The sequence below is a fragment of the Bombyx mori genome, chromosome 10 (assembly GCF_030269925.1).
Source record: "Bombyx mori chromosome 10, ASM3026992v2".
In the NCBI taxonomy this organism is placed as follows: Eukaryota; Metazoa; Arthropoda; class Insecta; order Lepidoptera; family Bombycidae; genus Bombyx; species Bombyx mori.
This window is the reverse complement of record NC_085116.1, coordinates 173,449-295,344: the sequence shown is the minus strand read 5'-3', so window position 1 is coordinate 295,344 and position 121,896 is coordinate 173,449. Positions and strand designations below refer to the sequence as shown.

The 121,896-nt window shown below is 41.9% G+C and overlaps 5 protein-coding genes, 4 long non-coding RNA genes and 2 other non-coding genes across 23 annotated transcripts in view; 5 read left to right on the top strand and 6 right to left on the bottom strand.

Moving 5' to 3' along the window:
- Nucleotides 1–768: 768 nt before the first annotated feature.
- On the top strand, nucleotides 769–9,439 carry LOC110385924 (uncharacterized). Of its 3 annotated transcripts, none has more exons than XR_002431175.3 (4): nucleotides 769–1,420; nucleotides 3,048–3,200; nucleotides 6,246–7,373; nucleotides 8,712–9,439. It is a non-coding gene; the product is annotated as an uncharacterized LOC110385924 (long non-coding RNA). The 3 variants fall into 3 exon arrangements; XR_009973931.1 differs by having other exon boundaries at nucleotides 6,246–7,444; XR_002431176.3 differs by having other exon boundaries at nucleotides 769–1,566; nucleotides 6,246–7,444.
- A 3,188-nt stretch (nucleotides 9,440–12,627) lies between these two features.
- LOC110385928 (uncharacterized) lies at nucleotides 12,628–14,432 on the bottom strand. Its single transcript, XR_009973930.1, has 2 exons — nucleotides 14,225–14,432; nucleotides 12,628–13,831 (listed from the first exon to the last, which is right to left on the bottom strand). It is a non-coding gene; the product is annotated as an uncharacterized LOC110385928 (long non-coding RNA).
- An 11,919-nt stretch (nucleotides 14,433–26,351) lies between these two features.
- LOC119629021 (uncharacterized) lies at nucleotides 26,352–38,784 on the bottom strand. Its single transcript, XR_005245121.2, has 2 exons — nucleotides 31,522–38,784; nucleotides 26,352–29,464 (listed from the first exon to the last, which is right to left on the bottom strand). It is a non-coding gene; the product is annotated as an uncharacterized LOC119629021 (long non-coding RNA).
- Nucleotides 27,609–27,687, bottom strand: Mir2803 (microRNA mir-2803). The gene has a single exon (NR_107388.1). It is a non-coding gene; the product is annotated as a microRNA mir-2803 (primary transcript).
- Nucleotides 38,785–41,450: 2,666 nt separating the features above from the next.
- Nucleotides 41,451–41,552, bottom strand: Mir8 (microRNA mir-8). The gene has a single exon (NR_107235.1). It is a non-coding gene; the product is annotated as a microRNA mir-8 (primary transcript).
- Nucleotides 41,553–53,233: 11,681 nt separating this feature from the next.
- LOC101735816 (brahma-associated protein of 60 kDa) lies at nucleotides 53,234–58,699 on the top strand. Of its 2 annotated transcripts, none has more exons than XM_038013415.2 (6): nucleotides 53,234–53,585; nucleotides 56,963–57,389; nucleotides 57,499–57,581; nucleotides 57,664–58,263; nucleotides 58,334–58,444; nucleotides 58,522–58,699. In XM_038013415.2, the coding sequence occupies exons 1-6, from the start codon at nucleotides 53,439–53,441 to the stop codon at nucleotides 58,678–58,680; spliced, it is 1,527 nt and encodes a 508-aa protein (XP_037869343.1). In that variant the 5' UTR covers nucleotides 53,234–53,438; the 3' UTR covers nucleotides 58,681–58,699. The 2 variants fall into 2 exon arrangements, with proteins under 2 accessions (XP_037869343.1, XP_037869342.1); XM_038013414.2 differs by having other exon boundaries at nucleotides 53,236–53,585; nucleotides 57,649–58,263.
- Nucleotides 58,700–60,495: 1,796 nt separating this feature from the next.
- On the bottom strand, nucleotides 60,496–62,618 carry LOC134199455 (uncharacterized). 2 transcript variants are annotated; one of them, XR_009973946.1, is made up of 3 exons: nucleotides 61,539–62,000; nucleotides 61,145–61,296; nucleotides 60,496–60,773 (listed from the first exon to the last, which is right to left on the bottom strand). It is a non-coding gene; the product is annotated as an uncharacterized LOC134199455 (long non-coding RNA). The 2 variants fall into 2 exon arrangements; XR_009973947.1 differs by having other exon boundaries at nucleotides 61,145–62,618.
- A 13,296-nt stretch (nucleotides 62,619–75,914) lies between these two features.
- LOC101736678 (aquaporin) lies at nucleotides 75,915–100,286 on the top strand. Of its 4 annotated transcripts, none has more exons than XM_038013254.2 (6): nucleotides 77,471–77,614; nucleotides 86,807–86,938; nucleotides 91,111–91,307; nucleotides 91,394–91,747; nucleotides 92,142–92,222; nucleotides 93,484–100,286. In XM_038013254.2, exons 2-6 carry the CDS (start codon nucleotides 86,860–86,862, stop codon nucleotides 93,661–93,663), a joined length of 891 nt encoding a protein of 296 aa, XP_037869182.1. In that variant the 5' UTR covers nucleotides 77,471–77,614; nucleotides 86,807–86,859; the 3' UTR covers nucleotides 93,664–100,286. The 4 variants fall into 4 exon arrangements, with proteins under 4 accessions (XP_037869184.1, XP_037869182.1, XP_037869183.1 ...); XM_038013255.2 differs by lacking the exon at nucleotides 77,471–77,614 and adding an exon at nucleotides 81,397–81,818; XM_062670368.1 differs by lacking the exon at nucleotides 77,471–77,614 and adding an exon at nucleotides 82,048–86,561.
- A 6,131-nt stretch (nucleotides 100,287–106,417) lies between these two features.
- On the top strand, nucleotides 106,418–109,608 carry LOC119628993 (aquaporin AQPAe.a). Its single transcript, XM_038013253.2, has 4 exons — nucleotides 106,418–107,101; nucleotides 108,464–109,011; nucleotides 109,096–109,176; nucleotides 109,373–109,608. Exons 1-4 carry the CDS (start codon nucleotides 107,086–107,088, stop codon nucleotides 109,505–109,507), a joined length of 780 nt encoding a protein of 259 aa, XP_037869181.1. The 5' UTR covers nucleotides 106,418–107,085; the 3' UTR covers nucleotides 109,508–109,608.
- A 5,194-nt stretch (nucleotides 109,609–114,802) lies between these two features.
- LOC101745491 (ubiquitin-conjugating enzyme E2 S) lies at nucleotides 114,803–117,673 on the bottom strand. Of its 2 annotated transcripts, XM_062670369.1 has the most exons (3): nucleotides 117,539–117,673; nucleotides 117,201–117,415; nucleotides 114,803–115,717 (listed from the first exon to the last, which is right to left on the bottom strand). In XM_062670369.1, exons 2-3 carry the CDS (start codon nucleotides 117,346–117,348, stop codon nucleotides 115,248–115,250), a joined length of 618 nt encoding a protein of 205 aa, XP_062526353.1. In that variant the 5' UTR covers nucleotides 117,349–117,415; nucleotides 117,539–117,673; the 3' UTR covers nucleotides 114,803–115,247. The 2 variants fall into 2 exon arrangements, with proteins under 2 accessions (XP_062526353.1, XP_021206490.1); XM_021350815.3 differs by having other exon boundaries at nucleotides 117,201–117,590.
- A 1,776-nt stretch (nucleotides 117,674–119,449) lies between these two features.
- LOC101745345 (probable RNA-directed DNA polymerase from transposon X-element) overlaps nucleotides 119,450–121,896 on the top strand; it is an 8,656-nt gene continuing 6,209 nt past the window's right edge. For 2 of the 5 annotated variants that reach the window (XM_062670366.1, XM_012694063.4), the window contains exons 1-3: nucleotides 119,481–119,740; nucleotides 119,829–119,983; nucleotides 121,298–121,896. The exon at nucleotides 121,298–121,896 is cut by the window's right edge. Coding sequence is in view for 4 of the 5 variants with exons in the window: in XM_012694063.4 (XP_012549517.3) it covers nucleotides 119,940–119,983; nucleotides 121,298–121,896 (643 nt within the window). In the remaining variant the exon portion in view is untranslated. Of the gene's footprint in view, nucleotides 119,741–119,828; nucleotides 120,115–121,297 lie in introns of all 5 variants that reach the window. The other 3 variants (XM_062670365.1, XM_004930422.5, XM_062670367.1) reach the window with 3 other exon arrangements.

Here is a 121,896-nt window from a genome sequence, read left to right as displayed (position 1 = left end):
AGAGCCGCAACCGGCAATACTTGTTCGATCCTGCCTACGTACGTACATATGTATGTATATACACCTGTCTACTGTCACTATATGCAAACATTACCACGGCAGAGAAATGAGTTCATGTAACTACCTGTTTTTTTGGATCAATATTCCAATATTTTATTGGTTGTGCTTTAAGTTGTATCTGTCGGTGAAGAGTGGGGCACCCGATATTATAATACAATTCAAGCTTGGATGTAGACTTCATCACAGAGCTCATGCTAGTGAGTATGCGTTGGGGTATTGACTAGGCTAGTTGGAAAAATGAATCTTTTTTATGAGCAGTGATGGGCGCGTTGCTCTGAGCCTGTTTTTAGGAGTAACTTTCACGTAATAGCAGTCACTGGAACATCAAATTTATTGAAATAGTAATATATCAAGTTGAAAAGCTGACAGTAAATAGTGCCGGTTTTTTTTAAACTAGTGATCACCAAGTGCATACTGAATGTAATTCCACTCCACTCGATCTCGAACAGTCAAACGATAGATTCCACGTAAAATCTCGTTATCGTCTCTGTGAGTAAAGCAAAAATGTTTTTTGCTTAATTAATTGAACGAGCTCGCGGCCCACCTAGTGTTGAACAATTGCCGGAAACGATACCGGCCCATAGACATCGCCACGTGAACACGCACCACCAGCAAGATCTTCCACTGAGCAAGTGTGTTTGGAATAGACAAGATTTCTTGAAATTACTCTTAACACGATTCAGAGGAAGTGTGAAAGTAGCCCGGTAATTAACAAATTAAAGAAGGGATGGTTAGCCTCGTTTGGACATGTGATGCGTAAAGTGAAGATGCATGTGACTAGGAGATGTATGGAAATGGTAGTGTAAGGTCGACCGAAGAAGACATGGATGGAGTGTGTGAATGACGATATGAGAGAGAGAGGAGTGAGTGTTGAGATGACGGCTGATAGAAGAGAATGGAATAGAAAAATTCGCTGTGCTGACTTCACCTAGTGAAGAAAAAGAAGAAGAGACTTAGCACGATTCAAGTTCTTTCCTTTCTAATTATTTATTTCTATTCGTCGACAGCTACATAGCCCAAGGACTACACTTACTTCAGCTGGAATATGAAAAAATACGAAATTATACTAACAAAGCAATTGAATAAAGATCGCATTTTCATCATCATAATGACATTATGTCTGACACAATAAATGTTTGGTCAAGTGCTACGTAGTCCCCGGCCGCACGGCCCCGCGCCGCGCCGCCTTCACTAACTGTGTTTTACCTTATACACGATTTAACTTTAAATACGTTTTTTTTAAATCGGTCCGTAAATCTTAAGTGTGGAAGTATAAAGAAATACCTGTATTTTGAACGTAAAAAGAGTTTTTTTGGACCCGAGTCGAATTTCCTATAAAGCACCTGCGCCATCGGGATAGGTGGGTTATATGGGAATCTCTTCTCGCCCAAACAGGGATCACCGCCGTTGGAAGAAGTTCACTTGATATAAGGGACTCACTAAACGACACCCCAGGGCTATGTGCATTAACGACTTGGAGTGGACTCACAAGAAATCCTACCACCAGTAATTACGCAAATTATAATATTGCGGGTTTGGTTTTTATTACACGATGTTATTCCGTCACCGTGGAAGTCAATCGTGAACATTTGTTGAGTACGTTTTTCATTAAAAAAATTGGTACCCGCCTGCGGGATTCGAACACCGTTGCATCGCTCAACACGAATGCAGCGGACGTCTTATCCTTTAGACCACGACAACTTAAAATGAATACGATTTAATATGAATATCCGGTACAGATTATTCAACTTTAGTGGAGCGTGCCCATTGTCTCGTACCTGTGACCTTGAATCACTCTCGTCCCCTCTGATAATTACCATATACAATCAACTAAAATTAGATACCTATTACATTTGTCTTTAAGGATATTTCTAGTAAACATATCTAGGTTCCCATTACATTAAACAAACACATTAGCGCGAGAAGATTGTTGCGACATTCAAGACGAGGCCCGAGCTCGATATCGTCCAGAGAATTCTTCCTTATCACCAAAGACACACGGTCAGGGGGCATCTCTTATCAGCTACTTCATCGCAATCTAAACTCAACACTAAATTTCATTAACATAAGGTTTACAGTCAGTTGTTTAGATGGAAAGGTCGCGTCTCTATCTATAGGAGACTTCGTTATTTTCCGATTATAATGATTAAGCACAAATATTGGTACATTTGTGAGCGCTGACGATAGATAAGGACATTTCATGGGAGCGATAGTCGTTATCGGCTGTTTGCAGGGCGCCTGGCCGCAGATGGGGGCAGGCCTTGTTAAGCCCGACACAACGTAGCCGGCCTAAAATATAATCCTAAAAAGGAAAGAAACCTTTACTTTTATTTCATAGTTCATTCCTATTGAACTTATATCTCAGAATGGGTGGCGCAGTTACGTTGTAGATGTCTATGGGCTCCAGTAACCACTTAACACCAGGTGGGCTGTGAGCTCGTCCACTCATCTAAGCAATAAAAAAAAAACTTTTAAGTATAATTTGAGTATCTGTTGTTTTCAAACAATTTAACATTTTTAGTTATCTTACGTCACTGTCATAATTACTGTGAACAGTACTTCCGATGACAGCGGTGCAACGAAGCAGTCGCAGGATCGCACGCACGGGCACGCTCCTTCTTGTATTATCTCAGTGATCCTGATATGTAGTACCTTATAGGTTGTCGTGGTCCTTTTATTGCACATACAAATGTCCCAGCTCACGGCCCACCTGGTGTGAAATGGTTATCGGATCCCACATACCTCACAACGTAAATGTTGCCCGGCAACTTGTCACATGAGCCCGAAGTCTCAATAGTATTATAAACAGCTGTCCTCCTCTCAAACCGGAGCACGTAGCTGCCAACTGCGGGGCAGATAAGGGGCGGGGTAGTAGTTCTCCGAACAAAACAAAATTATAAGCTTCCTATCAAAAGTCCATCATTTGTCACGAACCGTGAACAAACAGGAAGGCATGAATAACAAACGGTAATCCATCTTCCATGCAGGGAGCAGCGCATAATGTGTAGCAGTGCTGACTCCCGCCGCCGCGCCGGCCGGGCCTGCATAATGTGCCGGCGAGCGCCATCGCGTCATCACGCGGACCAAAGTTGCTTACTGTGCCATACTAGCGAATAATATCGCTCTTCAAATGACATTGAGTACGTGTATTGAATCTTCAAGGTAGACGCAGAGGTGGCTGTCCCGCCGCCAATGTCTATGGGAGGCCATGCTCTCTTCTAATTATGTAAGCGGTATGATCATCGGGCTTGCCGTTCCTATTTTGCAAAAACTATGAATTTTAACGCGATGTACAGATCAGATAAGGAGTGAACCCCGGGGTCACCCAGACTAACGACGCATTTCCAACGGTTGGCACAAGATCCTCCGTGGCGACACAGAATGTTCTAGAAGCACAAATATGTTCTCGTAACTTTGACAGCCCATGGTCGTTTCATCAAATAAAATTCCAATCGATTGACTTTCAAATTGTGCCCTCTTTCAAGTTCAATCTAATACATTTTCAACAACAAAATACTTATTTATAAGCGACACATTAACATAGTTTTTATCGTTTTGAGAGCACAAGCAGCACAACGCGTACTACCAGGCGCGCAGACTTCGCAAGAGGCTTGTTCACATCACGCGCCAATGATTTTGTATTTGTTCATATAGGCTACCGAATCCTTATTATTAAGTAGGACTTTTTTGTGTTTTTAGGTGTAATAAATACTATGTAAGGAACCAAATAGACTTCTGCCCCCACGAAGCTTGGAAGTGTAACGGCCCCCACCTTTTCGTGTGAGGGTCTGCTTGTCTGCTCATTCTAGTTTCGTATGTGTGGGCCTGTTACCGATAGTCGTAGCTGGTGGTGGTTGTGTGTTTCATAAAGAGATTTCATCTGCCAATCGACGTATGTGTAAAATGGCTGTGGCGCAGGGACATTCGAATCTATGAAGTAATTTTTTTGGCGTTCGGTCACGTAACATTAAAACTGTTTATAAGGATCAAAGATTTCCCTGTTCTGAATACAAGTTCGTACAAGGCAGCTGCTACAAAAGCGAGGCTTAATACGGGCCGATGATGGGAAGTTGTACCCAATACGAGGTCAAGCAGGCCGCCGTATCAACAACTTGGTCCATATCTGTAAAGCAATCGTGCATTCCAATTCAAAGGGCGTCATCCTACAATACAGTACAACTGTGCTTTCGAGCTCATGTTCCGCGGGGCATGCACATTGACATGATGTCTATTACGAGATATTTTTGTTTGTTTCACAATTATTATAATTTAACACTAGTTGCAGCCACTCCACAGCTCCCGAGTACATTTACAATGTAGATACTCATAGTAGAACATATGCATACTCCATACAATTATAATGCGTGTCCGAATTTCTTCAAATACCTATACGATTTATTCAACAGTTTCTTGTGTACGCTCTGTTGGGCTGGAGACCACATTACTTGTGTTTTTTCTTTTATTTTTCCTACCTATTCTAGTAACCTCGAGGGGTTATTTTAGTTTTACCGAACCAGTAGCCTCACGGGCCAGCTCATGGGGCTCAAACTTGACGTTTTTGCTAACACGAGCCCTAGCAAGAGGCGCGTATCGCAGAATCTACCACCGGATCCACCACTGAGAAGATCCTACGAGAAACTCAGTGGACTGTGTCTCTGGGTTAATTTACTCGCCGAGCCCTTCGTCGCAAGCGAAGGATTCGACGAGAACGATGACCGGTGCTTGAGGTACCTAAAAACACCGCTAGTGGATCGGGATGATCCAAAATGACGTGTTTTGGGCCAACGGCGGCCGGGATGAGAGGGTTCTCGTGTCGTGCCGCTTTCGCGGAATGGCGCACTGGTGTCGACTGCATATACTCACTGATGGACTCTAGGTTACCTCGTGAGTGGTCTCTTCATATCTTCTGAATGTCGCGAACAATGCGACGGTTATAATCGCGATCCGGGCTATTTTGAACAATGTATCATAATGTTTTAGAAATGTTAATTATAGATTGACGTGATGTATATACCTACATATGAGTAGGTACTAAAGTAGATTTGATCAATTCAAAAAACCTGTTTCGCAAGTCGTGCTATTCATGTAGGTACGCAGCATTGTGGAAACTAACTTTAAAAAATCTGTTACTCGCGTAAATGGGTAGGTGAAACCGAAGCCCGTTCGGCGGTAAGCGCTACCCACAGTACATCGAAACCACAAATACACGTACCGTTCTCACCTGAACAACATTATTGCCTCGTGCAAAGTGATGAGTGCGGTGTGATACAACTCAACTCTATTATATATTATGATCGTACGAGTGTACTACGCGGGAGAGGTCGACGCCGCACTACGTGACGTCACTTTCAACTGTAACCAAATTCAGTAGCCGTCTTTACTCAGAGACTATTCGATTCTCTCTTATAATATATGTAGAGATTACTATGCATAAGGTGGAGCGCCACTTTCAGAATGCTTGAATCGGTACATTTTACTCAATTTTAACTTTCATAGTTCTATCAATAAATTCGTTATTATACAAAATATAATTACGTTGCAATCTCTCGTCTACTTTGTAGAAGTCATCAATCAAACTTATTTACGAGGGTTTATCTGAAACTTTGAATTATGTTCATATTAAATTATAATAGATAATGCGCATAAATTGTGTCTTGTTATTAAACTGATAGTTCTCCGCGGTCATGTGCAGTTCCGAGGGGCACAGATCACACTCATATCTTGAGTCCTCTTGAATTTTCTGAGAGGAGTAATTAAATGAGAGACACATGCTTTTTCCGTATTCTTTTACGATCCGTTCTGTGGCGAGCAACATCTCTGCTCGCCACTAGACCGCTCTTAGCCAGAGAGGAGTGACTGTGGTGGAGAGTCTATTGCCTGAAGCCTGAAGCATATTATACTGGAGAAAAGTTACATTGACATCAATTTTAGTGTGCGCTTGATATTGCCAACGACGCCAAGATGCCTCGCGTCTTCATTAATGGAAGAAAAAACATACATTGCGTCAGAACCAGTAGACGTTTGCCCATTCCCAAAGCTTTTCTTTTTTAAAATACCCTTCATCCACGTTCAATGTTGGAAATATGCAACATTTTAGTTCTGATGTCAAGATTCAAAGAGTGAACAGAAATACATTCGGCAGGATTGAACGCTTTTCTGCTTAAACTATATATGTATGTGTGCAGTGTGCCGCTGTGTGACGAGGGCGGGTCCCACCTGTGGCTGCGGGCGGCGACCTGTGGCGCGCCCTGCCCGGGACCAGCTGCCGCGCCGGTACTGCCGACATCACCTTCCGACCAGATGTACCACGCCACTGTGTTCAGCTGCTCGTGGAGCCCATAGACCATGCAACTTACCGACACGAGACCGAACTATCCATTACATCACATTCCAATCACGAGTTGCTGACGGGTGCTGCATCACCGGCGCCGTTACACCATCAGCTGATATCATCGTGTTCTATTTGAATTGACAATAAAAGCATTGGCAGGGTTACATCAAAAAACTTAACTCTGCATATTGTTTTTTAAAAGCACTACAAATCCCCAAAGTTTTTGTACATAAATTACACAATAAATATTGGGAAGTTCCGAAGCTCGATCGGGGCTGGAAACATGGAAATTAATAAAGATTAAAGGTCATCATTTGAACGAAATGCGTTTTGCCGGTCGTCCCCTCGAGGGCGCGCCGCCGCACGCGACCGCCGCGCCGCGCCCTCTATAAACACGCGCTAATCATGCTAATACTACCCCTCCACTCTACTTTGTATTTCCTCGCAGACTAATAAACTACCTTTGTATTTTGAATTTTCTTCGTTTAATAAGTTGACTGGAATGGAAATAATTAACTGTGACTTAGACAGGTCTCGACAGGTCGAACATTTTGACGCAATTGTTTGTATGACAGATGAAGAAACGATCCTGCACCCCGACCGATGGTAAGCGCTCACTACAACGTGAAAAGTAACATTTGGAGTGGTGGTAGCGCGGACTGTACGCCGGCACCCCGCACCTCGCACCGCCGACCTACCTCTAGCTACTGCGAAACATTCGGCACAGCTTCTCATGGGCTTAGGTTTCCACTTCAATTTGCTCTATAACATACATTCTTAATATGATTGCTCACACTGGACGAAGCGCTGGCGGCTTCAAGAATCATTGCCCACGTTATTAACAATGTTACAACTACATAGCTAACAGGCTGCCAACCGTGAACCGTTGCGCACGAAATAAGTTAACCCGCGGTTACGCTGACAAACAATGTTCGACTTCATGCTATTAGCAACGTTTACGGGCGCGTGTGTGTACTCCTAGGTATGTATGTGTGCAGCAGTACGTACACTCCTTACACGAAACTTGACCCGCTCACCCATTAATATTAATACGTACGTACATTTATGTATTTTATTTAAATTTATTCACATAGATATTCGGATACTCGCTTTTGTGTGTGAGACTCCTCCGTCAAGGTCATCTATGTGCCTTCCAGCCTATCGCGCCAACATCTATGCGCATTGCGACCCTCGCTACGGGCTCTCCTGTCATGTTTGTGAATACGTGATGTGAGTTGCTTACTTGCGTAGATAAATACTACAATGTAAATATCTTGCTTTTTAATTAATTTAAACATGTAATAATTCAAATGTATAAAATAAAATGGTTTATCATAAAGCGGGTACAGCATCATAGAACGCACGATATTTGACAGAAGCCTGAAGCTGGCTATCGACATTTTCAAAATAAGTTTGTATATAAACAAGTTCCAAGCAATAACATCCGGACACCTCCCAGCTGAGCCCGTGCTCGCCCACTTGTCCTGGAGAAATTGGCAAAGCCATGGAGCCACTGGCATTCCTTGCTTCATAAAAACACCAGACCGTCAGTCTACCGAGCAATTTCATGCGCTCGGTGGAAGATTTTCCCTTTGTCGTAACCCTCCAAAAACTTTATAATAAAACGAGACTCATTCGTTATTTAAAACAACAAAAACTTTGGCCTCATGGTCTAGGCTGCGCGGTATCAACTATCAGTACTGGTAGAAAGAGAGAGAGAGAGAGAGATTTTCCCTTGAATTCTGTTGTGTCTATTTATTATTTGTCCCTGTGCTATAATAGCTATCTGTAATTATTTTCGCGAATTCTGTTTTGTGTACTCTGTACCTATTGAACTATGACCAGGTCGATGACACTCCTCAAACGTTAATGAGTGGGCTCGTATTCACATGGGATTTAGTCAAACCTTCAAATATATGATATAGGACTGACGCGGACGGAACATATGTACATGTGTGGCGGGCGTGGGCCGAGTTGCGTCACTCAGTGCGGGCGCTCCACGCCGCACTCCTTATGTCTTTAGACTTTTATTATAATAGTATACGAGTATTATATCATCGGCATCAATTAATGGCTTATATCAAAAATAAATAAATTCATGAATTATTTGCGGGATATTAACTCTCACAAGCTGTACGAAATGTATCAAGCTGGGCACTGGTCCGTTGATCGTGAGTGATCCATTACAATTTGAAATGCAGCGGGATCGTTAGTCGCGGAGAACTGTCACTTTTATTCGTACAATAATGGATTGTATTTCGGGCGACATAATTGACAGAAATATTTGCGGTGCGATAACGAGATCTCGTGTGTCAAACAGGCGTCGAGGGCGAGCACGTGTCGAGGGTCGTCCGCCGCACCGCCGCACCGATCGACCTGCAGCGGAGGAGCCGGCGGGCGCGGGGGCGCGGGGGCGCGGGGCCGCTGTATCCGAGCACTCGTGGCCTCGCCCGGGTTATCACTCCGCGACCTCTTATCGCACTCGCACACACACACCAGCGCAGCCCGCACTGCTGGCCGACCGTACCCACGAAATGGGTCGCGTATGTCGACACGTAATTAGAACAAGAAACTGTTTATTGTCAAGTGAGGGAACGTTGTCACATTTTATATTAATTGTAAGTAAATGAGGAGGACGTATCAGTGGACGCGCGGACGAGCAATCAGCGGCGTGTGACCCGCGCTACAGATATCGGCTGACCCACACTTGTTGCACACACGCTCATCTGCACTTTACTGTAATTATATTTCACTACGACGAAGCTGATCCCGTTGGAACTTTCCACTGATTCTGTATCCGACTCATCATCCGCTTGAAGCTGTATGGCCGCCGTACTTCTGTTTCCGATTACCACGAGCAACAGTATACCTAAGCAGAATAAGCGGTATAGTACAAGGATAATCTATTCTAACCCAATTTCACTTGGTTAGCTAATACATTCAATTAAATGAATTTATCAAATTAAGGAGTGTAGTAAATAGCTACAGAAACTGAAAACCAATAATCACCTAATATCCTTGTTTAATTAAATAAAACAAGAACTTAAATCTTCTATTATTGCTAGTTCGATGTTGAGCTAGTCGTCCGCAGCTGAATCTGGCACATGAGTCTATATGTAATAGTTAAATACGTCTATATGTAAAGGTCATCGACCGGTAACATCTAATTAGTGGAGACATGCGGATACAATAAATTTAATTGGAACAGGGTTAGGGTAGGTGGACACGTGAAACATTGCGCAAGGTAGGGCTAATGTTGCCAGCTCGACGGGAAAACTGCATCCTCATAATATTGGTTAGACGTCGTTTTATTTTGCGTCTCATGTTAAATGAACGAGATGAAGTCACAGCTCGGCCGGTGTGGAGCTGTCCGCTGTCTCCACTGCTAATGTTACACTGGACGCCATTACAGTACCGTGGTGCACTTCTTGTACAACCAACACGTTAACATTTCATTCTTACTTTACAAGTACTTGAAGGAACTTATAATAATATGTAAATAAGTTCTAAATCTTTCAGTAATCTCTATTGTTATTAAAATGCCTGAGACAACCATTTGGTGGCCACCGACTGCCAAATTATTTGACACACAATTACAAAAATTATACTTGATTTCATTAAGCGAGTCGAAACTAAAATAGGTACCAAATATATATTGTAAGTATGGTAATCTCTAGTCCTAGGCGGGGTCGGGCGCGAGTTTCGGTGTAATTGTCACAATAAACAGTGGGTAATGGCGGAGGCGCGCCGCACTGTTAATTAGTTTAATGGCACCCCCTCCCCCACCCCCTGCTCGGACACCCTCACCGCCACTCCTTGACCCCTGATATTTAATAACTCAATGTTTTGGCAACTAGTCTCAATTACATTTTAATATTATTTTATTGTTTTCGAAGACACTTCAAAGTTGTACCGCATGGCTGATCATTTACTGAAGAAAATATTCCTATTACCTTTATAGGCAGACTTGATGACGATGATGAGAAGTAACAGTTGGCGCATGGTTTCGCATGCAGCAGCGTCTGCTCGTACAGCAACCAGCATATTATATGAATCATGCAGGTGAAGTCCTCGCCCCATGACAATATCAGGAGAATAAATAGTAGCCGTACTCATCGGACTCGTCAAAGAGTTCGACTTCAAACCTAACTCATACATCGGCCCGCTGAGTTTTTCACCAGATCTTCTCAGCAGGTCACGATTCCGATCCGGTACAAGATATATTCGCGAAGCATCTGCCCTTGAGCTCTTTTTTTTTTTTTTTTTTTTTTAATAAATAAATAAATAAATAAATATTTACTAACAATCACGCCACGTTAACTGGTCTCGTTATAAGTTCGTAAAGAACTTGTGTTACAGGTACCAGATAACGGAAATAAATGTAAGGTTTTTATTATACACATACATATATTAATATACATCCATAACCCTGGAAAAGACATTTATATTTATCATACAAATATCTTCCCTTGGCGGGATTCGAACCCGCGACCCCCTTGTGTAGTGACCATGCCACTTACCACTACACCAGACGGCCGTAGACTTAGGTCTCCTTCGGAGGCGCTCGGGCGGCCGTTGGCAAATCCTACCCCTTCTGGCTGAGCCCGTGCTCGCCCACCTCTCCTGGTGTAACAGAAAAGACTTCCGGGCTTCCAAAAAAAATAGCATTGTTTATATTGCCGTTCTTCGTATGCGTCTAGAGACTGAGTCAAGAAGCGAGTGGTGGTCATACGATGTCGCAGCTATGACTCCGACGTCCTGCTAATAATACAGCCCGGTGCCGTGGCGAAATTTTAATGAAAATCAAAATGATCGATGAAATGAGTTCAATATCGACTGAATTGTTGACTAATGTTACATAACTGACGGCCTACTTGTGAAACTAATCGCAAGAATCTACACAATATTACACATCGCTTTACCGATTACCGATAGATGACCTGCTTCGACAAACACACAACAGCTGCTGGCGGTGTGGTGCCGGCCTAGAACAGCACCACCTCCTCCTGTGCGCCCACATACATATGTACGTACGACTAAGGAACTCAGCGCAAATTAGGCAGCGGCGAAAAAGCCCGGGTAGAGGGGGTTTCCCCGATGCTCGACCCACACCCCCGTAAGGGAACGCGACGACACGACAGGGGCAGCGGCGTTCTCTGAGCATTATACCAGTATAGAAGACGCCGCGAGAAACTCAGCGGGCTGATGTGTCGGTTAGGTGGCACGTCGAACTCTTTGCTGAGTTTGACGAGTTGCTGGTGTCCTTAAGCTTAGCTATCGACCTTTTATATGCACTTTATTGGTGTATACGACAGGTTTGTGTGATTTGTATAATTACCTAATATTGTTCAAACAGCGAAATCACAACAATACGCGAACAGTTTGCGGGGCGCCTGGCAGAGCGGTGGTGCTCCGGTAGTGTAGACTCCGACACAACAAATGCACATTTTTAAAATTTCCCTTCTAATTGATATCTTTTTTTCATAAAAAAGTAATTTCTAGCAATAAGTTTGTTAATATTCGGTAGACAATTAGGTAATTGTACCAGCTTTTTTTTATTGCTTAGATGCGTGGACGAGCTCACAGCCCACCTGGTGTTAAGTGGTTACTGGAGCCCATAGATATCTACAAAGTAAATGTACCACCCACCTTGAGATATAAGTTCTAAAGTCTCAAGTATAGTTACAACGGCTGGCCTACCCTTCAAACCGAAACGCATTACTGCTTCACGGCAGAAATAAGCAGGGCGGTGGTACCTACCCGCGCGGATTCACAAGAGGTCCTATCACCAGTAATTACGCAAATTATAATTTTGCGGGTTTGATTTTTATTACACGATGTTATTCCTTCACCGTGGAAGTCAATCGTGAACATTTGTTAAGTACATATTTCATTAGAAAAATTAGTACCCGCCTGCGGGATTCGAACACCGGTGCATCGCTCAACACGAATGCACCGGACGTATTATCCTTTAAGCCACGACGACTTCAAGAATATATAAAATTTTGATACTTTATAGTGAGGTCGAGTTTATATTTACAACAACCAGGCAAAAAAGCAGGGTTAAAGCAGGCAGCGATAATAACAGGATTGGTGCGCTAATACAGCTGCCGCGAACTATTACCCGGTGTGTTAAAGCACTCTTAAGTTTCAGTATCATTTAAGCTCCTTACAGTCATCGCGCTCAACATTATGCTATTTAAATAATTAGATGGATGAAAAAACGAGCTGGTAGCTTTTGGATAGAACGATTTTTTATTTGAAGTTGGCTTAAAGCTTTTTAAGCTCACTGTAATGTCTCAAGTGTTGACGCGACAACGGAGTTAATTGTTATCATCACACAACATTACATAAACCTTATGTAATCTTCAACACATTTTACTTTATTGCGATTATCTTCACCATTACTCAGTTTTTATTCAAAACTCAGACTCGCTCCACCGTTTCTTACAGCTACCACATAAACAAGCTTATGGCCGTTTATTCGTGCACAGGATGTGAGGACGCTCTCTCGGGCCGCCGGTCTTAAGTAGTCGCCGGAGCCGCTGCCCACCTGTGCCACCAGCTCCTAGTCTCAGTTTTATAAATCTGGTCTTCTCCTCAACTGCATCACAGCTGTCACGATCCTGTCACATCCTACAAATCGGAACGCATTTCGGTTTACACTTTATGACACAAATGTTTTACGTTCGTTGTGGAAGTCAGTCGCGAGCGCATGCTAGACTGGGCATTTCTTTAAACAGCTGCGGGGCGGGACGCCGGCACAGGCGCATGCGTCTCGTCCTCTGCACCACGACAACACTCTAATGTTACTACTGCTTAATTTAAACTCGTGTTGTCTGAGATATTCTGTACTCACGCTGTTCGCTTTCAAAGGAACATTGCACACCGCGTAACATATTAACGAGAACATAAAATAGTAATAAATCGATTATATAATTTGGCGAAATTCAAGATCTTAATCATTTATCTACACATCTTGAATGCCCGCTCTAGTCCAACAGAGGCTAAGTGTTAACAAACATTCATAGAACACACATTACATTTGATGAATACACAATGATTATGAGCAGTGAAGACAGTAGCGTGTTTATACAGTAGTGGGGCGAGAGCGGCGGCTTCCCTCGGGCAACAACCGCCGGGACCGGTCCGCAACGGTGCCGTGACCTCACCGACACTCGCCGACACCGGGCCGCTGGTTCCCGGCGGACTCGCTCAGAGCCATTCTACACGCACACTGATACAGGCATTCACCTGCACCGAGCTGGTGGTGGTTGCAGCTCCACGTGGCTCCACCGCACACGTATGTGTACATGTGAAGCGCTCTGCGGTCGTCATATTTGTTATTATCCTCGTTCATAAAATGCCTCATACAATGCGTCATTGGCGTAGTGACTACCGGAGCCTGATGACGTCACAACGTGCATGTCAACATCACATCTTAAAAAAAAACAACGATATAGCGGCTATCCATTATAATTTTCGTAAATACTGGTAGCAGGGCATGTGGCGATCCCGCACGGGTGGGTTCCACCACCCTGCTTGTTTCTGCCGCCAAGCCGTAATGTGTTTCAGTTTGAAGGGCGAGGCAGCTGTTGTACTGTAAAAACTGAGACTTTGAATTCATGTCTCTAGGTAGGTAGTGACATTCACGTGCTTGATATCTATGAGATCTAGTGACCAGGGGCAGAGACAAGCCGTTGCCCACCGTTAAATACTCTGTTTTCTTCCACAAATGCTGACAAATGATGGTGAAAGTTACGTAACGTACATAGTTTGTAGTCGCAATATATCTTTCAGACATCGATCTCCGCACTATACTCGTCTACTCACAGCTATATCTACTATAAACAGGCTTAATGCGGTTTGTCCAGACTATTTCTCGTTTATTCGTGCAATCCTCGGCTCCGCTGCGCGCCACACTTTCACTGCAACTGAAGCACAGAAGCTCGCCACTGCTGAGCTTGTGCACGTCACTGTCGCAGTAAACAATGCAAGCGGCTACAAGTGCACTAAGTACACGGTACATAGCAGCGGTAACACGCTCGTGAACAGCTCGTGTGACGATTCGGTCACGTGTAATCATACAACCACTCGCCTCCGTGTTACATTCGATCGTGTATCAGATTTCTGTTTTTTTTAAGTAGCTGTGTACTTAACGCGTTCGAGAACGACTTCTACCATGAAGCATATTTTCACCCGAAACTAGTAGGATCATATTAAATAAAATAAAAAAATTAGTGTTGGGAAGGCGTATAAGCCCGCCCGAGTCGGCACCGCTGCACCGCGCTGTCTGCTACTGGCGCAAGCTCGGGAGGTCCTCATGGCCTCTTACAGGGTGGGATCGACCTTCGAGGCAACTCCCTCTTCTCGGCGTAAGCCCATGCTTAACAAGGCAAGCGTGATTAGTTGCTGGATTTCTATATGAGCTGGCTGTGTTGAAGGCAGGAACAGTGAGTAACCTCTGGTGTGGGTGCTCCTATGCAGACACGAAGCACCCGTGTTGTTGCTGGTTCTTCTACTTTTCTTCTTGTACCTCTTCTTAACTAAGACGGCTAGCGACTCCCCTCCGACTCTTCTTTATTTATTTTTTCTATTTTGGTATTTGTATATTTTTTCTCTTATATCTAATTTACAAAGTAAGTGAGTGAGTTGAGACTCACCACGTAGAACAATCCCAAGAATGCTGCAAACTTATCAACCTCCTTCGTTTCCTATTTAAAGTCAGTGCAGTCCTTATTCCGATGCGACAAGGAGCGCATGGACAATGTCAACCGCTTATAGCCACTCGGGCCGTGAGCTCGTTTGCCGGAAATTCCAATCATAGCAATAAGTGTAAAGTGGAATAGACATCTCGACTGTCAATTGATTCATTGAAATAGTTCTCAATACCCACATCGCTGCTGTCAAAACAGATAGATACTTGGAACGTCACGCCGCCCCCTGCTTTAAATATTTGTATCATTTTATGAATTACCATACCGATGCATTTCCTACCTACCTACCTACCTATACATATCTATAAATGTTGTGTATTTATTGCGCTGATGTTTGTGTTCGGTGGGTGCCGGAGCCCTATCGGAGTCGTGAGCTGCGCGTGTCAGTACCGACCCGCGCCTACCAATGTTCATCCTATTCATTCGGTGACAACTTTGTGAGGCAATACCCGGTTAAGATATGCCAGGAACCTGCAGGTAGTATCGCGGCGGAGTGGTGATCACGAAGCGTGCTGCACTCCACGGGTCCACTGATGTTGTTCAACACTACCTCATATTACCTCAACAATGCCAAATTCTACTTAATACACAATTGTTTTAATATTTCTAGAAAAACATGTAATATTCATCATTTTGATTGACGCAGCTGAGTTCCTAGAGCACGCTGGCTCGAAGCGTCCGTCGATATTGTGTTGAGGGGGACCGGATTATCTGTTCAGAACTTATAACAAAACTAGACAATTTGTTTGAAGCTTTTTAAATTCAATTTACGAGTACATTCACGAACAATCGTTTTGGATTAGTTTAATGATTTTTATCTTTCTATATTGTTTATCTATTTATGTTTATTTATTACGGGAGTAGATTGGGTGTCATGTTTAAGCATCACAACGTACAGATGACTGATATGAACTGTACGTCGATATACATATGTAGCCCATCGGGCATCTAACTCGTAAAGCCACGACAGCTTTTTGGAATGACGTACAGTGCAATCCAGGATTCTTCGATATTTTGTACACGTATCGCGACGGCCAGCAGAGTCTATGGAGAAACTTGTTGTTCAGGGTAGGGTCAATGGTAAGAGATCTTGTGGACGAATCCCCATGCGCTGGATTGATCAGGTGAAATACCTTACTGATTGAAACTCCACTTAACGAGTGCGTGCGCCAAGCCTCAGTTCGCAAACTATGGAAAACATCTGTTAAGGCTTTAATAAACAAGAATTCTACATGAGCACGACTGCTCTGCCAAGAGCAACCGACTGTGATGACAGATGACTTTTCGAAACTTATAAACTTTTGTGTCAGTACCGTGCTTAGAAACAAGAACCATTCACACGAAGCGCGCGTCACGCGTACTTACATACAATGTTAATTAGTAATTGAGAGTGAGAATGTCGTCCGAGATAATGATACGAAAATATACGAGATTTGAAATCTTTAACGTACTATAAAATGGTTAATGTGACCATTTTACAGATTCAAATATATAATTATCTTTGTGCTGGTTTTGTCCTACTAGGGATGGGGGGCTGCCAGTTGACTCTGTGGGTGCATGCAAGAAACGCAGATCTGCACATTCACTTCGAAGAACATTCCTTTATTGTGACGCCGCAATTCCATAGAACATCCTGAACTATCCGAGGGTATTGGGGTTCTTGAGATCGATATTTTGAGTGGCGGTTCAGAGTCGTATTCATATTACATTGTAGTCGGCATCTACAAGCGGAAGCGATCCATGCTCGGCCTCGCGCGGAGCTCCGTCCCGTCCCCGAGCCTGTCCGGGCCACAACAACAGAAGACCGTTCGTCCGCCGCAGAGTGCACCCACCACACTCGGTGCTGGCTCATACAGACAGTGTGTATTACGTATATATATATATATTGAACATCGCCCTGGTCGTTGTCAACATCTCTTGTGGTGCGCTGTGACTGTCATGTGAACGTATGACACGAGCAGATACTGTTGTTCAATGTCAAAGTGAGGGTAGGCGGCGTCGGGCGCGGCGAGCTCCGACGCGCGTTGATGTCTAACGCTTGAAAGATGCTACGTTTATCATCTCGATTTTCCTTCATTCATTTTTCTTAAAGAAAATCTTTGAGTTTTCATACCGAAACTCTGTAATATTCTTTTACATAGTAACTATCGCGCCAAGCGTAATGCGCCGCCATGCTGCCTTAGTATCCCGGGTAAGTTCTGTCCCATCCGCAGGTCGCACGCGGCTTGTTGAGGGTAGGCTCTATGTCGGTTCGACTCCGACTGGCCCCACCTTCCGCCTCCAATATGTAAGCGGTAGTCCAGCGATTTCTGATTGACCCGAAAAACACTCATAAATCTCAACTAGCGCTGTTATTTTTCACATTCGATAGAGCTACCGGCGCGCACGCCCGGGCCTCGAGGGCATTCTTCACGCAAGTCATCCGATACGTCATCTTATTTTGAACAAAACCGCTTCATTCGATCTCAACTCCCCTTTCTTAATGAAGTAATAGTTTACACAAACCAGTACATAATGTTGGCTGCACCGCCGCGCCGTCCGCCGACCAGACGTGCTCCCGGAACCACGGGTAGCTGTGACTCTACCTCTTGCGATCACTACTCACAGAGCCACTCGTATAAGTAAACAAATAAAATGCGTTTATTTTAGGCAACTTAAGCCCATCAAATTTCACATGCAATTACATAATATTTAAATCAAAATAAAATTAAATTAAAACTACAAGTTATTAGAATTATTAAGAAATAAAACTAAATAAAAATCAAATGAAATTGAATTAAAATTGTTAAATTTATCAACTACTAATACAAAATTAAATAAAGGAACTAATACAATTAACAATGATAACTGAATAACCACCGCGAGAGATAGATGCTTATGACAAGTGTCTGATATAGGGGCAGTCCAGTCAGTCGGTACTCACAGCCAGCTGGCCCCCGTAGGTACTCTGTATAGACGTCGACAGCTCTACGTCTCTCTGTTTTCACACACAACGGTAGGCAACGACTTGGCGCTGCCCCTGGCATTGCTGAAGTCCATGGGCGACGGTAACCACTCACCATCAGGTGGGCCATATGCTCGTCTGCCTACAAGGGCAATAAAAAAAAACTTTGATCCAAATAGACGCTCTACATTTCATACATTTTCTCATAGAACGAATGGATGTATGGATGCGCCTATATATGATGTAGATTTTTATTTATTTCATAGATGGGTGGGTGAGCTCATGGCCTACCTGATGTTAACTGATTGCTGGAGCCCATGAACAACAATGTGAATGCCGCCGCCCTCCTTGAGGTCCAGGTATCAATTATATATATGTATTAAAACGGCTGTCCCTTCCTTCAAAACTAAAAGCATAACAGCTTCGTGACAGAAAATACGTCGGGTGGTGGTAGCTTCCCGTGTGGGCTCACGAGAAGCCCTCCCACCAGTACAATTTTTTTTTCCAGTTTTGATTATTATTTCACGATGCTATTGCTTCATCGTGAAAGTCATTCATAAACACGAGATAGGTACGTATTGTGCGAGATATAATTGGTACCAGCCTGCGGAGTTGCAGCACCGGCAGTGTCGCACCAGCAGTGTCGTACCCGCAGTGTCGCATCAGCAGTATCGCAGCGGCAGTATCGTCGCGACAGTGTCGCAGAGGCAGTATCGCAGCGGCAGTGTCGCACCGGCAGTAGCGCACCGGTACAAGTACACCGGGTGCCTTAATCTTCAGGCTACGACGACTTAAATATATCTATCATATTCCTGAAACAACTTAATGAGCTCTAATTTTTCGGTATCACCCCACCTCTGCCCGTACGTGTTGTAAGAATCCCTGGTGAACGGCAGCAGTTTTCTTAGTGTTATATAAGAGCAATCGTCCATTGGCAGTGGCACTCGTGTACTGTAAGGACGTACTGTAATCCCGCACGGGACAGTACCACCTATCCTGTCCAGTCCTGCCTACTTCCACAGCGAAGCGCTCGCGGTTTAAGCATGAAACGATGATCATACAATACACTTCGCATCTCAAGACGGACGGCGACATCCGCTCAGCATCAAGCGCGCCGTGCTCGTCCACACGTCCGTGCACTTATGTGTTATTGTTAACACACGTACCTACTCAAACATTCAGATAGGCAGTTTAAGCTTCGATGAAGAAATTAATTAAGATTGAAATTATGAGTTCGTTCAAGTCGATCGTTCGTTCGATTTTAGCTACGACTGATGTACGGGGCCTCATCGGAGCGAACACGTCTGCGTCTGAGCCGCCGCTGGGCCGCCGCGACACCGCACGCCCGATACTTTACATTAACTCCATAACGAACAAACTCTGTTCTTTTGAAACACAGCGCTCGAACCATTCACAGAGAAATGATAAAAACATGTCACCAAACTGTGCAGCTTATGTAACCGCGAGGAACGACACGTGTTCAAGAGACTAACATATTTAACGCTATAATTATAGAGTTGGTAATTGCTTGGATTTTTTAATTTGGTAGAAACGAGTTTAGACAGTTTTTAGTGTAGTGTTTATGGCACGTTAATGGGGACATAAATTTGAATGTAAATGCGAGGCGCGGGGTCGCGGCCGTCGCCCGGTTTGCAACCAGCGACACCGCGCCGCGTCGCCGCGTCGAGCCGGCTGCTCACACACACCACTGCTCCGTAATTAAATTTGTATAATTTTACACAACCACAATGAAAGCAGTGGAAGTGTTACAACAGCACAAGGCCGGCGCTTCGACCTGACGCCGCTGCCGGCTCATACCGTCCTCTAGATTCCAAACTATTCGTCTGTTCAGCCCGAGACCTGTTTGTTCTTTGCAGCGCTCACGTCGAGGCCCGATGAACTTCGCCTACAGAATATTGTGAACATCAATATTGTGTCGAACTCTGTACCGTAGTCAGGACGGCACACACTTCAGCCGCTGCGTGACGTAGTTTAATGCTTTCATGTTTTCGTACATTAATTTCATTTCTAGCATATTCTATTTCAGCGATTATTCGTTCCGGTTCGGACAGTTTAATAACCGTTATTGTAATAGGGTTGAGAGTTCAATCAGAGATCACGGAGACGAGAGCAAGTGGCCACGAATAATAATCGTCTTAGCGATAACGTAACTTAACGATAACGTAACTTATTACTCACTTGAAGTCTTCCACAATTCTCCTAGTGGAAGTACAGGAGTATGATGAATTAATAGATTAAAGAACAAGGATGAGGATTAAAAACTCAATAAATAATAATTCAAAAGTTACCTTCTGTAATTTTATAGATATACAATCAAAACTAGTACTACTCATTAAATTTTGCGACTTAGGTTAACTTCTGTACCTTGAACATTTTTTTGGAAATACAACAAACAGGCAACTTTTTCATTTCTCCGGCATATCAAAATTATTAATTATTAAAAGTAATCGTTATGCTGAGACATAGCCCGGAACCTCGTCTAGTTTGGTGCACTAGCTAGCACTAGGTAGCCCTATAATACATAGTTATGAAAATTGAGAGTGACGTCATGCCAACACAACACTTACGGCCTGGCCACGGGGATCGGCGGTGCGAACAGCGAAGCGGTGGACGAGGCGACCATTCGCGCAGCACCGTTTGCAGGCCACGGGTACTCACGTTCGCCGCCGCGACTAGTAAGGAAGTCCGACAGCGAAATGTCTATATCGAAATTATCTCGATATTGCTTACAAATTAATAGTTTTTTGGTTCAGGACCTATTATTTGGAAAAGATCGTGAAGTACATGATTTGAATAAGAATCGGAGTATACCTATAGATGGAGAATTCCACAAGAAGTACGAGCAATACTTTGGGTGACTAGACTTCCAAATAGCTGGTCTAGCTAGTATTTCAGCTAATTTTTTTTTATTGCTTTGATGGGTGGACGAGCTCACAGCCCACCTTGTGTTAAGTGGTTACTGGAGCCCATAGACATCCACAACGTAAATGCGCCACCCACCTTGAGATAAAGTTCTAAGGTCTCAAGTTCATCAGCTCATCGTTTCAATATTTGTTATTATGATTAAAATTGTATGTCTTTGTAATAAATAAATAAATAAATAAAAAAAAAATAAAAAAAGTATAGTTATAATGGCTGCCTCACCCTTCAAACCGAAACGCATTACTACTTCACGGCAGAAATAGGCAGGGTGGTAGTACCCACCCGTGTGGACTCACAAGAGGTCCTACCACCAGTAATTACGCAAATTATAATTTTGAGGATTTCATTTTTATTACACGATGTTATTCCTTCACCGTGGAAATCAATCGTGAACATTTGTTGAGTACGTATTTCATTACAAAAATTGGTACCCGCCTGATATTCGAACACCGGTGCATCGCTCAACACGATTGCACCGAACGTCCGTTAGGCCACGACGACTTTAAAAATATAAAATAAAAAATAAATAAAAAATATAAAAATTTCGGCGTTAATTTTTCGCGGCGAAAACAACTAAACTCATTTAATCACTGAACTATTCGCCGCGACTACCGCTCGACTCCGTGGCTCGCGCCGTCCGTATTCATGCATTTGTTTTGCTCGCCCGCCGCATCGCGCGATTCGCTCGGTACATTTCGCCGGTCGCTTCGCCGGTCGCCGGTGCGCGTGGCTTGTTAGGTACATTTCTATGCGCTTGTTTTAGTCGCTAGACGCTTCGCCGTTCGCACCGCGCGAATATTCGTATCGGCGAATGTCCCGTGGCCAGGCTGTTACAGCCGACTGATGCCAGTGAAATGTTGGCGACAACTTCCAAATCTGTCAAAATTCTGCACGTCAAAAAACAACTACAGGGTTTTTTTTTTAATTAAAATACTTTTTTTCACTTCGTTCGCCGTCAGACATATAATTAAACAACAGAACGAGTATCGTTTTCGTTGTCTTCCTTTGTTGATAGTTATTATTAGATTAATCTAACTTTGTTGACTCCCGCCGCCGCCGCCGCCGCCGCCGCCGCGACCACTGCGTTGACCGACAACGACTTGGGTATTTGTCAATCAAAAAATACCTATATTGACGACTGTTGATAACAGATTCCATTACATTACCAGATTTAAGCAAAGTATGTATATTATGTACGTAATTATATCTGTTGTGAATAAAATTTTATCCAAGATTGGAACATTCAGATTGTACTAAGAAATAAAATAAGTACGTTATAAATTCATAGGTGTAGGTATATTGATATTGTGGATTACACGGGAGTCTGACCAAAAATGGAAATGGAAATTGAAATGGAAATGGCATCTACAATGTAAATGCCGCCACCCACCATGAGATATTAGTTATAGGGTCTCAGAATAGTTACAACGGCTGCCCCAACCCGAAACGCATTGCTGCTTCACGGCAGAAATAGGCACGCTGGTGGTACCTACCCATGAGGACTCACAAGAGGTCCTACCACCAGTAATTACGCAAATCATGATTTTGCGGGTTTCATTTTATTACACGATGTTCTTCCTTCACCGTGGAAGTCAATCGTGAACATTTGTTGAGTACGTATTTCATTGGAGAAATTGGTACCCGCCTGCGGGATTCGAACACCGGCACTGTTACATCGCTAGATAAAAATGCACTGGGCATTAATCCTAGGCCACGACAGCTTCAAGGCGCAGTGCCGCTGTGAACTCATCGCCTCGCTGTTGGCAAAGACTACATAGATAAATGCTATAAATCAAACATAAACTTGTCAAAACCTTAGAAACGCCGATATTTAATTGAATATCTCAGTGAAGCGAGGCGGGTGTGGTGAGAACGCGGCGGCTCTGGACCAGTAGCTCGCCGCACACACTAGCAGCCTCCTCTGTTAAGGTCCGCGCATCCTTGTAATTAAAGAACACATCACAAATAGAACGTAATTGAATATATTGTATTGCATTTTACACAAACGGAGTGAGAATTTGGTCTGGAACGTGAGGGAAGACATTGTGTAGGTCCTATACAGTAGACCGCGGAAAACAGAAACATTTGGTGAGCTTCGTTGAGCGACTAATGATAGGGTTCTGCTGGGCGACTATTGGACTAAATTCATATGTCATTGAGATACACAGCGCGGACGACTCGCTTGTATTCATTGATTATTAAAGTAAAAGTGTAAAACAAAGGTGACATTTAACATTTCACAATTATTTTCAAACATGGCGGCTTTAAGCGAAGTTTTGGCGCGCTGTCCCGCGAGCTGGTGCGGCTCGGCTACAGCGCAGTGGAAAAACACGGATAGTCATAATCACAGATTATATTAACATAATAAGTTGTTCACGCGACTCTCCCTCGTCGGTCGTCACGCGCTGCACTGCACGACACGCGCCCCGACAGAGCACACGGCGATCTGACCACTTCCATAACTTGCATGTTTTTTAATTATAACATGTAACGGTATGTTACGACATACTCGAAACGAATTTTGAAAATCTTTGGTATTTTCTTCATTCATAAAGCTCACGATCTAAAGTACACGTCTATCGCTCAACACACGAGACCCCTGGATATAGACCTAGTAGTTCATCGTAGCTCATAAACGAGCTATAATGCCATACTTTGGTCCGGAGTAAAGTAACTCTCCCATCAGACCTAAGCAAGGTGAGGGTACCTATCCCGTACCTACTCGCCGCGGGTTACGAGACTACCCTCTACTCTAGGCCACAACCAGTCATAATATTTGCACGGTCCTGCATATTTTTCCGCGAAGTTTACGACAGTCAAACATTTTTTGGACCAATTTGTGGAAATTTAGAAAAAAAAATAAGTCAATTTTTTTAGTTGTTGAGCTAGTATTGACAACTCTACTTCTCACTTCAATAATAAAGAATATACAAATACATAGTATATACAAACTTGTCTGTCGGATATTTTTTAATCTATGAGAGTCACCGCTACTGCGCTGGCTCCATCACAGCTGATGTTTTACCTACAACATTTATTTGGACTGCAACATAATTGTGCATTGGCATCACCAGCGCTCAGTTTAACGTTTGGTTTAGTTCGTTAAGTTTAATTATACACACATACATTTATTTATACTTTTTATTTGCAGATGAATGAAACATATTAGCTACTGTTGGAACAGTTATGACATTTAAATCGGTTTCATTAAATTGATGAACGTCACCTACACTACTTATGTTCCATTCATTAAATTTTACAAGCCTTTCGGTGATCACACGGCGTTGTTTCGAACACACACACACACACACACACACATACTAAATAAAATGAATCAATCGAACACAATATAAGCAATACAAGTACATATTATTATGTACAATAAAGTACAATTAGTGCGATATGACATGAACAAAAACACCTTTACTCAGACCGAGGTAAATACATCATTTTGGTAATTTTGTTCCGTCAAAATTTTCTAATCTTGTAAACATTCCGTACAAATATTACAATAAATGTTAAATATAAGCAACTATTCAGCTTATTTTGTTAATTCACAAAAAATCATTTAGAATACGAAAATGTGAAACACAAAAAATATTGAAACATCAAGAATGCTCGACCGTTACCTCGATCCAACGTATGCACGAATATTAATTGGCTATTACACATTAAATTGCTTACGGACAACATTGAACTCTGCGTTCTTGACATAAAAGTTTTATTAGTTCGCTAACATTTTGCTTATGCTGCGTTATTTGATTATGAGTACAAAGTCTCATCGTTGGTGAATTAAAGATTCACTCGGAGGCGAAATGTAATACTTCATAATGTTGTTTTTCTTTAAACGGAAAAATACTATTGGCAGGTGCAGTACATACTCTATAAGATTCTTTAAGCATACTTTAAAATCCACAACTTTTAAAATAAAAGAAATTATGAGCTCTTCTGTTTAAGTTCATGAGAAACCTGTTTATTATGAGCAACATGATCTCTACCTTGATCTCTCTTTCGCCCACTTGTCCTGGTGAAACTGGAAAGGTCTCTGGGCCACCAGTAATCCACTATTCATAAAAAAACCTTGATCTCAACATTTATCTTCATTTTTGGCAGATCGAATGTTATTTTCTATTTATAGTGAATAGTTAAGGTATTTTAGTTTCTTAAATAGTTTTCTTGTCGTGTTATTTTATTTATTACATCGAAGTTTTATCATAATTATTCTATATTTCTGCCTTTTCTAGGACATAAAAGCTTTTCGATATAAATCTGGGGACCTGAATTCTACTAAGTACAAAGGGTTATATACCGCTCTCTGAGAACACGTGCTTCCTTGTAGAAAATTGTCCAAGCTGTGGTTCAGTTAGTATCGTCAGCTAATAATAGCGACTGTAATCAGACTAGCATACGGCTCATCCGTTCGTATGGCGAATTATAATTGCGACGCGGTGGCTTGTTACAGACATAAGATTACACGTAATCTAGACTATTTCTCCCGCGACAGCCGAGCTGGTTGAGTCTACGGTTTACTTGACACACACTTGAGACACATTGATTGTGTGACTTATTCCATGAAATATTTTTTTGCATCGGAACAGAACTTTAGCACATGCAATGGAACAATGGAATCCAAGGCGGAGCTACCGGGACATAGAGAACATGTCGTATCTTTATTATTGTTATTAAGTACATAATATATTACAAGCTTTTGCCCGCGACTCTGTTCGCGTGGAATAGTAACTTTGGCATAACACTAAATTTTACCCCCCACTTCATCTAGGTACATAAAAAGTGATTTTTTTTTAAATTATAAGTTAAGGAAGCTATTTAAACCCCCTATTTTGAAACATTTTTTATAGGTGCTCCACTTGTGTTGGTCGTCGCGTGATGCTTTATAGCCTATAGCCTTCCTTGATAAATGGGCTATCTAACACTGAACGAATTTTTCAAATCGGGTCAGTATTTCCTGATATTAGCGGGTTCAAACAAACAAACTCTTCCGCTTTATAATTATAATATTAGTATAGATAATTATAATGGAAATGAGGCGTTCGCTCCTGGCCTTTTCATTTTTCATTATTATTATTTTTTTAATTGTATTTTTTGACTTGTTTTTTCCTTTATTGTCATTTTTTTTATTTATTAAAAAAAAAAGTAAATATTTGAGAAAAAACAAAAAAAAGCCCGCTGAGTTTGTTTTGCCGGTTCTTCTCAGGACTGTGGCTTTTTTTGAAACCGGTGGTAGGGTTAACATTGTTATTTATATTTTGACATTCAACAAGTGTGTCATACTGACATCTAAGTTGAAATAAATGATTTTGAATTTGAATAATAACACTATGTAATATAAACTAAATTTGTGTCAGAGCTCTTTTATTTTCGGATACATAGACACCAATAAATCAGTTCGTTGCAAACGGGTGTGCTGAGCGACGACAGTGCTCACATCGCTGCTCCTCGCTTGGTCACAGGCTCCAGGCCGCACCGCACCGCACCGCAGGATGTGACCGAACAAAAACATAACAATTTAAAATATTATTCACATCGACAAATTACACGAAGCAGTTGCATTTTACTGGTTTAAAATAGTGGCTATGAGTGTTCCCGCGTCTGTCTCGGCGCGGCATCCGGCGCGCTCACCTGCTGCCCACTGCCCCACGTTAATTAGCACCAGCTCCACTACATGTCTCATCTCACAGAGGAACAGGTCCCGCAACCCATTATCTGATTGTGATCGAGGCGCTACTTTAAATAGATATTTTCGATTACCGATCTGGTTACACATTCATATTATTGTGTTTATGCGCAAATATATAGTACTCAGTTATTTTGTATAATTGGTCGATCCGTTTCTTCAGTTTATGTCATATCGCTATCATTTAAATTGTCAGTATTTCTTTCAATGATGCCTGAATATGCAAGTCACAATTAAATCAAATTTAATAGAAAGGAAAAATATAATAGTTTAAAAACCTAAGGCTTTTAATACAAACAACTCCTAACTTCCGTTATACCAGATTATACCTACATGGTTACACCACTAATTACAAACATACAGCAATATTTTGGAAAAATCGATGACAAATATACAATGTACCAAGTAAACATTAAAACACAAAACACTGGAACGTACTGATAAAAATAAACTGTATATTTTTATAGGGGACCGCCTGCAATTTTACTATAAGTCTATTTATAAAACAAAATGATAACAGCGGAACAGAACCTGAACTGAGTGGAGCCGGCAGTTGTCCAGCGCAGCGGCCGCGCGCGCATGGCACCCGTAGGTACTGGACCGATGTGACTCAGCTTAGATATCACTTTTTTAAATATATCTTCTATATAAGTCATGACATAACATTTTTCAAAGACTACACACAGGTCCAGCCTCGCGTGTAGTACTGCTCCCACCTCTTGGCCGGGGCTCTCAAATACCAGCTACTTCCATTTGACTCCAAACAGCCCGCCACCGGAGCAGAGTTCATCCATATTAGGAACCGCTGCGTTCATCGACCGGGCATTTCGAAAAATCTTTTCTGCCACGCACCATATGGCTTTGGAATTAACTCCCTCCCACGGTGTTTCTCGAGCGCTATGTCATGTTCTTATTCAAACGAGGCCTGCGGAGAGTACTCAATGCTAGGAAGCGGCTTGGCTCTGTCCCTGGCATTGGTAACGTCCATAAGCCATGGTGAACGCTTACCATCAGGTGGGCCGGATTAATTTACTTCAATAAAAAAGATTAACGGCAATAAAAAAGAAAGAAAATAAAAAACGGAAAAATAAATATTGACAAGATATAAAAACAAATAAAGAAGTCAGACCTAAATTACATAGCATGTGCTCTTGAATAAATTGTCATTGAAACTTCTGTGAAGGGGAGTTTGTGATGACCGATTATCATTAAGTGGACCGCTTGCAGCTCGTCACCACATAATCAACGATCAAGCGACTCAGACCCTGCTATAGTTACTGGCGCGAACGATCTCCACTCCGGTATCAGAAGGAACTCCTTGTGAATACATAACTTCTCAACCATATCATTCGCCCCGCTGTAGTTCTGAAAGATCTTGGATCTCATCCATTCTTATTGGGAAATCAGCGGACCTATGTTTCTTGAACCGCTATCTCACCATTCTTATTTGTTTTCACTACGAAAACACCGCGCGCGCATATTGTATCCGGTATGACCCGCATGACGATCGACATTCGAGCATAACTACTGGCACCTCAAGACTTAGATTCATTTTCTTTATTCTTTATTGTACACACAGTTAAAACAATATAATAATTACGAAAAGTTATAAAAATGGCGAGCTTAACTCAACAATTGAGTTATCTACCAGCTAACCGTTCTAAAAGAAGGTGAGCTTCACATAGGTGGGTAGAAAAGTACAATCTAATCAATTTACTTATTGATACAGTACACAATAACAATAATAGTAACAATAATAAATAAAAACTATTTTATGTATTACATTTTCTCTTTTAGTTGGTGTTTAAAATTTATTCTCGAAAGGCTGGTGAAGAACGAGTGTTCCTAATATTGTTACAGTGATAACACTAAAGCTCTTCAATTGCAACCTATCAAACCAAAATAAATCGAGTGAAAAACAGAAGAAGAAAAGGTACTGAACAGTTTTACCTTTACCTGTTTATATATTTATAATGATGTTGTTTATGTTATAATGCGAAACCTAGTCCACCGTTCGTGTCTACACTCTACACACCCACACTCAACTACATATTATAGAGTCGCCGTGCTGTGCGCCGTCTGCCAGTCGAGCAGCTCTATACTCAACGTATTCAATCTTATTTATTGTTATTGTCAGCTTTATGTAAATTAGAATACTTCAAAGTTAATGTAAAAATTATCTACTGTCTCATCTGATCTAATCTATATATATAAAAATGAATTGCCGTTCGTTAGTGTCGCTAAAACTCGATAACGGCTGGACCGATTTGGCTAATTTTAGTCTTGAATTATTTGTGGAAGTCCAGAGAAGGTTTAAAAGGTAGATAAATATGAAAATGGTCGGAATAAAATAAAAAATAAAATTTTTGTTTTTCCTCTCATGACGTGTTCCCCTTCTGACGTATTTCTTTTGTTTATTTTAAGTTTATTTTATACAAAAATTTAGGTCTTTTATTTATCAATTGAGGCACCACGAAGTCTGCCGGGTCAGCTAGTCTAATAATATATACTGTGCTGATCAATAGCCACAACTCGTCTTAAATCTGCCTCTCAGTATACATTTCTCAAAAAAAATAAAGTTCCGTGCGTCAGTGGTTTTGAAGCTTACTTCGCCAAAGATGTTCAATAATTTTTTTCGTATTTCTAGTCACACCGAGTTCATGTCGTCCCATCGCTGGCTCGGCTGAAGTCGGCTGCAGAACTGGCGCACGTGTGTACACTACTGCACGTGCCCGTTAGTTAACCAGTGTCGGCTGCTGTGTGCTTCTTGGATCCTGATATAATTATAAGTCTACGGTGTGTAAACGTAAATATCAACAACATATCAACTGGAGGATAACGTATGCAATATGCGTATGCAAGGATAACGTGGCAAAAAGCGTATGACTCTTGGACAAGAATTAAACTAAGGTCGCGAATGGGGATCACGGAGAACCTCTTTGTTGAATTGGATTTAAATATCCATAAAATCATTTGATAAGACGAACGCTTACAACGAAAGATTACGCTGATGAGAGAGTGCGTTGGGTCTTATTATTATGTGACTGGACAGAGCTGCGTCGGTCGCACCGCCCCGAGCTCTGTCTGAATTATGGTGGCTATGCCCCAGCACCGTCACGGCACCGTCACGACAACATCACGGCACCGTCACGGTACTGTTGAGTTTACATTTAATACAATTTAATTCCTACATTTAAGTATAATATATAGTCTGTATGTATTTTAAAATTACATACCTTAGGGTAAAACCTGGATAGATGCCGCAGCGGGATAGATGCCTCATGTTCTAAAAACCTAACTTCCCGCACTCATAACAAAAAATTAATTGAATAAGTAGGAACCACAGTCACCCTATACCTTATGTACCATTTGACAATCGCGTGGTGACGAAGTGTTTTCCTCGTGCATGTAAGTTTCTGCGCGCGGAATTTCACGAACACGTCAAAGATTTAAAGGTTAGTATTTAGCGTGGTATAACTTTATAATTAGTGTAAAATTCCATTATAGTTTTTACTACGTGAATATATTGGTTCATTGAGTCTGCATCTAGGTGTAAATAAAGGCTATTATGTTTATAATTTATTTACAAAAAATTTGGGTATCTATCCTTATCACAAAGGATAGTTCTGCATTGAATATTTTGAAAACTATAAAAATACGAAGTCGCAATCCGACTGGATTCAATGTTTAATGTTTCAGAACTAGCCACATGAAACGTGTTTTTGAGAAATGATGTAGAAGATGCGGAAAATTGAAAGCACTATCCAGTTAAACTTCAATTGGACAAAATAATAAAGATATCTTTATTGTGTTAATTTAATTTAAAAAAATATGGTTTTATAATGTACACATTGACACTTAATGTGAATATTTTATAAACAATTAAGAATTTATATTTTTGTTGAATAAATATTTGTAAAATTTAATTTAATAAAATAATTTATAATGCATGTTGAAACCAAAAAAATTGTAGTTTAGCTTACGCTTACTTAACGCTTTAAAAATTTAATTATGATCATTTGTGTGATATGAGGATTTTCTTCTAATTATAAACATTCAAAGACTTAAAAAATACAAAATATTTTTTATTATTATGACCCGTGCTTCTTGGAGACAATTGCTCTGTTAGGAATAGAACTTTTTAATATTTGGTTTGGTTTTTTCGTTTAAACGGTATAAAGGGCATTTATCCTGCACTGCAGGCTACTTAGTATTTTCTTAGTGGGGCAACTATCCATACAGGTAGGCATCTATCCTCCAAAAAAAGGTTCTACGAAAAACGAATTTCTGCAAAATCTGTATTTGATAGGTTAAAAAAATGTATACTAATTAAACATAAAGGATTGAGCTAACTACACTAATAGAAATTATTCGTATAAAATTAATATTTTCAAAATTACATAACTATTTCAAAAAGTGAGGCATCTATCTCTGCTTTAGAGGCCTACTCTGTTTTAGTTTGCCAACAAGCAGACAAGCATGCAACTCGATGTCCTTTTAAAAGTTAAGTGTTTTAAGGCTAAAGCTTAGACCTTAGAATCACGTCAATAGGTCGTGGTGGTGGTAGGACCTCTTGTGAGTCCGCGCGGGTAGGTACAACCTCCCTGCCTATTTCTGCCGTGAAGCAGTAATGCGTTTCGGTCTGAAGGGTAGGGCAGCCGTTGTAACTATACTGAAATCTTAGAAGTTATGTCTCAAGCTGGGTGGCTCATTTACGTTGTAGATTGCCTATGGGCTCCAGTAACCACTTAATACCAGGGGGGCGTTGAGCTCGTCCACCCATCTAAGCAATAAAAAAAAAAATTAAAAAAAATTGTGGGATAAATATTACCAAAACATGGCCCGTAGTCCGTCGCGACTGTCGCTAGTGAGGAGCGGACATATGCCGACTGCTGCCGAGTACTGCCGACGCTCCGTGCGACGCGACGCGGGGGCTGCACTCGCCCCGACCGTACGTACATCCCAACAAAGTTTACCAATCACTCACTGATTGTTATTCCACTTGCGGACGAAAGACAAGATTTATGTTCATTATCGAATGTTCTCTTAAACTGAATTTCTCGAAAACTGAGGTCCTTCAAAATGAAGCACGTAAAAGCCATTTTGTTAAACAGAAACGCTCTGTGTATAAAGACAGCATTGAGATGAGAAAGCTGTCTAAAGCTATTGGTTCTTAATATAATAACATAGTAAGCGATGAAGTATTATGTGTATTACGTTAGATATGGATCGTGTTCAATGCTGGGCGCGCCCGAACCACCACTTGTCAACAAACAAAGCGATCCGCGATGTAGCGGTGTAGCGGTGCAGCTATGCAGCGGTGTAGCGGTGCAGCGGTGTAGCGGTGCAGCGGTGTAGCGGTGCAGCGGTGCAACTCGCTCTCTGAATAATTTCAATAGTAACGAAGTATTTTATGATTATTAACTTAATGTGTTTTACTTTAGGTTCTTTGTGTGACGATTGTAAAACAGATTGTATGTATGTGCGGGCGACGTTCCGGGGCCTAATAAACGCTTAACACTGGTGGTGTGGTGGTGGCTTGTGAGGTCGAATGCACTAGACACAAATAAAAATATCACTCCATTTAAATTCAAATAACAACTTTTCATAAACATTAATAACTACTGCTATACAAAGTTAACGCCTGGTTTTATTTATACGTTTCAAAAAGTAATTGTGGAATACTACTCGTAGGTACATTCGCAACAGTTTCCAGAGCGGGGACCTACTCTGGCCGATAAACTGTGAACGTTACCGATAACTGCACACACAGACAATATCACACACCACTTGATTAGATCGTAAATCATTTCATATCATAATTATTATTGCATGTGATTTCCTGTTTACTTCGAGACAGTGGTGTGAAAATCTTTCTGAATATGCTTTAAAACTGAACACAATAATATATATTATGTATTCAATTACAAAACCGTTCAGGCACACAGCAGAACGATATTGTGTTACAAATGTTTATTGCATTAACTCATCAAATTCACTACAACGCGGCAACGTCTTGGCTCTTCATTAAGCCCACCATTATTTGATCTCGCGTATACTTTATTTTACGATTCCGGGCGTGTCGTATAGTATAGCTGATGCACGACAAAGGTCATTGGTTGATGTGGACTGTTCCGGTATTAAGACCAACATCATTACTAAGTTTGGCACGTGTTGTTCACGCGGGATATGTCCTGTGGCTTCAGCCGCGCTTAATTCATTCTGAAAACGTGAAACATGTCGCAATTTTCGAGAAGATTTGATTGTCATAGCTGTTTGGTCCGTAAACTGGCAATGATTTATAGACCCGTTGGTTACGTATCAGGAGCGTATCAGGAGCGTATCAGGAACGTAGCAGGAACGTATAAGGCACCGGCGCTAATAACGTTGCGCGGACCTCTAGTCTCTCGGCGATGGCCGGTTCATGTCATTTATTACCAAAAACTATTCATTAGATACCTATCCCAATTTTAAAATATATGTACTTGTACAAAATTTCATCCACATCAGTTCAGTCATTTTTGCCTGACATGACATTTGCATAACAAAGCCATCATACATTACAGGTTTATAATCTTATAATTTATTGTTCAATTCCAGTGGGTTTTCATCCTAGCCTTCCCAACGTCGTCAGGTAGACCCCCCGGCCGAGCCCGAGCGTCTCCGCAGGCTCAGCAGCAACTGCTTCATCATCCACACTTGTGCAGTGACTCTGACTTCTGATAAACACTTAAGGCCAGAAAGGACATGTGTTAACCTAAGGAAAATTTATACAAAAAGATTAAACTTTCGCAGTTAGGTCAGAGCATCCAAAGCCAACAGTTTCTGGCTCGACTGAAGGAATCTTGGCTTGGAGCTGACGTTCGCCCCGCAATCACTTTCCTACCGCCACCACCTCCACCACCTCCACCACCAACACCAACAACAACTTGTTAGTTTAGTGGCACTGCCTGGACCCGACCGACGCCGCGACGGTGTGACGGTGTGACGGTGTGACGGGCGCCCTCCACTAACTAAATCCACTATTGGTATACAGCTCGAACTGCGCTCGGCGTGCGCTGATACAACTATTTGTGACCATCTATTGTTATGAAACTCGTCTGGAATGGAGCTAGTGAAGCTAATTTGGTATCTTTGCACGGTTAGTTGCTCTGACGATATTAACTCTATTCGTATAGTTGGTACGAGAGAGTCCAGTCTCGGCGTCGGGTCGACGTTTTTAAAACAAGAATGAAATATCGAACGAGATCTGAAAGCGAGAAAGCTAACGGGACCGGACATAACCGAAGACCGATACCGGCGCGGCGGCGGCTCACGGCGTCCCATACACTACACATGCACGCAGTATATGTGCGCGTTTATCGCGAGCGCCCACGGCCGAGCACCGGGGTCAGCGACCGCCGTCCGCCGAATGGACACACACACACGCTCCGCGCGCGCACACACCCGCGCCACTGACACTATTAACACCGAATCACTTGACATTATCGGTGACACTGGCGCGGCTATATCTGTGCAGCGGTCCCGCGGCCGCACCTACCGACGCAGCTTCCCATGCATGGGCACCCGGCTGCACTCGCGACGGTCGCGCGACGCCCCCAATACGCTCTTATCAGCACTTTCATTGCAGCCGATCACATACCCATAAACATTTAGGTATATGGGTATTGTCAATTATGAGAGTAAAACCGGAATTCGTATCATATTACCAAAAGCACTTCTCTCGATATATCTAATAGTTTCTACATCTCAACCCTTTGATGGTGCGGAGTGCACACAACGAAGAGCTGATAATGGATAAGTAACGATATGATGTCGAGGTGATGTCGTGAGTGAGACAAGTGCACAGCCGCGGGTCGCCGCCCGCGATACCTCGCCCCACCCCTTATCTACAACTAGATCATGCACTAGTCCCGTGGCAGTTGACACCCTCAAAGACACACTTTAGAAGCAGGGCGATCATTGATCGTTTCATATTCAATTTATTTCAAAACCTTTGGAGATCGATGCGTAAGTGGCGTGGCTGTGTACTGCGGAATTCGAGTTCGACACCGGCCGGACTCGCTGTCTTTGTTAAGTATATATATTTGCTATTCGGGATCCTGGTGTCTCCGTTCTCATCTCGTATGTCCCCCGCAACAATAAGAATAAACCTAACATTTAAATATGGGTCAGCACTGCGGACACACAAGGGAACACACAAACGTATGTGATCGTTAGATGTAGAGCGTTGGCTCCGTGTACCCATAGAACTTACAACATGAGCGTCGTGATCCACTTTGAGTCCGGAGTCTGAAGTTCGGAATAAAAAGATCTGACCGTCTTCAATGACTCTCCGCAATGGCAACAATAATGTTCGTACCAAAACAGCGATCAAAGCACCCAGAACCGTGTCGAATATTTTAAAAGTTGATTTAATGTAATTATAATGGAAATAATCAACACGAGAATAAACCATAAAAGTAGCTTTAACGTCTCCGGTTCGCGACGTCCGGGTTACGCTTCATGGTCACTTTTTAAAAAGTATCGGCAGTCGGTATGTATAAACGCCATCGTTCCATAAGATCGGTATTTGTGAGGTTTACCATAAAAAAGGGTGTTCAGTCGGTAGTAGGTCATCACCGCTTAATGCAACGCCTAAGCCTTTGCATTAAGGTCAATAAAGATAATATTGATTGAGCTTCATCTTTAAAAAGTGCTACATATTATGTTATTGCTTCAAACAACGCAAACTACAATATTCTCCATAGTTCGGAACGGGCGCGCCGCACGGAGCTGAGACACTTCCACTGCCAGGAGAGAGTTGTCGACAACATTGTATCGAGAGGACACGCCTGTTGATTAACTGTACGTCCAACGCACTGGACGGAATGCCGCGTGGGGCCGAGTGACAGAGTGGCTGCTGATAGCCGCCCTTGCCCGGCTGCAGGTGCATGCGCTTGACCTTTAACTCTACCCCCGCGCCCCGCTGATCTCCTGCACCCCCCTTCGTCCGTACCGAGTCCAAAAATAACAATTATTTTTGAAGAGTAGGTAGTTGGAGGCCGCATTTGCATAAAAACGTTTCGAACGTCGTAGCGACCGGTATCTGAGTTAGTAGCAAGGTGTAGCAGAAAGTTGGATGCTAATGTAATTGTTTATGCTCGGTGGAGACAGGCTCGTCGAGTTGTCGGCAGTAGGCAGCGGCTGGTTGGACACTCTCTAGGAGCGGGTCGGCGCCATCGAGGTTACGAGCCGAATTAACAAATAATATACCATTGTTTCAACATACGCTCGCTCGCATGTAGCACAGGTGTCATCGGGGTACAGTGCGCACTCTGCACGTTCAATTCGTGAAAACACACAAATAATGTAGGCACAGCGCTCGTCACCACACGCCTACACTGTACTCAGTACACGCGTAGTGGAACATGCTTTGTCAGTAGTTTGTTCAAGTTCTGTTTATATCACCGGACTAAATACATAGATTGAACTTTTACCTTTCAAGACAATTTACGTCGACTTTTCAACTAATAAATAAGTACTTGTGTAAAGTGAATACTAGCGCCTTTTACTATAAATTCATTAATGGATTAATGAAATGATCCACAAACACCTAGTAGCCTCTTCTCGCTTGGTACTCACTCGCGTGACTGAGGCTATAGAAGAGCCAGGCTTGTTGGGACGAGCCGAGTGCAACCTGGTCGCCACCCGCTCGATGACGGTACCACGCCAGGAGCCTGCTGCGGCATGTAAGCGATGCCGACCACCAAAGCGGCAGCTGGACTGAAACAAATGTCCCAACTCGGCCGGACAAGGATTATGTATTGCTTTGATTGGTGAACGAGCGTTACTCCGTCAATGATCCACAGTGCGACAGAGCGAGGGCGCGAGGGGCGGCGGACGCGTCGTCTCGCCTTCTACGAGTAATAACATGGAACGCACATATTAGCTTAGGCACAGCCAACACAATGTATGGACAACAGCTACATGTTTACGAAGGGCTCTGTCGGTCCACCCTTAAGAAACTAATCATTACTTTCAAATGTTGCTCATATAAACATTATTCTGGGAATTGACTACACGCAAACGCTTTTCACTCTTGTTTGTATTGGTAGATAGCTGCGCGTAATGCGAAATCAACGGTGCAATCGGTAACGGTGTCGAGAGACGATTGTCGATCGGCACAATGTGCGTCCGACGTCACCCTGTATCCGCACAGCGATATGACACTCCACCGCCCAGTCATCCACTACGAACACTGAGTTCTACTGAGCACTGAGCAGTGACACTGACAGCCTGACAGGGAGACACCCAACCACCGAGCGGCCGCAGATATTAATAGTGCGTCGATGGCGCGCACACACACATGGGACACGCCACAGACACACCTCGGAACGCACACAACAATTACAATCATCTCTAAAAATAATACGCTAATAATCGTCCCACCGGAGCTTCGTAGCCATTCAAACTGTCAAATACGTGTATTTTACAGCCGCGCGTCTCCGCATGCAATTGTATGCTCTACGGACGCGCACATACGGACAAAAGTCAAGTGAAGTGAACGGAAATCGCGAAGGCAGTTACGAGGGCGTGGAACCGAATGACTAGCACGATCGCAGGGGAACGAGTTGCGGCAGTAGCAGCGAGGGTCGCCCTTGGACTCCACTCATTGTAGTTAGAACAGACTCACATGCACGCTCGGGCACTGGGTGGTGCTCGGCGCCAGTCGGCACACGTAACCTTCGCAAGCAGCTGTCCAAACAGCGGCGGCGGCTCCGCGCACCTACAGAGTGCCGCAACGCGTCTCGGGAACGAAACTTGCTTACAATTAAAGACGTTAACATTCTACTTCTGAACTCCTTACCCATCTTGTAACACACAACCAACATGCTGGCGCGCACACGTCAAGCACACGTCAAGTACACGCCAAGCACATGCCAAGCACACGCTCTGACGCGTGCCATACGATACACACAACATCCGTTGGCTGGTGGTTAATGGATACGGAACGCGGCTTTATTTCCCGGACTACCTAAGCCAATATAATTATGTATTTATAATATATGGTCATATACTCCTTGTTATTCGGGGCCGAACGTATCAAATTATTGTCCTGACTCCTGTGTCGTACGTGTGTGTCCGGCTCGCGGGACACGATGGAATCTTAGTTTGGCAGTTGAGCTTTAATCGTTCATCTACCTTTTCGTTTATTTCTTTTTAAATACGTGATATAGTTTGCCTGCGCGTGTTTAAAAGTTTATTCTACCGTTGACGTGGTGTAGCAGATCGGCGGGCAGGTCACGGCGCGGCGTGGCGGTGCCGGTTGACCGTTGAAGTCTTTTCCAGGCGCCGTGCGTTACCTCGCAGCAGGTGGCGCGGGGGGGGGGGTGGCGCGGGAGGTGGCCCAGAGGTACTTAGCACCTTCGTTGTGGACCGCTCAGGGTTGCGGTTTGAAAACAAACGAAAAATTTGCGTCGCGACGCGTAGTACTCGATAATATACAAAAACATGAAGTTTTCAATTCGTCTCTCGATCGGTCGGAGCTTGGTTCCAATCTGGTGTCCACCTGGCAAACTTGTCTTGTTCCAGAGAAGAGAAACTCTCCTCTTCACGACCTGGTCCGCGCCTTCTCAAGCCGGCTCAGGCCTGCTCATGGCTGCGGTGAATCGATAGATGACGACCGGCTCCGCCTGATGATTGTACTTATTACAAAACCCTCCATTTTCCCGGAGGAGTCGAAACACTATACTGTTCATTTGCACAATAAAACATCCATACCCGTGAAATAATTAGGTATATTGAATTTATTATAACAACAAAATCACAGTATATCACAGAAATGGAAAATAAAACAATGAGTCGCATTTATTGTTTTTTAAGCGATACAGTAGTCGCAGTGAGACGACAATAGGATCGACAGTCGCCGTCGAGTCCAGGAACGAACGGGTATTAATAGCGCAAGCGACACGAGCTGTGCGTGCCGTGCGGCGGCGGCGGCCCCGTCCTGGTCGGCGCTAGTGCTGCCTGCTAGCGGCGCTAGTGCGGACGGGCACGCCGCACCGCCGCGCCCTGCGCTCCGACGCGGACAGAACAAACCGGCCGCCGCCGCCGCTGCCAAACTCGCGGTCAACGACTCCCGAAATAGATGCACAGCGCGCGCACCTATAGGATATCGAGAACCGGTCCCGACCGCGACACTCTGGCCGCGTTCAAAATTCAATTCGAAAGCGGAATTCACCTGAACGATTAATTTAGTAGTGCTTTCACCGAGTGCGGAGGGACGGCGCCGCAGATGTCGCGGCGGCGGCTCCGCGCGCTGGAGGCGGACGCGTGGCAGCACGCGGCGGCCGCGTGGCGCGCCCTCGCTGATAACGACACACCGACTCACACCAACCACTCGTCTATACTATGTTATAAGTCTACGACGGTTTATAATAATGTCATTTTCACCTGTCCCTTCTCACGAAACAGTCAACAACAAGGTCTAATCGAACCGAGCCCAATATAATGATTTATAAAAGCTTTAGACTTAGTCGGATTCTACTGCGTAGAAACGGGGGCAAGTAGCGGCAGAAGCGGAAGCCACGATGTCTAATTCAAAACACAGAAAGGAGGTTGCATCTAAATGACCAGAGAATCTCGTCACGGAGACGCACGGTGAAGGTGAAACCTTGACCCACATCTGTGTACTAGTAGCGCTACACGTTCCGTCAATAGGGTATTTCTACGATCGAGCGAAACACAACTGGAGATAGGAAGCCCCCAAAATAATTCATCAATATCGGAACAAAACAGAGCAGCCGAGTGTAAATGTAAACAAAGGAGCGTTAGCGCGGGCACATGTCTACTTTCTTGATGGAAGAAGCGCCGTGACAGTGGCAGTAACACTAGTCAAAAAACCCTTCAAAAACTTAATAAGATTATTTCTGGAATATATTTTACCGATATCGTGTGGCTGTTGTGTGTGTGTGTGTGTATGTGTAAATAAACGGAACTTCTTCGTGACTACCGACCGTTGATAACACACTAAGTCGACCAAAATTTACTGATACTCCAATTACTTATAGGCCAATTAGATAAGATTACCAATCAAAGAACATAATTTGACAAGCACACATAAACGTTCCGCTTGCGCGTACTCGAAGCGAGAATTAACTGATTAATTTATCCTGATTGTGGCGACACCTCCGGACTACGGGCTGCTTCGTACGTCAGGGACAACCGTTATTTTGTTTCAACGGATGACATGAGATACATACTCGTACGTGAGTTTTTAAATAAACACAAACTTCACAAGGGACATAACCAAAAAGTGAATATAAGTTCTTCTACAAGTAATCGTCGGCTTGTATACAAAATTCTACATTATCATTACTTTCTAAACACATTTGAGACAACGACTTAGGTGTGCTTCTGTCGTTACTGATGCCCCAAAGCGAGTTTAACCACTTACAATCAGTTGTATCGTAGGTACATCTAGATTCCAAGTCAATTCAATAGTGACTAGAAACCCTGAACATTAGCAAATGTAAATGTACATACAAAGGTGGTGGTCAGAAAAAGTCATGTGATCATTGGTCTTCCAGGAAACTGAGCGTTTCGTTTTATATTCGCTAAATGAACTAACACAGGCTGTAGGAGTTAGTTCACACCAAGGTGGACGCCGCTAGGCATCGCTCATCTCATGTCTAAGGGCTGAGCCGGAGCTGGCAGTTCCGCTCTCAATTTAATAACAACGTTTGAACACACCCCCAGCCGAATACATCTCCTTTGGTACGCATTCGACGGTCCGAGCTCGTTTTAGATATTATATGTATAACATAGTACGAGTATGAAATTTGTGATCTGAGAAAATGTTCAAGCTGCCGCCGAGGATGTGTTACGGTGTCAGCGCCGCACCGAGCCCCGAGCGCGCGCTCGCCGTTGGGCACGAGGAATTTAAATTAATTAAGTGGATTACGTGGTGAAGACGTGGTAAGCGCCAGTGGTGGTAACGCAGCGCTCAGCACTGGTCGCCGGACACGGATTGTGGCCAACGGTCTCACTCGATTCATTTACGAGTACTAATCATATTATTTTCTATTTTTATGCGAAACGCGTCAACGACCGGTTTTAATGTGGTCAGGTACATTTGATAAATATAATCGACAATTAGATGAGCGAGTGTCTACTTTCTACCAATACAGCTAAATCAAATATTGCTGTTAGTTAAGTCGGTTCACTCCTAGTCTCTCTAGTTCTATAGCCATAGCCTCTCAGCTTTGAAATATAACCGAAGGTGTATTGCGTATACACATACAACAAGTTCAATTGGAAACGGGGCGCGTGCTGGCATACTGTGAAACGAGTTGGTTAGTTGTCGTCGTGGTCACCAGCAAAAGGAGGAGGTGCGACGTGACATCTCGGTGCCAACTAGTGCCGAGCTCTGGACGCGCGCTCGTGCAGACCACTTACGAGACACGACTGTGATCAGAGACCGGTCCGACACACGTGACGTAACTTTAGACCATATAAGTGGTCAATACTTCGATGGAAAACATTTTTATTATTAGACAATTTACCTTTCATAATGTGATCCTGACATAGCAACAGGAAATAAAAACCTTCGGAAGAGCACGCGGTGGCCACGAGGTGAGTGTTCGCAGCCTCACCAAGGTCGACGTCTGCTGTGTGGTCTGGATATGTTCTGGAATTCTGTTCATCGACACGGTCTTCCATCTTCGTGGGTTCCTGACGTCGCATTGCGGTCAGTAGGTTCTTCCACCTTCATGTCATGACGAACGTGGAGCGCGGACGACATCTTTACCTGACAGTATTAGAAAATATAGACAGGACTCTAATGCTGCCCGGTAAGATGCGAACCGTTACTCCGTCGTGTGTAGCAGCGTCAAGCGTGGCGACCGAGAACCCAATGCGCAGTAAACACGACGCGTGCAACCGACAAGAGCGCTGGTCGCGGACTGGGCGCGAGACGCGGAGGCGGCGCCGCCAGCCCCACGCCCCACGCCCCTCGCTGCGGCCTCTGCCCTGCGTCCACCACCACCACCAGACCTGGACTATCCCTTGCGGCCACCGCAGCGTTCATCAATTGTTTTTCTTATTTCAAAATCACTGTAAATATAACCACCACTAAGATCAAATCAACGTTAAGTTACTAGTGATAGGTGGTTGCATCATTAGTTCATCGTCCACACGGGGAGGAATCACCTCCAGCCTTTTACCTCCTAGTATCTTATTTTCATTTCTCTAGATGTAAATTGACTTAAGAAATACGGGTGTGTAGTATTGGGATAGAATATTCCAATAACCCCATGTGAGCCTTGCGAGTCATAAAAGGCAACTTAAGAACTCAGCGGAAAAGTAGCGTTCTCTGAGTATTAGGTATACCAGCGTACTGCGATCTTCAAACGGCATTTGCTGATGAAAGAGCATATTGTAAACCGTCATTGTAAGCCGGTAGGTACCACCATCCAGCCTATTCCCGTCACGAAGCCGTCATGCGTATCGTTTTGAAGGATGGCTCAGTCGTTATACAATTGAGAGTTTGAGCTCACACCTCACGGTGGGCGGCGCCGCTCACACCTCCGGTACCGACTGGCAGACCGAGGAGTCGTCCACCCGTCTAGCCGACAAAGAATGCAATATGAAGTTAATGCCACACCTTGTATTTCTTCTTCTTTTTTTTATTGCTTAGATGGGTGGACGAGCTCACAGCCAGCCTGGTGTTAAGTGGTTACAGGAGCCCATAGATATCCACAACGTAAATGCGCCATCCACCTTGAGATATAAGTTCTAAGGTCTCAAGTATAGTTACAACGACTGCCCCACCCTTCAAACCGAAACGCATTACTGCTTCACGGCAGAAATAGGCAGGGTGGTGGCACCCATCCACGCGGACTCACAAGAGGTCCTACCACCAGTAAGAGTTAACTTAAGTTCTGCTGAGTCGTCCTCTTCATTGCTGAAGGTCGTGTAAGTCGTAGCTTGAAGATGAACTATACTTCTCCACGTCTTTTTGTCCTCGGCGGCCTTTATAGCCTCAGTTAATGGCAGGCCGGTGACACCTTGTATTTAGTTAATGTGATAGGGACTTCTACTTTGGTTTTTAATGCCTGAAGGTCGTACACTGTGACCGCCGGGCTCCGCACCGCCTTTACTGTGGCGAAGCACAGGAAGCTTACGTACAAGAAGTACTTATTTATATCTTGACGCATCCTTGAATTTAATTAAATGTATTGTATTTAAAAAATAATTATACGATGATTACCTTTTGACAAGGAGTACATGTTTACGTCTGAAGACGCTAACGATACAAAGAACAAAAGTAAGGCCTTAAAGTTTCGCAAAACCCTAAAAAGACAATTGTGTATTAAGCACTGGCTCTACAGGTAACCAACTAGCAGCAGCAGCTGTGCAACGGCTCATGTAGTGGGCGACTAGGCCACTAGGCGTATTGTGTGTGGCTGCAGGTTGAAGGGCCGCAGCGCCGATCCGCCGCCGGACTCGAGTAATGTGGAAGACATTAATGTGGTAGTGAATATAATATTGCGGGCAAGCGTCACGCGCGTCACCGCGATAACGCGACTGATAGTGGAGCGGTCTCCGCAGTCCGCGCACTGTCCTAGAGATGACCTACAGCCGGCTACAGCGCGCCGCGGACGAGCCGCTGTAAGCGTGTTCACGTTATGAACCACTTATTACTACGCAATACTAAATGTACAAACATTTACTGTCCGTTATGTGTGAATTTTAGAGAGAGAGAGAGAGAGAGAGAATACACTTTATTGCACACCAACACAATTTACATTAAAAAAACAGTCAAAAAGCACATACATTTGTACAATAGGCGGTCTTATCGCTAAAGGCGATCTCTTCCAGACAACCGTTTAATTTACAGAAATTCTGTAAAATATAAAAATATAGTAGGTATGTTGCGGTGTACCATAGACAATACATTATTATAGAAAATATATACATACAATAAACAGATATATACCGTTTACATATAATAATATATACCAATATACATGCTTACATACAATACATACTAATATACTTACACACACATAATAAATCAACAGTATGGAAGTGATAAATGATAATGATGCAACAAACAGCACTACGCAGATAAGTAGTGTTCCTTCACCATTCTTTTAAAACAGTTTAAAGTTGGAGCACTTCTCACTGCATCCGGCAGAGCATTCCACAATCGAACCGCCTGGACGGTGAATGAATTGTCAAAGAATGATGATGAATGCACCGGCATTTTCAGTCTCAGGCTATCCGATGATCTCAGAGAAAAATTATGCGTATCACCTAGGAACTCGAAACGTTCTTTGAGATATGTAGGGGTATGGGGGTTAAAGAGAGTACAGTATAGTAATGAAAGGACATGAGTATTGCGGCGAAAGCGAATTGGTAACCACTTGAGTTTAGTGCGAAATTCAGATATATGATCATATTTCCGTAACCCAAATATGAATCTTATGCAGAAATTTTGTAGCCGCTCAAGTTTATCATGTTGTGTTTCGGTTAGATCCGGATAGCTGGAATCGGCGTAGTCAAGAATTGGAAGAAGTAAAGACTGTGCAAGCGCAGTTTTAGTGGCAGTTGGAACAAAATTTCGTAACCTTCTCAACGATCCAGCTGATGCAAACACCTTCCGGCTAATCTCTTTTATTTGTGCGCTCCATGAAAGGTTTTTATCAATTAATTGATTTCAATTGTTAAATTAGGTCGAAAAGACTTGGTCTTCATTCTCTCTTGACAAATCGCTTGTTACTATTATATAAAATCCTACGCAAAGCTAAATAACCAAATATAAATAAAACCTATCAAATAAAACAAAATTGTGCTTATTTCGGATATATGGAAGCATTACATCAGTATTTGAATAGCTTGCAGAGCAGAGGGAACGCCCGCGCCGTATTCAACACTAATTATTATTACAGTTCATTTTAATACTTTATTCTACCCTGCCTATTTTTTCCGTGAAGCAGAAATGCGTTTCGGCATGAAACTGTTCTGTACAAACGGTTAAGTACTTAGAGCTCATACGAGTATATACCTAGTCTTGCCATAAATACTGAGACAAAGGAAAACAAAAAAAAACTATTGCAAATAACATTTATTACTTTTACAATGTGTTAGTTTAATGCATAAATATAAAACAATTTAAAGTATAAAAAGCTTATTCGAAGTGGTCTCCATTGGCTGCAATACAGTCCTTTAAACGTTGAGGCCAGTTATCAATAGAAGCACGCACACTTTCCATGGGAAAATTTTTCACTGCCAATCGTTCGGATTGTTTTAGGGACTCCAAATTATCACGGCGTTTAGAGCAAGCCGTACTCTCTAAAACTGACCATAAATTATAATCCAGCGGATTAAGATCGGGACTAGACGACGGCCAGTCTTCAGCTCTGATGAAGTCCGAAACGTTCGTTTCCAACCAAGACTGCGTAGACCGAGCTTTATGACCTGGCGCCGAGTCTTGCTGGAAGGACCATTCTTGATTATTGAACATGGTGTTGTTAAGGGGCTTCACTACCTTCTCAAGAATGGTATCTTGATACACTTGTGCCGATTTTTTGATACCTTTTTCACAAAAGTATGGCTCAGTCATTCCTTCATAGCTAATACCCCACCAAACCATCACTGAAGTCCGATAGTGCCCACGTTGCACTCTGTTGACTAATTGGGAAGCTTCCTTAGAGCTTTGAGCATAAATACGGTCACTTTGTTTGTTAAAATGTTGCTCAATTGTAAAAAAATTCTCATCCGTAAACAAAAATTTTCTATGACCTCCCTTTGCATACCGCTTCAGTAGTTGTTTCGATTTTACCACCCTATTCTCTTTTAAATTATCAGTTAAGAAATGACCAGTACGTCTCTTATAGGCTGCAAGTCTTAAGTCATCTTTTAAAATACGCGACATGGTTCTAGGTGCTATCTTCATCTCCCGAGATAAAATCTTTTGCTTTCGGACAGGATTTCTTCGAATTCTTTCCCTTACTGCTTTGACCACCTTTTTCGTACGAACACTACGTGGACGGCCAGATCTTTTTCTGTCACAAACAGAGGAGGTCTCATTGCACCTATTAATAGCCCGGTACACAAACATTTTAATAATACCATACCTACTTTGTGTAATGCAATCACAGCGATTCGGTTCTCTTTATCACCCCATTCCATTTTAATATCGCAAAATATTGTACAATGTGTTGGCGCCAAAATGAGAAAACTCAATGAGCAATTATATAAAAATGACAGATTCCAAATTCAAATGTAATATTTTGTTTATTTTTAATTGTAACAGTATTTATGGCCAGACTAAGTAGGTATATGTGGGTGGCGGCTTTTTTGTTGGTGATGTCTATAGGCTCCAATAACCACTTAACACCAAGGGGGCCGTGAGCTCATCTACTCATATAGTCCATTTAAAAAAATATATCAAATATAATAGAAACATATCAGTGAAATAAAAAAACGTGTGAGTCCGGGGGAGCCGTTCTCGTTTCAAGTAAACTTTTTGTTCTTTACGGCGTCCGCTAAGTTTCTCGATGGATCTTCTCAGCTGGTCGCTATTCCCATCTTGTGGTAGATTACGAGTATTAGCAAACATCCCCGTTCTGAATGAGTACTTCAGTGAGTTAATTCATCTTGGTTATGTGGCGAACTCACTGAACCAAAAACCTTCCAAAAAAATGAACGGCCGTTTTACAAAAAAAATCCTTGCTCATAAATTCTTACAAGACACCAGAATTTGCTTCCGATTATTTCAACCGTGCTTGTGTTCTTGAAGCTGCCTATCTCTATCAAACGTGTTTGTGATAAATTAATTTTATTTGTATGTTTGAGTGTAACGAAAGCGAACTTGTAAAAGTAACAAATTACGTTCGATTTTAAATTTCGTGAAAAATGAAATCCGGAACGAGGTGATCCGACAAGTTATAGACATAGCAGATGGAATTAGTAAGCTGAAGTGGCAATGGGCTGTTCTTATTAGCCGGCCAATGATAATCGTTGGGGTAAATGCGTGCTTGAGTGGAGACCGCGAATTGACAAACGTAGTGCAGGACGCCCTCAGGCTCGATGGAGTGATGATCTGTGCAGGGTGGCTGGCTGGAGCTGGATGAGAGAACCCGAGGATCGTGCTCAGTGGCGCGTAATTGGAGAGACCAGCAGTGGACTGCTATAGGCTGATGATGATAATGATGTTATTATAGTTTGCTTATTAGGTAGTTTGTTTATTAATTTTCTTGAATACCGTCTTAAACGATTGTTGACATGCGTTGGACTTATTATATATTAGTTAACCAACTATTTTAACAAGCAACAGGAGGAAACAGTCAACTCTAACCAATCTTAGCTAACTGGGCAGGCTTGCACCGATATAGGTACATTTAAACCTTAAGAATCAGTAAATGAACCAAATAAAACGATTCACATAGCTTCGATCCTCGCGATCTCCCCAAACAGTCGTCAATGTCGTCTTCAAATCAAATTGAAGCAAATTATTTGTCAAAAAAAAATCGGTTGTCTGTAAAGTCGGTTTACTGACGATAGTCGAACGTGACAACGTCATAAGAAAATACTGATGGAATGGTTCATTTTTCAAACGATTTTTTTGTTTGTTTTTTTATTGCCTTTGCAGGCAGACGAACATACGGCCCACCTGATGGTAAGTGGTCACCGTAGCTCATGGACGTCAGCAATGCCAGGGGCAGAGCCAAGCCGCTGCCTACCATAAAGTACTCTCCGCAAGCCTCGTTTGAAGAAGGACATGTCATGGCTCTCGGAAAACACCGTGGAAGGGAGTTCATTCCAAAGCCGAATGGTACGTGCCAAAAAAGATCTTTGGAAACGCACTGTCGATGAACGCAGCGGTTCCAGATAATATGGATGAACTCTGCTCCGATGGCGGAAGGTGCGATGATAAAAATGAGATGAGGGGATCATCTCGAATAATTCCTCAGAGCATTCCCCATGGACCATACGGTATAAAACACAGAGAGAACCGAAGTCCCTCCGTAGACCCAGAAGATCCAAGCGATCCGCGAGAGCGGGACTATCGACCATCCGAACAGCCCGTTTCTGTATGGAGTCAAATGGAAGTAGCTGGTATTTGGGAGCCCCGGCCCAGAGGTGAGAACAGTACTCCACGTGAGGTCGGACCTGCGCTTTATAAAGCGCAAGTCTCTGTTCAGGCGTGAAATACCGCTTCGCTCTGTTGAGGACTCCCAACATTTTAGAAGCCAATTTGGCTTTACTTTCCAAATGACTCCGAAACTGGACATCGCTCGAAATATCGACCCCCAGAATCCCGATACTCACGGAAAGCTGCAGGGATACTCCTTGAAATTCCGGCGCCATGACAAAAGGGTCCTTCTTCGTAGTGAACGTGAAACCTATGTCTTCAATGGGTTGAACTGAACTGAATTCAGTTCACCCCACTTGGAGACCCGCCCCAGAGAGCTCTCCACTTCAGACACAAGTTTTAATCGCCTCTCGTGTACAACGCTTCGAGAGAGACTGATGGCCAGATTTGTTTGATAGATATTTTGTATGGACAATTGACATCACATTCACTTTTTTTTGTTGCTGTATAGGCAGACGAGCATACGGCCCACCGGATGGTGAGTGGTTACCGTCGCTCATGGACGTCAGCAATGCCAGGAGCAGAGCCAAGCCGCTGCCTACCGTTTAATACTCTCCACAAGCCTCGTTTGAAGAAGAACATGTCATAGCGCTCGGAAAACTCCGTGGAGGGGAGCTCATTCCATAGCCATACGTGGCAAAAAAGATCTCTGGAAACACACTGTGGATGAACGTAGTGGCTCCAGGTAGTATGGATGGACTCTACTCCGGTGGCGGGCGGTGAGATGGTAAAAGCGAGATGTCGGTATCATCTCGAACAATTCCTCAGAGCACTCCCCATGGAACATACGGTACAGAATACAGAGGAAACCGAAGTCCTACCGCAGACCCAGAGGTTCCAAACGATCCGTAAGAATGGGACTATCGACAATCCGAACGGCTCTTTTCTGTATGGAGTCAAATGGAAGTAGCTGGTATTTGGGAGCCCCTGCCCAGGGGTGGGAGCAGTACTCCATGTGGGGAATATACGACGAAAGGAAAGATCTTCCACCGAGCGGGTGATATTACTCGGTAGACCGACGGTCCGAATGCTGTTGTTCGGAACTTGTATATATGGGCTTTATTTTGAAAATGTCGTACGCGAGATTCAGGCATCTGTCAATTATCTTGCGTTGTATGATGGCTACCCGCCACACTCCACGCGAGGCCGGACCTGTGTTTTGTAAAGCAAAAGTCTTTGTCTAGGCGTGAAGTACCGCTTCGCTCTATTGAGGACTCCCAGCATTTTTGACACCAACTTGGCTTTGCCCTCCAAATTACTCCGAAATTGGACATCGCTCGAAATGTCGACCCTAATTATCCCAATATTCTTGGAAGGTTGTAGGAATACTCCTTGGAATTGCCGCGCCATGACAAAGGGGTGCTTTGCAGTGAACGCGCAAACCTGTCTTCAACAGGTTGAATTGACCCAAATTCAATTCACCCCATTCGGAGGCTCGCCCCAGAGAGTTTTCCACTTCAGACACAAGTTTTGATCGCCTCTCTTGCACCACGCTCCGCGAGAGACTCTGATGGCCGATATATCGCGCATCCCCCGTGCTGTCATCCACATAGTAATACATGCCATCAAAAGACAGCATGTCATTGATATATAAGATGAAAAGCGTAGGGGAGAGCACCGAACCTTGTGGAACGCCAGCGTTAATGGTCATGGTATCAGAGCATTCACCGTCTAGAATGACCGTGATGCTCCGCCCATCCAAAATGAAAACGGTGAAGGAATAACATCGTATAATAAAAATCAAACTCGCAAAAATTATAATTTGCGTAATCACTGGTGGTAGGACCTCTTGGGAGTCCCCACCGGTAGGTACCACCACTCCGCCTATTTCCGCCGTGAAGCAGTAATGCGTTTCGGTTCGAAGGGTGGGGGTAGCCGTTGTAACTACCTAGTCAGGTCATAAATTCTGTCACATGTTTAATGTAAAATTATTAACAAGTTTATTCATTATGTAACCATTCATATACCAAAATGAACTTAGCAAAACATAGATTCTTATGACATTAAAGTTTATTCAAAATGACCTCCGTGATTTTGAATACAGGCCTTCAATCTGAGCGGCCAGTCGTCTATCGCAGCACGAACGAGGTCCATGTCAATATCGGCGGCTGCCTTAATCAAGGATGTCTTGAGTGACTCCAAATTGGGATGAGGCTTTGAGCACGCCTTTTCCTCCAAGTGTTGCCATATCTTGTAATCTAACGGATTCAAATCTGGACTGGAGGAGGGCCAGTCTTCGTGCCGGATGAAGTCGATTTCACGCGCCGCCAGCCAGTCTTATGACATTCTTAGCATCTTCATTCGCTCTATGAGCTGGTGCCGAATCTTGTTGGAATACCCAGTGCCTGTTATTAAATATGGTATGAGAAACAGGTTCCACAAGGTTCGTCAAGACTGTATTTTGATACACAACTGCATTCGTTTTTACACCTTTCTCACAAAAATGTACCTCTGTTAAGCCCCAATAAGAAACTCCCAACCATACCATGAGCGAGGATGGAAAATGACCTCGTTGGACACGCGGAATACGGTCTTCTACGGTAAAAATTTTTTCATCCGAAAAAAGAATTTCCCGATATTTTTTTCCCGCGTACCGCTTCAACAAAGCGCGGCATCTCTTCAGTCTCAGGTCCATTAGACGAGCATTCAAACGATGTCCTGTTTTTTTTCGATATGCCCGAAGCCCTAAGTCTTCATTTAACACCCTTTTCACCGTGGTTCTGCTTAACCCCATCTGAAGGGCCAACATTTTCTGCTTACGTTTGGGATTTCTTTGAATTCGCGCCTTCACAGCTTTTATCACTGCTGGAGTCCTAACAGACCGAGGACGACCACTTCTTGACCTGTCATCTACACTAGAGTCTTCATTGTATCGTTTGATGGTACGATAAACGAATCTTTTGGTTATATTAAAATTTTTCAGTATGTTAAAAATTTGAATTGGCGCGTAACCGCAACGATGCAACGCAATAACTGCAACACGGTCTTCTTTAAGCGTCCACTCCATATTTAAAAATGAGTAAAATTCTAAAAGTATACTATTTTTATTTTCATGAACAATTCGAAATTCGAATTCAATAAACTTTTTTGTGGCCAGCATTCTAAAAGAAAAGTTTTTACTGTGTGACAATACTTATGACCTGACTAGTTATACTGAGACCTTAGAACTTATATCTCGAGGTGGGTGGCGCATTCACGTTGAAGATGTCTATGGGCTCCACCTGTCAAAGGCCTTCGCGATACCAAGGCTCACAGCGAGAGCCTCACCCTTGCTCTCCGAGGCTTCAGCCCATCTGTGAGTAAGGTATACAAGAAGATCGCCATCTGAGCGACCGTGACGGAAGCCGTACTGTCGGTCGCTGATCAGCTGGCGATCCTCTATATACTTCAGGAGTTGTATGTTGATTATTCGCTCCATCACCTTGGAAAGCAAGGAAGTTATCGCGATAGGCCTATAACTCGATGGGTCCGACCGGTCACCCTTCTTGGGGATAGGGTGGACATAGGCAGTCTTCCATGAAGACGGAACCCTGTTAGTACTATACGAGAGGCGATACAAACGCGTTAGCGCAGGTGTCAACTCAGGGGTGCACGTTTTCAAAACCACTGCAGGAATGCAGTCTGGCCCTCTCGACTTATGGACGTCCAGGGCCCAGAGCTCCCGCCTGACTGCACACTGTGTAAAGCAGATCTCCGGCAAAGAGCTATCACACTGGAGGATGTTCGGTGGTGTGGCACCCCCGTCATCCATAGTCGAGTTCGAGGCGAAGAGTTTGACCAGAGGATCAGCCTTCTGTTTCGCACTATGGGCCAGACTGTCGGACTTGCGTAGTGATGGGAGACTAGACCTGCTGAATTTACCTTCTGCTTATCGGACTTGCGTAGTGATGGGAGACTAGAACTGCAGAAGTTACCTTCTGCAGCCTTAGCGAGCGACCAGAAAGCACGGTTCCCGGCGGAATATCTCTTCAGTCGCTCGCCAATTCTTTTCACTGAACTTCATACTTGACGAAAACATGTAAATGTATTATTGTATAGCAGCTGTCACGCGGATGCATCGCTCACTCAAGCAGGAGTGTTTACTGAAGCTAGTACGCGTCAAAATGTTAATACTTCCTCCCACGATGTGTGCCTTGAAACATGAAGTGTAAGACTTAATTGCAAAATCGTATAATATAGAGGGTGACCTAAGATTCAAACCGGAACGTATGACTTCTTTGCGACAGAAATAGTGAAGACTTCTAATATTGCCTACTATCACAGTTGGCGTTGTTATATTAAAAAGTGGCACCCATAATACCTACCTCTTTTACACGTCCTTACGGATCCATCGGATCCAATAACCCTTGCATTAGACGCCTTGTGCTCTAACACTAGGGGTAGAGACTCCGATAACCGTACACGTCGAATTCGGCAAAGAGTTCGACGTGCAACCTAAACATCAGCCCGTTGAGTTTCTCGCCGGATCTTCTCAGCGGGTCGCGATTCCGATCCGGTAGTAGATTCATTCGCGAAGCAGTAGCTACTTTTGAGTTTTTAGGTCTCCCTTAGAGGCGCTCAAGTAGCTGTTAGCAAATTCCGTCCTTTCGGGCTGATACATTGCTCGCCCACCTGTCCTTGTGAAACTGGAAATGTCTCCGGGCCACCAGTACTTCCACAATCATAAAAAAAACTTTCTTTTAATATCATAGCATCTGCGTAAAATTTCCTGCTGATTGTAAACAACCTTTACTGGTGGTAGGACCTCATGTAAGTCCGCACGGGTAGGTACCACCACCCTGCCTATTTCTGCCGTGAAGCAGTAATGCGTTGCGGATTGAAGGGTGGGGCAGCCGTTATAACTATACTGATACCTCAGAACTTATATCTCAAGGTGGGTGGCGCATGTATGTTGTAGACATCTACAACATAAATGCGCCACCCACTTAACCACTTAGTACCAGGTGGACTGTGAGCTCATTCACCTACATTTGACTCCAACACTCAATTAGAAATTAAATCCTAGATAGGTCGGGTTGGCAGAAGGCGTCTTAGACCCCGCGTTTCATCATTGCGACCGTAAGTTTGCAAAAGCACCACCGTGAAGTCCACCTAGACTATTTACTTAGAAACACTGCGTCGTTTTTTTGTTAATTCAACAACTTAAGCTTACTCATGATTTTTTAACGTTTAACATCTGTGAAAGTATTAGTTTTCTCATAGTTGTGCAACTATGAGAAAATTAAACAAAATAGTTAAACCTTTCTTCTTAGGCTCTTTTAAAAAGTTAATTAGTTTATTCAGGAAATTCATTAATATTCATTCATCATTTCATTAATAACATAATAATATCTGACTTCCAAAAAATTTAACTTTATTTCGGACTTGGTTACAAATACTCTGGCTGTATGGATTATGTTTCTTTTGCCTAATTTATCTATACTGTGACGCTGCGCCAGATATTTTGTTTCTTCAAACATCTTTTAACTATTTGTGTTCGTCTCAATTTATCTGTCTTCTTACATATAAAACAATACGAATAATCAATATCTTCACGAATTTTTATATGAATCAGTGTATGAGTTGAGATTGTAAATGTTACCTTGTGGTTAAATTAACAAAAAATGGCTCAGCGTTTCCCAGTAAGTGGTCCAGGTGGATCTCCCGGTGGTACTCCAGGAAATTTACCGCCCCAACAAAGATACGCAGGGCCGCAGCCGCCGTCTGCCTCGCCGCTACCACCCCGACCCTACCCAGGACCTAACTTTCCAGTGAGTGTCCCAGTCAAATGTCAAAACTTAGGTATGTGCAAAATTTGTTGCTCTATTTAAACAACTATTGTTTTACAATGGTTTACATACTGCAACAAACTTTGCACAGAAGCTTCGAAATAAGAAAAAAAGGTCACTGGTGCATGTTTTTGACATTCCAATGGCAACTATATTCTCTAAACAAAATACTGAGACTGGGTTTTCACCGTCCACGGGTAGGCAGCGACATTATTAGTAACGTAGTTTGTAGTACAATACTCAATAAATTATTCGATTATTTAATCACTATTGAAGTAATGTTCACTTTATTTTAAAATTACCCTATGTGGGTAATTTGTGGTAAAACCCACACCGTTTGATGTGACATTAAAATTTTGCTACAAAAATTTGATAACTTCAAGTACAGTAGATCCTCTATAAGTTAAAGACCAATGGAAATGTTAAATATTTTGAGTTATTGAGGTTTTACTTACAGAGGTTCGTTTATGAGCTTTGTTTAGGATTTATAGAGATAGCTAGGTTAAATGCAAATGTAACTTTGAAATGTTAATACATATGTACATACATACATTATTTTACGGTTAAAGGCTAAAAGTTAGGTTAAACTTTTACTAAAGTTTGTTTTATTCTATATAAGTTGTTTTAATTTATATTACTATGTATAAAGTTGTTTTCGTTATTTCATTTAATTCACTCTTTAAATTAATTTTATTTTCAATATTAAATAAAGAGGAGAAAATGTCATCCTCTGTGTTAAAGAATTGATCTGTAAAAATCATAAAGCGTTTACAGCTGGCCTTGCTTCGCTTATAGATATAATCACAGGTGGATCTTGTGGCTCGTCATTTAAATCATATCATCACTCTGAGCACCATGAATAATGGTATATTTTTTTTCTTATGTTCACATTCCCTACATGTACCCTAACATACAGGGAACCATTTCTGTTTGCACATTCATCTACAATGACTCATGACATGGACATAGGTAAGATTGAAGTTACAAAGGTCATCGTAGCTACAGCTTTGAGATACTGAGGTGTGACACCGAAATTATTAGTTTTAGTTATAGATGTTTCATATTTTAATTAGAAGAGGTTTAGGACTGAGGGGAAGGGAATACAAAATATTATGAATTAACAGAGGTTATTATGTTGTTGAGGTTTAAGCTATCAAAGTTCTATTGTATTTAACAAAATAAAATAAGTAAGTAAGTAAAAAAGTAAGTGTGCTCTATCATGCTGAAGTGTTGCTGAAGTGGGTTCATTCATTGAAAGAAAACGGCAGCTGAAGCACAACGAGAGTTCCAATAACTTTACAAAGACCTTGCTCTGAGCCAAATAATGTGAGGTGATTAGCTTCATCACTTCAAAGATTCAGGGATTTCAAGCTCACAACAGCCTACGTGAAGAAAAAACAAAAACTTTCAAAGATGCTGAACGGGAGGATCTTTCTCGAGAAGGATCCGTGCCAAATGGGATATCAGCTCGCTTGAGCTTTAGAAATTAGTCTCCAAGCCATTTCCAAATAATTGTATGGATTAGGAATGATTCAAAAACAAGTTACTTGGGTTTCTTATGAGTCGAAGTCAAGAGATCTTGTGTCCCTTATTCGCCTGTAATACAAATGGAAGAGTTTCCCTCATTGAATCGTGATGGATGATTTAAAATTGTAAAATTGTTGTTTAAAACTTAGTAAGGTCCCCTTATAGACTTGAAAGTTGTTTCAAGATTTATTTGTTATCCCCAGACTTCACTTAAATGATCTTCATAACATTAAATGTGCTCTTTTGACAGTACGAATTATGTAGAAATGAAGATGATTATCATTATTATTGTGGGCATATCATTTAACTTCATATACAATTTTTTTTTCCTTTAATTATTTATATTTTATGCACAAAACAAAAGTTGTACACAGGCGGATTTGATGCCATAGGCATTCTCTTCCAGTCGACCATAGGATGGTGCAGAGATAATGCATGGTAGGTGCATTAACAAAAGAATAACAAACAACAACAACAAAACAAAAAAAAAAGAACAAACTCAAAACAAAAATCTTCCTTAAAGTAACATCTCAGTATTATAGAATACACATAATGTTAAATATAAGTACTTTTCCATAAATAAAGTCAAGATTGTATGCATTGTCTGAAGTTCATATTACTAGTTCACTGAATACAGTTCTGAGACTAGTTATGATTGTATTTTATAAGTAGATATAGATTAATTCTGATTGATTTGAGCAACTTCATTGTAGTCTTCAAAATACTGGATGTGGTTTCACATTATGCGTCAGGTTGTGTTTCATGTAATTCCATTACCTATTTTCTTCCATTACAACAATAAGTCTATCCAGATTTTACTACAAGCAATTGAAAAAACTTAAATTCTTGGACCTGTTGTTTAAGTTATGTAGCTAGTTTGAGTAGTTGTGGTACTTGACTTAGGCCAGAATTACAGTCACCTTTTTTGTAGCGATTTTAATAACCTGTGACTCAAAATAATAGGTTGGGGAAAAAGTTTCTTCGCATGTTTTAAGAAAATTCACAACATTTCATAATATAATTTATTTACATTTAACTAAAGTATGTAGGTACCAGTTTGTTCGATAACTTTTTGCCAACTTGTAGGTAGGGACATGATCCCATTGCTATAGAAATTTTGGGGCTTCTGATCAAAATACCGCGACAATTGGTTTTGGCCTAAAGAGTTCTGAAGAGACCGAAACAGGTGGAAATCGGAAGGTGCAAGGTCAAGACCATACGGCAGAAGCATTAACATCTCCAAGCTCTCTTAATTTTTGCTGAGTGGCTAAAGATGTGTGAGGTCTAGCGTTATCATGATAAAAAACCACAGCCCTTCTGTTGACGAATTCCGGCCGCTTTCTCTCTACTTCTTGCTTTAATCTCTTCAGTTGTTCGCAGTAGAGCTTAGAATCGATGGTCCTGCCTTGTGGTAACAACTCATAATGAATAATGCCCTTCCAATCCCACCACACAAAATGCATTACCTTGTTGCGAGCTACACCGTGTTTCGCCACAGTCTGTTAAGCCTGACCGGCCTTTGCCGAAATATCAAGCTTTTTCGTGTACCCAGTTTTTTTTCAAATGCGCCAAACCTGTTTTGTGGTCAATTCCCAGTTTTTCAGCTACGTCGTAACTACTGATAAGCCGATCTTGCTCCATTTTTTTTAAAAATGGCATCCATTTGATCTGTAATAGGGCGACCAGAGTGACGTGCATCTTTGACATCAAAAATTCCGGATTGAAAACGCTTAAACCAAATTTGTGCTACTCTGACAGACACTGCACAAGGTCCATAAACATCGCAATTTTTTTTACAAACTGCAATGCTAACAAGATCAAATTGTCAACAGGCACGCAGCGGATTCGGCGGCGGCGGCGTAGTGGCAGGAGGGGGCGCGCGAGCGGCGGGGGGTGCGGCCTATGGCGGCGGCCCCCGCCCCGCGCCGCCCTCGCCCTCCCCCGTGGCGCCCCCCTCCGCCGTCGCACAGAAGCGCGGGGGTGAGGTCCGCGCCCCGCACCCGCCGCCGCACAAGCCGCTGTACGACGCGTACTCGCAGCCGTCCGCCAAGCGCAAGAAGCGCCTCGCCGACAAGATCCTGCCGCAGAAGGTGCGGGACCTCGTGCCCGAGTCGCAGGCCTACATGGACCTGCTCGCGTTCGAACGCAAACTCGACGCCACCATAATGCGCAAACGTCTCGACATTCAAGAAGCCCTCAAACGCCCCATGAAACAGAAACGAAAACTTCGAATATTCATCTCCAACACGTTCTACCCCGGTTTGTATTTTCTATTTATTTATTTGGTAGCGAATACCAAAGCCTCGCGCCGCTGCCGGCAGCACCACCGCGCTGAACTTATTGATACATTGGCTTGTGGGCGGCGCAGGTCAGGGCGACAACGCGGTGCCGTCGTGGGAGCTGCGCGTGGAGGGCCGTCTGCTCGACGACTCCAAGAACGATCCGAACAAGGTTGGTGCGACGCGCTCGTGGCCCCGGACGCTCCTCGTGAATGGGTTTCATTAAACGTTCAGCACAGAATGTCCCGTTGCAGGTGAAGCGGAAGTTTTCGTCGTTCTTCAAGTCTCTGGTGATAGAACTCGATAAAGATCTGTACGGGCCCGACAACCACCTCGTGGAGTGGCACCGCACGGTGACCACGCAGGAGACGGACGGCTTCCAGGTGAAGCGACCCGGCTACAAGAACGTGCGGTGCACCATCCTGCTGCTGCTGGACTACCAGCCGTTGCAGTTCAAGCTGGACCAGCGGCTGGCGCGGCTGTTGGGCGTGCACACGCAGACGCGGCCCGTCATAGTGAACGCGCTGTGGCAGTACGTGAAGACGCACCGCCTGCAGGACCCGCACGAGCGCGAGTACATCGCCTGCGACCGCTACCTCGAGCAGATCTTCGGGGCACCGCGCGTCAAGCTGGCCGAGGTGCCGGCGCGCCTGGGCGCCCTGCTGCACGCGCCCGACCCCATCGTCATCAACCACGTCATCGCCGTGGAGCCGCCGCACGACGCCAAGCAGACCGCCTGCTACGACATCGACGTCGAGGTGGACGACACGCTCAAGGCGCAGATGAACAACTTCCTGCTCAGCACCGCCAACCAGCAGGAGATCCAAGGCCTCGACTCCAAGATCCACGAGACTGTGAGTCCGACCCCCGCCCCCGCACCGTCCCCGCCCCCCGCCCTCTCTGACTGGCGCCGTCGACTTGCAGGTGGACACCATCAACCAGTTGAAAACAAACCGCGAGTTCTTCTTGAGCTTCAGCAAGGATCCGCAGCAGTTCATCCAGAAGTGGCTCGTCAGTCAGTCCAGAGACCTCAAGGTCAGTGATCACATTAAATTATTAACGTAAGCTAAAAAAAATTATTCTCCACGTGAGCACCGTGACCTGGGTTGCAGAGCATGAGCGGCGGCGCCAGCGGCAACCCGGAGGAGGAGCGGCGCGCACAGTTCTACTGCGCGGGCTGGGCGGGCGAGGCGGCCGCGCGACACCTGCACGCGCGCCTGCTGGCCCGCCGCCGCGACCTCGACCTGGCGCTGCGCCCCGCGCTCCTTTAATTATACTCTTACCCGCCAACTCTGGACTTTCATTTCACTTAATAGCTCTTCAGTTCCTGCCAGACATCATTCTTTATTGTTCATAGCGAAAGTCATTAAACGCTTTCCTGATAATATTGAATGAAATGAAGTGATATAAGTAATGTAAAAAGAAACTGTATCCTGCTTTAAATTAAACACATCAATTATAAACTAGAGGTTCACAGACTTTTCTCATAGATCACTTTCAAAACTTAGGTAGTTCCGGTGGACCCCTGCAGCTACATTTCTACCATATTCCTAAAATTCGACTAAAAATGTGAAGATTTTGATGGAGAATTTTCATACTTAGATGCACTACCTAAGAAAATCTGCGAATTTATTTGTTTAATAATTATTGATCATGCTGTAAGTGGATAACAGCATAGTCAAGCAGACAAAAAATGAAAACAAGCCCACGGCACAAGTCTTACGGCCGTTTTCAATAACGTATCTGAGTTTTCGGATAGATAGCTATCTCCGAATATCAGCAAGAGCGTATCTATCCTTAGTTTGCGTTTCACAATCACGGATAAGTGCTATCTCTCTTTATCCAACAGTAGATAGCTTCTTCCCTCCGATTTATCCGAGCCTCTTGATACGTTTCGTTCTACTACAAATACGAAACAACATCAGGATCAAGACTTATTTTATTTTATTCTAAATTATAACTATAATTTAACCAGCATATTGTAGACTATCATAAACACATTTGTTTATAACAAAAAGTAATAAAAACATATGTAGATTTTTTTAAATTGGACGTATTGCTATTTTTATCCTAGTCGAAATTATGAAACGAAACGTTTTGACAGTCCGTTTGCCAATAAGCAGTGATCAGTTTCTTTTGTTTGTTTTTCTATTGTTTACCTACTATATTAGATTATGACTTACCTCCAAAACGCTTTAAAACTTTCGTTTATAATTCTAAGTGTGTTTATAATTAAAAAGCTACAGTGAAATAAAATGAATTCTGTAAGTATCTATGAACTACATTGATAATAATAATTTTACTTTGAAAACTTTGAGTTCAAGTTTAGAAAATATATCTTTTTCAGTCAAGAAAGGCAGCACCCATGACAAAAGATGAGACGATGATTCTAGCAGAACTTGTGGCGGTGAAAAAACACATCAATAATAAGGCAACAAGTGCCACAAACAATAAATTGAAGCAGCAGGCTTGGCCAACCCTTGTAAATGATTTTAATTCGTCGATTCGTCATTTCCCATGAACTCCATCGCAGCTTCGACTAAAATGGGAAAACTTAAAAAACGCTACGGCAACATAAGAAACAACCTTAGTAAGGTTAGAATAATTATTTGATAGTTTGTCTCTAATATCACATTGACAAACATGATTTTTTCTTTAGGTTGCCGTACATAGTATTTGAAATAATGATGCTCTTTGTTACAGGCTGGAGGTGGTAAGGATTGCAGATGAAATTTTGGATATAGCATGCACATTGTTGTAGGTCACATATATTTTTAACACTTTTACAGCCAAGCGGAAACAAGATGGAAGAAAAGAAATGCAATGTATTAGCAGAATATCTAATAGCAAAAAAGAGGCTTGATTTGGAAAATGAAGAAAAGGAGATTGTTGTAGCAAAACTTAAGTTAGATTTAGATAATGCTAGATTAAAAAATTAAAAATTACTTAAAAGGATTTCATAAATTAAGTAGGCAATAATAATTTTATATTAGATAGTTTTTTAAGTATATGTACAAATTCTAAATTAAATATCTTGCATGTACTAACCAGTATGTAATTATCATTTTGGAAAATAAAAAATAGTCAAATTATCATTGGAGTTTATTTTATAAATTATCTTTGGAAGCAATTATTTATAAGTAGTTGTATTTCAGATGTACGTTCTGGAAAATTGTTACGAACAATTATATTATTTTCCTGTAATGTATCTGCGACTGAAATTTCTGATTCTAATTCTTCTAAATTCATACTCCTGTCGATATTATGCAGCATGGCAGCTATAATAACAGCTTGCATATTTTCTAGTTTTAATCTACTTTTCAATGATAATACAGGGAGTCTTCTTTTACAAACACCAATGCATCTGAAAAATATACATTATTCGCTTACTTTATTTTACAATACAGAATAACAAACTCGCAACTTAAAAAAAGATTACCTCTCTATAGTATCTCTTGTTTTAATATGTGATTCATTTTAAATCGTTCCGATTGAGTATGTGGGTTAATTAATCATGTTAAAAGATAGGGTTGTGGGGATAGCCTCTATCGGCAAGCAAATAGCAATTTCCAAGTCCACCTTGTTATCAATGTTCTCTTGATATGTAGATAATTTATTATAATAGTGTCATATTAAATTCATATAAACACCTAAATATATAATATAAATAAATAAAAATATAATAATAATATATAATAATAATAATATAAATAAGGTAATATAAATAAGAAATACCTTTTCAATCGGAATGGTTAATTATAGTTGTATCATGAGTAGACCCAGGCCATCAAGCAACAACATTTTGAAACATCAATGATGCATTGCACACAAATTACACATTCAAAATACTCTTTTTCTATTTCTAAATTCCTCTCCTATATTTGAATCTGTAACACAAATATAAAATGTAGAGGTATCAGTGTGTAATAAGAATGAAGGTAAATAGCCTACCAGGTTATTGTATTAGTATATGAATGTCATTTAGGGCACCATGGGAATCCAGCAGTATTATAGAATTCCTGTTGAGTGTGATTTTGTAACACAACAAAAATTAGGTATAATTTTGCTATTGCTATAAACAAATATAAGTTGTAATAACGAGTACTTTTATGGTTAAAATTTATCTTACCTTTTTGACGTTACACTCAAATATGGTCTCATTAAATTAATCAATTCATTCACAACACCTTTGCTCAGAAATCTATAGTCAAATTCGTAATTATTGATCTTCGCCATGTAATTCAGACGATCTTTATTTTCCTAACCATATGATATCGGCCTCACTATCACTATCTGCATCACAATCCATTATCATTTGAAATAATTCCATATCACTATCATCACTGCTACAATATGCCATTATAAAGAGAAACATTTATTAAATTATAGCGATTTACTTTCGAAAGATAAACATGTAACCGGCCGATTTTGACAGATAAGCGAATGCCCATACTAGAGATAGCGCCGCCTACCGGAGAGTTACTTAAAACTCATATTGAAACGGAAGTAAGCACGATTTGTATGAGCGTTCTATCTTTAGCAGGCTATCCGTCCTCCCGACGATGGATTGATAAATCCGATAGGAACTGCTGCCCGTCGATAGGTTATTGGAACGTAAGTAAGGACAAAAATATAGATTTGTCTATCTTTAGTAACCGAAACTAGGGATAGATAGGTTATTGAAAACGGCCGTTAGTAACCCACAAATTCTCACTTATTTCATTTAGAAAACTCCCATAATATTAAAAAACAAAAGAAAAATAATATCTATAACGGAACGAAATTTCCGAACGTGCGATACCGCCCCCGCTGAGACAGAGCTCTCTGAGCGCGAAAACACGCCCTCAGCGCGCGCGACGACGACCAGTAAAATATTGCGAGTCTTAGATTAACTGTACGATTCTCAACTCATTTTGTATTTTATGTTAGTTATTGTGTCGCTTTTTATATTAAAACCTCATACCAAATCAGTGTAAACATTATTTCTATATCATCTTCGCCAACAGCCCGGAACAACGAACTCACAAAAGCCCCGCCAGTCGGACTTGTAGTGTTAAATATATTTTTTTGTTATATTTTTATCAAATATGGAATTTCTTTGTTCACCCACTTTGTCGTGTTTCAATAATAACTTGGATAATTTTCTAAAATTTATTTAACAATACTGCGTATTAGACGCAAACAATTGATTGAGAAGTTTTACAGCAGTAATGGAGGGAAAATCATAGACCTATATAGTAGGGACACGACATATTGTTCTATACGTACAATTGCTTATATAAATAGCACCCATTTTGAAGGCACATACATAAACATATATCTATCTCGTTCTTACTCAGCACTTTAACTCGCAGGAAAACAATATAACAGTATTTCAGTGCGTACATAAAATGAAACATGAATATACGTAAATGTCTCCGTCTCCGTCTAATGAGGCCGAAAATCCGCCATGTTTAGCGCGCCAAATGTCATTGTCACGTCAGTTCGGCCGTCTGTTTTGGGTTGTACATTATTTATTGACTTTGATATCGATTTAATATGATTGCTTATATAAAATTTCTTATTTTATCATGCTTAAAACATACAAAAATAATAATTAAAACATATTTTATAGGATCTCAAGAAAGTCGATGCCCCAAAACTATTATCTATATATATTTAAATTCATTATGGAGCCCTCATCCGAAAAATCGGACACCATTTTTCGGTCGGAATCTATTGATCATGACACTAATCATAAATACCTCTTTAAAATATGTCATCAAAACATATTTAGACATTCTGTTTAGATATTTCAGGAAAAAGGCTACCGACAAAATCTCTTCGGAACTATTTAAATAAAATAGTTTTATTCCGCAGTGAGTAAAACACTATTGTCAACTCGTTAAATATTTAATAATTAAGTGATTTTAGAGAGGAAGTCACAAGGAATGACGTTTGTAATTTTATTAACGAATAAATGTTCTGTAGGTGTTTTTATTTATCAAGCGGTCCCTTGATAAGTTCTCGTCTTAGATTTCACATAATATCTAAATCACATCATCTTTGCACATAACAATATACTTACTTCCTATTAAAGTATAAATTCTACAAATACATTCACTCAACAATATTTAAAATAAAATGAGCCAAGAACGTTTATCGATAAAACCTTTCTAACATTAAAATCTTCTGGGCAGCACTAAAACCGCCATGTTTTGTGGCCAGATGACGTCACAGTGGCACGAATTTTTTGTTGACATTTCATTTCCATAGGTTTCCTACTTCAGTGGGGAAAATGCAATGACACAGATTATACTGACAAGATAGATTATACAAACTCAACATACCACACCCCCAAAAACGAAGTTTTTTTTAAGGGATGTTATGACCTGGTAACTAAGGCCTTTAAGTCATGTCTTATTTTAATTTGTATTCTTATTTTTACGAAAAATAATATGAAGTGAAATGAAATGAGGATGGTTAATTTGAGACATTAATCAACTGGGGTGAAATGAGATGATATGGGATGACATATAATCCCAGTAAAATGGTGGTCATTTACTGAGACTTTTTCAGTAGACTTTTTGGAGGATCCCGAGAAGCTACGTTCAGCGACTTGTTTCATTTTCCCACATTTTTGCATTTTCACAGATATTAAACAGTTCATAAACCACCGTTATTACACATTTAAACCTGAAGGAACACTAAATAGACAAAATAAAACAAATCACACAACCTCACTCCTCGCGTTCCCGCCAAAAAGTCCTAAAACGAAGTTTTTGATAAACATACAGAAAAATAATAGCAAATTGTAAGTTTTCATTCTGATAAACCCCAAGAACTTAACCAAACAAATTACTAGAACTTACAATATCAAACGTAACTCACATTCTAAAAAACAAATCAGAAAGGACAAATCAACCAATAATAATTAGCAATAAAAAATATGTAGGTGAATTTTATGAACATTAGGTCATTCTATGTATCATTAAACTTTTACATGAATAAATATTATTTCTTAAAAAACAACTTCTTTTACCAATCCATTATTATTGCCAATTAAATGTTAACTATTTATACCTATTTGTAATTTGAATTAAGTAAATAGATTTATAGATTTGAGTTTAATTAAGTTAAAAAAAATTAATAAATTTTATAAATTAACCAAATTTTAAGTTAATGAAAGTAAAAGTTATTCATTAGCTGGCAATTTACAGTCTACTAATAAATATATTAATCAATTTACCACAATAAGCTGTAAACTCCAGAAATGTTTTCAGGGCCAGGATATTTTTCAACTGTGCGACCTAAAGCCCAATTACCCGGAGGAAGGTGATCTTCCTTTATCAGGACTTCTCCAATTTTAAACTCATCCTTTAAAGTTAACCATTTAGGTCTTTGTAAACGTGCTAGATACTCCGCCTTCCATTTATGCCAAAAGTTTTGAAGTATCCTCTGAGTATGTTGCCATCTGAGCAGTCTGTTTACATTCACCTGCTAAGATCTGGTAGATTGATTGAAGCTTCTCCAATGAGGAAATGGCCATGAGTAAGTACATCTAAATTGTCAATATCATTGTGATCTATTGAACATAGTAGCCGTGATTTTAAGCAGGCTTCAATCTGGCACAGCGTAATTAACATTTCTTCAAAGGTAAGTGTTCTATCAAGTGGTATTTTATGGATTTCACCCCAGCTTCACATAAACCTCCAAAATTTGGGCTATAAGGTAAAGCCGCACGCCCGATAAAGTGCCTATGGGTTCCATCTTCAGCTGAAATGTTGAAATCTTCAGGTACTCCTAATTTTGATTCTTGCTACATTTTAGCTAACTCTTATCTGACTCCTACAAAGTTTGTACCTTAATCCCTCCAAAGGTGGAAGCATCTGGCAATAAATCTTCTAAAAAGTCCTTAGAATGACTCGGTGTTTAAATACCCAACCAGCTCTAAGTGAATTGTTTTAGTTGACATGCATATGTACCTATATTGTATCCCTTAGTTCATTTCATGCCTCTTCCTCTGGAAACCTGTAGTGGGCCTGCGAATCTACTCCTGATTGCAAGAATGGACGTGTAGGTGTCACTCGTGCTGCAGGCAAGACTCCCATGAGTTGATGTCATGACAGAGGGTTTCCCCTAATTCTTCTTAGGTACTTCTTCCATATGATTCAATTCAGTATATTCTTGCATCACTATTGTATTCTGTCTTTAACTTAATGTCTCTCTGTAATCTTCTCTCTAGTTGTGTTGTTAATCTTTTCATTGCTATATTCCTGATATTATCTTCTGTACTTGGTATAATATCTGATTTAAAAGGTAATTTCTCTCATTGACTCTCCTAACATTTTGAGAATACAGTGTTCTCAGAGAGTTCCTCTTCTTGTATAATTTTCTTTGATTATCACTCCCATAAGTTTATTTTTTTTACTGCCCATGTAGGCAGACGAGCACACGGCCCACCTGATGGTGAGTGGTTACCGTCACCCATGGACTTCAGCAATGCCAGGGCCAGAGCCAAGCCGCTGCCTATCAGTTGCCTATAAGTTGTGTAACATTTCATCAAAATCTATATGGTGGTACATAACAGTCATCTTTTTTTCTTCAATTTCATTGTGTATAATTTCAAAATGAATCCACCACAAACTTGGATGTGGTGCGCATGGGGAGTCAGGAGGACCTCGAATAATTTTATTTTTTAGAATGACTGCATATACTTCTACACCTCCTCCTCCTTGCGTCGGTTTCCTCATTACTGAGGGTCGTGGTCATGTCACTTCTACACCTAGTAGCATATCAACTCGCCCTGGTTAATTGAAGGAAGGAACCTGCCAGCTTGAGACCTTTCAGATATGACCAGGTGAGTGTGGAGGCAGTAAGAGTTGTGGATGGCATGTATGTTATTAAACATAAAGGCATCAAATATGCTTCTACGTTGAGCTACATTCGTAACTATATGACATCGAATCAACATTTAAACACTGATAGTCAGCAATTATAGTATAAATCCTTGTTGTTCACAAAACCAATTCGTTCGTCTGGTAATAGTTTAATAAATACTTCACAATGACAAAGGGTATAATTTTCTTTACATTAAAATATGTAGTTTTTTTGGGTGTTTAAAAATTTGGAATGTTTTTTGTTTAACAGATTTCAATTATTTTGTTTGAGGTGTGCATGTTACTAATTCCATTGTTCTAAGTTTACAATCTACAAAGTTTTTTATCTGTTGCCAAGTAGGTAGGTCTTCACTATTTCTATGAGAACTATACTCTTCCCACGCTTGATTTGTTTCAGGATCCAGTCGTTACACAATGATGTAGATGACAATTAAATCCCATGACTCAACAGGTAACTTAAGGTTTTCTAGACTGCTCAGGCATTCAGTTGTAGTATCTAATAATATTTTTAGTTGAATGGCATTAGGTGTGCTTATTTTTGGTTAGGTATCATAATTGGTTTCAGTCACAGATATTTGCTTGAGTAGGGCAGTCGCTTCATCAGCAACACTTGACTATAATTAGTGTAAATTTTGAATTTTAGTTAATGAACCATTGTGACGAACGAGTGAAGTAAATATGTCGTAGGTTGGCCAATCATCGTAATGTCCAGTAAATGTGGGTAATTGTATGCGGGGTAATTTAATATTCAAATCTTGTTTTGTAATTTGTGTGGTGGTGGTATCTGTAGTTTGTATGAAGCTTGACAAAATATCCTTCAAATCTGATGTTATATCCATATATAATTCGTCAATGTCGCTGTACACATGTAAAGAAAAACCTACATTATTTAAACAAGTCTTATACCGGTCACTCACATTCGCACGAATACGCAAACCCACGAGTGTAGGACGACATTTGCAAATGATTATGCAAAGTTTTCGCTGCGTTCGTGGTTTTCCAAGCTGTGTCGGTTTTTTAACGGATATCAAAGCGCGCGAACCGCGATCATTCGTGTAGTCTCCCACACATTCGTGCGGCCAGTTGCGCCCACGATTGCGAAGGTAACGGACGTTTCGCCAATTTCATAGTAAGTGACGTCTACTGTGTAGCGTACCTTTATCGTGGATTGGAACAACACCAAGGTGATGGAATTCATTGAACTCCTGCAAAATGAATCGACCATATGGGACCCTCAAAAGAAATCCCATAACAACAGAATGGCCGTTAATGACGCCTAGGAAAGAACTAAAAACTCTTTTTCTCTTCAATGTTCTATTGACGAACTAAAAAAGAAGAGAAATTCGTGAGACATTCGTAAGCAAGTGTAGGAGGAAGCGCAAACGGGTTCGCAAATTGAGTACCGAACCCATTTGCACAGCCGCTAAGTTTGCGAATGAGTGGCCGGCATTAGGTAGTTTTTAAAAAGAGTTTTTCTTCTGTGTTATGGAATGAAGTCTGTCATTCAGTAAAAAAGAAAATTTAGATTTATTAAATGTATTAAATACTAGCTTATAACGGAACGAAATTTCCGAACGTGTGATACCGCCCCCGCCGCCGCCTTACCCCCCGCTGAGACAGAGCTCTCTGAGCGCGAAAACACACGCTCTCAGCGCGCGCGACGACGACCAGTAAAACATTGCGAGTCTTAGTTTAACTGTACGGTTCTCAACTCATTTTGTATTTTATGTTAGTTATTGTGTCGCTTTTTATATTAAAACCTCATACCAAATCAGCGTAAACATTATTTCTATATCATCTTCGCCAACAGCCCGGAACAACGAACTCACAAAAACTCACAAAAGGCCCGCCAGTCGGACTTGTAGTGTTTAAAAATTTACATTATTATTTCTCACCCCTACAAAGATTCTCTTCATTAACGCAACCGGTGTAGGGAGTCCAACGCTCATATAAATATTACTTTTTTTTTTTTTTTTTTTTTTTTTTTTTTTTTTTTTTTTTTTTTTTTTTTTCCCTACCTATGCTGATAGCCTTGAGAGGCTATTTCAGCTTCACCCTAACGTTAGTAGGTGAGCTCGCGGGGCTCAACCGGAGAGTTGCTGACACTGACCCTAGCAAGAGCAGTGCTTCGCAGAATCTACCACCGGATCGGAAACGCGACCCACTGAGAAGATCCGGCGAGAAACTCAGTGGGCTGTGTCTATGGGTTAGTTCGCTCGTCGAGCCCTTCGTCGCAAGCGACGGGTTCGACGAGGACGGTGACCGGTGCTTGTGGTGCCTAAAAGCACCGTTAATGGATCAGGAGGATCCGTAATGACGTGCTTTGGGCGACGTCGACGGTTTACCATTCGGTCTACTGGGTCGGGTATGTAATTTCCAGCGGCTACGATGAGAGGGTTCTCATGTCGTGCCGCCTTCTCAAAATGGCGCAGCGATGCCGACTGTAGATACTTACTAAAAGAGTCGAGCTCCAGGTCGTCGTGGAGATCCACATTCCTAAGGAACCAAGGCGCTCCGACGGCTATCCTGCAGAATCGTGATTGAATAACCTGAAGGGATTTCAAGTTGGTGCGGGCTGCGTGAGCGAACACTACGCTTGCATACGTCATGACGGGGCGTATACAAGTTTTGTAGAGAGTTACCTTATTACGGAGGGACAGTTTGCTTCGACTACAAAGCATTGGATAGAGTCGTCCTAGAATAAACGCGGCGCGGTCGCGTACCGTTTTTATATGGGGACGGAATGTCATCCCTCTGTCGAGGGTGACGCCTAGATATTTGACCTTCGAGACCCACGGAATGGGCTGGCCAAAGAGAGTGATGGGACTAACGGCGGAGGTGTTTGCGCGCCTACTACGGAGTGGGATGCTCGAAGTGATGTTCGGAGGGCGACCCCTTTTGAAGAGCACCGCTGCGCTTTTCGTGGGGTTGATGTCTATTCGCCACTTCCGGAACCACTGTCCCAGGGTGGCTACTGCGATCTGGAGTCGCCGATGAAGCAGCGACATCTTCCTACACGAGTAGTAGATAGCCGTGTCATCGGCGAAGAGCGCTAGATGGGTCTCCGGAGACCGGGGTATATCATTGATATACAAACTAAATAATAACGGGGAGAGCGCGGAGCCTTGCGGGACTCCGGCGGTCAGTTGACGGGGACGAGAACGAGTTCCCTCTACTCGATATCGAAACGAACGGTTCGACAAGAAGTCTCGTATGATGAGCACGAGTCTGTCTGGCACCCCCATGTTGTATAGTTTATAAATTAAACCGTTGTGCCAGACTTTGTCGAACGCCTTCGCGATGTCGAAGAAGAGGGCGCCGGTCGGGATTTGTTTACGCCTATTTAGTCCTATCAGAATGTGCTCCGTGAGGCGGTGCACTTGTTGTACGCACGAGTGTTTTGAGCGGAATCCGAACTGTTCGTCTATGAGAATTTTGTTCGCGGTAACAAAATCCCAGAGGCGTTTCCTAAGGAGCCGTTCGTAAATTTTTCCTATCGTCGAGAGGAGACTAATCGGACGGTAACTAGAAGTTTCGTTTGTCGGTTTGCCCGGCTTATGTATACCGATAACGTCCGCTTCTTTCCACACCGCGGGAAAGATGCAGTGCGTCATAGCGGCATTTAAAATTGTAGCCAACATTGCTATCAGTTGGACTGGCAAGAGTTTAAGCGCGCGGTTGTGGATGCCGTCGGAGCCGGGTGCCTTCCTAGGTTGTAGGTTGTGGATCGCGTCTCTAACTTCGTCCGTGGTAATGGGGGGTAACGCGTCCGAGGGCGGCAGGGAAGCTCTGCGCTCGACCTCCCTGTCGACTAACTCGGTGTGTTCGGGGTCCGCGTGTTGAGTGCTGGTGGTGCACTGCTCTTGCAGTGCATCGGCCAGCAGCTCAGCCTTGTCATCGTCATCGAATGCCGGTGGTTGGCCTGAAGGGCGTACGAGGGGAGGCATAGTAGCGGTAGTTTCGGATTTGAGAGTCCTAGCTAGTCGCCAGTATGCTTGGTGGGAGGGCGCGAGTTGTTCTAAATAACTATGCCAATTATCGTTACGCGCGTCGCTTAAGCGGGAGTGGACTTCGCGTTGTAGACGACGCATCCGAATCCGGTTTGAATGCGTGGGAAGACGATCGTAGGCCCGGATTGCCGCGTTCCTAACTCTTAAGAGATTCCTAAGATCGGGGGACAGTCTGATGCGGTGGAAGCTGTCCTCCACATCGACTTCTTTAGAAGATCTAATGATCGCGGAAGATATGTGATCGGTAATGATGTTTATGGATTCGACGGTGTCCTCGGGGGATAGATTCGAATCCGGGCCGTAAGGGAGGATTGGCGGAGCGGTGTCGGCTAGGCACGTGCCCAGCTTATTCCAATCCACCATGGTCCTCGTAACAGTGACTGGGTTGTGGGGGCGACCGAGCTGCATAACGACAGGTCGGTGGTCTGAGTCGAGCTCTGACATTGCTTCGATGGAACGCAAGCGCAGAGTTACGTTCCTAAGCAATGCCAGGTCTATAGTGCTCGGACGGAGCGCGATGTTATACGGATAACATGTTGGAGTTGGGGGACCGACTATTTCAAAGGTGAGGTCGTCTATAAACGCGTCGAGACGCCTACCGTTAACGTTAGTACGATGGCAGTTCCACCTAGTGTGGTGGCAATTTAAATCGCCTGCCAGGATGACGGAGTCTCCCATGCCGAACAGTGACTCGATGTCACTGCTCAGAAGGGGCTTGTCCGGGGGGAGATAAACGGATGCGATGACGATCGGCTGGTGTCCCGTCAGCGAGATACGGCACACTGACGCCTCGATATGTGAGAGCGAGGGAGTATCGAGAGGGACAACGTGCAGGGCCCGCCTATAGTAAATGGCAGTCCCGCCTTTGGAGGCGGTGAGTCTGTCATTCCTAACCATGACGTAATTCGCGACTTTCGGGTCGCGACGCGAGGGCTTCAGACAGGTTTCCTGCACTAATAGAATATCTACAAGATTATCGCGGAGGAATTCGAAAATTTGATCGCGTTGCCGCGCGAGTCCGTTAGCATTGTAGAATGCTAACGTAAGGGAATACGGTTTTTCTCTACCTTTTTGCGCCATTGATTACCGGTAAAGATTTTATAACGTACGCGACACGGACTCATAAACGTCCATGTGATCGAACGCGGCCGCGAGCCGCTGTTCGGGGGTTGTCGACCTACGGATAGCGTCAGCGAACGATCGCAGACGGTCGAAGTTCACCGCGGTGACGAAGTCGCGCACGAGCGCGAAGTCGTTGGCGGCAGAGGGTTGCGGGGGACGGAACGCGGGCGCGGGGCGAGGTGCGAGCAGGGGCTGAGGCGCGGGCGTGTCGCGAGCGGGGGCGGGGGTGCGGTTTGTGTTCCCGCCTTCGTATACGGCAGCGGCTTTTTCCACGCTGAAACCGTGGGAACTGCAGCCGGCACGAAGGCAGGTTTCGGCACTGAGGGTGCCGAAGTCTTTGGGCCGACGGTTCGCGGAGCTGGGAGGGTTGAACGCTTGCGCGGAGCCCTAGGACATCCACGGTAGTTCGCGGGGTGCCCTTGCTTAAGGCATAGGACACAGCTTGGGGGTTCGGTCGCGGTTTCCCTAACACGCGAGCAATCTAGTGTGGCGTGGTCGCCGAGGCACTTTACGCAGCGGGGGCGCGCGTGGCAATTACGAGCCGAGTGGCCGTAAAGCTGACATCTGTATCACTGCCCGGGAGTGCCACGCTTGTGGGGGGCTTCGATTGAGATCCCGGATAGGCCGCAAATTGTCGTGAGACATGCGATCTTCTTTTTGGCCTCCGGGGTGGGTTCTAACGCCACGAGTATCATATTATAGGGCTGTTTGCCCCGCCCGCTGTGCATCCGGTGCACACTAACTATCGGGAGGGCCTGAGCGGTCAGATCCTCCTTTATGTAGTCGATGTCGAGTTCTTTAGGGACTCCGCGTATCACTACGCGGAGCTCGCGGTCCTCCTGAAGAGCATAGGTGTGGAAACCTATGTTCTCCTTTCGGAGGTATGCTGAGAGGGCCCTATGGTCGCCCGGCGTTGCGACCTTTATCTGAATCCCATGCGCGACGTTACGCGCATGGGTATAATTAATTTTATTTGCCTGAAGGGCCTGGGAAACGCGGTTCCACGCAGTTTTTTCCTGGAGAATCAGCGGGGGCGGGGCAGCTGCTTTAGGAGCGGGCGCGGGCTTGGGACGCGGCGGCGGGGTTACGCGGCGAGCGGAGTCCGACTCCGGTGTCACGACTACCTGCGGGCGGGAGGCGGTCGCGGATTTTGTCTGCTTCGTCGTGGAGCTCCGGGACTCCACGGCGCGAGTACGCTTTTTACCGCGCGTTACGGTTTGGAACCCATCCGAAGTTCCAGGCTGAGGGCTTGACGCGGATTCGAAATCCATCTCCGATTCGGTATCGGAGCCTGAACTTGAAATGATCGAGGTCGCGGCGGACGTAGCGCGTGATGACGTAACCGACGCGGGCGCGGGGGTGGGGGTAGCGCTAGGTGCTTCGTGAGTCGCATCGTTGGAACGTGCGCTCGAACTTAACGCGGCGGCGGGGGGCGCGCGGCGTGCCTCCGAGGCACGGTTGAAATACGCGGCGACGGACGCGGGGGGGGAGGGATTGCCACGGGAGGCCCTATACGCTAAGTACTCGGCCCTAATTGACGGGTACCTATCCCGGAGGAACCCGACAATGTCACTAGCACTTTCACTGATACAATCTTCACTCATCTTGCTGTCTTCTTGCCCGGGGGGGGCGGCCCCGGGACTTTTGTTGAACTCGCCGAAAGGCGAGGCCCCGGATAGGATTTGTAACCCCCCTGTGCTGCAGGACAGCAAGGAGCAGGGGGGGGGAATGCCTATGCCGTGAAAACGGCAATCGGCGGGGAAAAGGAAAGGAACCCGCTCGGGCTGTATAGTGCTACAGCAGGCAGAATCGCGAGCGGGGGTCTAGTCTTGAAAAAGACTGTTGTTTTTGGGAAGGGTTAGGAAATCGCTAGCCTGTGAGTGCCACAGGAAGCTGAACGTAGCGATTGGTTGCCTTGAAAAAGGCAGTTGGTAAGGGTGGGTTCGCGGTTACAAAACTTTAGCGCACAAAAATGGACCTCGATACGCAGATCGCAAGCGACCAACGGATCGGCACGTCCGCACTACCGAATTGTACGCACGATGTATTCACGGTCACTACACTGTCGAGCACAACTGTGAGTTCAGAGACGCGGCTCGCAAGCGGGCCACGGATCGGAAAGCACGTCCGCGCACGACCGAGTCGTGAGCGAGAATGAAAACCGCTGTAGATTTATATATTAGTATAGATATTATAAAGAAAAACCTTTATACCTTTATTATTTAAATCTGTTTAGTCTTCAAAAAGCATTTTTCTTCAGTGTCATGGAGTGAAGTCCGTCATTGAGTAAAACAAGAGTTCAATTTTGATACATTTTATTAATACTGTTTGCTGTTTAATTTTTAATTAATATTAAAAACTAATATTTTAAAAGAGATTAAGAGCTTAAATAATGTTTTCTGATTATACATATAACAGAAAACGCAATTAAGCCTTTTATTGTTTATTCATTCTGAAGTAGGTACTTGTCGGCGTTAAGCTAGGGTTTTCACACAAGTTCTTTTACAATGAAAATACAATACAATTCTATAAAACTTTAACATTACTTGTTTACAACAAAAAGCCACGCCTGAGTTATTCATTGGTTCTTACACAATTAGCCATTTTGTGATGGTTATAGCGACTACAACTTCTTTTATACAAACAAGTGTAGGTAATTACTGCGAAACAATTCACAAAACATAGCTTAATATTCAAAATACATATTTTAGTGATTTTACATGACTCACATTTAATTTATTTTACAGGAATTACTTTTATGTAATATTAACTAACATTGTTATTATCCAGCCTAATAATAGATGGCGCCAACAACATCATTGCATAACAATTACAATACTTAATTAAATTATTAGTACTGTTAATTATAATTTAAGTTATTATTAATATTTATGCTTTATTCATATTTAATCATTTATACAGTCATTTGTGTTTATAAACAATAATATAAACATTAAACATATTCTGAACATTTTCACATCAAAACAGTGTCTGCTAATTATTAAATATGGTAGAATAACTGTTTTGTTGCTAATAATAAATGAATATTAACATAGAATAAACTAAACTTTATATTATTTTGTTAATTATTGCCAACAGTGGCGTTTGCGCCCATATACTCCATATCAGTAAAAAACAACATTTTTTGTTACATTTTACATTAAATGGAAAAACTAAGGTTTGAATTGATGGTCAGCGGAAGATGGAAGATCAAACAATTAAAATTCAGATGAAAATATGAAGATTGAAAAACAAAAATAATAATTAATCATAGCTATTTTCCTAAAACTCGAAATTTCTGAACCTAGTACGGTGACAGAAACAAAGAAAGTTTTTGAGAAGGAACCTGAAGTATTAAAGAAAGAACTTGATTTTACGGACAATTGTGAGATTAATTTTAATGAACACTTAAACTCGAAAGAATTTAAAGATTTTTTATCACTGCGAATAAAGACCTCTTTGTCATAGTGTCGCAATTCTAAGAAGTATCCCTGCAACCTTCCACAAGTATTAAGGCACTTGGGGTCGACATTTCAAGCGATTTCAAAGTCATTTAGAGGGCAAAGCCAAGCTGGAGTCCAAGATGCTACGAGTCATCTACAGAGCAAAGCGGTACTTCACGCCTGGACAGACTTTTTTTGCTTTATAAAGCACAAGTCCGACGATAATCGATACTTCTATTGTCGATAGCCCCATTCTCAGGAATCGTTTGGAACCTCTGGGTCTGCGGAAGGACTTCGGTTCCCTCTGTATTTTGTACCCTATGTTCCATGGAGAGTGCTCTGAAGAATTGTTTGAAATGATACCGTCATCTCGTTTTTATCATCACATCGCCTGCCACCGCAGTAGAGTTCAGTCATGTTACCTGGAGCCCCTGCCTTCAGCCACTGTGCGTTTCCAGAGATCTTTATGCCACGTACCAACCGGCTTTGGAACGAGCTCTCCTCCACGGTGTTTCCCGAGCGCTACGACATGTCCTTCTTCAAACGAGACTTGTGGAGAGTATTAAGCGGCAGCGACTTGATTCTGCCCCCGGCATTGCTGAAATCTATGGGCGACGGTAACCATTCACCATCAGGTGGGCCGTATATTCGTCGGCCTACAAGGGCAATAAAAAAATAAAAAGTTGGGAACCTACTTATAACGGAGGACCAAGTGGTCGATTCAAACTTGCGATTACAACAAAATAACATAAATCAGTTTAGTTACAGTCATCACTCGATAAAAAACTTTTAAAAAACATACGACTCGAATTGAGAACCACTTAATTCTTTTTTATTTGAAGTCTGTTAAAATTGAAAGAAAAATGTGAATCTAATGTCTCAGTGAAAAATGGGAATTTACTGGAATTTCACTAAACGTTTAAAGGAACCCGAATAGCCACGCTCCGACCCTTAACCTATATACAGACTTTAAACACTTCACAGATACTACACGGTCAATAAAAATCTACTACATGTCTAAAGGGGAATGCCCACTCTCCATAGTGTGCTGGGCCCAAGATGGACATCAAATATTACTATAAAAATGGACTGTTTCAAATTCTTAAATGTATTGGATATCTAAAAAATAATTATTGAAATTGACGCCACTATTATAAAAATTAAATAAAAATAAAAAATAGTTTTGAGATTAATTTTCTATATAAGTAAATAAGTGTCGGATTGTGAGATACTTAAAAAACTTTTCTTTTCTTAATGTTTAATTTATTAATTATTATAAGAGAGATGTTCCTAAGGTATTTTTATCCAATGTATGGTTTTGAATCTCGGTCAGATTAAAACCACAATTCATACAATGTTTTTCAGTCGTAGTATGAAACGTTATTGATCGGATCCATAATCGAATGTAGCTGTGATCTTTAACTCCTGAGCCAAAGTCGTCATTTAAGGGAGGATAACAGAGCCAGTAAAACAAATCGAAGAAAAATCAAAACACATCCATTTTGAACGTAAGCGCAAGCAGTAAGCGAAGTGTCAGTCAGTCAGATTAAATTCAGTGTTGTCAGTATAACAAAAAATAATTACATTAAATTGAAATATCGATTATTTTTTTAAATAACCGATAGTTGATTTATTTTTCTTAATCTATTTTTTACGAGTACACATTCTTTTTTATGTTTTTGTTTTAGTTGTACATATTTAAATAACAATACTAGTAAAGTTTTTTTTATTGCTTAGATGGGTGGACGAGCTTACAGCCAACCTGGTGTTGAGTGGTTACTGGAGCCCATAGACATCTACAACGTAAATGCGCCACCCACCTTGAGATATAAGTTCTAAGGTCTCAAGTATAGTTACAGGTTAAAGTCCAATGGGTATGTCTTTAATGTTATCTTATGTGCTTTTAATCGATTAAAATCGATTTATTAACTCATTAATATAATATAAAACATATAAATAAAACATTTTAAGTATTCTCAAATACTGAAAATATATTATTTATATACTTAAAATGTTTACTTAATACGTAATAGGTTTTGTGCTGGCAATATTTTTCCCGCAAAAATAAAAAACCTTGTTTTTTCAATAGAGTTACTTTTTTTAAACTACTTATTGTAAACTGTAGTGGCGCTCATTTGGAAGAAAGTAAATGCATATTTATTTATGACAAAATTAATGCACTAAGTATTTTGACTCTAATCTATTGTCCGCTTTGGGCCTGAAATGGGCATTCCCCTTTACGTAAACATCTACATTAACAACAAAATAAATCAATTTGCATGTCTTCATTGTACACGTTCTCGCCAAGCTGTGTGGCTTCCTCGGCGCTCCGCTCGTAGGGAAGCGGAGACACCTCCCTACTAATATTGTTGTTACTCGCGAAAATATCTTCCTTAATTAGTGGTGAGATTGTGAAATATAATAATTGATTGGAAATCGATCCACGTGCGTCGCGGCCGCCGGTCATCAATCACATTATCTCTCGAGGACGAGACGCCCGCGGCGTGCCCGCGCCCACTAGAGCCGTGCTCGCTAAATGTCGCTGTGACGACGTGACGGAGTGACGGTGTGACGGTGTCGCGCGGCTGCCGGCGCCGCTCCTTATGTGAAGGGTGCGAAAATTAGTGAGTCGACACCTGACGCTCGGACCAGCTCGTGCTATTCGATCCGACGACGAGCCCGGAGTCCTCTGCTGCAGCGGTGCCATGACCCAGTGCCACGACATGGGATCCGCACCGAGCGTCGCGCTGCGTGAGTATTGTTCCTAGCTATTTACTGCATCATTCTGTGACCATCAATGAGCAGGCGCACGTCGTAGATCTTCGAATGTGATCTTAAACGACTGAAGTTTGTTTTCTGGATATTTGTTCGATCAATAAAAACGCGTTATAAATAATAAAATTACAATAGTTATTCAGAAAACATAAGAAGAGGCTAATAATAATGAATGCAACCGTATTATGCGAGTAGGTAGGTACGTATAACCCGACCGCTGTATCCACTCCTCCCTGTTGAGTCCCTTTCTTGAATCTGTTTGACGGAATGCCGCATGCCGCGTGCCGATGCTAAACAAAATGCGAGGCAACTATTGTCAGACGTTTCTGTTTTGTTGATAATGGACATATTTAAAATATAATAACAACCAGGGAACATATTTTCTGAACAATACTATCATTTTAGTTGGGCAAATTAAACGTCCTAGCTTCTTTATTGACGGCGAAGTACAATGTGATGGCCATCGGCGACTACAGTAACATTCGGTGCTTCGTATTCTTATATTTATCACAAATATGGACTATGGCCTTCATATGGACTTTTTTAGATTTAAATTAAGATGACGCTCGTACTATTCTGATGTTAAAATGATAGTCATTTTAATATTAAATTGCATGAAAGAGGAGATGTAAACAGTAAATTAATCCTTCATCAAACATTAAAAATAAATTAGGACTACCAGTTGATAAACAACCGCCATGCAGCGTACCGACCGGCTTAAATGATAACGCTTTGATTCCGCGTCTTACGCCAGATATAAGATGTTGTGATTACACACGCTTAGATATATCTACGATTATGTGATAACTCAATCACGAGCATATTTTTGAGACAAACAACAAAGTAGCTAACCACCTCTCAAATTCCGCGCGATGAGAATCAATCACTGTCGTCTAGAAGATCGTTTTTAATTTTTTGCTTAGATGTTTGGATGAGCTTACGGCCCGCCTGTTGTTAAGTGAATACCGGAGCCCATAGACATCTACAACGTAAATGTAGCCATCCACCTAGAGACATAGTTCTAAGGTCTCAGTGTTTAGAGTACAATGGCTACCCCACCTTCAAACCGAAACGTATTACTGCTTCACGACAGAAACCTACCCGCGCGGTCATACAGACGCCCTACCACCACTATGTAAAAATAAGCGACCCCATAACAGTGGTTGGAGCCGAGCCGAGCCCAGTGGATAGGACGCGAGGACCGCACTGTCATCTTCGTAAATATGTACCAACTCCGCTGTCGCAGATACCGCTCCTAATGGGTATTACGCTACACTAACAATAAAACATTGCGTTATCATTTCATTTTAATATAAAAGCTGAATAAACAGTAACAGAATAACAGCAAACAACAAACTGCACATTAAGGCATGTTATAAACATTATGGGCGCTACAACGTGTCCTTCTTCAAGTGTGGTCCAGAGTGTGGCCGATGTGCATGGGCATCAGAAAACACTTTCCATCCAATGAGTAGCATGATCGATAAACAAATCATCTTTAGTATTTTTATTAACTAATACTAAACATTAGTTTCTATGACGTGTTAGTACAGTACGTTCCTAAACGGTTTTAGGGCCATATCCGACGCTGACCATGGCTGACCTCCACCCTCCAACTAGAGTCCGCTACCAAATAGCTTAGCTGTGTTCCTACGTGTGGGTTGGAGAGCTAGTTCTATTCCTGCCCTTTTCTCTTTCTTGCTGGGGGCGAATCCTGGTGACACCTGGGACATGCGGAGCAAAAGTGCGTGCAAGCTGGCTCCGGTCATCGTTCTCGTCGAATCCGTCGCTTGCGACGAAGGGCTTGACGAGTAAATTAATCCGCAGACACAGCCCACTGAGTTTCTCGCCGGATCTTCTCAGTGGGTCGCGTTTCCGATGCGGTGGTAGATTCTGCGAAGTACGGCTCTTGCTAGAGTTCGGGTTAGCAACGTCGTCAGGTTAGAGCCCCGCGAGGTCACCTACTAGTTAAGGTTACGCTGGAATAGCCTCTCAAGGCTCTCAGCTTAGGTAGGAAAAAAAAAGCAAGCTGGCGGGACGTGATTGTTTGACAGGGGTATAGAGAGACCCAGTAAAACGCTATCCGCCGCCGCCCGCCGGTCAGTAGAGGACCTGAAACCAGGTATCACTACTAAACTCCGCCCCAGGAAGCTGTCTCAGCAACCAGTGTAAATTCTGTCGTGCGGTCGTCCTGCCGGAGTTGGAGACCGGAGTGGATCCCGCAAAGTGGACTGGGGACCCTTCCTTGCCCTGCGTCAGCTTTTCACGCAACCCGTGGTCGAGCACACTCTGTGTTCCGTGCTTTATTCAGGTGTTGTCATGATTTCACTTCGAACATCCTACCTCACCCAATCCTACTCTCTAAAATAAACAAAGGGATAGGGGATTGTGATATCCACCAGAAATACCCGAGACTCCGTCTGGTCCATCAGCACGATATCAGGCTTATTCGCAAGAATAGTCCTGTCCGTGATGATGGGCCGGTCCCAGTAGAGCTTGGCATGGTCGTTTTCGAGTACAGCGTCCGGTTGGTACTTATAATACGGTAGCCTCTGTTCGATGAGGCCATACTTAAGGGCGAGCTCTTGGTGGAGGATTCTGGCTGCTTGGTTATGTATGTGCAAGTACTCAGTGTTAGCAAGCATAGAACAACCAGAGGTGACATGTCTGAGGGATTCACCCGGTCGGCGGCATAATCGACAGATGTTAAGCAGTCGCCTGAGGCCTGCAGCATGAGGAGCGTACAACTTGGGTCATCCATGTAGAACAAGTGGGACACCTTCAAGCCCCCCCTCCGGAACTGAAAGCCTGTCCTCGAAGCCTCCAGTAATGAACTGAGAGGATTCAGGGCCAGGCAAAACCACAATGAACTCAGACAATCACCCTGAAATATACCCCGATTCACTTTTATTCGGTCTTCCACAGCCGACAGCCGCACACCGGATAGACTAAGCATTGTACTCCATTGCCCCATACAGGCACCGAGGAAGTCTCGAACTGTATCGTCTATCTTATACAGCTCGAGGACCCTCTTCAGCCATGTATGGGGGACCGAGTCAAATACCTTTTTATAATCTATCCAGGCGGCAGAGAAATTTCGTCGGTTGCGTTTGACCTGCTGGCCAGATACCGCGTCGATCAAGAGGAGTTCCTTAGTACCGCGGCTACCACGCCTACACCTGTTCTGGGCACCAGACAGTACTCGACAGCTGTCTATGTGGTGTGAGATCTTAGTTTCCAGAACGGATGTCAGTGTCTTATAGGTGGTAGGAAGACACGTTATTGGCCGGTACTGTGCCGGATCCGCGGTACTTTCCGATTTTGGAATGAGGTGAGTGATCCCAGTAGTGAGGAAGTTGGGGAGCACTTTTGTATCTAGGGCTTCCTGGAACTGTCTGGCGAGGGCTTCGTGACAAGCCCGGAAACTTTTTAGCCAGTAAAGCTGCAGTCCGTCGCAGCCTGGAGACTTCCAGTGCGATGAACTACAGACTGCAGTCTTAATATCACCTTTGCTGATAGTTACCGGGCTCATCGGTTAATATTATTATTATTATTATTATCCATCAATGTAATGAAATAAAACCCTGGTGGTTTCATTGAATCTTGGAATATACCCTTGTAAACAAAAACTAATAATTTCAATCTGAGAAGGCGCTGAGAAGTGACCTCACAGTACATTAACGCGCACCGAACGTTTGTTTAGTTATTCCGAATGTTGTAAGATCTTTGTTCAACAAATATTGACGGTCTGTTAATTGTGACGCGCTCCTACGGCGTGGCGGCCGTGCGGTTGTTTTAAAAATCATTGAAATGACTGTGAGTTAAAATAATCTACGCGCGACACTTGCTTACGTCAAGTTTTCACACACAAACAAGGACAGCAAGTGTTACGTCTGAAATCCACAGAACTAAAAATGCGGCGTAATATCTGCTTAAATAAGAAATACCTGTGTTAAAAAAACAAGGTGGCTATCTAAAGGGATTGGTAAATGCTGTAAACAAAAGAGAAAATTACTTTGGAATTATCGAACCAACCCTTCAGAAAGTCAAAAGCAGATTCTAAAAAATTATAGTGCGCGACTTAAAAGAATTATAAAGCTAACTCAAAAGTGTCAAAACAATTATTATATATCAAATGCAGACAATAAATCGAAAGCTACATGGAGAATAATTAATTCAAGTAAGGCAAATTTTCCAAAAGAATATATAACACGAATAAAAGTAAATGACCGTATAATAACAGACCCCATTAACATTGCCAACGAATTTAATACCTTTCTTATTAATGCTACCAATACTAATACTGATAATGATATTGATAAAATAAACTCTCCGGTAAATTTAAATGAAACACCAGAAATTTTGATAAAAAATACAAGTAATAGTCACAGTACACCTCACTCTTTATTCATGAATCCTGTTATTCCGTACGACATCTTTTTGTTAATGAAATCCCTTAAAAACACTCATAGTTCTGGTTATGATAATATTACTACATCGGCAATTAAATCGGTAGCACTTATTATAAGCCCAGTACTTAGCCATATCATAAACTTATGTATAGAACATGGCGTTTTCCCAAGCAAACTAAAAAGATCTGTCATTAAGCCACTCTTTAAGAAAGACGATAAAGAAAACATTGCTTGTTATAGACCGGTATCTTTACTTCCCATTTTTTCCAAAATTATAGAGAAAATGATTTACGAAGCTATTAACTCCTACTTTGAAAAACATAATTTATTTACACAAGAGCAAAAAGGTTTCAGAAGAAATAAATCAATTAATATGGCTGTACATGACCTATTAAAACCTATATATTACAATTTAGATAATCGAACTCCTACTGCTACACTGTACATGGACATGACTAAAGCGTTTGATTATGTGGATCATAAAACCCTTCTAGATAAATTAAACGCTTACGGAATTAGAGGCAATGTCCATAAATTATTAAAATCATATTTAACTGACAGATATCAAAGGGTTGAAATAGACAACATATGTCCACTGAGTAGGACAGTACAAAGCTATCACTCAAATTGGATGAAAATGCAATTCGGTGTACCTCAAGGCAGCGTACTAGGGCCGCTCCTTTTTCTAATTTATATTAATGACTTCCCTAAAGCCATAGAACATCCGATGATTCTCTTTGCCGATGATAGCACCGTCATCTTCACAGAAAAAGAATTAAACTCCTTAGAGTCCGATATTAACACTACTCTTAAGCTAGTTATAGAATGGTTATTAAGAAACAATTTAGTAATTAACCTAAATAAAACAAAAATTGTCACATACCCACAAGAAATACAACACTCTTTGAAAATAGAATATGATGGGACACATATTGAAGAAGTGAATAGTACTAAATTTCTGGGTATTTGGATTGATAATGATATGAAATGGCAAACACACATTGATACAATATGTAAAAAATTAAACCAATATACGTATGCCTTGTATAAGTTAGCGAAAGTAGTAGACCAATCAGCTGTACTGACAGCTTACCATGCATATGTGGCGTCAACCCTTAGATATGCTTTAATATTCTGGGGAAACGCCACTAATACAGAGTACGTATTTAAAGCACAAAAGAAATGTGTGCGTGCTATAGCAAACATTCATGTACCAGACTCATGTAAGCCTTTCTTTCAAAAGTTAAAAATCATGACTTTTACATCGTTGTATATTTATGAGGTAGCGATTTTTGTCAAAACGAATAAACATCTGTTTGCAAAACCGCAATCTGTTAGGAATACTTTAAAGATCTCTTCGCTACCTCATAGAACTGCCCTTTATGACAAGAGTTTTTTTAGTATGTCATCAAGAATATTTAATAAACTACCTATAAAAATTTTGAAGACAATAGATTTACATGATTTTAAGCAAAAATTGCAAGTATTTTTATTAGATAAGGCTTACTATAGTATGTCAGAATATTTAGACGATAACTTTAGATAATTAAGTAGAATAGAGTTCAATAATTATAATTTAAGTTATTTTTATTTTTATGTAGATTATACTTACACCTAATATTTGTACGCTTTACTAGCAGGACATAGTGATACATTTATTAATATTAACTTATTAATCTTTGTTAACCTATGACCACAAATAATAAATAAATAAATAAATAAATAAATACGGTGTGCTGTAAGTCCTCACGACCTCCTCGCCCTCAAGTGGACTCCACGACGGAGAAGACCCACGGGCGGACACGGGGTGACAACTGGACATCTAGACTCGACATCTAGAAGTCGAGTGGGTCGGATTACATCTTACCATTCGTTCTAAGAGACGCATACGACTGGGTTGGTCGGCATTTGAGAAATTCCGTGCAATCCTCACCTCGCAAATTCCTCAATGCCTGAAGCAAAAGTCTTTAACCAGTACATTCTCCCCGCGATGACCTACGGCGCGGAAACCTGGACACTGACGGCAGGACTGGCCCATACGTTAAGAGTCGCACAGCGGGCGATGGAGAGAGCTATGCTAGGTATTTCTCTAAGGGACAAAATCCGGAACAAAGAAATTCGACGGAGAACCAAAGTCGACGACATAGCTCGCAAAGTTAGCAGGCTGAAGTGGCAATGGGCCGGTCACATCTGTCAAGCCAGCGACGCCAGGTGGGGGAGGAAAGTCCTCGAATGGAGGCCACGGATGGGTACAAGGAGCGTGCGGCGTCCTCCAACCAGGTGGACTGACGACTTAGTGCGCACGGCGGGAAGTCGTTGGATGCGGAAGGCGGAGGACCGCATTATGTGGAAGGCATTGGGGAAGGCCTATGTCCAGCAGTGGGCAGATAAAGGCTGATGATGATGATGATGATTCGTTCTAAAGATGTTCGCCACTAACTTGACGTATCAGTAGGTACCGAAAAGGATTCATTTTCGTGGAAGACCGCCCATGTCCACTGTATATCCGACAAGATTGGCTACAGGCACACCACAATAACTCGCTTGCGTTCCAAGGTAATCGATGCGCAGCTGCTCCGGTAGCTTGAAATCGCCAGCTTGCCAGACGTTCATTGGTGACCTTGTTATGTAACCTCTTCACCGACAGGCTGTGGCTTTGAAGAATCCTTGTAAACTTTGGTGTGACGAATGTTTTCGACTGCACCTGGCATATGGCAATACTGTCGAAGCAACTAAAATATGGAATCATTTTTTTTTTCCTACCTATTCTAGTAACCTCGAGGGGTTATTCTAGATTCGCCGAGCTTCTAGGTGAGCTCAAACCTGACGTCGTTGCTAACACGAACTCTAGCGAGAGCTATGCTTCACAGAATCTACCACCGGATCAGAAACGCGACCCACTGAGAAGATCCGACGAGAAACTCAGTGGGCTGTGTCTGTTGGGTAATTTGCTCGTCGAGCCCTTCGTGGCAAGCGACCTGTTCGACTAGAACGGTGACCGGTGCTTGAGGTACCTAAAAGCACCGTTAGTGGATCGGGAGGATCCGAAATGACGTGTTTTGGGCGACGTCGACTGCTTTCCATTCGGTCCGCAGGATCGGAAATGTAGTTACCGGCGGCCACGATGAGAGCAACGGGTTCTCGTGTCGTGCCGCTTTCTCGAAATGGCATTGATGCCGACTGTAGATACTTAATGATTGATTCTAGGTCCAGGTCATCATGCAAGTCGATGTTCCTGACGAACCACGGGGCTCCGACTGCTATTCTGCAGAAACGGGATTGAATTATTTGAAGGGGTTTTACATCGATATATTACCACGTGGTAATATTATATCGATGGGGTTTTAAGTCAGAGCGGGCTGCGTGAGCGAACACTACACTTGCATAGGTCATGACGGGGATATGGAATCCCCGAGGGACCCTCTGATTGGATCGCCATCTTTTTGGATGGACGGAGTAACAAAGTTGCATAGACGTCTGCTACTCCTTTACCACGATTTATGATGCTGGCTCCACAAAGAAGATGCTTTTACCCCAAACCTTTCATTTCACTTAATATCTACAGTGCTCAGTAATGTAGATGGTGAATTTATTTGAATACCACCAATAGACGGCGTTAGTTGTAAAATTAAAGTGTGCTATCGTTGTGTTCCCAAAAAATATATACTTATGAGAAGTGATATATTGATTTAATTGCAGTTCGTGGAACAACCAATGGTGTTTCACTCACCTGAATCCCCCATATAATGGACAGATGCTCGTCCAAGGAGCTAAAGCTCCAAAAGGAGTCTTTACCACTTAGAAAGGCTGCGTTCATCGAGAGTACATTTTAATTAATCGTTATTGCCGCGTAATATTCGGTTCTGGAATAAAATCCTTACCCAGAAGACTATGACATGTCCTTCTTCAACCGAACTTCGAAAGGCGGCCTCAGCAGTAGATCACTAATCAGCTGTGGCACAGATATTGCTAGTGACTATCAGTGATGGACTCTTACTATCAGATAGACCGTTAGCTTGTCTGCCTAGAGTAACTGTTACTAACCACCCATAAAATGTGGCGCGTGATCTAGCGATAGTCACATATAGCGAAACGTGAGGCAGTTAGCAGTTACACTGAGTCATTTCATAAAAGTGTGATTGAAGTCAGTAGTCACAACTAAGCCGGCGCCGGTGCGCAGATCCTGTAGACCGGTACCAATTTCTATGGCTAACGACTTGTACGGTGAAGGAAAATCATCGTGGTGGTGGATGATATTGATGTCGGTATGATGTCTGTGGCCGCTGGTGGCCTCTTAACACCGAGTGCTGCCGGACGAAATATTTGAAACGTTGGAAATAATAAACTTGAACGTAAACCTAATTTAATGAAGACTATAATTTTATTGAGACACTAACCCCAAGTCTACCAAGAAGTAAAAGCGAGATGAGATTGTGGATCAAAATTAAACCATCCAACGCTGAAAAAATAGGTAATGAAAAAATATTAAAAAACGTAAAAAGGAGCAAAAGGTTTGAATTTTTTTTTAAACCATGTCGTAAACTTAAAATTGAAAGGTATTTCTTGCGATCAAACAACAAATATTTTACTGTTTGAAACCAATTATTATTTAAATGTACGTTATCTAGAAACACAAATTATTCGACAAAATGTTTTTCCTTAATTAATGTAAATTTGATCAGAAAGTACTTAAAATAGCTACAGAATGTAAGAATTTCAAAATTGAAAGTGACGTACCTACCTTCGTTTCCGACAGAACGGGAATTTCAACAATTTTGCTGTGAATACTGTGATGTAGAATAGACACTAATGGGAATTTTGCAAGATTATGTCAGAGCTGGCGGTGGTCATGATGACGAAGGAACAAAGCTAAACATACACAAATCAAGTAAGTTCAGTTTTACTCTCAATTCTCTTTGCAGTAAATAGTTAACTACAGCTAAAGTGATAGGGACTAATAGCTATTCTAGTGAAATCGAGGGATCAAACTAGATTCATCGAACGAGTGTGGGAGCTCACGGAGCTCTAGCATAGTCACGTTGCTAACATTAGCCCTACACTGTCGCAAGCGACGGGTTCGACGAGAGCGGTGACTGGTGCTTGTGGTGCCTATAAGCACCGTTAGTGGATCGGGACATCGAAGATATTGTTTGAACTGTGTCTGCCACTGTCATTTAGTCCCTGCAGCCAATCAGCGCACTTTAATTTGATTTATATTCAGGAGATTGTGAGTATTATTTAATATAATAATATGCTATATCGATTCGAAATACAAATATGTGAGAGATTGAACCGTAATTGTAGAGGGCTATTCGTGCTATTTATAATATGCACCCGAGGGAATCCTTGAGGGACAAGTTTAAGGAAATCAAAATTCTAATTTAGCGTCCCAATACATTTTTGAAAATTTATTGTACGTGCGTAAAAACATTGAAGAATTCCCCAGAGTCTGCGATTTGCATAATGTGAACACTAGGAACAAACAGGCTTGCGTTGCCGGCGGCTCGAATTAAGAAAATAAGCAATTCTTTTAGGGGGCCGGGGTGTACAACTTTACAACAAGATCCCACAAAACGTTCAATTAATAAAAAAAAATTCAACATAATTGAAAGTACATACTTGTTGAACATCAAAAGAACTACCGCCAATTCACAAGAACGAGCCTCCGTCCTGAGAAGAATTGGCAAGAAACTCAGCGGGCATGTCTTTTTTTTTTATATTAATTTTTTTTGTTAAAATAAATATGAAATTTTTACAATGAGTATTATAACGTAACAATTACTACAATATTGAAATGCCCGGAGCGAGCAACTCATTCCCACTTTGTGCAATCTTCTAGATAATCATTGACTTTATAGTAAGCTTTATTGCACAGATGTTCTTTAATAGTTTTCTTAAACCTATGTATATGTAGGTTCTGAACATCTTGTGGGATTTTGTTGTACAGGCGCACAGACAAACACCCGAATGAATTTCGTAGAGTACGCGTCACTTAAAAAGAACGCTGGCGGTCAAGCTGCGCAGTAGGCTATTTATCGATGTATTTGGTGGTATGAGGTGCGGCGCGGGGCGGGCGGGTCACCTGCCGCATGCTTGCCGGTGTGCTATTGGTTCGTCAGTCAAGCTTTGTTTTCCGCGCTAGGTTCACGTTACGTTCGTTCTCAAAATTTTGTCATTAGTAAATAATTGTAAGGTAGCGCCCTCTGTGAATTGATATTTTAATTTCACGTATAATCCTAAATTAAAATTGACTACAAGAGCTTTCATACACACGTTAGTATTAAAAAATCTCACAGATGGCGCTGTATTAAATAGTATGTATATTTCTGTCTCATTCTTTGCTGGCTTCATTCTACACATTTTTGTATTTGTGTCTCTTACTTGTCGTTTTTTCCGTTGCATCCGGTTTGAAATCACAACGATTCTAAAGAAGTTTTCACTTCAAAAAACCCGCTGAGTTTGTTTCGCCGGTTCTTCTCAGGACTGTGACTCTTTTTGCAACCGGTGGTAGAGTTAACATTGTTATTTATATTTTGACATTCAACAAGTGTGTTATGCTGACATCTAAGTTGAAATAAATGATTTTAAATTTGAAATTTTGAATTTTGAAGTTGTATTTGCAGAGTACTACTACTACTACTACTACTACTACTACTACTACTGCGGCATAATAAATAATAATAATAAAATAGCTGTATTTGATTCCACAATAATTAGACATAGCTTCATTAATTTAGTAGTTAATAATTATACTACTACGTAACGATAATAAATTTACTACTTATGCAATTTAATCTCCTCCTCAGGGTAAAAGCCTCCTCCAAACAATTCCATTTTTGCCTATAAACTTGGAAAGAAGCTTTGGTTATCCCTATCCACAAAGGAAATTATAATTTGCGTAATCACTGGTGGTAGGACCTCTTGTGAGTCCGCACGGGTAGGTACCACCGCCCTGCCTATTCCTGTCGTGAAGCAGTAATGCGTTTCAGTTGGAAGGGCGAGGCGGCCGTTGTAACTATACTGAGACCTTAGAACTTATATCTCAAGGTGGGTGGCGCATTTACGTTGTAGATGTCTATGGGCTCCAGTAACCACTTAACACCAGGTGGGCTGTGAGCTCGTTCACCCATCTAAGCAATAAAAAATAAAAATAAAAAAAAGTTAAAAAAAACTGCTTAATTGGTCCTACTCTTTTTCGGAGGACTTTCTGAAATGCACTAGGTACTCTAAACACGCATAGTAAAAATCATTACACCCGTTTCTTTTCTTATAGCTTATAGCTTCTTTAAGCGAATATTATACATATATATATTATGTATAATACTCGCTTAACTGTATCCAGCACCGTTATTACTAGTTTTAAGATACTCTCCACGAGACAGGCAGTGCCTAGTGTGGAGAGTTTTTAGCAAACTGTTGTGTGTAAATGTTTTCAAAGTTAATAAATAAATTATTATTATTATCATGTATTAAACACTGCCACGCCTGGGAAGACGGCAGGACACACTCCGGCGAGGTGGGCAACAATCGGCCGGAGCGCATCACCTTGTTGCGGGTTTCACCAGTCTGTAAAACCTGACCGGCCTTTGATCACGACCTTTTTCACACGTTCTTGTCGTACATGATCCACTTTTCATCACCAGCTTCTTCAAAAATGGTTCGGTTTCATTACGTCGTAATAAAGAATCACAAATGAGTACACGGTTCATTAGGTTTCTTTCAGTGAGCTTGTGAGGTACCCCAATATCGAGCTTTTTTGTGTACCCAGTTTTTTTTCAAATGCCCCAAAACTGTTTTGTGGTCAATTCTTTTTTTTTTTTTTTTTATTGCTTACATGGGTGGACGAGCTCACAGCCCACCTGGTGTTAAGTGGTTACTGGAGCCCATGGACATCTACAACGTAAATGCGCCACCCACCATGAGATATAAGTTCTAAGGTCTCAGTATAGTTACAACGGCTACCCCACCCTTCGAACCGAAACGCATTACTGCTTCACGGCGGAAACAGGCGGGGTGGTGGTACCTACCCGTGCGGACTCCCAAGAGGTCCTACCACCAGTGATTACGCAAATTATAATTTTGCGGGTTTGATTTTTATTACACGATGTTATTCCTTCACCGTGGAAGTCAATCGTGAACATTTCTTGAGTACGTATTTCATTAGAAAAATTGGTACCCGCCTGCGGGATTCGAACACCGGTGCATCGCTACACACGAATGCACTGGACGTCTTATCCTTTAGGCCACGACGACTTCTAATTCCCAGTTCTTCAGCTACATCGTAACTACTGATATGCCGATCCTGCTCCACTTTTTAAAAAATGGCATCCATTTTATCCGCAATGGGGCGACCAGAGTATTTTTTTTTCCTACCTAGCTGAGAGCCTTGAGAGGCTACTTCAGCGTAACCTTAACTAGTAAGGTGAGCTCACGGGGCTCAAACAAGAATGAAGTTACTAACACGAACTCTAGCAAGAGCCGTGCTTCGCAGAATCTACCACTGGATCGGAAACGCGACCCACTGAGAAGATCCGGCAAGAAACTCAGTGGGCTGTGTCTGAGGGTTAATTTACTCGTCGAGCCCTTCGTAGCAAGCGACGGGTTCGACGAGAACGATGACCGGGACCAGAGTGACGTGCATCTTTGACATCAAAATTTCGGGATTGAAAACGCTTAAACCAAATTTGTGCTACTCTAACAGACACTGCACTAGGTCCATAAACATCGCAAATTTTTTTCGTGGCTTGTGTTGCATTTTTACCTTTTTTGTAGTAAAATTTTAAAATGTATAGAATTTCTTCATTAGATTCACTTATCTTGACAGTACGAAAAATAAATAAAAATCACACATTATCCTAATTTGAATTTGGAATTATCTTCTTTAAAATTTAAACTTTTAATGATACCAAAACCAGCCAGATACAAATAGTATAGGCAAAGAGATTTTATTACAAGTACATACATACTATATACATACTATAATGCGAAGACTTTTTCCCTAACCTATTATGATTTCACCGGTATAACTAGACATATCTGATCGAGTAGAGGGTGTTGCAGAGTACCGCGGCGGGTGCGGCTGCACCGCGCGACTGCCGACCGACAATCGGCCGGAGCTGGCGCGCGTGGCCGCAGCCGAGGCGCTGGGCGCTGCTTTGCTCGTGCTGCTCTCGTGTTTTCCATCCTGTCTGCCCACGCCTCTCAGCTCCACGCACACTGCGCTCGCCAGCGGTTGTGTTGTCGCTATGCTGGTTCAGGTGAGAACGTCGTCGGGCTCGCACCTTGCGTCTGACGCTGTACTGATGCTAATGCTAAGGTTGATAGTTGTGTGTCTGACTAACAGGGCTTGGATCACATCTCGGGCGCGATGATGAACCCGACGGTGACGCTGGCAGCCGTGGTGTGGGGTCGGGTGTCTGCGGTGCGCGCGATCGTGATGTTCGCGGCACAGCTGGCGGGCGGAGCAGCGGGCGCCGCGGCTCTGGCCGCGCTGGTACCGGCGGGCGGTTCGCTGGCGGGGTGCCTGACGGTGCCGGCGCCCGGTGTTTCGACGGCTCGAGCGGTGGCGGTGGAGGCGGTGTTGGGCGCGTGCCTGGCGCTCGTCAACTGTGCCGCGTGGGATCCGCGCAACCAACACCTGCGTGACTCATGGCCGCTCCGGATCGGCACGTCCGTGGCGGCCATGTCCCTTGTTGCGGTGACTATCGATATGGCCATCATTATTTAAGCCTAGTTAATGTAATCAGATACACTACAAAAATTATAATTTGCGTAATTACTGGTGGTAGGACCTCTTGTGAGTCCGCGCGGGTGGGTACCACCACCCTGCCTATTTCTGCCGTGAAGCAGCAATGCGTTTCGGTTTGAAGGGTGGGGCAGCCGTTGTAACTATACGTGAAACCTTAGAACTTATATCTCAAGGTGGGTGGCGCATTTACGTTGTGGATGTCTATGGGCTCCAGTAACCACTTAACACCAGGTGGGCTGTGAGCTCGTCCACCAATCTAAGCAATAAAAAAAAAACAAAAAAAAACAAAAAAATTGTAGCACTACATAAGTGTGACATAACATGTGGCCTGTCCGTGTTGCAGGGCACGCTGACGGGCGCCAGCATGAACCCGGCCCGCAGCCTCGCCCCCGCGGTCTTATTGGGGCAGTTCCATCACCACTGGGTCAGTAACTCTTCTTAAAAGTACTCCTTCTTACCTTGTTCTTCGGTTGCAAGTAAAGCATCTACCAATATGTAGAAAATGTATGGGTGATTTTTTATACAAACTACCTGACCCGTTCGGTCGTAGCTGGAATAGCTCTTTGGACTACCAGCGAATAGGTAGAGTAAAAACTACCTTACACATATACACACACAGGACCTAAAGAAGATTACCCCACCCGCGGGGGTATACGGCGATCCTTGGCTAGCACCAGGAACCCACTGGGCACGAGTTTTCCTGGGAATTGTTCGTTATTAGTATAATTGAACTCTAAGGTCATCGATACCATCTATTGCTACGCGCTCGACGTACTGATTCAGAAGAGTTGGAAATCTGAGTCTGAAAATGGTTTACAAGTTTACGCGCTCACTGTGAAAAAAAGGCTTTTTATCACCGTACCGCAATTCAAAGGAGTATCGCAATCTTTCGAAGGCATTGAGATTCTTGGCTAAAAGCTAAAAAGGGGTCATTAACGTAGCGGTATTTCACACCTGGGCAAAGACTTATGCTTTGCACAGTACAAGGTCGGCTTCGCCTTGAGTACGGCCTGGGCGCCCAAATACTTGAGAGGTAGAGGCTTGGCTTTTTTTATGCCCATGAGCGACGATAACCGCTCACCATCAGGTGTGCCGTGTGCTCGTGTAACTAGCCCCGGTGTACTTGTATCGCGCGATGCCACTATACCGGAGTTCACATACCGCAAGGTACGAGCATCGTGGCACAATAACAATAAAAATAAACCCCAAATTTTATAATCAGTGTAATGACGAGGACAGAATGGCTTGTATGCCCACACGAGTGGTACCGCCACCCTCTCTATTTCTGACGCAAAGTAGTAAGGCATTCCGGGCCGAAGGGCGAAACAGCCGATTGAGACTCATGCCTCAAAGTGGATAGCGGGATTACACTGTGGTATTGCGCTATGCGACCACTTTATAGCCCAGAAGAGCGGACTCTCAGACTTCCACGTAAAAGCTCAAAGAAGGCAACAGTACCAGCTAGCGAGGGCCTCCGTAGCGTCGCCGGGTCCACCCTGTGCCACACACTGGTGGGGTTGTAGCAATCTCTGTCCTGATCAAATAATAGATAGATTCTACGGTCGAAAATGTAACATACGTAGTGCGGTCACTAAAAGTTATAAATCAGCTAGGATGTTAATGTTTACTAATTAATAATGAGTAGCGGTGGCCGGTGAGTAAAGTGTGTGCGATGCTGTACGCAGGTGTACTGGGTGGGCCCGCTGAGCGGCGGCGCCGGCGCGGCCGCGCTGTACTGCGCGCTGTGGCGCCCGCCGCCCCCCCGCGCCGCCCCCGCCCCCGCCCTGCCGCGCCCTCTCTCCAAGCACTGCACTGCCGCGTGCTGCTCCCGGGAAGACTGGCGGGCGCCCGGGGGTGGCGGGTGACGTCACGTGCCAACGTCTCTACATTTACAATAACTGCAAATGACACAAACCTGTACTAACTATGTTACAATAAGTCTTCACCGCTACTCTGTAAATGTGGTAATTATTTATTTACTATAGGTCACGCCCGGTTTCTACGAGTTATTGTAGTTTTCGTTGATAATTATACATTAATGAGTAATGCCTGCTGATGTTTTTATATATTTACTAGCAGCCCGCCCAGGCTTTGCCCGGGTATTTAACTAAAAAATCAAAATAAAAAATTATAATGCACACATATAAACCCTTCTATTTGCGTGAGGTTATAAAAAAAAAAATTATAAAGTGAGTTTGAATATTATTATTTTAATGAACTTTTGTTTTTATTTTCATGATGTTTTTGTTACATTTTATTAAATAATAATTTACTTATTATTAATTTTTCCTTAAAAATATCGCACATACAAAAGAAAAGCCATCAAATTAATTGAATCAGTTACTTCCCTGTAAACGATATTAGACGTTGTTTTATTTTTTTAAAGATTAGAACACTTATTGTGACATAACTTTAACAGACATATGCTGACCGGAATATTTTTGTAAATAATGATGTGTGAATGTCGTATGTATATACTATATTATTTTTATTCATTATATATATAATGATATTGGGTACTCCAGAATAAATAAACAATAAAAGACTTAATTGCGTTTTCTGTTATGTGTATAATGAGAAAACAACATTTAAAGCCCTTAATTTAATAAAATTATTGTTTTTAACAAACTGAACTTTCTTTTTACTGAATGTCAAACTTCACTGAATGACATATAAGAAAAATCCTTTTTATAAAACTAAAGAGTTTTAGACTATGAAGGTTTTTCTTTACATCTCCCCCCCTTAGGGAAACAATTACGTGTAATTGTTCATGTAGGAACTGATACTGGAGATAATTTTGTAATGTGATAGAGGTTCGATTCCACTTTTTTGTGTCCGATATCAACTAAATATATTGAATTTGAAATCTTTTTTAGAATTTTGAAAGGTCCAATTCTCAGTTCATCCATTTTTTTCCTATTTAATCGATTTCCATTTTCTACATAAATCTGGTCTCCAACTTTCAGTTCACATTCTTTTCTATTAATATCAAATGCTTTTTTGTTATATTTGTGAGATTTAACTGTATTCTCAAAAGCTAATTTTCTGTCTCTCTCAAGATCTTCAATTGTACCATTTGCTTTTGGTTTCAGTGGTAAAACATCCACATTTTTACCTTCCAAAAGGTATTTAGGGGCAAACCGCGTGACCGTGTGTTCAGTTTCATTGTATTTTTCCACACATTTCTGTGCAATCGATGTCCATGCTATTTTTTTATTGTTTTCATTAATTTTACATCGAATCTTATTAACTAAAGTTTGATTCAATCTCTCATTAAACCCATTCGAAAATGGTGCATCTACAGCAGTGAAAACCATTGTAATATTTTCCTTTTTCAGAAAATCTTTAAATTCTTTCGAATTTATGCCAGGATATTGGTCTGTTAATACCATGTCAATATTATAGTATTGTGTCACACTTTGTATAAGTTTTATAAAATCTCCAGAGTTTTGGTTCTTAGATGTTAAAATAAATGCATATCTCGTAAAATGATCTACTAAAAGATGCATATATTTTTTGTAGATCGTGACCCTCCTAAACCTCCAACTGTGTCAATAGATACTATCTCGAATGGACGTGTTGCTGGACCCAAATGTGACATTAATCCAAATCTTGACTTCCTTCTTGACTTATTCCTTATACAAATTTCACAATTTTCACAAATATTTTTAATGTTTGCGATCATATTTTTGGCCTCGTAAAAAGGCGTAATTTTTTGTATTAATTGCGATCTCCCTATATGGCAGTAGCTGGTGTGAACAACTTTTATGAAATTCTTACTAAATTCTTCTGTAAGTACGATTTTTTTCTTCTTCTGTTCAACTTCTAATATATTCCATTTTCGAAGATATGTTTTCCTTTTCGTAGATCTGTATTTGTGTTCTGATCATTTTTTATGTCATTTAGGCTTATTAAATTTACCACTCTTAAAAAATCATCAGCGTTTTCATAAGACTCTAGAACAGGATTTCTGCTCAAACAATCAGCTTCCTGACTCGATTTTCCTGGATAATATTTTATTTCAAAATTATATTGAGATAAATAGTTCATCAAATCCCCTAGTTCTTCATCAGTTCTGGCTCTAACATTCATATTCTCTAATGGTTTATGATCTGAATATACTATAAATTCTCTTCCCATAAGCAAGTGCTGCCAATATTTCACAGCTTCTTTTATTGCCAGACATTCTAGATATATTGCCTTCTTTTTCTTTTGGGCCTCTGTTAGTTTTTTTGAAAAATAAGAAACAGGTTTACTTATACCATTTTTTTCTTCTTGTTTTAGCACCGCTCCCACTCCTTTGATACTTGCATCCGTGTAAATATTTATCGGTAATTCAGGATCGAAAATCTTTAAAACTGGTTCTGAACATAGCAGTTCTTTTATTTTATCAAATGATTTCTGACATTCTGTAGACCAGATAAACTTCACATCCTTTCGTAACAGATTGTGAAACGGGTCTAGTATAATTGCACTATGAGGTACAAATTTTTGGTAAAAGTTTACTTTTCCTAAGAATTGACGTATATTTTTTTCTTGTTTCTGGAACTGGGAACTTTTTTACAGCGGTTAAGTAATCTTTCAGAGGTTTAACTGAATTATTTTCTATTAAATGACCTAAATATTTGGCGGAATTATTTGCAAAACTGCATTTCGAAAATTTCAGTCTAAATACTTCTGTTAGTATTGCTTCCAGTAGTCTTGATAGGTGCATCAAATGCTCTTTAAAAGTTTTCGAAAAAATTAAAATGTCATCTATAAAATTCACTACAAAACTCGAAAGTTTATGTTTCCTAATTACGTTACTCAATATTCTTTGGAAAATGGCAGGCGCTGTCTTTATTCCAAATGGAAGACACGTCCATTGAAAATGACTTTCTTGTGTAACAAATGCAGTTTTGTATCTGTCTTGAATGTTCATTGGAATTGACCAAAAAGCTGAATTTATGTCAAGGGTTGAAAAATATTTACAATTTACAGTTTTTACCATCAAATCCTCTATCAATGGAAATGGTTGTAATTGGGGTACAATTATTTTGTTCAATTCACTGAAATCTATACATAGCCTTGATTTTCTCCCATCTTCTTTTTTATATGCCAGAGTTACTGGAGCAGCAAATGAGCTGTAAGACTCCTTGATCAAATTCCTTTTTAATAGTGTTGATATTTGGGTTTCTATTTATTTTCTATCTTCAACCGTGCATCTGTAGGGACGTTTGAAACAATACTTATCCACCATTAAGTCAATATGAGCTTCATAATCTTTTACTGTCCCCACGTCATACTTATCTTTGGCGAAGACTGCTTTGTATTTTTCTACTAATTTATTAATTTCCGACTGCTGGTAGGCATCAAAATGGCTTACAACTATTTCAAATCCTTCCGAGTTTATGTGTTCATTAAAGTTAATCTCACCATTGTGTGTAGAATTAATTTCTTTTTTTAATACTTCAGGTTCTGAAAAACCTCCTTCATTTCTGTTACATAGTACATTAGGAATTTCGACAGTTGTAGGAGAATAATTATAGCTTTTTTTATCTTTCAGATTTTCTTCTGAATTGTAGCATTGTTTAATTTTTAGTTCTTCCGTTTGTATTAGTTTGAATTTTTTTATACAATCCAAACCAATTAAAAAATCATAATTAAAGTTTACGTTATCTATTATAAATACATCCATAAAACCTTCAATATTATAGATTTTTATTTTTAATGTTACAATACCTTTTGTTTTCTTCTCACCATTAATAGTTTTCAAATAAACTTTTTCTATATCACCTGAATTTTCTTTGGGTTGTATTTTTAATAATTTTGCATTGATCAAAGACACATTTGACCCAGAATCATAAATTCCAGATACTTTTAAAGTATCATTTAATATTAACTTGACCTTTATTAATGGTGGCACCTCTAGTTTTTTGGATTCTTCTCATTTAATTCGATTTCCAATTCAGAATTATTTATGTATCGTACAACTGTTTCTTTATTATTTTCCTTAAACCAACAGCTTTCTTTGGGATGGTAGCGTTTACCTTTTTTTTCCTTTAAACATATTAAGCAAGGTTTTGTTTCTTTATTTTTTCTATAATAATATGTAGTATCGGAATATTTAATATCAAATTTATTATCAAATTTATTTTTCCCAACAAGATGTTCTAGTTTTCCGATTTCATTATAAAGATCTTCTGTTCCCTGTATGTTTTCCCTATCTATTTTGTCAGCAACATAATAAGTTAATCCGAATGCTATCAGGTCTATGAGTGTCCCAGTATCAATCGACTTCCTGACTTCTAGCAAAAATTTTTCTTTTTTTAAGGCATAGTCTATATATAGTCTATATATATCTATATATAGTATATAGTCATAGTAAGGCAAGCATTTTTTCTAATAATTTTTCAACGTTCTGATTCGAATCGTCAATTATAGACTTAGCATTGCTCTCCAAAATTTCTTCCAAATAAAAATCATCAAATTGTAAATTTTGATCCTCGTCTAAATAAATTTTTGACATATCATTTGTCAAAGTAATCCATACTTATCTGGTTTGGTGTCTTTTGTTTAAAGATTTTTTTACCTTTGCATAATTTGAAGTTTTTGTAATTTCTTCATGAAAGTTGGCATTTTGATATTCGGTTGGTATCTCAAAAATCTGTCCATCAGGTGTAGCAATTGAAGTTATGCATATAACATTTGATTTTCCATCTTCCGTTGATTTCACAGCAAAATCAAACCTTAATTTTTCTATTTTATTCATGGTGTTGCAAAAAATGTTGTTTTATAATGATATTGGGTACTCCAGAATAAATAAACAATAAAAGACTTAATTGCGTTTTCTGTTATATGTAGGTATAATGAGAAAACAACATTTAAAGCCCTTGATTTAATAAAATTATTATTTTTAACAAACTGAACTTTCTTTTTACTGAATGTCAAACTTCACTGAATGACATATAAGAAAAATCCTTTTTATAAAACTAAATTAATTATAATGAATATGACTAAGGGTAAGTCTCCCGGTCATGACCACCTCAGCATTGAGCACTTTCAACACGCTGGTTCGCATTTACCTAGATTACTAGCGCTCTTATATACCTTCTGTATCAGACATTCGTATCTGCCCGGGGCGTTAATGAGAACGGTCGCTGTCCCGATTTTAAAAAATAAAACAAGCGACGTATCGGATCGTAACAACTATCGGCCGATCTCCCTGGCAACCATAACTGCTAAGGTACTCGATGCAGTGCTCGAGCGGCAGGTGAGTGATCATCTTAAATTAAGTGATGCTCAGTTCGGTTTTAGACCGATGTTATCTACCGAGTGTGCAATCCTGTCGCTAAAGCATGTGGTGGGATACTACACGGAGAGGAATACGCCTGTTTATGCAGTGTTTCTCGATCTTTCGAAGGCTTTCGACCTAGTCAGGTACGACTTGTTGTGGGGTAAGTTGAGGCAGACGGGCGTACCGGGACCTTACGTGGACTTGTTCTCCCATTAATACGAGTATCAGACCAATCAGGTAAGATGGTCAAACACACTTTCGGAGGAGTACAGGTTGGAATGCGGGGTGAGGCAGGGGGGCTTAACCTCACCGGCGCTTTTCAACCTGTATATTAATGAGTTGATCGAGGCACTCGGTGACGCACGTGTCGGCTGCTCGATTGATGGTCACTGTGTGAACAGCAACAGTTACGCTGACGACATGGTGCTGTTGAGCCCATCGATCGGTGCTCTCCGGCGGTTGTTGTCCATCTGTGAGAGGTACGCGGAATCTCACGGGCTCCGCTATAATGTTAAAAAAAGTGAACTGCTCGTCTTTAAGGCAGCAAAGACAAAACCGACTTATGTGCCACCAGTGACGCTCGGAGGTACTCCACTGAAGAGGGTTACTGAGTTCAAATACCTTGGCCATATTGTAACTGAGCACCTTAAAGATGATGCAGATATTGAAAGGGAACGGAGAGCGTTGGCTGTCCGCTGCAGTATGCTGGCCCGCAGGTTCTACCGTTGTACCGCACAGGTTAAGGTAACCTTGTTCAAGGCGTTTTGCCAGTCCTTATATACCTGTACCCTGTGGGCTCGATATGCGCGGCGGGCATACAATGCTCTCCGAGTGCAATATAATAATGCTTTCAGGATGTTGTTGGGGCTCCCGCGGTACTGTAGCGCATCAGGTATGTTTGAGGATGCTCACGTGGATGACTTTTCATCAATCATCCGCAAACGAACGGCCTCACTGATGCGTGGGGTTCGTGCGAGTACTAATAATATCCTGATGGTTATAGGTAATAAACCCGAATGTGCTGTTTTGAGACACTGGGTTCATATACATACCCATATACCAGGTGCCTCAAAGCAGCGCAGATTTATGAATTAAATGTTTAAATGTTTTAATTGCTAATTTTAATTTTAATTTTACTAACATAGTTCTAAGTATTATTCTACTTACAACATATGGACTTAAGAGGGTCTGAATTAAATGAATTTTATTTTATTTTTTATTTATTTTAGACTATGAAGGTTTTTCTTTACATATATTATTATATTATCCAGCCCACTCGATCTGAATAATATTTTAGGTAATTTTTTTTCACATGGGGTTTCATTAAGTCCCTAATATTTTTGAAAATACATTATAGCCTATGTCACTCGAGGATAGTGTAGCTTCCCAACAGTGAGCGAATTTTTCAAATCGGTTCCGTAGTTTCGGAGCCTATTCAATGCAAACAAACAAACAATCAAGTCTTTCCTATTTATAACATTAGTATAGATAAATATAATAATTTATGGAATACTTAACATATTGTTTAATTTATTATGACTGAATAACTGAAGCCTACTAAAAGTTATGTATGATTTTCAGTATGATTAAGATATGATTATTAAACATAAAATATAGGACACAAAATAATACAAAAAACGCTTGCTGCACTAGTGTACTGTTTAATACAAATACACGAATAATATATATAATGATATGGAATATTCTAGAATGACTGACCATAAAAAGACTTAATTACGTTTTCTGTAATATATTAAGAAAACAACATTTCAAACCTTTAATCTCCTTTTTAAATTATTATTTTAAATCGTATTGTTAAATTATGCAAAGCTGAACTATCTTCACTGAATCATAGACAGGTCAATTAATCCGTCTATGGATTTTTTTTAAAACTACAGAGTTTAAAGGTTTTAAATACTAAAGGTTTTTCTTTTCATCTCCCCTCTAGGGCTTTAAATGATTTTTTGTTCCATTCAATTTCTTTTCCTTCTTTCTAATCTTTGATCTCTTCTGGTATCAAAGCAAGAATAAGTTTTGTAATATGAAATAGATTTGACTCCTTCTTTTTATTTTCTATATTGATCTCGTAGGTATATTGATTGAGACAGTTTTTGTTCTATTTTAAATGGACCAATCCTTAACTCTTCGAATTTATTCCTATTTAGTTTGTGACCATTTTCGACATATACCATATCACCTGTTTTAAAATTATGTTTTTTTTTATATTAGCATTTATAACGAATTAAAACTATTACAATTTAAGGTATAGTTTCATTATGTGTAAACATTTGACAATGAACTTAAAGATAAGAAATTGAGGTTAACACAAAAAACACTTGTCTATATCGACTGAAGGATTGACTTTTTCTGGAAGCTTGAGGGTCGGCTGGCGACGTCTCTGCCGCGCCGCCCGCATGTTTGCTGCCCAAATCCCTCGACTGCGCACCAGGAGAACAAATAGGGATGTGCGCGATACACTCTATTATATTCATGTGATTTCATTGTTCTTTTTAATGTAATTTTCCTGTCTCTAATCCAGTTATCTGATTCTTTATTTAATTTAAGTTCATTTGGTATGACTAGTTCTACTAGTTCTAAGTAAGCTCTACCGAAGTACAAATTCAAACTCTATTTAACACATAGAACACTTACAAAGCTCTTCACAATTCGTAATTCGCTTTTTCCGTAATTCGCTTCAGGTGATCCGTTCGCTGTTTCGCTTCGAGTAGTTCCGATTACTAACGGTTTTCATGACATTCCTGCAACGCTTTTATCGTCGATACGACATCCCTAGAATTGTCGAGAGCATTCCTCACAAGTCGAGTTCGATATGCGTTTCCGCTATTTGATAATAGATGGTGTTGTACTTCTCGAGAGTTCTCGATTTTATTAGTTCTTATGATATTCGTTGCTACTATTTGACGATAGATGGCGTTGCTCGTATCGGCGTAACAATATTAAATGAGGATAATAAAGAGGAGGAGGGATCCTCTTTATTGTAGATTTCCATGTTTGGTCGCAAGCAGGCGTGTGGCGTGGGTAATCGAGCGAACAGAACTTGAAAATAAAAATGTTAGGTTTCGCGGTACAATACCAAGCTAATTACAATAAATGATAGATAAGAAGTATTTCCTTTCGCTTGGAAACAGTCACTGATATTGCTGCTATATAAGGGTGGTGACATCAGCATGGTGAATACCTATAGGCCTATCTCTATTCTAACTTAACCATAATTTACTGCTGTCGAAGCTCTCATCGTATGGGATTGCTGTTACGCTTTTGCAATGGATTCGATCATATTTGACTAACAGATTGTCCACGTTTTATTGTAATGGTAAACTGCAATTCAGAAAACATATTGAAGATATTACCAGAAAGGGTTTGGGGTTTATAATATGTATTCATTAATCATTTGTCATCGAATATGATGAAATATGCCTAGCTGGTGTCAAAAGTATCAGAATGTCTTGAAATATCTATTATGAACGTAAACGAAGTTTGTTTTCTAGAAGAAATCCTAAAGACTGGCTGCTGTGCATTTATTTGTTGTGCAACACAACGTTGCCTCGACGACCTCACTTACATTTCCGTACTCAGCCCTTCGATCGCGTGATCTGTCGTTTCAACGTCAGCGCTGCTTGCTCTCAGTGCGTTGCAATCAGTCGCCGTCGTTCTCCAACCATAAAATATACTAAATAATTGAACACTTCACAAATAAATATGGTTTTCAACCGAAAGTTTTCTTTCAAGTATAAACAGTGGCCGACGTGACGTTGACGTGGCGCTTCGGCCTCGCAACGATGAGTATTTATTGAAATGATTTGATCAACAAGTACAAGTATTCGTTCAACAGCAAACCTAAATGACAGTGTCGGCGGCGGCGGCGGCGGCGGCGGCGGCGGCGGCGGCGGTGCAGTAGTTAACGCTGCTGGGTGTTGCGGCGAGGGTCGTGGGTTCTCGATTCTCACATCGGGCACACAGTCGTGCGATGAACAGGTTTGTTCGCTCTTTGGCTGGGTGTTTATAACCTATATATGTACATAATAATATAATTATATATTGCAACGTATATAAGTATGTATATCAGTCAGTCTCTGGTTCCCACAATACAGATAATCGTAATTTGGGGCCGAATGACTATGCGTGACTTGTTCCCAGTTATTTATTTATTTACAAATAGAGATAAAACAGCGACCGAATATACTTAGTAATAAATATAATTGTCAGGAAATTTGATAATTGTGCAACTTCCCTGTAATGTCAGTGTCAATGTCAGTGGCAATATTAGCTGGCGCATACACAAACAGATTGTTGGCAGCAGTAACGAGGCGGCCGGCTGCGCTGCCCAGCGTCTGCCCTTGTGCACATTACGGCCATTGCCAAACAAACACTAACAGGGAGCGCGATCAAACCCGAACAACTCATTAGCTATAAGAACCATTCACGGTATGGACACTTGTCCGCCCGCACCGCGGCCAGCGGCGCTTAGAACCTTTTCATATGCACACGGTTACCGTTTAAGGGACACGGCGCCGTGCAAGCTCTTTCACATATAGACGGCTTAGACTCGGTCGACCGGCGCGGCGGCGGTGGCGCTGGCGGCGAGGGGTGACCACAGTATTATTGAGGTGCCTGCTAGAGAAGACGTCGTCGTTTGTGCCGATAAATGACCTGCGCTCGCCGCCGTGCCGTTTTGCACCCGCGCATGCGAACGAGTCCATACCAATCAATGCATGACTACAAGACGGTTGCCGCAGTAAATCCGTGCTTATAATGGATAACGGATGACACGCGGCCTCGACACGGCGCCGTGCCGTGGCCGTGTACATGTGGAAAGGGTCTTAGCTCGATCACGTTTCTCTGTGCACGGCGAGGCGGGTGCCGATGTGTCCGTCGCGCCGCTTGTCGAATATCCTCACACTCATGAAGCATTTTAAATGTAAGCTTGTTATTCACAACTAATGGAATTTCTATATTCTGAAATAAAGTATATAACAATAATAATAAAAAATGAGTTTATTTTAAACTTAATAAAAGGAAGTGACTGTTTGATATTATAATATGTAGATACAATAGCCATTGATAAATTGTGTACTAAAACTATATGTAACTATATTCCTAAATAATATTAACACAATCAACATTGACAAGGTTATCATTAAAACGTACTTAATATCTAAATTGCGGCGTAATTTTATCGCAGTAAGCTATAAAAAGCTCTCTGAGGTGAAGGTGGGGCGGCACAGCGCTGCCACCACGCCACAGTGCGCGGGGCCGCCCACAGCCGCCGCGACGCAGCACGACCGCTCGCAGTATCTGCACCCGCTCCGTCTCCGGACCTCGACTTTTATTTAAGTGCTTATATGGGGGGCAAGCTCACGGCCCACATGGTGTTAAGTGGTCACCGGAACCCATAGACAGTTTTTACAGTACAACGGCTGCCCCACCCCTCAAACCAGAAAGCATTAATGCTTCACGACAGAAATAGGCAAAGTGGTGGCGCCTGCCCGTGCGGACTCACCAAACGTCCTACCAACAGTAATTACGCAAATTATAATTTTGCGGGTTTCATTTTTATTACACGATGTTATTCCCTCACCGTGGAAGTCGATCGTAAACATTTGTTAAGTACGTATTTCATTAGAAAATTGATACCCGCCTGCGGGATTCGAGCACCGGTGCAGCGCTAGATACGAATGCGCCCGACGTCTTATTCTTTAGGCCACGAAGAATATGAGCACGTATCTAAATCCGGACTGAATTGGGGCGACTGCTGATTCAGGAACGTTAAGATACCTTTCGTCTCTTCTTTATAGCTTACTTAATGAGCCCAACGCATCTCGCATCTCCCTTCATCCAGCTTCACGAGCGCTTCGAGCGCGTTATCCGGCACGACCCTCCCCGACTCGGCACGCGCTGCCTGCCTTCCGAGTTCTAGAGGCCTACTGAGCAACACTTCGTCTCAATCGGTCAACGTGCTTGTTTAGATTATGATGCGAATGTGTACATGTGTGTTTAGTACCGTATATATAACATCATACGTGTGCATGTGTTCTTACATACGTTCAAGAAACTTTACTGCTCCTTCGACAGTCGGCTGAGAAATACAAAATTGTTGCTTCAGGCTGATCCTATATACATAGGTACATATCTGCGCATAGCCACCTAATCATTTTTAAATGATATTTGGACACGCTTCCGTTCGTTTCGTGAAGGTCGATTAATGGGAAACCGGCTAAACCAGATTGTAAGTTGCGGTCACATCTAACATAATGTAGGTAGGTATATTATTAACTAGAAGGTTTTCAGTGACACTGTTGTTAAGTATACGAACAGTCCATCTGGTAGTAGGCGGTTACCGGAGCCCAAAAACATGACCACGTGACTGCCGTCACCCACCCCGTTAGTACACGGGGATAAAGGCTGAAGTTCCCCACTTGGAAACGATTGGCATGCAAATGGCAATAGTAGGAATGGTGGTTACACTCCACCTCGCTACTGGTGTGGATATACATTTTTGGCTGGTTTTTTAAATCACTACATTTTCATCATGAACAAGTCATAGGTAGATACTGTTATTATGTACGTATCGATATGGTATTGATGCAGTACCATCAGTCGATCAGTCGCAGCGCGCGACCCCAGCGAGGGATACTGGGCAGTAGTCAGGCGCTCCCTGAAACCTTTACACGTTAATTCATTATTATAATATACATACTTTTACAAAAAGTTTTTTATTTAAGTGTAATGCACTATGAATAAATATAAGTAATAGTACTAGCTCGAAATAATAAGTATAGCTCGAATATCTGTAGTTTTACTAACCATGTACCGATCAACCGATGCCTGGGCGGTGTGCGGCTCCTGTGGGTGGAATGGCAGCTGAAGGATTCACTCTGACACACGACCGAAAAGTTACTTACATTTAATTAATCACAGCATTAACTTAGTACTTTACACAAAGGGGCCCGCGAGATCATTCACGCATCTGCGCAATAGAAATAAAAAACAATGGTCATCAGTGAAATCTGATTGTTTATCAAGAAGAGGAGACGCGAGTTCGGGTCGCCGGTTCACGACAATAGCTTATCTACACCGATACCGGCGCGCGGCATCTGTACTCCTTATCTCACCAAGCCGTTACGTAACGCGCAATCACTGGATATGGACAAATATCGTGTATTCAAATATATATACATCCTTAACGAAATGTGACCATGAAGGCGAAGTTTTTTTTATAGCTTACGTGTAACCCACGCAGCCATGAGTACGTTTGTTAGTTTGTGCTATTTCAAAATGTTTACATGTTTTTAATAAGTTAATTGTACGTACTACCTTGCCTTCCACTCATATGTATTATTGTTATTTCTACCTAATTAGTAGATAATAGTCGGAAGGGCTATTCCGGCTTCAACTAACTAGCAGGCGAGTCCACTGGGCGCAGCTTGAAAGAACTTTGCTAACATTTGCCCGAGCAAAGTATAGCTTCACTGAATCTACTACGGAATTGCAATAGCAACTCGTTCAGAAGATCCGCCGAGAAATGCATGCAATGGGCTGTGTCTGCGGGCTTAGGTGCACGTCGAACCTACTCCGTCAGCTATTGTAAGATAATTTACAAGAAACTTGTAAATTATATTATGAAATATGTAATATATAATATAATTTACATATAATAAATATAATTTACATTTTCTTGTAAATTATATTATGAAATATGTAATATATAATATAATTTACATATAATAAATATAATTTACAAGTTTCTTGTAAATTATATTATTATATAACAGTAGAGCGGATCTAACATTACATACTAAATCTGTAAGCGCATTTCGGAGGAAGTAGTTAGTGGATGCTGAGCCTCAAGCGCACGTGGCCAAGAGCCCCGTGAGGCACCGCGCCGTCCCCGACGGACCCTCGCGCCGCCTCCGGGCTGTCGGGGCTCTCGGGGCGCAGTCCTGCGACGACACTCGCTGCGGCCGCACCGACACGCACGCGCGCGCTCCACATGCCCTCCACAGACGGTTAGTACACCCTTACGTTCACATCCCACCACCACGAACCTAGCAATGTGTTAAAATTGTATCATTTTCCCCGACGGCTTCCACTTATGTTCCACTTAAAGAATACTGTGTTAACAGCCACATAGGTCGCGTAGAAGATTTATGTATGTATATAATTATTAGATTTTGGTACAAACACCGATCAGCGTGAACCGCATAAAACTGATGTCACGACTACATGCGGCTCGACCCGATCATACTAATATCTGATAAAAATCAATAAAAGTACAAACCTATACTAAACTTAATTCTTGCGAATACGACCCGCGTCCAGGTGCCTATTTAATATTCACGATTCGGTAATGAAGTACAGCGGAACTATGTAAATCTACAGACATATTCCTTTATTGCACGATTGAACTACGCACTAATCTAATAACGTACGATTTAACTATAAAATTATCGGTGGATCGCGTTAAAACACTTCTTCAATCGAATAGTTCTCTTTCTATTGCGTGCTGACCCAAAAACATCAATTAATTGTAATAAATACGAAAAATTACATTATTCTTCTCTATCACATAGCAATTTTATCTTGAAGCGGCTGCGATTTCACTGGTGATGTTCTCAAAAGATCATTGCGATACGGACTTAAAGTTTAAGGTAAAAATAAAAAAAATAAATATAGGTAAGTAACGTCGAAACAGTCCTTCAGATAAAAACAGTAAACAGGAAGCTAAACAAGATTGGATAAACTAAATAAATAGTTTATAAAGATATAGTTTACAGTCAGCGTCCGTCGCAGCTACAGACGCATATTTTCAGATATTTATTGTGTACGTATCATGTACCCGTACTTACATATGTATATATTGTATGTATATACTATATACGTATATATTGATAGCCACTACCAGTTGGCGGGCGTGTCGAAGCGTTCGTTAGTTCGTTAAGCCGTCCGTGATAAGAGGTCCCCGTGTGACACTCGTATCGACGACTGATTCTTTAAGAATCACATTTCTATAGGTAAATACTTCTACGCGCACAAGTTGAAAAATGACAATTGTGGACGTGCTACAATCTTCTATCTTACTGTGTTAAAAGTAATATATTAGATTGTAACTGTGATAAAACCGGTAAGTCTTTAGTAGATACGTTTCTAATCCGCACCTTATTAATATTCAGCTTTAAGCGTGGATCGAGTTCGACCACTCGCGCGCATTCGCTCATCTCTATGCTAATTGATGCGATGCCTGTTAATAAATACGTCGCGCTTACCGAAACAATACCGATATCAAACTTCCTGTTTGACTCGATTAGGTTCCCGATTCTAGTGACTGAATCGTCCAGGAGCCCTTTTTCTAAGTGAATTTCAAATTTCAGAAGATACGCCGCGCGGTTTTTCCGGCTGGGTGCGGCGATGGTGGCGAGCGTTGGTCTCCGAGCTGCTGGCCACGGCGTTCCTCGTGTGGCTCGGCGTCAGCTCCGTGGTGCCGTACAAAGGGAAGGAGGCCGTCGTGCTGTCACATCCCGCTTTTGCTTTCGGGTTTGTGGTGCTCGGCAATGCGATGGCGTTCGGGCCGACGTCGGGTGCGCACATGAACCCGGCCGTGACGCTGGCTGCCGCGCTGCAGGGCCGCATGTCCCCGGCGCTGGCCGCCGCCTACACGGTGGCGCAGGTGCTGGGCGCGTGTGCCGGCTTCGGTGCACTGGCCGCCGTGACGCCCGCCAGCGCTCTGGGCACGGACGAGGGCTGCACGCTGCCGGCGAGGGATGTGTCGGCGCTGGCGGCGGCGGCCGTGGAGGCGGCCCTCACGGCGGTGCTCGCGTTTGCGTGTTGCGGCGTTTGGAAGGCGCACGACGAGAGCGGTCCGGACCCGATGGTGCCCGTGAAGCTGGGACTCGTGGTGGCCGGGCTGGTTTTCGCCGGGGTGAGTGTCATCGTACCTCAGAACCGCTGGGGCAACTACACCGGTGTCGATTGTCGTCGCTGATACGTATCGTTTCGTTCCCAGGGACACGCGACGGGAGCTAGCCTGAACCCTGCTCGTAGCTTCGCACCGGCTTTATATCACGGAATTTGGCAATATCATTGGGTAATCTTTTGAAATTGAATTTTTTTCCATAAAAATCTCGTGATTTTCTTGAAATATTTGGTCATTATGGCATCGGTTCGCACCGAATTACTTTACAATTTTGTAATAAAAATATAACTGTTGACATTTATCGGACGAGTGCAATGAATGCAATGCAGTAGAGTGAGTACAGTGGAGGCGCGTGTCCGTGTGGCAGGTGTACTGGGTGGGTCCGCTGGGCGGCGCGGGGCTGGCGGCGGTGCTGCACCGCGCGCTGCTGAGCCCGCGGGCCGCGCCGAGCCGCGCCGCACCGTCCTGCGCTGAAGAAGTGCCGCTCGAAGATAAGCCATGACGCACACCATACTCTGTTCACAGCTCTCTATACTGTTTGTACATAATTAGAACTATACCTTGACTTAATAATGATTTAATAAATACCTATTAGTAGATGTACCTATATGTATTATTCATTTGTTTTTCTTGTAACTAGACTACATTTTTTCAATGCAAACCGTCATCGTTGGGCTGGTCCCATCCATAGAAATAATAACAATGCTACGTGTTTTATTTCAAATCAGTAGATAACACAGGGTTAGAACTGTGTTATCCAGTCCATCCACACTATGCACACAGTGTTATCCACTGTGTCTAGTGCGGATCATTTGGTTACAAATGACTGTGTAGCTAAAGTACTACATTATTTGTTTGACTGTTATACCAAAGCGTGCACTACGTTTACTGCTTTTTCCCTACAATAGGTAGGGAAAAAGCTGTTAGCCCAAGGGGCTATTTACTAGCTCACGCCTAGCCCACAGGCTCAACTTAGAAAAATTTGCTAAAACCAGCTCTACCAAGATCAGTGGCTGAATTTACCATTGGATCGGAATCACGGCCCACTTATTATAGAAGACGCGGCGAGAAACCAGCGGGTTGTGTCAACCACCACCAGATTTACTATATGCTAGCCTGTCTACAAAACACGCAAGATATTATATTTTTGGACACGAACGACGAGATAATTTTTTCTGGGAGTTACGACAGTGGGAAGATCTTCCACCGAGCGGGCGAAAGACCGACGGTGCTTTGAGGCTCTTCAACCACAGTTACCGTCCTCGTCGAAGTCGTCTGTTGAGAGGTGCGTTCTTACCGAGGTTGGTGTAGTATCTAGGACCCCTGAACACCCTCAACTTCGAAGCCCTTGTCGACGTCAATGGCACATTAAAGTTCAAAAGAGATAAGAGTTCAAAGACAACGAATTCTCCATTAGTAAGTTTGTACAGGAACAATAGATCGAGCGTGCGTCTCCGCTTCGAAAGAGAGTTCATGTAGAAATAATTCAACCTCCCCGGGTAGCTCTGAATGGTACTAGCAACATTGCAGGAGATAGCAAGATGCTATAAAAAGCGCTTCTGGGCCCCTTTTAACTTCTTTTTGTACACGTCATAAAAGGGATTCCAAGTGAAAATATAGTACTATAGGTACGAACGTAAGAGTTGTAAAGTAATCTTTTTGTTTCTGGTCTGCTGAAGCCCTGGAGGCGGAGGCGCTCACTGCCGATTACAGGTGGCAAAGCGACCTTCGCTCTAGGGGGAAGGGTGCCCCGGCGAAGGTGCAGTTAGAGCGCGGAGGCTTCAATCTCGGCGGTCCGTGCTGGAGGCGTGGTCCCGTCGTTTGGCGGACCCGTCGGCCGGCCTCGGTACCGTCGAGGCGGTCTGCCCGGTTCTCGCGGACTGTGTGGGCCGCGACCGCGGACGTCTCACCTTCCGGCTTACCCCCTGGCCACAACCAAGAGCGGTGCGAATTGCGGCGCGTCGTGAGGCGCGGCAAGCGGTGAGCGGCGGAAACAAATGGTAGACAAACTATGAAGTATACCACAGCTACCGGCGGCGCGGCAAGAGGCGCGTGACATTTGGCGGCGACGAGCTGCGCGATGTGCGAGCGAAACAAATTTACTAGCCAATATCGAGGCGGCGGACAGCCCAGAACGGCGCGCGCGGCGGTGTCAGTGGACGCATTGAGGCATCGCGCGATCTAAACAAAACATTTTGTTTTTACCGCGCGTTTATCTAATAAAATATAATGGATGTGGAACAATTCATTAGTGAAATACTGAGTAGACCAGAAATATGGATGTCAAAACATCCACACCATAAATATGTTATAAAAAAATGTGGGACGAAATAAAACAACAATTTTCTGGTAGTAGTGGTTTCATAGATACTCTTGGATAGGATTATTGAAATAAAATTTGAAAGGACAATGCCCAAAAGTGGGCCAACTTTGTGTTAAAACTATTTGTACTTGAAAAACTATGCCTTATTTTTTCACGTTGTTTAGTTTAAGTATCAACATTTCTTTCACCCTGGAATTGTGTTACAAAAAAAAAAATAACCAATTTGATACCATCCGAAAACTGAGTATTTCCATCATTCAAATATTTTAAATTCGCCAACAGGAAGACAAAGGGCTTAGCCTATAGAGCCTTATAGTAAACCTAAATGCTGCCAAACGAAAGAGTTTTCTGTGACTTGAACAACAAAATAAAAAAAATAGCTAATGGTTATAGCTCATTAACTTTTTTAGTTTATTTTTGTTCAATTCAATATTTATATATTGTAATAATAATTATTACTTAAAACCATGAATTATTTTTAATTTTGATAATTTTAATAAATTAAGAATTAAATATTTTTAGACATTAATGATTCCATTAGTAAAAATCGCAATTGCCCACCATTACTTATTCTTATTATCTATGGTCAGAGAGTTTTGCCAGCAACCCGAGTGAAGTGTCACTTGAAGTTTTATTTTATTGTTTTTTTAATAGTTTATTGTGATGTATAATATTAAATTGGGTGTTGTTTTGTGTATTAAACGTCAATCATCGTTGTTCACGATTATTGAGGCATTGGAATAAAACTGTGGCTAACATAGCAGGCAGTTTTTTTTTTTTCAAGATGTAAGGTATGCGGTAACTCACGCGGATACACTGGCTTTTTATTAACATGAAAATAATATAACTACGACAGACTAGGCTGTATAGGCTACGCTCTTTGCCTGCCTATTGGTGAATTTAAAAACAACAACAACAATATCGTTGCCGGCTTCCAGATTTTCATTTCCGAAAGAAGGGTCAATGAGGTCCATTTTCAGAAACCACCTTCATTATTATTATTATTATGAGGATATAATAATAACAAAATGTACATAAGGGCTTATTTGTAGCAACATTAACCACAATGAACTTATTTAACTCTGTAACTAATTATGAGAGCGATTATTGATTTCGAAGAAATTAACATCTTAATTTTAGCTGCAGAAAAAAATAGATTTCTCTTAAACCTGGATGAGAATATAAAAATCGTTTTCTGAATATGAAACGATATTTCTTTGTCTATCAAATTAAGTTAAAACCATCATGATACGACAACTTTTTTTAGGGGCCCAAACGCTCAAAGAAAATCGGCATTGTCCTTTGAATTGATTTCGTATTCTAGATGCTAGAACCGTTGCTCGATTATTCCGTCTTGATCTGCGTACGCTATTGAGAATATTGGAGTCTCCAAACTGGGAAACAAACTGCTGAAAACCTGCATCTCTGTCTCCATCTCTTTCTCTTATAATATTGTGTAACAGGCACGAAACGTTTATATTCAATGTCGCGTGCTTTTTGTTTGCCTTTCCACTTTTTATAAAAATACGAAATTTATTAGTTAAAATACCAAACGCGTACTGAATTGTGACTCTTGCCCGGGATAATCCTTTGTCGAAAATTATTTATTCCGCATTTAAACCACCCGGTGGATATGGGCGCATTAAATAATTTTTAAGATAGGTTTCGTCGCCAATTAACACGAATGGTAAATTGAGATTTGAACCTGGTAATCACTGTGAAGGTTGAATCTATTTTCTATTAATAATCTATTTATCGGGATAGTTCTTATATTCCTAATAAATAGTGTGAAATTCGCCAAGTTCTCTCCTTTTCTAACTGAGTGCGCTCCTATTCTTGATTAAATAATATCTTCAGCTAAGAACGCACTTATTTCAAGGTAATATCGTGCCACTTTTGATAGGGACATTTGATAAGGCTCTCTAAATACGCGCACCTCTGACGCCGCCGCCGTCGCAACTAGTCTAGCTGTGGCATACCACCGCAAATCGCGCCACACGCCGCACCTCGTAACGTACCGCAAAACGCACCGCCAGTAGCTGTGGCCAGGCCCTTACGCAGATGCTTACCGGCCACGGTTGCTTCAGCCGGTACTTGCATAAAACAACCGGAAGGGAACCGACGGCGCAGTGCCACCATTGCGCAGGTGGGTGGTGTATTTACGTCGTAGATGTCTATGGGCTCCAGTAACCACTTAATACCAGGTCAGCTGTGAGTTCACCCACCCATCTAAGCAATAAAAAAAATAAGAAAAAAGTAGACCGCGACGAGGATGGCACTGCGGAACACACATTGGCGCGTTGCTCTGGATTCGACGAGCAGCGCGCCGCCCTCGTCGCGGTCAGGAGGCGGCGGAACGAGAGAAAGAGAGCTTTTCCTTTTTCGCACCGATCCGTCGCCGTCGAGCCGGAGGCTAGAGGAGGGATTACGCCCGTACGTCCTGGCCCCTATAGTTGGCGGCTTCCCCCCGGTGAAGGTCAAGGGGCAACCTGAGGGGGCAAAGGCGCGCTACCAGCACTCTAGCGTGCCGCCAAGGAGTATCTATAATAGAGCAAACCGGATTGGCGGTGTATCGCGGCCCAACCCGGCAGGCTGGTTCTGGTCTAGCGGGGTATTCCGGGACACCAGCGGCATCGTCTGGGCGGTCTGACGGACTGCCGTACCGAGACGGCCTATGTTTCGGAGCCTTCGATTCGCCTCGAAGACTCCGTCGGCTGGGCGTCCTTGGGGTGAGCTGCGCTGTCTGTTTGCAGTGTTGACCGCAGTAACCCCCCTACCTCATCCGGGTTCTGACCTCGGAGGGGATCGGAGGCTTGGGCGAAGAGTGCAGGAGAGTCGTTTAGTGGGTAGGTAAGGCCCTGAAAACATTCTTGGACCCGCAGTCTGCGGACAAGTCCCACATGCCCCGCGCGCACCCTAGGCGCGGGGACCTCGTAGGAGGTTCGGCCTCGGGCCTCACCGTGAGCTCACCCACATGTTAGGGCGAAGCTGAAATAGCCTCTCAAGGCTATCAGCATAGGTAGGAAAAAAATAACTTAAATAATAAATAAATAATTAATATATTAGTGAGTGAAACGATACCTCGTGCTGTAAAGGTTTCACAATTTTAATTCGGATAACTGTTGATACACGTGTCTAACTAAAAGCTGGATTTTACTTGGAAGCGAAACACACATTGTTAGATCACCCGTATAAGGTTTGTTTAAAAAAAATAGGCCGTTTAATAAAATGCCTTGCAACAAGTCTCATTCCATTAACAATTTCATCTTAACTTAAAAAGGGCACAAATCAGAACAACTCATCGCCTCCAATCGAGCTGCGGGGAGGCCCTGACCTCGTCAGCGTCCCCACGCGTGCCCACATGTGACGTCACACCACTACACCGGACGATTACGGTGTACTCGGTACTCAATATCCGAACAGCATAAAATTTGGTGTTTTTACTGTTTGAATAATTATGAATTAAAACACGCATTTTTGTACGCACAGTTATTAATATATTATTCTATTTTAATTCAATACAATATTACAAATCTAGGAATTAAATCTATGGAAACGTATTTTAATAGCGATATTGTGAATTTATATTCCGAGCGTCACGTGCAGCAGAGCGCTCTGTCCAGCCGCGCCACTCGCAGCTCAGCTCCAGCCGCACGGAGGATTCTAACTCAATTAACTTGGGGTAAGATTTTATTTAGTGACTCGACGTTCGCGAGGGAAGAGCTTCGGGAAGGAGATGGGGGAAGGGCAGCAGACTGTCCAGCGCACACTCAACGCAAGGATTTCAGTTTTTGCAGATACACATTAAATTATTAAAAAGTTCACCTACTACTTAAAGTTCAATTTTGCAAATATCTTAAAGTTCGCTCGTGTTGGACGAGTCCATTTGCGTGGTCTGATCGTTTGATCTCGGGACGGCTCATAACCGCTTCAGGATGCGGCGCTTGTCTGCGCGGGGGGGAGGCGCGGGGCGGCGCTTGGCGGGCGGCGCGGGCGCGTGCGCGGGCGCGGCGGCGGGCGCGTGCGCGGGCGCGGCGGCGGGCGCGGGGGCGGGGGCGCGGCTGCGAGTCGCGTGGATGTCGGTGAGCAGCTTGGCGCGCGCGAAGTAGTCGTCGTAGCGGTCGCGCAGTAGGGCGGCGGCCTCCGCGTTGAGTGCCGAGTCAGGGTTGGGCGCGATGAGCAGACAGCGCAGAGCGAGGAGCGCGTGCCGGAGCCCGAGCTCGGGGCGCCAGTCGCGTGCGAGCGTGTTGACGCAGACCTCGCCAGTCTCGGCGGCGACGTTGGGGTGGAAGACGCGGGTGACGAAGTATGCCCGCGGTGCGCTGGCGGGGAACTCGCGTCCGAGCACGAGTCGCACGCGGAACACGCCCCCTTCATACGGCGTCTCCGCTGAAATCATCAACTTTTGCATTAATTTAGTTGATACCCTTGAATCTGGTTTTTACTGGTGGTAGGACCTTATGTGAGTTCGCACGGGTAGATACCACCACCGCGCCTGTTTCTGCCGTGAAGCAGTAATGCGTTTTGACTTGAAGGGTGGGGCAGCCATTGTAACTATACTGAGACCTTACAACTTATATCTCAAGGTGGGTGGCGCATTTACATTGTAAATGTCTATGGGCTCCAGTAACTACTTAACACCAGGTGGGCTGTGAGCTCGTCCATGCATCAAAGCAATAAAAAAAATATTAAACCTCTGGCCATACTAAAATCTCATTTTACTTAACACAGCTTACAGCTTACAGCTTTAGATATAACAACTATATACAAAAATGCTCAAAAATATTTTGACACATTAATTCAATTAGAAAAAAAAAAGCATAAAAATCATACACATAAAAAAATGTGTATATGTATAATTTTTCCCTACTTATTGGCTAGTATCCTGTGGAGATATTCCAGCTTCTCGTGAACAGATAGGCGAGCTCACAGGCTCAACCTGAGAGAATTTGCTAGCACTAGACCTAGCAAGAACAGTGCTTTGAAACATTTACCACCAGATCAGAATTGCGACCTACTGAGAAGATCCAGCAAGATACTCAGTGGGCTGTGTATGGGTTAGTCGTAATCAACCGAGGAGGACTGGTGCTTGAGAGGCCTAAAAACACCTGACTTTCTCATTTTCTCTATCATTCTATAACTGCACAACTACTAAATATGTCGTCCTAAAACTAAACTTCTTTGGGATGATTTTGTTTTTCTCCAATAAAGGTAAGATGTAACATGACAACAGCTTTTTGAAAACTTTGAACATAACTGGCAGTGGTATATATTGAGAATTGGTTCACCTATCTGTGGCTTATATTGTGTGGTGTTCATTATGAAGGTATTTATTTATTGTTTAGTTTTAAAGAAAGTCCCATATGCAAAAAGAACACATCATACATTTCTTAAAATTATGACTTTTAGATAGTGTCAGATTCTCCTATTCCTCATCTCTTCAGAGGTCTAAATTATAAGTTAAACAAAGTTCTGACAATGTAATATCTGCAGCTGTTAATATATCTTTAGAAAGACCATGACTTCAAAGGACTCCATAATTATTGAATATCTAAAAGACGGGAGATGCAGATTGAAAAAAAATCATGTCCAAATTTTCCATACAAAATTGAGACATTGCAAGATATAAGTAATGACATTCAAAACAAAATAAATATCAAGCAGATAGCAAAAAATCGGTATAAATTGTAACTGTGACGTTGAATATTGAGATGTACTTCAATGTAACAAATCCAGACATTGCCATTGGACCATTTACCTTTCCACCTCTGATTTATTACATGACATGAGAAAGTAGATATGCCTTTTGTTTAACGAAATGTCACACCGGTTCTGGAGGTGAGGGCAGTATCATATTTGAATAGATTCTTACCGGGACCATCGATAAGCGCGACTATGTCAGATATGTCGTCGTCTCGCAGCTGCAGTTTGATGCCCGGCGGAGGATTAGCCGCCAGCTGTCGGAGTTCGCGTGCCACGCCACGCAACGCTTGAGGACATACGTTTTCCACGTTCGACATGCTTCTGCTTCTCCTTCTTTATGTCAGGCGCTCATAGCATTTGCTTGCGTTATTATCACCTTTTACACTAAAACGAAATGTCACTAAGTTTTTAGAATTTTTCTATTTGTTTTGAGAAGGAATTTCGAAATATTAATCTCTTTCTACAACAGAGCATGCAATTTTTATTATTCAGAAAAATGTTCACTACTTATCAAATTTGATTTCGAGTTGATCTATCAAAATTTTCAAAATTCAAAACATAAAACTGCATTTTTTTTATTAGCCTGCCCAATTAGGCAAAGGTAGCTTTAACTATTCCTATAACATTCATTCCACAATGCGCTAAAATTTTTAATGGGTCGTCACACTGTGTTCTTAATTAAAACTAAATATTTACGTATAAAATTCCATATATTAAATCACAGATGTGATGCTAATTTATCTTACTGTTCCTTACTACCACATACTATAGAGATATTATGACATAAGTGAAAGGTGCTATAAATACTAAGCTACCTATGTTCAATAATCTTGACCGATCTTACTTTTTGTTACTATATCTTTGGGGAATATTTTTATTTATTTATTTATCTAATTTGCAAGTTCGCAAAATTGGGAAATAAATTAAAAATCGCTGATTTGTACTAATTATCTACATGAACATTTTATAAATCGAAACTGGCAACAATTAATTGTTTCATCGACTTTTTAGAGAGAGGGCAAAATATGTGAATTGATTTATTTTGTTAATTTATCGTTCATTCAGATGTAATGGTCCTTAACTTTCCTAATGGTGGCTTACTTATGATTTAATATCAGTTGAAGTACATGTAGAAATGCGTGAAATGAAACAAAATCGCTAAACGTAGATTCGCGGCAACTTCCAAAAACTCCATTGAGCTCAGTAAATTCTGAAAGGTGATTTCAATTCATCTCAATGGACACTTAAGGGTGTTATATCTCACTTCAATTAATATTTTTCATTCGCTCACTTCCTTTATAATTATATTCCTTAATCATGTTTATTTTCTATTATCTAATACTAGCGACCCGCCCTCGCTTCGCTTCGGAAACATTAAAACACACATGAAACCAAAAAAATAAATAAAAAATAAAATAAAAAAGTAGCCTATGTTCATCAGGGACAATGTCGGCTTCTAATGGAAAAAGAATTTTTCAAATCGGTCCAGTAGTTTCGGAGCCTATTCGAAACAAACAAACAAACAAATCTTTCCTCTTTATAATATTAGTATAGATTTTCTTCGACTTCACGTGTGGTAGACACATTTGAAACTCAACGTCTTTTCACAATTTTTTTTTTATTGTAGTTTTATTATTTCCGGCGCTACGTACAGGTAATTTACAGTTGTAGTTCTCATGGATGACTTAGTCTTCTCTTAGACGTTAGAAGTAATCGTTAGTGTTCGTGATTAAGTCATAAAGTACGGTAGTCTAATTATTGCCAGAGTATGTTACATTTAACTTTTAGCAAAATAAATTTTAATATGACTTTTCTAACAAACCATTTGGTCGTGTGGGTATTTTATTTGTTCAGAGGCGAATCCAACAAACTCAAAAGTACATTCCTTATCTAGGAACGTCCACATCAGAGTTTTGTTTTGTGCACGGGGGTATTAACAGGTCTCCTTAATTTTGTGTCCCTAGACACATAGATATTTAATACCTACACATCTCATATTGTGTTTCTGATTTTGTTTTTGTTAGGAAGAATTACTTTTTTACAAGGGATTGTATGACCTGAATATTAAGACCAATTCCTTCAGGTTTAAACGTGTAACAACGGTGGCTTATTAAATGTTTAGTATCTGTGAAAGTGCACAAATGTGGGAAAATGAAACAAAGCCGCTGGATGTACCTGCTTGGGATCCTCTGAAAAGTCCAGTAAAAAGGCTCATTAAATAACCACAATTTTACTAAGATTATATTTTATCTCATATCATCTCATCTCACTTCATTTAATTTCATACAATTGATTAATGTTCCAAATTAATCAACTTCATTCCATTTCATATTATAATTTTTTTATGGAGTTAATAAGTACCTACAATTAACTCTCTGCATTTTTCATAATAAAAAAATTAATGATAAAAGATTACGCTGTATGGTGCGATACCTTTGCCTTAACCTTTCCAGTCAGAAAAATAGAACTAGGTACTACGGTACTACCAACTTTAAAGTTGGGGTCTCGTCTCAAATTCTCAAATAAATCATCTATTTAATTTAATTTAATATTGTTAATATATTGCAATAAATATTAAGTTGTTAATGTATGTGTCACAGATGTAAAATAAATGAAATAGAAATAAAATAACGGGAACCTACATCACGAAACAAGAAGACATTCGGTTCGAAAAAGATTTCGAGACTGCAAATTAAGATTCATAAAATTGTTCGTGTGATGTTGCCGAGATTAAAGCACATTCCTGATTGATTAAAAACTAGTAGATTAGTAGATTAAATCAAAATTTCTTTGACAGATTAACATTAAGAAGAGATCTCATAAATGCCTAAACGACGGGGAGACGAGCTAATGGACTTACAGGAACGCGGATTCCGAGTTAGTGTGTGCCTTCGTCGTGTGTTTACCGATGAGCGCGCCAAATGCTACATGTGGGTGGAGGAGTCGCGTCAGGTACGGTGGCTGCAACAGAGGCTCTGCCGCACGTTCGGACTGCAGATATGCTGTATGTCATTGCTGTGTCGGGGTCATTTATTGCCGCCCGACGAGCCCCTCACTCTTCTGGGTCTTGACGATCTCGTCGAGTAAGACTTTCCTTTCAACATTTTACTAAACTTACATGCACACCCAAAGCTATTTTATACTATTATTATTAATTTACGTTAAATTGTATGATTAACTAGCATGTAGAAAGTAGAAATGATGTATGAAAGTCAAATAAACTACAGAGACTTCAAGTAAGCTACATAAACTCCTCAAAACAAAATAGGGTCCACTGCAACATCGGGTTCGATAAGAACGGTGAGGTTGCTTGTGCTTGTGTTGATACCTAAAAATACCGTGGATCGGGAGGATCCGAAAGGACGTATTTAGACAATGGCGATAGTGTACCATTCCGTCTGCAGGATCAGATATGTAATTTCCGTAGGCCACTATAAGAGAGTTTTCGTGTAGTGCCGTCTTCTCAAAGTGGCACAGTGATGCCAACTGAAGATACATACTGATGGAGTCAAGCTCCAGATCATTATAGAGATCCACGATCCGCATGAATCACGGTTCCCTGATGGCTATCCTGCGATAATGGGATTGCATGACTTGAAGGGGTTTGAAATTAGTGCGGACTGCATGAGCAAACACTACAATTGCATAAGTCATGACTGGGTGTATGCATTTTGTAGAGTGTTACCTTATTACAAAGGGACACTACTTCGCTTTGAAAATCATTGGATAGAGTGTGTATATGTGCTTAGTGCTCATTTCTCTTGAAATGGGTAATTGTATATAATATGATCAAATGAAACAATGTATGTAAAACCCTAATATAATGCTGACTAACCGTAAAAACCTATTAAACTTCTATGCATATAAATTATGGGACAAAAACAATGTGGGCCCTATTTTGTTTTTACTAGTTTATTATGAAGGACTGTTTTTAGTACTTGAATTTTTTTTTGTTTTTTGGGTATTAGTAATCAATATAATAAAATATTAGATAGCTGGTTATTTTGGTCCAATTACTTCTACCTGGATACTTCTATTATGGGGTTTGGTGGTTTGGTTGGATTCTCATTTGCAGTCAGTATTCTTATGATAGATGTTTAAAGTTGTATACATTTGTTCTTGTCAATATAAACCGATGAACACATAACTGCATCTAAGTCTAGCATTACTTTCAAATGTATGTCTATATATGTAGACAATAAAATTCTTATTGGGTTATTGAAAGTGAAATGTCTACTAAGAATTAATGTATTTTCTTTTGTCCAGGGTTATTATGAAAGAAAACAAAGAAAATGTTGCGAAATCATTGAGAGTGCCGGGTGAAGAGAATCAACCTAGAACACAAGGACCACATGATGAAACTGATTATGAAGGAAAACAAATACAAAACCAAAATAAAATTGATGAAACTTTAAATGTTGGAAAATTTAATGAGGATGAGACTCTTGTTGAGACCAAACGACAGGCTCTACTTCTTCTGTCCACTTACGAGCAACAAAACCAAGAGCTGTCGACTCACGATGCAAACAAACATAGGGATTCCACAACTAATTCTCGTTCCTTGCTCTGTGACAACTCGATTGAAATAGAACCACATCTTTACATGGATTCATCAAATGGGACTATGGTGGAGAATGATAATGCATCACGACTCGAAGCAGCATCACCATTTAATACCAAGCTATGTCAGCAAGGCGGTGTACAGCTCTCGCGAGACTCTGAGCCGGGGAACGACGTCTCCCCGCTACACACAATAAGAAAGCGTTTCAAATCACAATCGGAATGGATGTCAGATGATGTACCAACGAGGACGTCGTGCGCTCGCAGCGGGCGGCGCCGCGTGCGTCGTCGCCGCAACGCCCGCG

Coding starts and splice junctions, on each gene's coding strand:
- LOC101735816 (XM_038013414.2), top strand. CDS start 53,439: ATGGCTCAGCGTTTCCCAGTAAGTGGTCCAGGTGGATCTCCCGGTGGT. Junction 53,586..56,962: donor ACCCAGGACCTAACTTTCCA/GTGAGTGTCCCA, acceptor AATTGTCAACAG/GCACGCAGCGGATTCGGCGG. Junction 58,445..58,521: donor GTCAGTCCAGAGACCTCAAG/GTCAGTGATCAC, acceptor CCTGGGTTGCAG/AGCATGAGCGGCGGCGCCAG.
- LOC101736678 (XM_038013254.2), top strand. CDS start 86,860: ATGGGAATTTTGCAAGATTATGTCAGAGCTGGCGGTGGTCATGATGAC. Junction 91,308..91,393: donor TTGTCGCTATGCTGGTTCAG/GTGAGAACGTCG, acceptor TCTGACTAACAG/GGCTTGGATCACATCTCGGG. Junction 91,748..92,141: donor CGGCCATGTCCCTTGTTGCG/GTGACTATCGAT, acceptor TCCGTGTTGCAG/GGCACGCTGACGGGCGCCAG.
- LOC119628993 (XM_038013253.2), top strand. Junction 109,012..109,095: donor CCGGGCTGGTTTTCGCCGGG/GTGAGTGTCATC, acceptor TTTCGTTCCCAG/GGACACGCGACGGGAGCTAG. Junction 109,177..109,372: donor GAATTTGGCAATATCATTGG/GTAATCTTTTGA, acceptor TCCGTGTGGCAG/GTGTACTGGGTGGGTCCGCT.
- LOC101745491 (XM_062670369.1), bottom strand. CDS start 117,348: ATGTCGAACGTGGAAAACGTATGTCCTCAAGCGTTGCGTGGCGTGGCA. Junction 115,718..117,200: donor CGCGCTTATCGATGGTCCCG/GTAAGAATCTAT, acceptor TGATGATTTCAG/CGGAGACGCCGTATGAAGGG.